Source organism: Ceratotherium simum, chromosome X, assembly GCF_057802395.1.
Source record: "Ceratotherium simum simum isolate JZ-2026a chromosome X, ASM5780239v1, whole genome shotgun sequence".
NCBI classification, from domain to species: Eukaryota; Metazoa; Chordata; class Mammalia; order Perissodactyla; family Rhinocerotidae; genus Ceratotherium; species Ceratotherium simum.
This window is the reverse complement of record NC_141940.1, coordinates 43589104-43733282: the sequence shown is the minus strand read 5'-3', so window position 1 is coordinate 43733282 and position 144179 is coordinate 43589104. Positions and strand designations below refer to the sequence as shown.

At 40.4% G+C, this 144179-nt stretch overlaps 2 protein-coding genes, 1 long non-coding RNA gene and 1 pseudogene across 9 annotated transcripts; 2 read left to right on the top strand and 2 right to left on the bottom strand.

Annotated features, from left to right (window-relative positions):
• Nucleotides 1–37683: 37683 nt before the first annotated feature.
• LOC147911849 (uncharacterized) lies at nt 37684–79636 on the bottom strand. 6 transcript variants are annotated; one of them, XR_015550486.1, is made up of 7 exons: nt 79319–79636; nt 78777–78940; nt 73639–73766; nt 68484–68631; nt 51818–51884; nt 50679–50807; nt 37684–37978 (listed from the first exon to the last, which is right to left on the bottom strand). It is a non-coding gene; the product is annotated as an uncharacterized LOC147911849 (long non-coding RNA). The 6 variants fall into 6 exon arrangements; XR_015550482.1 differs by having other exon boundaries at nt 79416–79636; XR_015550485.1 differs by having other exon boundaries at nt 51822–51884; nt 79416–79636.
• Nucleotides 79637–103771: 24135 nt separating this feature from the next.
• TCEAL4 (transcription elongation factor A like 4) lies at nt 103772–105788 on the top strand. Of its 2 annotated transcripts, none has more exons than XM_014779703.2 (3): nt 103772–103869; nt 104445–104517; nt 104865–105788. In XM_014779703.2, the coding sequence occupies exon 3, from the start codon at nt 104887–104889 to the stop codon at nt 105502–105504; it is 618 nt and encodes a 205-aa protein (XP_014635189.2). In that variant the 5' UTR covers nt 103772–103869; nt 104445–104517; nt 104865–104886; the 3' UTR covers nt 105505–105788. The 2 variants fall into 2 exon arrangements, with proteins under 2 accessions (XP_014635189.2, XP_014635188.2); XM_014779702.2 differs by having other exon boundaries at nt 104860–105788.
• Nucleotides 103871–104888, bottom strand: LOC147911848 (uncharacterized; annotated as a pseudogene).
• Nucleotides 105789–114387: 8599 nt separating the features above from the next.
• Nucleotides 114388–116312, top strand: TCEAL3 (transcription elongation factor A like 3). The gene is made up of 3 exons (XM_004443710.3): nt 114388–114451; nt 115007–115076; nt 115424–116312. The coding sequence occupies exon 3, from the start codon at nt 115451–115453 to the stop codon at nt 116054–116056; it is 606 nt and encodes a 201-aa protein (XP_004443767.2). The 5' UTR covers nt 114388–114451; nt 115007–115076; nt 115424–115450; the 3' UTR covers nt 116057–116312.
• Nucleotides 116313–144179: the final 27867 nt, after the last annotated feature.

Sequence of the window (144179 nt, the reverse complement as noted above, 5' to 3'; positions counted from 1 at the left end):
CTCCTCCCGGGAGGGCTGTGTACCTTTGGGATGCTCCTGGGCGGCCGTTAAGTTGGTGGCTTGTGAAGGTGGCGTTTTTCCTCTCCAGAAGGGAATTTCTGCCTCTTCCACCTCAATTAGGATTGTCGTTTGTTGTAGGAGTTCCTCTTATCCAGTTTTCAGTTCTCTCTCAGGGGTAATTTTTCCACGAGTAGTTGTAAATTGGCTGTATCTGTGGGAGGAGTTGAGTTCAGAGTCTGCTTATGCCGCCATTTTGACTTCTCTCTTCCTAATGAACTTTCATTTGCCATATTTAGTACTATAATATTTTCTTATCAGAAAAAGGATTATATTCTTCCTGTTTACAGGTCACAATGGGGTATTTGTAGATAATACGTATTAGATAAATTCAGTTCTGTGCCAAATTACCTCTGACCATGATATTTTTCTCTAACCCAATTAGTGAAATTTGGTGGGGATAGCATTTCAATGGTGCCAGCTCACTTTCAGAGGTAGACATTGGCCTGGATTAGGAAACTCCAAGACAGCCTTTGCCTGTTTTCAGAGTGGTTTGCTTTATGCCCTTACAAGAATTGCATCGCAAATATTCAAGATAACTCTGAGTGCCTAAAAGCTTAGGGAGTGAATTTAATGGATCTGGATTGTAGGTAACAGAAGCAACTCCTGCTGCTTTCTACATTTGTAACTTTTATTTGTGAATCATGGGAAAGCATTAACCTGACTGCTAAATGCCCTGTCTCAAAATTTCAGGTATTTTATTTGTCCATATTCCCTGCTGATTCTTGCTCATTTCCAGCTGTTTGGTAATACCATGAAAATAGGTTTGTTTATTTGTTTGTCCATTTGTTTTGATCAATTATGCACAGGTAATATCTGCTTTGGTTTAAAAATGAAGACCTGGCCTGCAATTCCACTCCTAGGTATATACACAAGAGAATTTAAGACAGGTGTTCAAACAAAAACTTTTTTTGTGTGTGTGTGAGGAAGACCAGCCCTGTGCTAACATCTGCCAATCCTCCTCTTTTTGCTGAGGAAGACTGGCCCAGGGCTAACATCCGTGCCCATCTTCCTCTACTTTATATGGGACGCCGCCACAACATGGCCCAACAAGCGGTGCATTGGTGCGCACCTGGGATCCGAACCGGCGAACCCTGGGCCGCTGCAGCAGAGAGTGCGCACCTAACCGCTTGTGCCACCGGGCCAGCCCCCAAACAAAAACTTTTACATAAATGTTTATAGTAACATTATTTATAATAGCCAAAAAGTGGAAATAACACAAATGTCCATCAATAGATGAATGGACCAATGAAATGTGGTATATCCATATAATGGAATATTATTCAGTCATACAAAATACTGACACATGCTACACCATGGATGAGCCTTGAAAACAGTATGCTAAGTGAAAGAAGCCAGATGCAAAAGGTTACATATCGTATGATTTCAATTATATGATTCATCCAGAATAAGCATAGCTATAGAGGTAGAAAGTAGATTAGTGGTTGCTTAGGGCTAGGGGGAGAATGAAGGGATAGGAGAGTGATAGCTAAATGGCACAGGGTTTCTCTTTATGGTGATGAAAACGTTCTAAAATTGACTGTGGTAATGGTTGCGTATATCTGTAAATATACTAAAAACCATTGAATTGTACACTTCAAATGGGTGAATTGTCATGTCTGTGAATGATATCTCAATAAACTGTTATAAAAATATAAATTTTAAAAAGGAGACCCCAGTGGTTTTGATCACTGAACTTTCAATTCAAGGAGTACTTGGGTCCATCATGTTGAAGTTTTCAGATTGACTCCCAGTGCAACTCCAGCAGGGCAGAGATTTTTGTTTTGTTTACCACTATATCTGCTGCGTCTAGAACAGTCCCAGTGAATTCCCTTTTGAACACCGTGGGTAATTCTCAAACATTTAAAATCATGATCTGGTAGAATATAAGCTTCAGGATGGCAAGGGTTTGTGTCTTTTTTCTTCACTGCCGATTCTCCTGAACTGGCACAAAGCGGGCAGTCAACAAATATTTGTAAAATGAATGCACTGCTTCTTCTACCCCCAGCTCATTGGAAAACTGTGTCTAACATCCAATCAGGCAGTAAACTGGTGGGAGAGGAAAGTAAATGAAAGAAAAGGAATTAGCAATGAATAAAAACAGATCATTCAAAGAAGAAATGGCAATCAAATGTGTGAAAAGTTTTTCAAACCTTTCAACGATTGAAAGACTTAAAGGAATGCAAAGTGCAGGCTAACTGCTCTGTGCACTTGCTGACACTGAAGCTCCTGTCACCACTGCACTAAGATATTCAGTTTGTGCCTCTCTTACAGACACACCAACAGCTGGAGAGACAGACAGGAGAGACAAGGGACTTCAGGCTTGGTGAAGGTGGAGGTGCACTAAGGGTGGTCCTGATAACGGACTCTCCCGATGGAGGGACTAGGTTGTCACACAGTTCACACATCCAGGTCCTCTCTTCTCCTCCTTACACTTGACGTCACCATTGGGATGTGTGCACGTGTGTGTTTGTATTTACACATCTGCTGTGGAGTGAATCAGATCCAGATCTTGGAAACCCACTTCAGGCAAAACCTCTCATCTCACATCTGTTCATCAGGTAAGATTAAGTTTAGACGAGGTCCGCACCTGATGTTCTCAAGTGAGTGTCTGCACATTGTTTCCTTCATTGTCCAAAGGAGGAGACCATGAAACATAAAGCTGATGTGAAAAACTCAAAGGGAACTTGAAGATCCACTCCAAACTCAGGGCTTTTACATGTAATTCAACTGGAGAATGAGAGGTTTAATGGATGTCCAAGATGATAGGGTTAATTAATCAGAGAGAAAAGTCTGGGACCTGATTATCAGAAATAAAGCGTACCCTTACCCTGCACAGTAAGTCAGCACGTTTATATCACCTAGTTTATAACCATGGGATTTACAGTGGAGGCTCCATGGTATTGTGAAAGGAACATAGGATTGGTAGTCAGAAGGACTTGGGTTCTCATCTCTGTTATCCACTTAGTGGCTATACGATTCCAGACAAGATAAATCACCAATTTGTGCCCCAGTCTCTTCACCTAGGAAATGGAGGTGATAATTCCTCACATCACAAGAATGTAGAGGATAAAACTGACAGCACAGAGAAGGCAGCAGCCACAGCGCCTGGCACACAATAGGCACTCAGAGTTCCCTCAGCTCCCAAGCAGGCAGAAGCCATGTGCTCTATTTCTTGACTCCTCTGCTTGCTGCTTACACCTCAGCCTCCTGAGGTCCTAACTGCCTTCCCCAGCACCATGACGAAACGCAGAAAAGAAAATGACGTTCCTCCAGGAGGGAGACTCCCAGGGAGAAACTAATGCCAGTATGAATCTGGCTCCTCCTTCTCTTGCCAATTCTCTTGCTGAATTCTCTTAACATTAACCTCCAGATTCGGCACCTCCCTTTGTTCAGCCCCCGTGACCTCACTGAATAGCAGCCCTCGCCCTCTGCTAGGCAGCCTCAATGCCACGACGGGCCATTGCTTCAACAACTCTCCTGCCAGTTTCCTCAGTTCTTTCACCCTATCCTCCTTCTATTCCAACCACCGTTCAAAAAACCACACATTGTGGGGTATACAGTGCCATTCTTTATCAAGCAAAAACCTGGAAAGAAGACAAGGATAAATTCCCAGAAATGTCATTATAGATTCAGAGAGTCTGCACATTTTAAGTTTTTAAATGATAGGACACTCTTCAAACATATTTACATTATGCTTGGGAAATGTACTCAAATTTTAAAATGTGTAAAATACAGACAATTATCCGAAAGAAGAAAAATCATGATCACTACCCCTACTCAGCAATAGCCACTCTTTTCTTGTTCTTCTTCTTGTGAGGATTTCTACATGTGTGTACATGTGTATGCATAAGCATCTGTATATGTATATATACATATGTCACCGGCATGCATTGGGTACCTTCTCTGACCCTGTGTCGAGAGGCTTGGCAGATGTAAGAGTTCTGGAGTCAGAATCAAGAGGCCAGAACAGTGTATGGAAACTCTGGGACCCCACACTAATGATCAGAGCCACCGATTCCTGTGTGGAGGATGACCGAGATGATTTCCTCTCCTTTTCCAACACCCTCAGAAGAGTCGCCCCCGGTCCTCATTCATAACATGATGGGTTCACATTCCTTCTTATGGTTAGACTTCCAGACACACTCCAGAAGAGTTATGGTGTCAGGCATCCCTTTTACGAGAGGATAGAGGGGGCAGGCTAACGCCTGGACCAACATTGATTGCAGGCCAGCTGCATGCCAGACGCTTTCTGTGAGTTTTCTCATTTTCCCTTCACCTCGACCCTGTGAGAAAGATGCTGTGAGTCTTATTTTATGTATAACCCCACCGAGGCACACAGGGTCCTCTCTCCTATAGGAGACAGAAGAGGGGCTCTGGATCTTGACCTACAACACTCAGAAGCCTCCCATCTGGAAGCCTTGTGGGCTTCCAGGCTCAAGGATTGGTAGTCTTAACTGGCTGGGTTGGCCCCATGGAAATATACATTATCTACAGAAAATGCAGTTTCAATATAAAGGTCAAACAGGCTGAAAGCAAAAGGAGAGAAAAAGACGTACCATGCAAACAGTAAGCATAAGAAACCTGGAGTGGCTCCATTAACACCAGATTTTTGACTTGGTGGCTACAGGACTCTCTGTGCCTCTGCCTCAGGATATAACCATGAACAAAATAAACAAAGTCCTTTCCTTCATGGAGCTCATGATATAGTGGAGTTGATAGTAGACAGTAAACAAGAAGTAAACTATAGAGTATGTGGGATGGAATAGGTGCTGTGGAGAGGAGCAACAGGGTCACAATTAAGAGCAGGGAGTTAGGAGCCAAGACGGCGAGTTTCAGTCACAGCTCTGCCCACGTAACAGCTTTGTAACCTTAGGGAACGTCCTTAAACCTCTCAGTGCCTACTTTTCCTCATCTCATAGATAAGGATAATAATAATAACAATCATAATCATGGTAATAATAACAGTACCTCCTTTTATGTGAGAAATAAATGTGTTAGTACATGTGAAGCACCTCATACATGGCTAAGAGCGAGCACTACCTAAGTTTTTGCTATCATTTTCATTTTGGAAAAACTAGTGCTGGGAAGGGGGAGAGGAGTGCCTGGGAGGGTGAATTTCTTAAGTAGTGTAGTCATAAAAGTTCTCACTGAAGAAGGCAACACTTGAGCAGATGTGTTTCTGTATAGAGGATTATTGTGTGTGAGAGCAGAGGCCAGAACAGGGCAAGTGACTCACGGAAAGTCTCACCATCAGTGATGGGTCTGGGATCTGGGGTCTAGGTATCTTGACTGGAGTCTTCTGTTCAGCGTGACTATCATTTCTTTCTCAGACTTAACGGGAAATTGTTTCTTTAAACGTTCAAACTAAAACATAGCAAAGACAGAAAAGCGCATAGACTCAAACGAATGTTTCAAGGGTGAATTCTGTTCCTCAGAGGTTTTTAACGTTTCATTCTTATTACTAACGATCTTCCTCACACTAACTTCTCCCTTTCTCCTACGTATCACTTTCATAAACATCTTCTTTACCTTCCAAACTTGATTCCAAAATCCACCATTTCACACATTCTCCTGACAAAATCCTCGACTCCCATATTATCAATAGAGTCACAACTTTTATTTTTAACAATCATCATTAAGCAGCAAATGGACATTAATTGGTTCCAATTTTTTTACAATGATCTACATTATGAATTTATTTAGAAAAATTAAAGGGAAGTTAAAAAAAGGCTTTGTCTATCCAAAAACAAAAAAAGGTAACTTTAAGGAAATGTGAATTATGGGAAAAGACTTCCAGCCTATTTTGCAGGCAGATATTTAATAGTCTTAATATGTAAACAAATCTGAATATCTGAAGGGATGCTATTCAAAGTCTACAGGGAAATAATTCAAAGAACTCTGCATCACAGTCAAACATATAATATTAAAGAAGAACAAAAATTATAATGTATATAAATAAAAAGTATACTAAAATAGAATATATACACACACTATATATCTATAGATAGTGATTAAAATTTAGAAGAACAATGTATATGTTCATGCGAACCTACCTATCTAGTACTATACACACAGACAAATATCTGGAGAATATAAACTAAATTACCAAGGATGGGCATCTTGCTATGCAACAGGCTGAAAGAAATATAACAAAAACTTTTTCATCAATAAATCCATGGCATTTATTTTTGAAACAAATACATTAATTTTAAAATCAGAAAAAACACTGAGATAAAATTTTATAACAGTGTACTATATTCCCGATTGGGAATTTGATCATAAAAATAATACTGTCAAAATGTATCTGGATATGAAAATATGTATATATTTAATATACACACATACACACACATACATATATATAATTTAAAAAGAGAGCTTACAGAAAGTTTTACAAAATATGTATCTGTATACAGGCATTTAAGTATGTGTATCACTATATATATACATATATATATATATTTTTTTTAACATTGCATCTCTCTCTCTCACACACACACCCACACCCACATACACATAAAGCTTTTTATATCCTGGAAGAAGATGAAGAAAACTTCCCGTCACATGATTTAATGTGATTTAATGTCCATGGGCTCTATCTGATTCACTTTATTTGCCAAGTAAACTTCCAGAAAGTTCCTTCTGATGGGGCCCTCCTTCCCTGCTCAATGACGTCCAAGCCACCATTCTGGATCTTATCACTAGACGATACTAATCTTCAATTTCTGATTTTCTCCGAAGAAAACTGTTATTTGGAAAAATAAACACCTATTAAAAGTTATTTTGCATTTCAAGTGGTGACAGAGCATGTGAAACAAAATAATGATCAAATCCCTTTACTCAGCAGTTTTCTTCTTTCCCATGGTTCCAAGGATGTAAATCATACTACAGGCCTGGGGTCAGAGCAGAGGGCAGAAAGAGTTCAGACACTTTCTACAACTGATGTTAAGTTTCACACAGTTTTCTGGACATGCCCAACTGCCGGGTAGTGGATTTCCACACAGGATTTCTGCAGGGATGAACCAGGTCATAGAGTTTCCTGACTGTTATATCTGGTTAGGGTCTCAGATTAGCGCTGCGCTCCCCTCTTCCCCTGGGTAGCGCCTCCTTACCCCTCAGGTCTCAGTTTAAACATCACTTCCGGTGGGAAGTCTCCTCAGATACACCCCAATGGTCTGATTAACCTTAACCACCTAGTAACTCTATCAGCTTCCCCATATCCAGATACACTTTTTCATTTGCCAGGGGTCCATTCAGAGTGAGTTCAAAATTTCTCATGGGCTATGGATCCACACAATGGAATGAGGACTCTAGAGCTTTCGAATGTCTTATCTGAAGCTTTGCCCCAGGATTTCCCTCTTCCACTTTCGAGGGGGGTGCCCGGGACACAGGTCTGTTCAGCAGTGGAACCCCAGAGTTGTTCTATGGAGAACAACTGGGGCGTGTACTTCAGAGAAGCTGTGGATTGATGCTTCCTCCTCTAAAAGATCCCATGAGAGTACTGAAATGACAATCTCTTCATTTTAGCAGAAATAGTTTTGCAGGGCAAAGTCCATATGAATCCTCTAGAGGTAGAATTACAGGTTTGAAAGCTTTTAAACTATTTACTTTGTAGAATATTCTTTTAAATATAATAATTCCAAAGTATTTAAATGAATTTGGAAAAGAGGAAAAAATTAAAGTAAGCAAAAACCTCCGTTAACTCCTAGTTAGATATCATCATTCTTTACATTCTCACTAACTGTGTGCATAATATGACACTGACTTATCTTTTAATCTACATGATAACACTTAATCCCTTGACATAACTGCAAGATCCACACTGTGTTTCCCTCTATACAGATGAGGAAACCAAGCCTCACATCCCAGGCATGGCAGAGGCCAAAGCACCTGTGTGACCTCTGCCGCCTTTGTGATTCCATCACATGCCAACAGCACCCTATGAGGAAGGGTCCTCTCCTCAACCCCTGCATGGGAGCCTGAGGCTCGGGGAGCTTAGCGCCCTGTCCTGCCATTTGGCATCAGACTGCAACCCACGTCCTTCTGACCCCAAAGCCCTAACTCTCCCCACTGAGGATACTGTTATGGGCTTGTTTCTGACCATAACAGGAATTCCACTCAGTTTAGACAGTGTGGAAAATACACTCAAGGATAGAGGGGAAAATACAGATAACTGGCAACCCCACAACTCACTGACAAACAGTTAACTTTTGGGGTTCCCTTACTGACACTTGAACACTATTTAAAACCTGATTTCATGAAAGAGCTGTACACCGAAAACTATAAAACATTTCTGAAAGAAATTGAAGAAGAGACAAAGAAATGGAAAGATATTCCGTGCTCTTGGATTGGAAGAATTAACATAGTTAAGATGTCCATACTTCCTAAAGCCATCTATAGATTCAATGCAATCCCTATCAAAGTTCCAACAACATTTTTCACAGAAATAGAACAAAGAATCCTAAAATTTATATGGAACAGCAGAAGACCCCGAATAGCTAAAGGAATCCTGAGAAAAAAGAACAAAGCTGGAGGTATCACACTCCCTGATTTCAAAATATACTACAAAGCTATAGTAACCAAAACAGCATGGTACTGGCACAAAAACAGACACAGATCAATGGAATAGAATTGAAAGCCCTGAAATAAACCCACACATCTATGGACAGCTAATCTTTGACAAAGGAGCCAAGAACATAGATTGGGGAAAAGAAAGTCTCTTCAACAAATGGTGTTGGGAAAACTGGATAGCCATATGCAAAAAAATGAAAGTAGACCCTTACCTTACACCATACACAAAAATTAACTCCAAATGGATTAAAGACTTGAATGTAAGACCTGAAACTATGAAACTTCTAGAAGAAAACATAGGCAGTACGCTCTTCGACATCCGTCTTAGCAACATATTTTCAAACACCACATCTGACCGGGGAAGAGAAACAATAGAAAAAATAAACAAATGGGACTACATCAAACTAAAAAGCTTCTGCACAGCAAAGGAAACCATCAACAAAACGAAAAGACAACCTAACAATTGGGAGAAGATATTTGCAAACCATACATCTGATAAGGGGTTAATCTCCAAAATATATAAAGAACTCATGCATCTTAACAACAAAAAAACTAACAACCCAATTAAAAAATGGGCAAAAGACCTGAACAGACATTTCTCCAAAGAAGATATACAGATGGCCAACAGACACATGAAAAGATGTTCAAAATCACTAACTATCAGGGAAATGCAAATCAAAACTACAATGAGATATCACCTCACGCCCGTCAGAATGGCTATAATTAACAAGACAGGAAACAACATGTGTTGGAGAGGATGTGGAGAGAAGGGAACTCTCATACACTGCTGGTGGGAGTGCAAACTGGTGCGGCCACTATGGAAAACAGTATGGAGATTCCTCAAAAAATCAAGGATAGAACTACCATATGATCCAGCTATTCCACTGTTGGGTATTTATCCAAAGAACTTGAAAACACCAATTTGTAAAGGTACATGCACCCCTGTGTTCATTGCAGCCTTATTCACGATAGCCAAGACTTGGAAGCAACCTAAGTGCCCATCAAGGGACGAATGGATAAAGAAGCTGTGGTATATATACACAATGGAATACTACTCAGCCATAAGAAACGATGAAATCCAGCCATTTGTGACAACATGGATGGACATTGAGGGTATAATGCAAAGTGAAATAAGTCAGAGGGAGAAGGTCAAATACCGTATGATTTCCTTCATTAAGTAGTAGATAATAACAACAATAAACAAACACATAGGGACAGAGATTGGATTGGTGGTTACCAGAGGGGACGGGGGGAGGGAGGAAGGTGAAAGGGATAATTCGGTACATCTGTGTGGTGATGGGTTGTAATTAGTATTTTGGTGGTGAACATGATGTAGTCCATACAGAAATAGAAGTACAATGATGTACACCTGAAATTTTTACAATGTTATAAACCAACGTTACCGCAATAAACAAAAAATTAAAAAAAAACAAAAAACAAAAAACCTGATTTCAATTTACTGTGATGATTTTGGGCAACTCCTTTGTCTTCATTTCTACTGTTTTAAACTGTATCACACAGATATTGCTTGCAACGGAGAAGGAAAACTATGTATTATTCATCTTTGAAAATGAACTAACTATTGCAATAACATAAAAGGCAAAATCTGACAGAAACATTCAAGGACCATAATTCCTTTTTTCTCAAAGTAAAGAGCTTCATTTTAAACCAAATTACAATTAAAGTCTGTATATCAACATATTTGGTTATAGGTAATGCAAATTCCAGACTGCGGGAATTGAGGTCAAAATTAAGTGGCCTTTACACATACTCATGATCAACTTGAGTTGAATCAGTTGAATCGATCAAACTCTTGAATCTGATTAATTCGGTGATGCACCAAGACACAGTTTAAATACTACCCATCACATTCTCAAAACATATGGCTGGATACAAAGCAAGCTTTTGATGAGTACAGGGTGTTAAAGTGCAGAGGTGAATGTCCACAATGGAAGGGAAATTGACTTTCCACTGGCAAAAGTGTGATGTACTCATACTTTAGTATACTGAGTACTATACTGCACATGAGAAAAAAAAGGCTGGAAATTTGATTCATGACAAGCTTTCCCTTGTAGAAAGCCCAGGTGTGTACGATAGTGCACTGTATGAGCACAAACAGCCACACCTCACTGACACCAACCAGGTCCTCAGCCTTAACTGGCCGCCACAGTCTGGGATCCGCCTCTTGTTTCACTTCCTTACACACAAAAAAACACCCCTCCCCAAATAAACTGAATCCCTTCCCCCGTGCTGGTCTCATCTGTAAAAGAGGATGGCACCAAATCTCAGTGGTTAGGAGCGCGTGCTTGGGAGTGCGGCAGATCTGGGTTTGAGTCCTGGTTCCATTTCCTTCCAGCATAGCGGTGCCCAAGTTTGCTCACTATGTACTCAACTCAGATGAGCAAAACCGTATATGGTCTTTATAACTGGTCTGGTCGTCCTCATTGGTTCCATCTACACCTGGCTTCATCTAGTCCAGCACTCTCTGTCTGTTGCCTTGAGAATACAGTCTCACAAAATTACCTTGTCCTCCCTGCAACCATCCTCCACCATGAAGTGGCCTGCCCTTCACAGCTGGTTTGTGGTGCTCTCCTGTTGAACATAAACTATCTCACAGAATACCAACATCAGACAAAGTCACTCACGACCATGATGAAGTGAGACAAAGAACAAGACCACTATACAAACCACAAAAATGACCAAACACCCCCTTCTCCTGGATGATGAGTGACTGCTGCTTCTTTACCAATTACACCTTTAGACTTGCTCTATTCTCTCCTTCTAGAAAAACTTATTAAGATACCTAATCACAGAGTTACTCCCATTTCCTGACAGCATTCAATATAGAGCAATCTCCCACTTCATTGAACCCTCTTCAAAATCACCTCACACAAGCCCAAATTCTATAATACTACATTTCTAATGCTCACTTATTGAGACACTCCATGGGTCTCCATGGTGTGCATTCACTGTAACAAGGAAAAAGCCCACCTTTGTTTGGCTAAAGGCATGTTCCTGGTGTTTTTTGGCTAGAGGACACTGACAGCAAGGAGGTCCTGAATTGGTTGGTCACCCCAGGGTGGCAATGCAGATTTTCTTAAGTTCTATCACTCATTGTCTCCACAATATTGGGTCTTCATATGATCAAAGCTCTACGAGGGACAGAGTCCACAGAAGATGCCTTGCCAAGGAGCAGGTAGATTGTCTGTGATATGGTATAAAGTGTGACATGGGAAGACTGATTAGGATAGAGAGTAGCAAATGAGAGTCCCGGCCAGGAAGGTCCAGCAGCGGCGGCTCTGTTCATTTCCCTGGGCCCTGGCACACTCTGCTGGCACACAGATAGGGTGGCAGGGAGGCTGGGGCTGTGGAATTCATGTGGGATTAGCCTTGCAAAGAGGCATTGTTTCCTGTATGTCACTTCTCTTCCTGCCCATCAAGTACAAAGGCATCAAGTTTACAGACACCTCCAATGAGGTGCACTTCTTACAAAAGTTGCTGGTGGGGGTGGGTGGTGGACTCCTCCCTGTCCCCCATCAGGGCACAGGAGTTTCTGTGGGGAAGGTGCTCCAGGAACAGCTGTGGAACTCCAGAGGGAGGGGCCTGATGATGCCCTTTTCCATCCCTCATCTCCAAATGACTTGTGTGCCTTCCCTCAGAATACCTCTGGCTCCTGTGTATCACTCTCTGCTCCAATACTTTGTCCCAGGACTTGTCTCTGACCAGATGCCCTTACCCCTGGGATCCCTGCCTGGAATCCCCACCTCCCACACTAGTACATAACTGCTGCTTCTCTTCCTATATACAGATTCCATTGATCCTATGTGACTGTTCATAAAGCTTTAATGGCATCACGCCCTTAATGATCACAGAATTCTCCTCCAGGCACTGCCCCTTGTGATCACACCATCCTGTAATGCTTGTGCTGGAGAAAGCCAGTGGTTGAATGTGAACACTTCACTCTTTCAGTGGCCATATCGTAGGGAAGAAACCTCAGACCTAGAGCAGACAAGGTGAGACATTGTCCTTCATCCCTCCAAAATAAAATAAAGTGGGAAGAAGTAGTTTCTGTCTGTTCGTAGTCCCCTAACCCACATCGGAAAAGGTGGTGAAGTAATGGTAGGAGGGCATATTTCTAGCCAAGGGTCTCCTAGGCCAGGCAAGGCTTTGAACTCATCCAGACATCCTGGAAGATCACATAGGATCATGAAGAAGGACATAAATAATAATTCTACAATTGCCCCTAAACCTGGATGACCTGAGACCCCTGGAGTGTCCAATCAGTTACCTCTGAGCCCTGTCTGCTCACCTGGGAGCCCCTACTCCTCACTCCAGTCAGGCTGGACTCCCCGTCCCCTCCCTACCATCCAGCCCCCATTAGTCCTGCCCACTGTACCAGCCCAGCTCCTCTTTGAGGAGACTCTGATGACTCCAGTGAGCCCTTCCTCTTTTTTATAAATTAAAGTTCTACAGAGGTTGCCATAACTTCCACAAGGACCTGGACCATGTGAAACCATTATTGTGACCTCTGCAGCCCCTGGGTCACTGGAGGTATGAAGAGTGACAGATGCTCAGTGAACACCTGTGTGATGGTGCAGGTCATGGCAGGAGAAGGAACTCACTCTGAGATGGCTGAGGCACTGGGACCCAGAGAGAGCTCCTGACTCTTGTTCCAGTGTCCCTCCCTGCAGACCCCCAGTCACCTCTTCCTGGAGCCTCAAGTAGGTCCCAGACTCCAGGTCATGTGCACACCTGATGTGAACACAGAGGGCACCAACAGAGGACAGGCAAAGCACAATTATTCCATGGAAAAGATGAAGACTTTTCCCCAGCCCAGCTTCATTACGCTGCATATCACAGAGATGGCACCAAATTTCCTACTCAGCATAGACGAGTGTGTGTGGTTCCCTTCTTACATCCCCAAATACTTACTAAAAAAAGTAATGACGGCCGGCCCGGTGGTTTAGCAGTTAAGTGCGTGCGCTCCGCTGCTGGTGGCCCGGGTTCGGATCCCGGGCGCGCACCGACGCACCGCTTCTCCAGCCATGCTGAGGCCGCGTCCCACGTACAGCAACTAGAAGGATGTGCAGCTATGACATCTACTGGGGCTTTGGGGGAAAAAATAAATAAATAAAATTATAAAAAGAAAAAAAAGTAACGCTATTGAGGGAAGAAACCTCATCCCTGTCAGAGACGGAAGCATTTGGGATGGGAAGGCAGCAAACATTGGCCTTGTGGATGACGGGCCAAATACCATGCTGGGACCTTGAAGGTGGTTTCCCCTTGAACTCCTCACAATGCTCCCATGAGGTAGGAGGCAGGATTTCCTTTCACACATCAGGAAGGTGATGCTCAAGGAGGTTGAGTATGTTTCCAGGTTCACACAGCTACTAAGAGACAGAGCAAGTATCATCTGGCCTGGTTGCCTGAGTCCAGGCCCTATCTTTGGGATCAGAAACACAACCTACCCTTTTTTTTTAATTAATTAATTTATTTAGAGGAACATTAGCCCTGAGGTAACATCTGTTGCCAAACCTCCTCTTTTTTGCTGAGGAAGATTGGCCATGGGCTAAAATCTGTGCCCATCTTCCCCCTTTATATGGGACACTGCAGGAGCATGGCTCGATAAGTGGTGTGTAGGTCCACACCCAGGATCCGAAGCCACGAACCCCAGGCCGCCGAAGCGGAGTGCGTGAACCCAACCGCTACGCCACCAGGCCAGCGCCAAACAACCTACCCTTTAGATGCATGAATTGGGAAAGGGGAAGTGACAGGTGCCTCTGGTGAGCGTACAGCCACTCTGGAGAGCAATGAGGCAACACCTAGTAAGTATCTAGTAAAGCTGAAAGAGACTGGCTTGAAATATGAGGCACATGTATTAACCAACAGAGACATGGACATTGGACAGCAACAAAGAATTCATTTAAAGATGTACATGCAAAAAACATTTTTAAATGCCAAAATCACAATAAACCATGAAATGCATATAATAATCAAGATGAGTAACATTAAAAGGGAAAGGAAGCTAAAGTCAAGTATGTATAATGTGATTATAATTTTGAAGACTATGTGAATGTGACTATACATGTGTTTATCTGTAAGTACTAGTTAATACTCCACTACAGATAACCACACCTGGAGAATAGGCACCAATCTATTGACAGAGGCCCCTTTCACTCAGAGAATGAGGATCAGAAGGTGGGAGATACAAGATAACTTTATTTTATAAATATACATTCACTGACTGTTTGAAACGTTCTATCAGGAAAATCATCAAGGTAAGAATTTGGAGAGATAAATTTGTAAACAGATGGACAAAGAAAAACGTATACATACACTTACTATTTTTGAAATATGTACAAAGTAAAGTGCCCCTGAGGGACAAAGCGGGTTAAAATACTTGCTTAGACATAGCGGATGTGTGCGTGCACTTACGTGTATGTGTGTGTGCATATTTCTACGGCTGAATCACAACAACATTGTGTGTGTCTGTGTGTTTATGTCTCAAACTCTATCACCAGCACACACACTCAAAGGTGCCGCTTTCTCTCCATTTCAGACAGGGGTGGGCTTCCTCTCTTGGGGCTTAGAGACGCCAAAAATGGTGGATACAGAGGGACTTCTGCCAGTGGGTGGAAACTTCCAGAAGGCTCTGTCTGGTACCATCAAGCCCACGTCCCTTCCTCCCTCTCACCACTCTGGCTAAGTCCCCAACTGAGATTTTAAGAGCTGCAATTCTCCATGTGATCAGCAAAGGGGCACCTGCCGCCATTTTGCTATTTGTTTTCCTTTCTTAAACGTTAACACCCCTAATTGTTGAAAGGAGAAAACACATGTTATTCTTTAGAATAATTTATGGAACAGTATGGAGAGTATGATGTCAATTCTGCTTGGGAACGCGCTACATATATTAGAAGACGAAACATAAGCTTCATTTGGAGATGACCCTATGTCTGTATTTTGCTCATTGACCCACCTCATTTACCTACTGTCTTCCCTCATCAGTGTCGGCTGACATGTCCGCACTGCAGAGAGGGCCCCTCCGAGAAAGCAGGCTGTCGCCAGTACCCCACCCCTGTAAAGGCTTCCCGGACCTTCTCTCACCACCTCTCCATCATCCTCTTTCCAGGGTGCTATGGACACAGCTGCCCAGAGCAGTTTCTCCGAGTCCTGCTCTGATCTCAGAGGCAGATTGTTGCACAGCAGCTGAGGCTCAGAGCCCAATACCGCTCATGTAAGGAACAGCATCCCAAATAATGCCTGAGCCATTAGGAAAGTGGATAAAGATCATCATACCTCCAAACCACCCTCCAAGGTAGCCCATCTTCTCTTCCTGCCAAGCCCCCCACCTCGCAGACCCAGCCTGTACTTCTAGCCCTGTTTGCCAAGCACTCTGTGCTCTGGGAAACTGCACCATTGGCTGATCCCTCTAGTTTCCAATCACCCCAGTCTCTCATTAACAGGAAGGGGTTATATTTTCACGGGGCTTGTTTCATGCACACAGGATGGCATTACATCATCAGGACTATGCAGTAAGGGAGTGGTGTCAATCTCTCTTTTTTTGAGATGAGGAAACTGTGTGTCAAAAATGGTGAGAACCAGGACCACCTTTATTTTGGTGGGGAGGAGGGCTTTATATCTTTTTTTTGACAAAAATCATGACAGAGAACTGAATAAAGAAAATGTGGTGTGCATACACACACACACACACACACACACACAGACAATGGAATATTAGTCAGCCTTACAAAAGAAGGAAATTCTCCCTGCCCTTTGAAAGGCAGCTTTGCAGTAACTCATGAGGAGAACAGAGAGCTGTGATTCAGCAGACCTGAGTTCTAGTTCAAGTTTATGAAAGATGTAAACGTGCTTGACAGTCCCCAGGCCAGCATCTCACTCAGCCAGAGTTGAATGTTCAGGTCCTCATTTTACCAGGGTCTGCTTCTTGCTGTAGGAGACACATACTAAACAATGCAAATATTCCTATAGTCATAGTCAAGCAGTATTTTATTAAGCTATGTTTTTTGTTTTGTAAACTAGGAATGGGAGTTGGATTTTATCTCATGTCATTTTCGTATCTCTGGAATTAACTGTGAGACGTTGGCCTCTTCTTAGAGTGACATATTAGATTTTCTTTCATTTATACTATTATTTAGAAGATGCCCAGTATATTTTGTCACACGAAATGCAAGCAGGCTACTTCTCTAGCTGTTCTCAGATTAATGTGTTGAGGGGTATTACTACACAAACATGCAAGTCTAATGGAAAGAGATGGACAAGAAACTTTAGATGTGCTTAAGAAAAATAAAGGACACCTACACCTACCTAGGTTTCTCTGTGCTCCTCCTCTCACCTGGAGGAGGCTGTGTGCCCACAGGCAGTGGGGTCTAGAAAGTATCTCTGACCACCTGTGTCCTTCCAAGGAGTCGACCCTCTCCCACAACCACCCCCTGCCAGGTGAGGACAGATACTAATGCTCCCTTTGCTCACACTGTCAGGAACTACCTTCAGAACCAGGTTCCAAGGCACACAAACACGGCAGTGTCACCCTCTCTGACAGGGATTTCAGGTGCCTCTGAGGAGGTGAAGTGTGCCACCCTCATCATTAGACATCGCATTCATGACTGACCGACCTGATTTAGGGCCCTGGTTTTCACTCATTTCTCACATCAGCCTCCCTGAAGCTCAGGGCTTCCCTAGCAGCTGACACCCCCCTGTATTCCTCCCTCTCCCTGCTGCCCAGAAAGCGCACGTCCTTGGTGCCACACACAGAGCACATCTTAGTCCACACAAAATAACTCAGGAGGTGAGAGAAGTAGAGGCAGCCTCTGGAGCCCATGCTGGGCCACCATTCCCAGTCGGTGGGGTCTTGTTAGAAAGAACAGGGCATCATTAGTCATCTGCCGTCTCATCTCCTCACTCATGAAGTTTGGGGTCAGGGATTCTAATCAACACCCCGTTTCCCCTTAAGTAAGGAATGTTGTGTCCTCCCACCTTACCTGCAGGTTAACACCAAAGAAGTATGCTTTCCCTTTGGGCTCTTGGAGATATCGCAGAGGAACAAGAGCTGTGAATCTGTAAGTTTAACGACCATATGAGAGGACTCTCCCACAGGACACGTCTGGGAATATGAGCAGATCAGATGGGTGAGAAAGACAAGAGCTGGTCATACCTGGTGTTGCTGGAACGAAGGGGAAAGGGCACTCCCATACGCTGTTGGTGCCACGTGTGCTGATTCATGTTCTGAGGCCCATAGTGCTATGGCTTAATAACCTAAATTGTATTATTAACCTTTGATACAAAAGTCCTATTTCCACCAATTAGGGAGTTTCAGATGAGGGTTAAGAAAAGAATCAGCAAGGTGACTCTGATGCTTCCAGGTCAGGGGACCTGGCTGGGGGGCAGGTAAAGTTGCCATAGGAGTTCCTGCCTCTGGGGAAGAAAGACAGCTACTCTTTATGAAGGAGAATGGTTAGAGGGCCCAGCTCCATGTTTTTACTTAGTGGCAAGATTCAGTCTTGGGACAACTGTGGTGACGAGGAATCACTACCCTCTCTTCATGGATGTGTGTGACTATAAAGCACGTGCTCCTGAGCACAGAGACGGATGACAAACAGGTTACTCCCCACACCCACTGCCAGAGCCAGGGATGGGACCTGGCAGCCTGGGCACCTTCAGTTGCAGGTAGCAGAGCCTTAGCAAAGGTATGAAGATACACACTGCTGAGGTGCTTAATGTCTGTTCTCCCTGTGTTTACCTCCCTGCACCAGGGAGCCGGGCTTGGTGCCCCTTCCTCTTGCCTCCAGGGGAGGTTGGTGGCAGGGCTGGAAGCAGAAGCTGTCTGAAGCCAGTAGTTCTTCCACGCTTTGTGAAAACTTAAGCTTATGGAAAGAGTTGTGCTGTTTGAACCCTGTAGGGAGGGGAGGGCCTCTGAGGACACAGAATGCAGAGAGGAAGGGAGATTTCTCCCAGACAGGAGTGAGGTTGGAGGTCTACAGGTCCCTCTAGAAGTAGTCACCTTAGCACTGCTCCATCTCCACACTTGCAGTGGCTCCTTGGATGGTCCATCTAGTCTGGGCATTAGCCATGAGATAACTTGTCCTGTTTGGAACAAGGAATGAATGATGCAGGGTCAGGGGGCCTGAAGGCACAGAGCCAGCTAGGGCAATGGTCAGCTCAGCCCTGAGCAGTGTGGAATGCTTCACCCACAGTGGACAAATTCCCACAGGTGGGACTCCTATGTCAAAGAGCATAAACATTTAATATTTTTGCATTTACTGTTGAGTTGAACTTTAAAATGTTTTCAATAACGTGTATCACAACCCACTGCAAGACAAGGGTAACTTTTCCTCCAGACCTGTGCAAATCATGGGTTTTACAACATTATTAATATTTGCTAATGTGATATCATCTTGTTAGGATGTTAGAATAATTCCATTTTTCCCTATGAATGACATATTTCACATGAGCATTTCTAAATGCTTAGCCAATGGTCCCATTTTATGCCACAGAATATGTCCTGGAATAATTCTTGAGTCTAAGGAGAAAATCTGATCAGTGAGTTTGTGTTTATGCTGCATACCATTGAATGGAAATTGGAGGTCATGAGAACTGCATACACTGATGAGGGAGGAAAAATTGAAACAACCTCTTTGATGAGACATTTGCAAACATCTGCGAGAGAAGAGAGTGAGGCCCCTGTCAGCTGCTGCACTGTTTGATCTGTCCTCAAGGAACTCTCCAGCACATGTGCCCCATGAAGCAAGTATTCCAGACGTGATCACACATCAAGTAAGGGTTGGGATGGCTTTTGTCCTCATCACAATATTCCACGCATTCTCAGCAGGGGCAATATCGCCACCCACCCTCCCAAGAGGCTAAATGCAGTTTGTGAGGGTAAAGGAGTGGTAGACATTAGAATAATTTGTGGCGCTCAAAGGACCACAGCACAGAAACAGTTAACACGTCACGTGTGGTATTAAAATTTCATGTTCTGGGCAGAAAGGGTAAGATGAGGGGAAAAAAGTCTAAAGGACCTGCGTAAAGGGGATGATAATGGCAGAAGGTTGAGTAACGCTGCATGTACCCAGCGCCCTGTTATATAGATGATGGGCCACCAAGGCTTGAAGACTGGTCATTTTACACTCCCCCATGGTGCTCACTCAACAACCCCTCTTGGTGATGAGGACGATGATGATGATGATGGTGGTTGAAGTGAAATCCTCCACCTAGGACCAAGACACCTGGGTAAGAGGACTACATGAACTGACTGTTTTTTTGAAAATGGCAGACAGACAGGGGCCGAGTCAGAAGAACAGGTGTTCCCTCTGGTCAGATGACCTGAAGGGTAGAATATCAATGCTGACAAAACTCATGTAAGCATGTGGTACTCTAAATTGTATATCCTTTATCTTAACACGTATTTGAGTAACCTATTATTACATCCATAGTTTACATCAGGGTATAAGCCGTTAGGGGAGGTTAGGCATATCGGGGAAGCCGCTCTGTTAATGCTGCTCAGTAATCTGCATTTCACTAAGGCTTTTCCCATTGCGTCTTGAAGCCACCAGGGCTCTGAATGACCTAATCTCTTTCAGTGCTCATATTTCATGCTTCCAGGGTAATACTTATTTTTTAATATAATAAGCTGTATTACTCTTAAATTATAAAATTGAAAAATTTTAAACACTGTATGGCAAAATAAATCATTAAAGCTTGTCTGATGAGGCTAGAGTAATATTTGCAAATTATATGGGGCTAATTCTCATAATATATGAAGCATTCCCAGCAATCAATATGGAGAGATGGTCTAGTAATGATGTGGCCTCCCAATGTTCACTTCCTTGTGCAATCTGTCCCACTGCATGTGGGCTGGAGTTAGTGACTTGCTTCTAATACCTAGAATATGTGAGAAGAGATGGGATGTCACTTCTGAGATGAAGTGACAAAGATGCTGTATCTTCCTTGTTGGGCACCTTCTCACGCTCACTCTGAGTGAAGCCAGCTGCCATGCTGTGAGTTCCTCATGTACACAGTACCCATGTCTCTGGCCAGACCCAATGAGGCCCTGAGGCCGGCCAACAGCCATGTGAATGAGCTTGGAAGAGGAGCCTTCCCCTGTTGAGCCTTGAGATAACTGTAGCCCCAACCTCTGCCTTGATTGCAGTCTTGTGAAAGACCCTGAGTCAGCGAGGCGCTTATAAGCCACTTCCCAATTCCTGACCCCAAGAAACAGTGTTGAAATACATGTTTGTTGATTTAAGCAGTGAAACTTTTTGGTATTTGTTATTCAGCAATAGATAATACAATATACACACAGAGAATTCATGTAAAGTGCAGTATACATGCCCAAGAAACATTTGAAAACACATTAATTCACGAAATGCAAATGAAAACCTGGAGAAATGCTATTTTTGATGAAGGAAGGCAAGTTGCAGAACAATGTAGGTGGTTGATATATAAAATCCCGTAGAAAGGCAGGACCCCTGACCTCAGGGAGCCATGGAGACTCATCTTTCCAGAGTGCTAGCACTTTTTCAATCTCACATATTTCCCACAACATTCCTGGGAGGTAGATGACATGATTTCTACTTCATTTTGTAGCTAGAAAAAAGACAATGTACAGAGGTTAGGTAACCTGGCTGGGGGTCATCCTGCTACTACGAGGAAAAGCAGAGAATGCCGCCTCGAATGTCCAAACTCAGATTGTGTGACGCTCAGCCACATCACACCAAAAGCAAGAAAATCTTGCTTCCCGCTAACCTGTTTCACTTCTGAAATCTGTATCTTTACCTCTCAAGCCAGGCTACTAGTTCTGCCTATACTTCTGCACATCAGTGAAACTCGTTGGACCTCAATTTCCTATTCTGTAAAAACTAGGGAGTGTGTTTAAGTCAGTTCTTTTGAAAGCGGCATCCCCACACAACCTATATCATAAGGAATATGCACTCTCTAACAGAGGCACAGAGGTCATGCTGAGGATCTAGACTTGAAGGAGAAAGCCCCAAATACATACAGAATGGGAATGCACAGACATTTTTATGGACATTGACAAATCAAATTGGAAAGATGCTGGAAAGAGATTGATATTCCCACCTGCAATATCACAGAGTGTAGGCTTCCCCACAAGCTCACAAACACTGGGTTACTATTGTGTAACTAAATTCTCTTACCATCATCAGATTTAACTGGACATTAAGGAAATTTTTAGACTTTCCCTAGTATACAAAATACTGTGTTAATCATCAACTGTCATTTTTTATTACTTCAATAAGGTCTGGTTATATAAGCAGACGAACAAACGAGCAACGGGCACATGAGCCTGCTGGTTCTCCTAGTGCTACTGCATGCGTGTAGGCTCCAGGTTGTGTGTGTGTGTATTTGTGTGGCCTCTGGGAGTTCCTAATGACAATGCATATGCCTGGAAGATTATGAATATCTCTCAGTGAAAATATGTTGAATTCAAGTTTAGAGAGGAGCCAGATATAGACTTTGTTAAGTCTTTCTGCATGGCACAAGAGCTGGACCACAACATGCTTCTGAGCATACCGTAATCCTGTTCCCAGAATGAAAAGCAAGTACGTCTGTGAACTCACCTGCTTCGGTCAGGGTCGGATCCCTCTAGGACTTAAGGTGTGTCAGTCTGCCTAAATCTGCTTCTTTTTTTTTTTAATTTTTGTTTATTGCAGTAACATTGGTTTATAACATTGTAAAAATTTCAGGTGTACATCATTGTACTTCTATTTCTGCATAGATTACATCATGTTCACCACCAAAATACTAATTACAACCCATCACCACACACATGTACCGAATTATCCCTTTCACCCTCCTCCCTCCCCCCTTCCCCTCTAGTAACCACCAATACAATCTCTGTCCCTATGTGTTTGTTTATTGTTGTTATTATCTATTACTTAATGAACGAAATCATACGGTATTTGACTTTCTCCCTCTGACTTATTTCACTATGCATTATACCCTCAATGTCCATCCATGTTGTCACAAATGCCTGGATTTCATTGTTTCTTATGGCTGAGTAGTATTCCATTGTGTATATATACCACATCTTCTTTATCCATTCGTCCCTTGATGGGCACTTAGGTTGCTTCCAAGTCTTGGCTATTGTGAATAAGGCTGCAATGAACACACGGGTGCATGTACCTTTACAAATTGGTGTTTTCAAGTTCTTTGGATAAATACCCAACAGTGGAATAGCTGGATCATATGGTAGTTCTATCCTTGATTTTTTGAGGAATCTCCATACTGTTTTCCATAGTGGCCACACCAGTTTGCACTCCCACCAGCAGTGTATGAGAGTTCCCTTCTCTCCACATCCTCTCCAACACATATTGTTTCCTGTCCTATTAATAATAGCCATTCTGACGGGCGTGAGGTGATATCTCATTGTAGTTTTGATTTGCATTTCCCTGATAGTTAGTGATTTTGAACATCTTTTCACGTGCCTGTTGGCCATCTGTATATCTTCTTTGGAGAAATGTCTGTTCAGGTCTTTTGCCCATTTTTTGATTGGGTTGTTAGTTTTTTTGTTGTTGAGATGCATGAGTTCTTTATATATTTTGGAGATTAAGCCCTTATCAGACGTATGGTTTGCAAATATCTTCTCCCAATTGTTAGGTTGTCTTTTCGTTTTGTTGATGGTTTCCTTTGCTGTACAGAAGCTTTTTAGTTTGATGTAGTCCCATTTGTTTATTTCTCCTATTGTTTCTCTTGCCCGGTCAGACATGATACTTGAAAATATGTTGCTAAGACGGATGTCGAAGAGCGTACTGCCTATGTTTTCTTCTAGAAGTTTCATAGTTTCAGGTCTTACATTCAAGTCTTTAATCCATTTGGAGTTAATTTTTGTGTATGGTGTAAGGTAAGGGTCTACTTTCATTTTTCTGCATATGGCTATCCAGTTTTCCCAACACCATTTGTTGAAGAGACTTTCTTTTCCCCATTGTATGTTCTTGGCTCCTTTGTCAAAGATTAGCTGTCCATAGATGTGTGGGTTTATTTCCGGGGTTTCGATTCTATTCCATTGATCTGTGTGTCTGTTTTTGTGCCAGTACCATGTTGTTGTGGTTACTATAGCTTTGTAGTATATTTTGAAATCAGGGAGTGTGATACCTCCAGCTTTGTTCTTTTTTCTCAGGATTCCTTTAGCTATTCGGGGTCTTTTGTTTCTCCGTATAAATTTTAGGATTCTTTGTTCTATTTCTGTGAAAAATGTTGTTGGAACTTTGATAGGGATTGCATTGAATCTATAGATTGCTTTAGGAAGTATGGACATCTTAACTATGCTAATTCTTCCAATCCAAGAGCAAGGAATATCTTTCCATTTATTTGTGTCTTCTTCAATTTCTTTCAGAAATGTCTTATAGTTTTCGGTGTACAGATCTTTCACCTCTTTGGTTAAGTTTATTCCTAGGTATTTTATTCTTTTTGTTGCAATTGTAAATGGGATTGTATTCTTAATTTCTCTTTCTGCTACTTCGTTGTTAGTGTACAGAAATGCAACTGATTTTTGTATGTTGATTTTGTATCCTGCAACTTTACCATATTCATTTATTACTTCTAAAAGTTTTCTGGTGGATTCTTTAGGGTTTTGTATATATAAAATCATGTCATCTGCAAATAGTGACAGTTTCACTTCTTCCATTCCAATTTGGATCCCTTTTATTTCTTTCTCTTGCCTGATTGCTCTGGCTAGGGCTTCCAGTACTAAGTTAAATAGGAGTGGTGACAGTGGGCATCCTTGTCTGGTTCCTGTTATTAGAGGGATAGCTTTCAGTTTTTCACCATTGAGGAGGATATTAGCTGTGGGTTTGTCATATATGGTCTTTATTATGTTGAGGTACTTTCCTTCTATCCCCATTTTATTCAGAGTTTTTAGCATAAATGGATGCTGTATCTTGTCAAATGCTTTCTCTGCATCTATTGAGATGATCATGTGATTTTTATTCTTCATTTTATTAATGTGCTGTATTACGTTGATTGATTTGCGAATGTTAAACCATCCCTGCATACCTGGAATACATCCCACTTGATCATGGTATATAATCTTTTTAACGTATTGTTGTATGCGATTTGCTAGTATTTTGTTGAGGATTTTTGCATCGGTGTTCATCAGTGATATTGGCCTGTAATTTTCTTTTTCTGTGTTGTCCTTGTCTGGTTTTGGTATCAGGGTAATGTCAGCTTCATAGAATGAGTTAGGGAGCTTCCCCCCCTACTCAATTTTTGGAAGAGTTTGAGAAGGATAGGTATTAAGTCTTCTTTGAATGTTTGGTAGAATTCACCAGGGAAGCCGTCTGGTCCTGGACTTTTATTTTTGGGGAGGTTTGTGATTACTGTTTCGATCTCCTTACTGGTGATTGGTCTATTCAAATTCTCTACTTCTTCTTGATCCAGTTTTGGAAGGTTGTATGATTCTAAGAATTTATGCATTTCTTGCAGATTGTCGAATTGGTTGGCATATAGCTTTTCATGGTATTCTCTTATAATCTTTCGTATTTTTGAGGTGTCTGTTGTAACCTCTCCGCTTTCATTTCTGATTTTACTTATTTGTGCCTTCTCTCTTTTTTTCTTGGTGAGTCTAGCTAAAGGTTTGTCAATTTTGTTGATCTTTTCAAAGAACCAGCTCTTGGTTTTATTAATTTTTTCTATTGTTTTTTTGGTCTCTATTTCATTTATTTCTGCTTTGATTTTTATGATTTCCCTTCTTCTACTGATTTTGGGCTTTGTTTGTTCTTCTTTTTCCAGTTCCTTTAGGTGCATTGTTAGATTGTTTATTTGAGATTTTTCTTGTTTGTTGAGATAGGCTTGTATTGCTATAAACTTCCCTCTTAGAACTGCTTTTTCTGTATCCCATAAGTTCTGGCATGTTGTATTTTCATTTGCATTTTTCTCCAGGTATTTTTAGATTTCTTCTTTGATTTCTTCGTTAACCCAGTCGTTGTTCAATAGCATTTTGTTTAATCTCCACGTATTTGTGGCTTTTCTGATTTTCTTCCTATAGTTGATTTCTTTTTTCATACCATTGTGGTCAGAAAAGAGGCTTGGTATTATTTCAATCTTCTTAAATTTATGGAGACTTATTTTGTGGCCTAATATGTGATCAATCCTGGAGAATGTTCCACGTGCATTTGAAAAGAACGCGTATTCTTCGGTTTTTGGATGGAATGCTCTGTATATCTACTAGGTCCATCTGTTCTAGTGTGTTGTTTAAGGCCAATGTTTCCTTATTGATCTTCTGTTTGGATGATCTATCCGTTGGTGTAAGTGGAGTGTTCAAGTCTCCTACTATTATTGTGTTACTGTATATTTCTGTTTTTATGTCTGTTAATAATTGCTTTACATATTTAGGTGCACCTACATTGGGTGCATAGATATTTACAAGTGTTATATCCTCTTGTTGGATTGTTCCCTTGATCATTATGTAATGCCCTTCTTTTTCTCTTTTTACAGTTTTTCTTTTAAAATCTCTTTTGTCTGATATGAGTACTGCTACCCCAGCTTTCTTTTCATTGCCATTTGCATGGAGTATCATTTTCCATCCATTCACTTTCAGTTTGTGAGTGTCTTTAGGTCTGAAGTGTGTCTCTTGTATGCAGCATATATATGGGTCTTGTTTTTTTATCCAATCAGCCACCCTATGCCTTTTAATTGGAGCATTTGGTCCATTGACGTTTAAAGTAGCTATTGATAAGTATGTACTTACTGACATTTTTTAACTTTTTTTTTCTCAGTGTTTTAGTAGTCCTTCTCTGTTCCTTTCCTCTTCTATGCAGAATTGATGGTCACTTTAGTTTGACCTCTGTCTGAAAGCTGTACTCTTTAACTCCCCTCCTCCCTCATGTTTTTAATAGCATATCTAACCTCTTTTTTGTGCATTTGTATCCATTACGTTCTTATCATGGAAATAGATAACTTTTCCTATTTGTGGTCTTCTCTTTTCCCCTTAAATCAGTCCCTTGAACATTTCTTGTAGCACTGGTTTCTTGGTGACAAACTCCTTTAATTTTTGCTTGTCTGGGAAATTTTTGATCTCTCCTTCCATTTTGAATGATAACCTTGCTGGGTAGAGTATTCTTGGCTGTAAGTTTTTTCCTCTTAGCACTTTAAATATATCGTGCCATTCTCTTCTAGCCTGTATGGTTTCTGCTGAGAAGTCAGCTGATAGCCTTATGGGCTTTCCTTTGTATGTAACTTGACATTCTCTTGTGGCTTTTAGGATTCTCTCTTTATCTTTAATTCTGGACATTTTGATTATGATGTGTCTTGGTGTGGGCCTCTTTGGGTTTATATTGTTTGGGGCTCTCTGTGCTTCCTGTACCTGGAGGTCTGCTTCCTTCCTTAGGTTAGGGAAGTTTTCATCTATTATTTCTTGAAATAGATTCTCTGCCCCCTTGTCTCGCTCTACTCCTTCCGGGACACCTATAACACGGATGTTAGTGCACTTGATGTTGTCCCAGAGGTCCCTTAGACTGTCCTCACTCTTTTTAATTCTTTTCTCTTTTACCTGTTCACCTTGGGTAATTTCTTCTAGTCTTTTGTCCAGCTCACAGATCCATTCTTCTGTATCCTCTACTCTGCTTTTGAGTCCCTCTAATGAATTTTTCATTTCCAGTATTGTATTCTTCATTTCTGATTGGTTCTTTTTTATATCTTCCATTTCTTTGTTGACATTCTCACTGAGTTCATCTATTCTTATCCCCAGATCAGTGAGCATCCTTAACACTCTTAGTTTGAACTCTCTGTCAGGTAGGTTGCTCATTTCTGTTTCACTTAGTTCCTTTTCTGGTGTTTTGTCCTGTTCCCTTACTTGGAATGTATTCCTTTGCCTTCTCACTTTGCCTCTTTCCCTGTGCTTGTGTCTATGTATTAGGTAGGTCAGCTACGTCTCCTGCTCTTGGATAGGTGACCTTATGTAAGTGATGGCTTAGGAGGCTTCCAGTGTGCCTCCATCAGTTCTCAATGTTCCAGGGGTGACCCCATGTGGGCTACGTGTGTCCTTCTATTGTGGCCTGTTAGCTCTCCCTATAGGCGCCCAGGGAGGCTGAGTTATGCTCCTGGCCAGCTGTTGTAATGCTCAGCTGCTTGTAGTTGTTGTGGGCCCTTCAGTCCCTTTATCAGCTGTGGGGAGCCCCAGCACAGTTGGCTGCAAGTTCTAATACCACATTTGTGTTGCAGTATTTCTTTTAAGTGAGTAGGCCCCCAGCATGGCAGGTTGTTAGGCTCAGGGCCTTACAATTGCTGTAAGCCTCTAGCCTATTAGGTCTCTTGTCAGCTCTCTGAGGATTGCAGCTGGGTGGGGCTGGCCTCAGGCACAGTAGCACCCAATTGTTTCAGGCTTTGTAAGGTGGGGCAAACCCCCTATGTGGGTCTTTGAGAAACACAAGTCTTCTGCAGCTGACAAGCCCTGCCACCCACAGGTCCACACACATAGTCAACACAGTCCTGCCCTGTGTGCGTGCCCCGACCTCCTGAAGCGGACCCAGTCTCTCCACGGTGGGAGCCCCACACACTCCACCACTTCCCCAACCTCTCCACCTGCTCCTTGTGCACGCCCTGCCCCACTGAAGTCGGCTCAGTTGCCAGGCTGCAGGGAATCCAGTCACCAATCTATGCAGGCCCACAAGTTGCCTGAGGGCTTGTTGTTGGGTGGGGCCAGTCTCTAGGGTGGGCTGCCTGCCCTGGCTGAGCTGGATTAAATCGGTGCTCTAGCGGGTGGGGCAGACCCTGGGCTAGCAGGCCTCAGGGAGAACTCCAATGGCATCTGTGTCAGCACGCCCACACCAGGCCACAACAATGGCCACCACCAATGTCCCAGTCCCTGGAGAGGTCTCACCTCTCAGCGAGATGCACTCAGGGCCTATTAGGTGAGTCTCTTTTCACCACAGCACTGTGCACCTTTCTTTCTGGTAATTTTAGGATGCTTTCTGTAATGGGTGAGTTTGCGCGCGGGCCCTTTAAGAGCCGGTTTTAGTTTCTTTGTGAACCAGCTTTTCTTGGGGTACTCCCCAAAGTTTTAGTAGCAGGCAAAGTCAGATATTATGCTGCTGGTCTTGACTGTGCTGGGTCCACAAAATTCCCACAACGGGGGTGCTCCCGGCTCGGCCCCGCTCCTCCAGGGAGGGCTGCGTACCTGTGCGCTGCTCCCGGCGTCTGTGAAGCTGGCGGCTTGTGAAGGCGGTGTTTTTCCTCTCCGGAAGGAAGTCTCTGCCTCTTCCACCTCAATTAGGATTGTCCGTTGTTGCAGGAGTTCCTCTTATCCAGTTTTCAGTTCTGTCTCAGAGGTAATTTTTCCACAAGTAGTTGTAAATTGGCTGTGTCCACGGGAGGAGGTGAGTTCCGAGTCTGCTTATGCTGCCATCTTGAGTTCGCCCCCTAAATCTGCTTCTGATCACTCTAGTTGAAGGCTCCCATCTTGTAGTCATCAGTTGCAGAGTCCTGAGAAGCTGCATCTTCTCAGCCACCCAACACCACGGGTTCAGTCACCTGCATGAAGAGCTCTGCCCTGGGAGATAAAATCCATGAATTCCCAGCACATGTCTGACACATTTTGCATCCATCCATCCCTCCATATAGTTAACAGGCATTAAGACCTAACTCTACACCATCCCCTTGGTTAAGTTTTAGGCTTCTCCAGAATGGAAACAAGGAAGTAAAGTGTGGAAAGGGTGGTGTGGTAAATTCAGATGTTAAATCTAAGAAGAGATGGCTCCATCCCATTAAGATTTCACCCTGCTTAAGTCTCTTATAATTGATGATTTTAGAACATAATTTAATACCCTGGATCCCTCTCCACACCTCTAGTTACTGTCCTCTTTACACATATTCTCCCCTTTGCACCAAAGTTCTACTAGGAATTCTCGATACTCAACTTTCATCCTCCTGCACCTCCCCTCCAACTCAGTCTTCATCCCTCATCTAATGGGGCTTTGTTCCCCAACACTGCCACTGAAATTAACCTTGACAAGGTCAACAACCACCTCTTTGTCACATTTATAGATCAAGAATGTTGATGGAGCTGGCCTTGTGGTGTAGTGGTTAACTTCTGTGCTCTCCACTTCAGTGGCCCACCTTCGTGGGTTCGGATCCAGGGTGCAGACCTACACCACTCGTCAGCCACGCTGTGGCAGCGACCCACATATAAAGTAGAGGAAGACTGGCACAGATGTTGCTCAGGCCTAATCTTCCTCAAGCGAAAAACGAGGAGGATTGGCAACAGGTGTTAGCTCAGGGCTACTCTTCCTCAGCAAAAAGAAATAAGTATTCAAATGGACACAAACAGACATTTCCCCAAAAGGAAAGGATTTCCTTCCCCAAGGACAGAATTCATTTACTTGTGTATAGACAAGGATTATATTGCAGTGTGATCAGTTATGTAAAAGCCCAAGTTGTAAATACCTTCCATAGACTCAGAGTCTGATAACATGAAGGCTGTGCTTTAGGCAGTGAGCTTTCAAATGAAGCATACATTTTCTCTGACATATCTCATACTGTTGCTTCATTGAAAAGGATTTTGCAAATAAGTTTGATGCATGTTAGCAATAATTTTTTATAGTCTCTTCAATAAACTCTGTCTTATTTGTTTTTCTTTCTTTCTCAGGGGATTTCCAAGTGCCAAATAAAATAATCTGAAATTATAATATTGTCTCAAACTCTGCCATGGTTAAATATATTGTCTAATATGCCATATTTAGACAATATAATAGTGGTGATAGGAAACTCTTATGCAGTTTCCTGTTAAGTCAAAATTCTTTTACTGCACTGTAGAAATCGTGATACTGGACTTTCCTTTGTGATGTATTCATTAAGCAAGAAAAACCAACCTACAAAATAAGTATACCTGAATCCATACTGATATAAATAAATGTTTGAACTAATAAAGAAATGGGTGACAAGAGACAAACTGTCTTTATCAAATATTTCCAAATAATATATGCAGATACCCTGCCCCTATGAGGTGAACCTTAATTCTACCTCCCACCCCTGAGGACAGGGAAGACTTAGTGACTCCCTTCTAAAGAATAGAGTCTGGGAATGGAAAATAGTTACCATACACTAGAGAACCTCGACAAACCACACCTTAACTCAGTGATGAAGGTCAACATCTCCATCGACCCGATGATGTCACGTGGGTACCATGTCCTCCCAGATATGATGTGATGAGAAAGGCACTTCAACTCTGCGGTATTCTTTCTCAAAACCCACAAGCACAGTCTAATCACGAGAAAAATAACAGACTATGACTGCACTCCTCAAGGCCGTCAGGGTCATGAAAACGGTCTGGCAGTTCCTCAAACAGTTAAACAGAGAGCTACCATACCCAGCGATGCCACTCCCAGGTACACAGCCAGGAGAAATGACAACATATGTCTACATAAACACTTGTTCACAAATGTATGTGGCATCATTATTCAAAATAGCCAAAAATGGAAACAATCCAAATGTTCACCAATTAAGGAATGGACAAATAAAATGTGTTATTTGGCAATAAAAAGGAATGAAGTACTGCTACATGCTATGACATGGATGAACATTCAAAACATCATGCCAACCGAAAAGGCCAATATGCAAAAGAGCACACATTGTATGATTCTGTTTATATGAAATGTTCAGAAAGAGGCCGTCGGTATAGCTGTACCCAAGGAATTCACCCCTTTCTACCCAGACTTCCAGAAAGCTTTGTCTGGTGAATTTGGGCCAGAGCCCCTCCCTCCCTCCCACTTTCCTGCTCTGCTATGTTCAAGCTGCAATTCAGGCTTCTGTCACGAGGTGGCGCTAACGCGCCACCATTTTCAAATTTCTCTACAAAGAAATTTATTCAAAGAGCAAAAAAATACACTACCCTCCCTTACAATCCAGCCTGCGAACCTAGGTACAGAATGGTCTAATTCTGTCTGAAAAGCTGATAGGTGTAAAAGAAGACTCTAAACTCCAGGGCCTGCATAGGATGAAACACCAGGTGGCAGTAGTGCGCCTTAGCAGTGGGCAGCGGGCAGGCGAAGGGCAGAGCACGGCAGGCGGGAGGTGACAGAGAGAGGATGGGGCTTCGGAGGGGGGTCTGGGCAGCTGTATCCGCTGTCCTAGACAGGGGATGACACACACAGGGGTGGGAGAAGGACTGGGCAGCCTGTACTGAAGAAGAACGAAGCGTGACCCTCTGTCAGTCCACCCTGTACATCAGCCGACAGTGATGAGGGAAGAGATAAATCGATGAACGTGATGTAGATTTGGGGTCAACAGTAAATGGAACTGCTTTAACATACATGTGAATTTCCCAAACAGAATTGGTATCATAGTAAACAAACCGTTTCATGATATTTTTTACTCTTTGCAAAACGTACTCCTTTTCAATACAAAATAACAAAAAAGGAGATGGATGTGTTGCCACCATGTGGCCAGACCCAGGATTGCAGCTCTGAGTGTCAAAGCAGGGGGCTCAGCAACGCGGAGTGAGGGTTGGGGGTTGGGAGCTTGACCTAACAGGGTCAGCCAGCGTTTTCTAGATTTTCACTCAACTGGAGCAATCCCTCTGTATCCATCAGTTTCCTAGGATATAAAAAGCACATTTTCTGGGATATCTAAACCTGAGATTGGAAGTCCAGCTCCGGTCTTGAATGAGGGTAAAGCTGCCACTGTGAGTGTGTACTTGAGGTGGTGGAGCCAGAGGGGACACAGACACACACACACACAGTCAATTCGATTTTTGTACCTACTTCGTTTCCCCATGAAACTGAATACAACGAATACTTTTACAAAGTAATGAATATATGTGCATTTTTGTCAATCTGTTCACAAGTATTTTTTGTTTTCAGTTTTACCAAAGTACCATTTTTCCTGAGTATAATTTCAAACAATAGGTGCAACTGTATTCACAAATTGAAGTTGTCCTGCATCTCTCACTAGCCCTATTCCTGTTGTCATAGAATGGTGCCTCCTAACCCAGTATCTGAGGTGTTAGTTTGCAAATATTTTCCCCAAAGTGTTCACAAAATTGTTTTTTAACTTAGAATTTGCTTTTCAAGCCCAATAATATTGTTACTTAAAAACTTTATGCATCATAATTTTAAAAATATTGAACACCACCCAGGGGCATGTAATGGCATCCTATAGGGAGATGAGAGCATTCAGAGCCCTGGAGGCATAAAGACGATAAGGAAAAACTTCAGTAATTCCAGAGTGAGCTGCTGACGGGAGACTACAAACAGTCTTTTTCGATTTACATAAACTCATCTAAAGTCAGTATCTTGGTACGAATACTGGTCATAATGAAGGGTAACTTGAATAGCTTCTAGGATTAAAGGAGATGGAATATGAAGTACAATTTCTTAAAGCAGTTTCGTACATATTACTTTCCATCCCTCTAGGTCACATGTCCCAAGGGCAACACCTGAGCTTCTGCCCCAAGCCCCACTCCTCCCTTCAGGGATCAGCCAGTGGATGTGGCCCGACACCCGGTCACTTGGCACAAAGGGCGGATTTCATCTCCTCTGTCATCTTCATCACCCAGACTGGTTGCTGGGTGAGTAGTGGCCACATTAGCAGGGGAGTGTGATCCACCATTTCTCCAGCCCTGAAAGCCCATCTTCTGAAAGGGAGGCTGCTCTGTGTCCTCTAGGGAGGGCGAGGGATGGCACCTCATTCCCATCCTGACACTTATCTGGTGAGGGGACTTCAGCTCTGTCAGCCTGAGCTTGGTCATCTGTGAAGTGGGATCATGTTACCTTTGTCACAGAGCTGTCCTGAGGAATAAATGAGAAAACATGCCCATAATACGTGGCATGTAGTGGGACTTCAATGACCCCTTTAATGTTGAGACGGAGCAGTAGGGGCTGGCTGAGCTTCGGGGATGAGGCAGGCATTGTGAAAAGTCATTTCTCATTGTTTCTCCTCATGACCTTACAGACACATAGAAGGGGGGAGCAAATATCTCTCTGATATGCCCATGAGTTCAAAGTTTTGGAGACAGAAGCTTCTCTACTTACTTGAGTAGTTCAGAAACTCATAAGAGATGCTCCATATCATGCCTCTGAGCAGACCTTAATCCAGTTCCCCACCTGGTGAGCTCAGTGAGGGATGGCACCAGGGAAGCAAGGTGTGGTGTTTGCCTAACTGCTGCTCCAATTAGAGGAAATATATGAACCCATCCCACAGTCACCAGTGCAAGGGTCCTCAGATCATGCATGATCCAGCCACGTCACACCAGAATTTCAGTCATCTGCTGCCTTCCTGAGACACAAAAATTCACAAATTACTAGCATTTCTTTGAAACACAATTATCCATTCTTCCATTCACTGATAGCTAAATATATAGCGAGCTCAAAACCCATATTGTTCCATTGGAGGTATCTCATTAACTCTAAAGTGGAAATAAGAGGGAAATATGGGAAAGTTCAAGGGATAAATCTGAGATGTGATGGCTTCTGCACATTAACTTCTATACTTTCAAGAAACTGAAGATTTTTAAAAATCCATCTTTAGACCCCTCACCCCATTCAGTCACAGGCCTTCTTTCTCTCTCTCCCCTCACCCTTTCAAGATCAAAGTTCCAGAAAGCATTTTCTGCATCCCCTGCTAACATTCTTCACTTCCCACTGACTCCTTATCTCACTGCAGTATTGATTCTGTCCCCGTGATTCAATGAACACGCTCTCACCAAGGTCACAAGCCACCTTTTTGTCACTAGGTCCAGATATTTATATAAATATATTAGTATATGCATATTGCTTTTAGTGCCCACCTAAAATACACATGCTTGTGCCAACTGCTTCTGTCACTTAACAAATCTTTCAGTTACCCAGACTCTGGAGCATGAGGTGCTGGGTACAAACCCCGGTTGTGCTGCTCTTTAACTGTGCAGTCCTGGGCCAAGTCCTTATGTTTCTGTCCCTCAGCTTTTTTCTATAAAATGGGGATTAGCAACAGTGTCTACCTCATAGGGGTGCTGTGAGCATTAAATGAATCAATACAAAAAAAATCATTAGCACATAAGAAAATTTAGCCATATTTGTTTTTCTTATATATCTTTATTGGCATTTCTATTCCCTTAGGCATGGAGAAATAGGATACAGACTGATGCTTATTCACAATCAACGATATTTCGGGTATGTCATTAGTGAGTATGAAACCGCGGGCCAACTTGCTTTAACTAGACTCAGTTTCTGTTTGCAACATTAGTTATATAATGCATTACTAAAATCCACCCTATAGATAACATCTCCCCAGCGGTGCCTGGGTCACCATGGTAGTAGACACTTAAGTTGTTTTTCAGGAAATAAGGGTTGACCCCTGTCCGGTTCAGGCTGGTCGAGACCACCAATTCACCAACTAGATCTGCCCAGGTGTCCAACAGGCGACCTCCTGATGTCCGGGAGCTAAAAACTCCACCCTCAGATCACGCTAACACCTCCATTTCGTGAACATGCATCCTATGAAGAGTCATGAAGCCTGACTACACTTACACAGATCATCAAATACGTCACTCCTCCTTACCTCCAATCATCTATTTCCACACTTCAGACCACCCTGCCCCTTTATCCCATAAATATCCCTAATCCCCATTCTTCAAGGAGATGGATTTGAGATTTGTTCTCCCATCTCCTCGCTTGGCTGCCTTGTGAATAAAGCCTTTCTCTGCTGCAAACTCATCATCTTGGTGATTGGCATATATTGTGTGGTGAACAAAACGAACTCAGTTCAGTAACAAGTGTAGTTCCTAGGGCTGCTGTAACTAATTACCAGAAAATTCATGGCTTAGAACAACAGAAATTTATTATCTCACAGTTCTTGAGACCAGAAACCTGAAATCAAGGTGTCAGCAGGACCATGTTCCCTCCAAAGCTTTGAGAGGAGAATCTGTCCTTACCTCTTCCAGTCTGGTAGCTACTGGCTTTCCTTGCTTTGTGGCAGCATAACTCCATACTCTGTCTCTGTCTTCACATGATCTTCTTCCCTGTGTGTGTGAAATCTCCCTCTCCATTCTCTTATAAGGACACCAGTCATCGGATTTAGGTACCATCCTAAATTCCAAGATGATCTCTTCTTGAGATCTTTAACTTGATTATCTCTGTAAAGATCCTATTTCCAAAGAAAGTATGGGGGGGTAGGATTTGGGAATATTTTGGGGAGTACATTCAATCCACTACAGTGAAACAAGTGAGTTACAATTAAACGTATGATAAGATCTAATGTTTTGTATGTAAATATATAAATGTATGCATACATGCATAAATATATAGATGCCTGTATAAGAATACTTCTGGAAGAATATAATGTAGATGAAAACATTAGAAGGGCTTTGCTTTGGGTGGGGGGCTTTGAGGTATTATTATTTTATTTCCCTTTCCATGTCATTTATTTTTAGCTATAATAAACACCTATTGCTCTTGCAATTACACAAAATATTAAAAAGGCTGGGAAACATAAGTATTTTCTGTCCCAAGCACAGGAAAGCCATTCACTTTAGAACGGGAACATCCCTGAGACAGAGGGAGGGAGACAGGATGTTGGAGGAGCCTCTTCCACAGTAAAACAGGACACGATTCCCCAAATTCCAAACTACACTGATTAAAATCAATATTTAAAAATTTTGCCTAGTTAACTGAGAGAAAAACATGGGACCCTAATTAGTTGTATTTTGCTGTGCTCTGATGATCAGTGAGGTTGAGGGTCTTATCAGATGAGAAGCAGTGGTGTGCAGTGGTTAGATGTGAGGCTCAGCAGCCACACAGAATCTGTTCAAATCTTAGTCTGTGACTTGCTAGCCCTGCCCTTGCTGTGCCTCAGCTCCCTGATGTTTAAAGTTGGGCAACAACAGCTCCTCCTCATGGGTTGTGGTGAAGACAAAGTGAGTAAGTATAGGGTTAGCACGTACAACAGTGTGGGGTACAGAGGGAGTCAGCAATAATAGTAACCATTCTGATCATTATTATCATACCAGAATGGACCATCAGTGTTTCTACTGCCATTTTTATTATTGTGTGGGCTTATATTGATTGGCATGGATTGACCTTCATAATGTGATGTTTGTGACAGAAGAGCTGTTTACAAACCTACATGGTTATATTTGCATAGTAAAATTTCTAAAACTTATATACACATTCAACTGTTAACAGTGCTTATCCATGAGTAGTCGACTTTTAAATGTTTCTAATGATTTTTTTTTGCATTCCATGCATTTTCCATTTTTATCTGCAATGAAAGTGCCTTGGTTTTAAAAGTAAAAAAAAGTAATCAGAAAACAATAAAGATTCCCAGCCCTTCCCACAGGAAAGTGGTTCAATGTCAGAATGGGGAACATCCCTAAACCAAGGGACTTAGGTAATAGGGTGGTCCCAGAACTAATTTATGAATCTACCACACGACCATCCCAGTTGGGAAGCTTCAGGGAAATTACAGAAGCCTAGGAGAGGGCAAGCACGTCTCTAAAATAAACCTCAAATTCAGCAGTCAGAAAGTGTCTCAATCTCCCTGGATTTTAGTGAAGGTCATGAGATGAAAGTAGTTTCACAACATGCTTCTTTCTGAGGTCTCCCAAATATAGTCCCTTGATCTGAAAGCAGGCTTCTGGGTTTAACCACCCAGGTAGCCAAGCAGTGACCGCCACAGGGGAGGGGAGGAGGGACTGCATGAGATCGCCCAGTGTTCAGCCCCACAGGTTCCAGAGGGGAGAATGCTTCAACAGCGGGGTTCAGGGGAAATATGTAGTCACAGGCTCATGCAGCCCAGGGCCCCAGGGCAATCAACACACGTGGATTAAAACACCTTTGAAGTACCTTCCTTGTGCAATTAAAAATAACAAAAGGAAAGGAAAACATACACATGCCCAGCACTTGTAATACAAATCAGCTCAAGTTCAAAATGTGATGCACTCCCAAACCGACTGAGGGATATGAGTGTTAGTCTGGACACAGGAAAACTAACTCCCTGCAATCACTGTCTTCTCTCACCAGGACGGCCCAGATCAGGTTCTGAACGTACAGCCCTAGATGATTAACAGTGTACTTGAAAGACAGAAAATAAGGCCTGGACAAAGGGGAAGAAGTTTCACATTCAGGATATATTTAGGCATTGTTGTGCTCTAGCTGGCACTTAAGAAACTCTAAGACTTTAAACACATGACACAAAAAAAGTGACTGAAAATATTATGTCCAGATTCTGTTCATGCTGCTTACAGCATGTAAACCGAGAAAATGGGTGTGTCCATTTTGGAAGCTCTGCAAGAGAATACACATGGGAAGGAGGCATAAATGGCAGGTCACGCTGCTGAGATGTGAATGTGCATTTGTTCTCTTCACGTTTCTTCTTTCCTCCTTTCCATGAGATACCTAGGCATCTATAGATAAACACATGCAACAAAATGATACCATATTTCTTGTAGGGAATATATACCTGTGTAATAAAACTATAAAGAAATGTATTAAGAATGAAAAGCCCAAGTTCTTGTTAGTGATTAACCCTGGGTAAGAATGAGGTTAATGCAATCAGAAAAGACTTCAAATGAAATTCAGCTACATAAGTAATGTTTTATTTCTTAATATGAGTATCTTGAAATCTGTTTTATAATTTTCTATAACTTTTTGTATGTCTGAAATATATCAAGCACTGTTTGGTGAGTTTATATGTTTTAAGCAATGATCCATACTATTTTGAAAATTTTGGAAAACACAGTGAAGTCCAGTGATAAATAAATAATTAATCAGCAAACCTCCCACCCATTAACATAAAACAATTATCACATTTGTTCATTTCCTCCCATTATCTTCTCTATGCATGCATAGATAATGTATATACATCACATGTGTATTTCATATATCTGAAGACTCATAGTTGCTAAAGATCATGAAACCAGCAATTAAATGTGCCCAAGCTTACATCACACTCGAACTACAAAACCCATGTCCCTACCTATTGGGATATATAATCTTTTTCTGTGTTAGGGCTGAGGCCAGCACAGGGGAGGTGACGACCCACGGTCCTGTAGGCAAGGATTGATCTGATATTTGGGACCCAGGTCTCCTGATTTTAGTTTGTTGCACAGCAGACCCATCTTGATACTCTGTTATTCTGTACTATCTCCTTTCTAGGGATCTCTGGGAGGCTGCTATTCCAGTGTCAAAACAGAAGGTAAAAACGAGGATCAGAAAGCAAATCAAATAAAAATAAAGAGAAGATGATTTGCTTCCTCTTTCCTACGATCCCCTGGTAACTCATCCTAAAAGAAATGGCACCAAATCCTAAACATCATATAAAGAAAACTAAAAACTTCTCATCATTTCAAAAACCATGAAAATCTCAACTTGAATGAGAAATGACAATCAACATACACCAACACCAACATGCCACAGATGTTAGAATGACCTGACAAGGATTTTAAAGTAGTCATCATAAAAATGCTTCAATGAGTAATTACAATTATGCTTGAAATAAATTAAAGAATAGAAATTCTCAGGAAAGAAACAGAAGATATACAGAAGAACAGTATGGATATTTTAGACCTAAAATATACAATAACTGAAATTTTAAAAATTCAATGTATAGACTCAACAACTGAATGGAGAGGAAAGAGAAAAGAATCAATGAACTTGAAGATAGAACAATAGGAATTACCCAATTTGAACAACGGAGAGAAAATAGACTTAAAAAAAAGAACAAAGACTCAGGGACCTCTGGGATTATAACAAAAATCTGATATTACTGTCATGGTTGTCTTGGAAAGAGAGGAGAAAAAGTGCATGGATGAAAAAGTATTTGAAGAAGTAAAGGCTGACAACCATGTAAAACAGTACAACTCCTGTTGAGGAGATTTGATAGTATCTAGTAAATTACACAGGAATTTACTCTTGGAACCAGCAATTTCTCCTCTAAGAATCTATCCCAAAGATACAATGCAAAAAGACAACAAGGCATAAGCACAAGGCTATTGTTAGCAGAAAAATTCATAACATCAGAAGATAAGAAACAAGACAGACATTCACCAATAGGAGGCTGGCTGAATAACCTATAGTACATCTACATCCTAGAGTGCTATGCAAGTATAAAAAGCATGAGGGATTCCTCCTGGAGAAAGATGGCAGAGTAGGAAGCTCCAGACCTCGTTCCCCCACAGGAACACTAACATAACAATATACAGTCCAAAAAGCCTTTATGAGAACTCCAGAAACAAGTTTAAAAGTTGCTGTACCCTAGGCAAGCACAAAGCCAAGAAGAGCTGCATTGATACAGGTAAGAAAATCTTTTGCATTTCACCCGCATTAGCCCCTCACCCAAGCCAGCCAAGCTCAGCACAATTGGGAGAAAATACCCAACTTGCAGCTTCTCTCTCAGAAGAGAAAGACAAGAGTGATTTGTAGTCCAATGCTCTGGCTCTTCAGGGACTTCCCAAGGGTCTGGTTTCTGTCTCACCTGACCGGAAGGGCTGACAGGGAACCGGTATTCTTTGGATGCCTGGGGGCCACTGAGAACAAATGAGAGCTCTGCAGCCTATTGCAGAACCAGAAAACTTGCAGTACCATAGACAGACACCAGAGGGAGCAAGAGATTATGAGGTCAGAAAGAAAAAAAAATAGCAAACCTCTAACTGGGAAATCACACCAACAAGACCAGAGAAGAGGCATCCCCAAAGAAGCTTTGAGATGCCCCAGAATTTCTAGGTAGGCTGACTGGTGAAGATCTTCCCCTGTACAAAACCAGTCCATAAAGACTGGGAGAGGAGGATGCTTTTTCAAACGCATAAACCTCAGCAAAAAGTAGTAAGACATACAGAGAAACAGGGAAACATGGCCCAATCAAAGGAACAAAATAAATTTCAAGAAACCAGTCATAAAGAAATAAGGATCTGGGCCGGCCCAGTGGCATAAAAGTTAACTGCGCACGCTCAGCTGTGGCGGCCTGGGGTTCGGATCCCGGGCGTGCACCGATGCACCGCTTGTTAAGCCATGCTGTGGCAGCGTCCCATATAAAGTGGAGGAAGATGGGCACAGATGTTAGCCCAGGGCCAGTCTTCCTCAGCAAAAAGAGGAGGATTGGCATGGATGTTAGCTCAAGCCTCATCTTCCTCACAAAAAAAAAAAAAAGAAATAAGGATCTATGAATTATCTGACAAAGAATTCAAAATAATTGTCTTAAAGAAGTTCAATGAGTTACAAGAGAATACAGATAGACAACTAAATAAAATCAGGAAATAATGCATGAACAAAATGAGAATATCAACAAAGAGATAGAAACTATAGAAAAGAACCAAACAAATTGTGCAGCTGAAGAATACAATAATTGAATTGAAAAATTCATTAGAGGGGTTCAAAAGAAGACAATCAAGCAGAATAAAGAATCAGTGAACTCAAAGATAGGTTATTTGAAATTATTGAGTCAGAAGAACAAAAAGAAAAAAGAATGAAGAAAAGTGAAGAAAGTTTAAGGCACTTAGGGGGATACCAACAAAAAGACCAATATGGGTCTACATTATGGGATTCCAAGAAGGAGAAGAGAGAGAAAGGGGCAGAGAGTTTATTTGCAGAAATAATGGCCAAAAATTTCTCAAATCTGAGGAATAAATGGAACATCCAAATTCAAGAAGCTCAAATGACTCTAACTAGGAGGAACCCAAAGAGGCATTATAATAAAACTGTCAAAAGTCAAGACAAAGAGAGAATCTTGAAAGCAGCAACAGAAAGTGAACCATCATGTTCAAGGGAGTTCTCATTAGACTATCAGTGGATTCCTCAGAAGAAACATTACAGGCCAGAATGGAGCGGGATGATATATTCAAAGTGCTGAAAGAAAAAAAAGTGCCAACCAAGAATACTACACCTGGCAAAACTTTCCTTCAAAAATGAAGGAGAGGGGCCGGCCCAGTGGCTTAGTGGTTAAGTTCACGCACTCCACTTTGGCAGCCTGGGGTTCACCAGTTTGGATCCTGGGTATGGACCTACACACCACTCATCAAGCCATGCTGAGGCAGCGTCCCACATAGAGCGACTAGAAGGATGTACAACTATGACATAAAACTATCTGCTGGGGCCTTGGGGAGAAAAAAGGGTAAAAAGGAGGAAGATTGGCAACAGATTAGCTCAGGGCCAATCTTCCTCAAAAAAACAAAGAAAAACAAAACAAAAAAAATGAAGGAGAAATAAAGACCTTCCCAGATAAACAAAAGCTGAGGGAGTTCAACCCAACTAGACCTACCTTACAAGCAATGCTAAAGGGAGTCCTTCAAGTTCAAACAAAAGGATGTGAGACAGCAATACAAAAGCATATAAAAATATAAAGCTCTCTGTTAAATGTATACATACAGACAAATAAAGAATCCTGTAATACTGTTATGGTGGTGCATAAGTCACTTTTAATTCTGGTATAGAATTTAAAAAGATAAAAGCATAAAAAATAACTGTAACTATAAAACTATATTAATGGATACAAAATATAAAAAGATGCATTTTGTGACATAAATAACATAAAGTGGGGCAAAGATGTAAAGAAGCAGGGCGATTACATGAGATTGAAGTTAAGTTTTTATCAGTTTAAAATAGACTGCTACAACTATAAGATGTTTTATATAATCCCCACAGTAAACACAAAGAAAATACCTATAGAACATACACAAAAGAAAATGAGAACAGAATCAAAGCATATCACTATAAAAAAATCAATGAAACACAAAGGAAGGCAACAAAGAGGAAAAGATGGACAAAATAAATGCAAGACACACGGAAAACAATTAACAAAACGGCAAGAGTAAGTCCTTCCCTATCCCATTACTTTACATATAAATGGACTAAACTCCCCAAAATACATAGGGTAGCTAAAAGGATAAAAAAAATGAGATTCAACTATATGCTATGTACAAAAGACTCACTTTAGATAATAAAGATACACATAAGCAAAAAGTAAAAGGATGGAAAAAGATGTTCCATGCAAATGGTTACCAAAAGACAACAAGGGTGACCATACTTATATGAGAAAAAAATAGACTTTAGATCAAAATTGTCACAGGAGACAAAGAAGGATATTATATAATGATAAAATGGTCAATTCACCATGAAGTTTTAATAATTATAAATATATATGTACCTAACATTACAGCACGCAAATATATGAAGCAAACAGTGACAAAGTTAGAGGGAGAAATAAACAGTAATACAATAATAATAAGAGATTTCAATACCCCAATTTCAATAATGAATAGGACAACCAGACAGAAGATCAATAAGGAAACCGAAGATTTGAACAACACTATAGATCAATTGCACTTAACGACATATAAAGAACGCTCGACCCAACAACAACAGAATGCATATTCTCAAGCACACATGGAACATTCTCCAAGATAGATCACATGCTAGGCCACAAAACAAGTCTTAAATTTAAGAAGGTTGAAATCTATTTTGACCACAATGGAATGAAACTAGAAATCAATAGCAAAAGGAAAACTGGAAAATTCACAAATATATGGAAATTAAACAATATAGTCCTGAACAACAAATAGGTCAAAGAAGAAATCACAAAGGAAATTAGAAGATATCTTAAGACAAATGAAATGAAAACAAAATACACCAAAATTTATGGTATGCAGCAAAAGCAGTACTAAGGGGGAAGTTTACAGGAGTAAAGGTCTACATCAAAAAAGAAGAAAAATCTCTCATCAACAACCTAACTTTACACCTCAAGGAACTAGAAAAAGAGGCACAAACTAAACCCAAAGTTAGCAGAAGGAAAGAAATATAGAGCAGAGATCAAAACACAGAGACTAGAAAAACAGCATAAAAAATCAACGAAACTAAGAGTTGGTGCTTTGAGAAGATCAACAAAGTTGACAAATCCTTAGCTAAATTAACTTAGAAAAAATAGAGAAGACTCAAACAAAAACCAGAAATGAAAGAGGAGATATTACAACTGATGCCACAGAAATAAAAAGGATCATAACAGATTTCTATGAACAATTATACACCAAAAAATTGGATAACCTAGAAGAAATGGATAAATTCCTAGAATCATACAAACTACTAAGACTGAATAATGAATAAATAAAAAATCTAAACAGACCTATTACTAGTAAAGAGATTGAATAAGTAATCAAAAAACTCCCAACAAAGAAAAGCCCAGGACCAGATGGCTTCGCTGGATAATTCTACCAAACACTCAAAGAAAAATTAACACCATTCCCCCTCAAACTCTTCCAAAAAATTGACGAGGAGGGAACACTTCCAAACTAATTTTATGAGGCCAGCATAACCCTGATACCAAAACAAGACAAAGACGCAAGAAAAGAAAACTACAGAACAATATCCATGATTAATATTGATGCAAAAATCAAAATACTAACAAACCAAATTCAACAGCATTTTGAAAAGAATATATACCATGACCAACTGGGATTTATTCCCAGGATGCAAAGATGTTTCAACACATGATAATCAATCAATGTAACACACCACAATGACAGAATGAAGAAAAAACTCAGGTGATATTCTCAATTGATGCACACAAAACATCTGAGAAAATCCAAACACTTTCATGATAAAAACTCTCAACAAACTAGGAATAGAAGGATATTACCTCAACACAATAAAGGCCATATATGAAAAGCCCACAGCTAACATCATACTCAATACTCAATGGTGAAAAATTGGAAGCTTTTCAGGAACAAGGTAAGGATGCCCACTGTTGCCACTTCTATTCAACACTTGAAGTCCTAGCCAGAGTAATTAGGCAAGAAAAGGAAATAAAAGTCATCCAAATTGGAAAGAAAAAATAAAATTATCTCTGCTCACAGATGACAAGACCTTACATGTAGAAAACCCTAATGATTCCACCAAAAAAACTGTTAGAACAAATAAACAAATTCAGCAAAGTTGCAGGATACAAAATCAACCCACAAAAATGAGTTGCATTTTTATACAGTAGCAATAAACAATCTGAAAAGTTAATTAAGAAAACAATTTCATTTAAAATAGCATCAAAAAAGAATAAAATACTTAGGAATAAACTTAACCAAGGAAGTGCAAGACTTACATACTAAAAATTACAAAACTTTGCTGAAAGAAAGTAAAGAAGACACGAATAAATGGAAAGACATCTCATGTTCATGTAGTGGATGACTCAATATTGTTAAAATGTCCATACTTCCCAAAGCTATCTACAGAATCAATGCATTTGATCTCTATCAAAATCCCAATGCTATTTTTTGCAGAAAGAGAAAAACACATCCTAAAATTCATATGGAATTTCAAAGGACTCCCAGAACTTGAAAAAGTCAATCTTGAGAAAGAAAGACAAAACTGAAGGCCTCACACTTCCTGATTTGAGAACATATTACAAAGTTACAGTACTCAAAACAGTATGGCATTGGCATAAATACAAACAGATAGACAAATGGAACAGAATAGAGAGCCTAGACATAAACCCTTGCATATACGGTCAAATGATCTTTGACAAGGGTGCCAAGGCTACACAATGGGAAAAGGATAGTCAATTCAACAAGTGGTGTTAGGAAAACTGGATATATACATGCAAAAAAAATTAAGCTGGACCCCCTACCTTACGCCATATACAAAAATGAACTCAAAATGGATTAAAGACCTAAACATAAGAGCTGAAACTATAAAACTCCTAAAAGAAAACATAGAGAAAAATCTTCATGACATTGGATTTGATGATGATTTCTTGGATATGACATCAAAAGCACAGGCAACAAAAGCAAAAATAGACAAATGAGACTACATCAAACTTAAAAACTTCTGTGTAGCAAAGTGAAAAGGCAACCTACGGAATGGAGAAAATATTTGCAAATCACATATCTGATAAGGGTTTAATATCCAAAATATATAAAGAACTCCACAACCCAACAACAACAAAAAAACAAATAACCAGATTAAAAATTGGGCAAAGGACTTGAATAGACATTTCTTCAAAGAAGATACACAAATGTCCAATAAACATGAAAAGATGTTCAACATCACTAATCATCAGGGAAATGCAAATCAAAACCACAATAAGATATCAATCACTTCATGCTTGTTAGGATGACCACCATCAACAAACAGCAAATACTAAAATAGCCAAGATATGGAAACAACCTAAATGTCCATTGGCATATGAATGGATAAAGAAGATGTAGTATATACATATACAATGGAATATTATTCAGCCATGAAAGAAGTGAAATCTTGCCATTTGCCACGACCTGAGGGACCTTGAGGGTATTGTGCTAAGTGAAATAAGTCAGAGAAAAATAAATACCATATGATCTCACTTATATGTGGAATCTAATTTAAAAAAAACACAAGTTCATAGATAGAGAGAACAGATTGGTGGTTGCCAAAGGCTGGTGGTGGGGGGTGGGCAAAATGAGTGAAGGGATTCAAAATGTACAAACCTACAGTTATAAAATAAATAAGTCATGTATGTAACATACACCATGGTGACTACAGTTAATAATACTGTATTATGTATTTATAGTTACTAACAGAGTAAATCTTAAAAGTTCTCATCACAAGAAAAAAAATTCTATAACTATATATGGTGATGGATGTTAACTAGACTTATTGTAGTGATCGTTTCACAATGTATACAAATATTGAATCATTATGGTGTATACTCGAAACTAATATAATGTTGTATGTCAATTACACCTTTATTATAAAAAACTTAATAAATAACAAGTGTTGGTGAGACTGTGGAGAAATTAGAACCCTAGTGCACTGTTGATGGGAAGGTAAAACAGCACAGCCACTATGGAAAATAGTATGGAGGTTACTGAAAAATTAAAACATATGATCCAGCAATCTCACTTCTGGGTATATACAAAATGGAAAACAGGATCTTGAAGAGGTATTTACACACCCATGTTTAGTGAAACTATTCACAATAGCCAAGAGGTAGAAGAAACCTATCTGTCCACCTACATATAAATGGATAAACAAAATGTGTTATATACATACAACAGAATATTATTTAGCCTTATAAAAGAAGGATATCCTGTCATATTGTTGTAACATGGATGAACCTTGAAGACATTATGCTAAGTGAAATAAGCCAGTCACAAAAGCATAAATACTGTATGATTCTGCATCATACTACTGATATGAGGTGTCTAAAGTAGTAAAATTCACAGAAACAGAAAGTAGAATGGTGGTTGCTAGGGGCTGCTGTGGGGGAAAAAGGGAAGTTGTTGTTCAATGAGTACAGAGTTTCAGTTTTGCAAGATGAGGAAGTTCTAGAGATCTGTTGCACAACAACGTGCATATAGTTAACACTATTCTACCATACACTTAAAAATGGTTCAGGTGGTAAATTTTATGTTATCTGTGTTTTACCTCAACACACAAAAAAATTTTTAAATAAAGCAATGAGGACTTCCTCTCCATACTGGTATGGAATATCGCCAAGATATATTGCTAAGTGAAAAAAGCAAGGTGCAGAAAAATGTGTAGAGCTGCTGCTGTCCAATACAGTAGGCACCAGCCACACATGGCTATTTAAATTTAATTTAAATGAAATTAAAAATTCAGTTCCTCATTTGCACTCACCAGGTTTCAGATATTTAACAGGTAGCTAATGGCTCTTTGTGTTGGAAAATAGACACAGAATATTTTCATCTCCACAAAAATTTCTATTGGACTTTACTTGTGTCAGATATGCCACCTTTTACCTACGAGGTAGGGAGAAAACTCATATATATGTTATATTTGCTCATATTTTAAAAACTGATAAAAACCTATACAGAGATGGAGGAGCAGCCCAGGATGGAAGCTAATGATGTATATTCTCTTGAAAATATCATACAAATTTACTGACTTTGTGCACTAAAAAGGGCAAGAAACAATGGCCAATCAAGTAGCAATAAGTGACTCTAGTCCCCAGATTAAATCCTCTGAACATATATCTCACTAAAAGAGATCCGGCTCCTTTGGAGAAATGGTTGATTCAAGCTCCCCAGAAGAAATTATACCAGATTGTCTGTACCAAACTCTCATACCAGAAAGCATGTCAAAAAGACTCAGAAGCCACCTTGAAGGGTTTCCCAATGGCCAAAGACAGAACAATTTGACATCAAGTAAAATAACGACTACAACGGACTAAAGCATGTCAAATATACAAACATCTATGAGTCATGATGACATTCTAAAAGAAAAGCAAAACAAACAAAACCAACTCACTGCTCACGTTTAGAGGATCCTAGGGAAACAACTCGTTATTTTGAAAGGTAGAAATACTGCAAAAAATTAAACATCCATCCTTCCCTTCCTGTGCAAACCATACCTCAGGAAAACCTAACAGTTTATGAGGGGAAGTTCCTTTTACAGAAGAATTCCAGCTAATGAATGCAGAAGAAATTATAGAATTAGAACATCACCCTTCTACAACCTTTAATGAAATGCAGATCTAGGCAACTATCTTCAGAGGCTGCAAAAAACATGAGGTAAAAAGCAGACAGGAAATTTTATGACAGATGGGTCAGGCTGACAACACCTGAACCCAGTGATCAATCTTTGCATCACAAGAGGAGAGACAACCAGACACAATGAGCCTCCTGGTGTAATGCTATAAAAAGTACACCACCACATCTGAAGTACTCTTGCCAAGGAATCTGAATTGGGTCAAGCTTCTAAATCTAATCACCAATTTAAGGAAATGGTGGAGGGCAGAAGAACACAAACAACACAAGAAGGATATGATCTGCATAATCCAGAATGCACATTCCACAGGACAAAAGATGCAGTTTCTTAAGCAAACAACTGGAAGGTTAAAAAAACCAAGGGGAACTTTTTTACATTAAAAGACACTTAAGACTTCAGATAAATTAAAATTAAACCACGTTGAGATACTACAACATGCTCACATAAACAATAAAAATGAAAAAGATGGAAAACACCAAGTGTTGGCGAGGATTGGGACTGTAGCCTGGAACAAACTTTGAAAAACTGCTTGGCAGTATCTACTGAGCGCCTCATACACATACCCTATGACTCGGAAATGCCTCTCTTAGGTACATGCCAAAAAGCAAGGAAAATAAATGTCCATTCAAAAGGTATGTACAAGATCATTCAGAGTAACATTATTTATATAATACGTCAAAAACCGGAAAATATCCAAATCCCCATAACAGATACATATATAGTGAAATATCCACACAATGTAATATCATACACCAATGATAATGAATAATCCACAACTATAGACATCAATAATGTAAATCACACACATATTATGTTCATTGAAAGGAGCCAGACATAAAAGAGAACATGCTATATAATTTCAGGAATTTTTCTTTTAATCTCCCAATTGAGTTTGGGGAAAGAGAGGAAAAGCAATATCCCATATCCTTTTATTTGAAGGTACTTAGTGTCCTCTTCTATTACCTGCAGAGTAACCTCAGAGAAGCACAAATCCTCAGAGTCCTTGAAAAGTGACTTACTACACATAGGAACAAGGCTAGTGCTACGTCTGATGGACAGGCAACTGGGTGTGAGACAGAAGACACTCCTGGCCCCAGTGCCAGACCTGACCCACTAACTCTAGGTGACCTTGGGTAAGTCATCACACTTCCTCTGGCCTCACCTATCCAAGAGGGTCAGATCAGCCCTGCCTCCCAACCAACAAAAACTGGAGCACAGAGCAAAGTGATTCCCATCTGAAAAGCACTGAGTTCATAAAAGGGAAAAGAACTCACCACAGAAGTCCAAGGAATTATTTTAACAGCCAAGTTGTCTAATGCATAGTAACTGTGATAATTATTACTTTTTTGTTTGTTTACAATTATTACCATTTCTTTTTTCTTAATACCCTCTGTATACGGAAAAATGCCTACTGAAGCACAGTTTTCACCCAAAGAGATATATGGCCCCAGCATAATATCAACCACCATGGGTTGACATAGTTTAATACATGTCTTTTTCTTCTTGCTAAGTGTACTGGTTAGGAGGGCTCTGGAGAAAGACTAGATCTAAACCCTAATTCTGCCACTTACAAACTGTGTGAGTGTGAATACTTTTACTTCACCTTACAGACACCGTATTGGCTCTTGTCTTCCCTTGGACCTCGTCTCCTACCATTTGCACTATGCCTGCCAGGCTCCAGCCACTTGAGCTCGTCATCTGCTCCTGGAACAACTGGTGCTCACACACCCCTTGAAGGGCCGCTGACCAAAAGGCCTGTCCAGGCTTGGCATCTTCTTGTATGTAGTTCAGGACTCGGCTCAAATGTCAATTCCTGAGAAAGAGCTTCACTGACAACCCCACCTATAATCATTCTTGACCCGTCATTTTCTAGTCTATTTATGTGTTTATTTTCTTCAAAGCACTCATTCCCATACGATATTGCCCCACTTATTGACTTACCTGATTATTGCCAGTTTTCCCAAACTAGAATGAAATTCCAGGGACCCTGCCTGTCTTGTTCTCTGTGCTGTGTCCCCAGTGCCTAGTTCAGTGCCTCGCATATAAATCACTGATAAAGTTTTACTTACATGAAGGAATTGCTACCTATTTCATACACAAGAGTAGACATAGATATTTAAAGCTGAGTGACAAGAAAAATTGACAAAGAAATTAGACATCAAAGGATCCAAAATTTTAAGAACACCTCGTTGCAAATCCACAGAGGTGCTTTTTAACCTGGGATGAGCCAGAACCAACTATTTGAACCAAATTATTCAAAATGCAGACATCTCCCACCCACCTCCCTGTTTTGGATACAGCAGACCTAGGGTAGGCCCAGGAATCTGAATTTCAACAAGCACCCCCTGAGGAGTTTTGAGAAAGTGGTCCATGGACCACACTTGGAAATATCCTGACCTAAACACGTGACATTTGTACACCATTAATTTAATGCTTACCATGAAGAGTTCTACGATATCTGCGGTGTCTGTGTTAATGCAATTACTGGAAAATGCACTGATCCTTTCCTCTCACCTACGACCACAGATTGCTTTCCCACATGGATCACACTTAAACTCCAGAGTATTCCTGGGTGGTCGGCAGCAGTGGGTATTGTTATTCTGTTGTATAGACGAGGCTGGTGGAAGGGTAGCGACTTACCTAAAGTGTCCCAATGATAGGACCCTGATCTCTTCATTCTTGCTCCAGGAACCTGTCTGCACACTCGACATCACACTTGGTTCTTCTCTGTCAGCTCCTGTTTCTGGGGCTCAGAGGCCACACCCTCCTCTGATGTTCCAGTAGAAGGAGAGTCAGGGGATAAGACAGCACATGGAATAGAGAGGAAAGTGAGAGGATGGGACAGCACCTAAAATGTAGGGGAAAGGAGTGAGGGTGTCCTTGCCTGTCCCTGGTCAGTCCACTGGAAGCTGTGCAATGACAGTTTGCCTCTTTCCCAGCTCCATCACACAGCCCCCTCTCACACATCCAGTGACACTGAAGCTCACACATCATGGAAATGGGGGCTTATCCCTGCTGGCTGTTACATTTCCAAGTATTCTCTCTGGTAGTCATGCTACTAGGTTAATGTCAGAGGCATCACACTGACAGAATGAAGGAGACAAAGTTGGAATGCGAAACTAACACTTTGAGAGCCTACCAGTTCCTACACAGTGTAGGTTGTTATTTTCAGACATTTTCTTTTTATATCCTCAAAGCAATGCTCTGAGGTCGGCATCATTACTTTCTTCCTACAGATGGGGAGATACTCAGGGTCAGGGAGCAAGTATATGCTCAAAGGATTCTAGAGAGGTGTCAAATGGACACAGAAGCCAACTTGAAGGGCCTAAAACATTGGCCAACTCTGGAACAATCTGAGCATCAAAATACAAAATAATAAACTTTCAGTAAAATAGGAAAAGTCAGTCATATAAATACTTAAATAAATAAACCACAGAAGAGAAAGGAAAAGTCTACCATACAGTCAAATGCCAACTAATAAATCTATAAGGAATGACAGAATTAGAAAAGCAACACTTGACCACTATCATAGTAACAAGTAATTCAGCCAAGGGTCCTGAATGGATGCTCAGTCTGTACCAAATCCCACAGCAGTCACTGAGACACCATGGTAACCATGCACGCCAAGGAAAGCTGGAAAAAACAAACAACCACCACCCTGATTTGGCTCAGCTAGAAACTGAGCAGAACTGACATAACACACAGTAATTAACCTCAAGTATTCTTGACAATAAATATTCCTGGCAGCTTTAGCAATATATACATACGTGCATACATACATACACACATGCTCTCTTCCTCTCCTCTCATCACTCAAGATCCCAGGAATTCATTGTGGTGGAATAGCTGGAGGGTAAAAAAGAAAAACACTACAATTCAACAGATTCAATTCTAAATACACATGTAAAGCTGAAAGCTACTAAACTACTTTAGTGATTGATTTATCTGGAGATGAACTGTAGAACTGTGTCTGGGACATTTTTCTCCCTAGTTTCAGCATACTGCCAATAACCTCCAAAAGCTGATATGGAAATACAAGCAAATGCATGTTATACATCAAGTACCTTTCTCATCCTAAAGTAGCCCAAGCTTTCAACCAAAAAGATTCCTCAACGGCTATTTTTTGACATTTGGCTGCTCACAGTTTAGTTAAAATATAACACTGTCGGCCCTCTGTACCCACAGGTTCCCGCATCCACGGATTGAGGCAACCCAACCAAGGATCCAAAGGCCTACGATGGTTGCATCTGTACTGAACATATACAGACTTCTTTTTCTTGTCATTATTCCCTAAACAATACAGCATAACGACTATTTACATAGCATTTACGTTGTATTAGGTAATATAAGTAATCTAAAGATGACGTAAAGTGTACATGAGGATGTGTGTAGGCTATATGCAAATACTATGCCATTTTATATAAGGGACTTGAGCATGTGCCGATTTTGGTATCCACGAGGGTCCTGGAACCGATCCCCTGTGGATACCAAGGAACCACTGTATGTGTAAATTGCAATTAAAAAATACTGTCATTCATGGTAGCACCAAAAAGTATGAAATAGTTAGGAAAAATTTCTCTACATATGTGTAAGGTCTATACATTGAACACTACGAAATATTGCTGACAGAAATTTAAAAAGATCTAAATAAATGGAGAAACATACCATTTTCATGCATCAGAAGATTCTGTATTGTAGAGATGTCTATTCTCCTCAAATTGATCTATAGATTCAGTATAATCCTAATAAAAATCCTAGCAGACATTTGTTGTTAAAGAAATTGACAGGCTTATTCTAAAATTCATGTTGAAATGCAAAGGACCTAAACTATGAAAAATAACTTTGAAAAAGAAGAACAAAGCTGGAGGATCAAAACTATCTGATTTCAAGAGTCATTATAAACCTTGAGTAATCAGGACAGTGTGGTATTGGCATCATGGTAGACAAATAAATCAATGGAACAGAATAAAGAGTACAGAAATAGACTCACACCTATATGGTTAACTGATTTTTGTCAAAGTTGTAATGGCAATTCAGTGGAGAAAGGATAGATAGTCTTTTTAACAAATGGGGCTGGGACAAATGGATATCCATAAGCACAAACATAAACTTTGATCCATGTATCACACTATATACAAGTCAACTCAAATGGGTCATACGCCTAAATATAAAACCTAAAATTTCTCGAAGAAAACACAAGTAAAAAATCCTTGTGACCAGGGTTGATCTTCATAATATATAAAGAACTCACACAACTGAACAACAAAAAAACAAACAACCCGATGAAAAAATGGGCAGAGGAAATGAAAAGACACTTCTCCAAAGAAGATATACAGATGGCCAATAGGCACATGAAAAGATGTTCAACATCACTAATCATCGGGGAAATGCAAATCAAAACAACACTAAGATATCACCTCACACCCATTAGAATGGCTATAATCACCAAGACAAAAAACAACAAATGTTGGAGAGGATGTGGAGAAACAGGAACCCTCATACACAGCTGGTGGGAATGCAAACTGGTGCAGCCTCTATGGAAAACGGTATGGAGATTCCTCAAAAAATTAAAAATAAAGATGCCCTATGATCCAGCTATCCCACTACTGGGAATCTATCCAACGAATCTGAAATCAACAATCCAAAGAGGCTTATGCACCCCTATGTTCATTGCAGCATTATTCACCATAGCCAAGAAGTGGAAGCAACCTAAGTGTCCCTCGACTGACGACTGGATCAAGAAACTGTGGTATATATATACAATGGACTACTACTCAGCCATAAAAAAAAAGACAAAATCGTCCCATTTGCAACAACATGGATGGGCCTGGAGGGTAATATGTTAAGTAAAGTAAGCCAGAAAAAGAAAGACAAGCACTGTATGATCTCACTCATATGTGGAATATAAACCAACACATGGACAGATAAATCTGTATTGTGGTTACAAGGGGCAGTGGGGGTGGGGGGTGGGCACAAGGGGTGAAGGGAGACATATATATGGTGATAGACAAACAAAAATGTACAACCCAAAATTTCACAATGTTAAAAACTATTAAAACATCAATAAAAACAAAACAAAACAAAAATCCTCATGACCTTGGGTTAGATGAAGATTTCATAGATGCAACCCCAAAACCACAATCCATAAGTGAACAAATCAATACATTGGACTTCATCAAAGTTAGAAATTTCTGCTCTTCCAAAGATACTGTGGAGAGAATTAAAAAACAAGCCATGGACTGGGAGAAAATATTTGCAAATCATATCTCTGATAAAGGACTTGTATCCAGAATATGGAAAATATCACAAAGGTCAATAAAAAGAAAACAGACACTCTAATTAATAAATGGGCAAAATATTTGAATAGACATTCCTGCAAAGAAGATATACAAATGTCAAATAGGCATATGAAAAGACGCTAAACATCTTTTCTCAAATATTCAAAGTCATTAGGGAAAACAGTTTAGCAGTTTCTTTTTTTGTGTGTGTGAGGAGGACCAGCCCTGAGCTAACATCAATGCCAATCCTCCTCCCTTTTGCTGAGGAAGACTGGTCTTGGGCTAAAATCCATGCCCATCTTCCTTCCCTATATTGGATGCCGCCACAGCATGGCCTAACAAGCGGTGCGTCGGTGCGCACCCGGGATCCGAACTGGCGAACCCCGGGCCGCGGCAGCGGAGCGCGCGCACTTAACTGCTTGCACCACTGGGCCGGCCCCAGTTTAGCAGTTTCTTATAATGTTAATCTTACAACTATCATATGACCTAGTCATTGCATCCCTAAGTATTTACCCAAGAGAAAGAAAGCATATCAAATTGAAGACTTATACCCAAATGTTCACAGCAGTTTTATTTACAAGAGCCTCAAACTGGAAACAACACAAATATCCATTACCAGGTGAATGGGGAGAACAAATTGTAGTATATCCATTTACAGTCATGCACCACATAATGACGTTTCAGTCAACGACGGACCACATATACGACAGTGGTCCCATAAGATTAATACCATGTAGCCTAGGTGTGTAGTAGGCTATACCATCTAGGTTTGTGTAAGTATACTCTATGATGTTCGCACAACAACAAAATCACCTAACGACACATTTCTCAGAATGTATCCCTGTCGTTAAGTGATGCATGATTGTAATGGAATATCAGGTCAACGGTAGAAAAGAAGGGACTATTTGTACATGCAACAAATGGGTAAATCTAGAAATAATTAGATTGAAGGAAAGGAGACAGACAAAAAAGACACATTGTATGATTCCATTCACATAAAATTATACAAAAAGAAAACTAATCTATAGTGACAGAAGATCAGCAGTTGCCTGGGAATGGGGTAGGGTGACATGGAAAGAGAGGCAAGAGAGAGGTCAGTGGGGAGATTACAAAGGGCCATGAGGAAGCTTTCTGAGGTGATGGATATGTTCATTATCTTGACTGTAGTGTTGGATTCACAGGTGCATACATATAGCAAAGCTTATTAGAGCATATACTTTATGCACAGGGTATTGTATGTCATCCAAACCTCAATAAGGTATTTTAGATATATTTATATATTCATAATTTTCTGATGCAATTAATCAAGTGAAAGAGTCCCAAGATTATGCTCTTGTAGCATTTTTGTGTGTGTGTGTGAGGAGATCAGCCCCGTGCTAACATCTGCCAATCCTCCTTTTTTTGCTGAGGAAGACTGGCCCTGGGCTAACATCTGTGCCCATCTTCCTCCATTTTATATGGGATGCCGCCACAGCATGGCTTGCCAAGCAGTGCGTCGGTGCGCGCCCGGGATCTGAACCGGCGAACCCCGGGCCGCCGCAGTGGAGCACGCGCACTTAACCGCTTGTGCCACCGGGCCGGCCCCTATGCTTTTGTAGTATTAACAGGTCCACACTATGTCCTATCAAATTGGGCCATACTACATATAAGCTAAATAGAAACAATCATTTGCAATGACACATATCCAAATATATAGGAAAAGTTGATGTCCATTTCCTTCTGAAGTACAGAAATAATAATACTATATCTTAAGAAAATAATCATAACGATATTTAAGAGGAACTGGTTACTTTAGGGAATGAGGTTGAGTATCACTATATAGAGCAAAGTCTAGGGTAACAAATATTTTTTAAAATATTAAGTTCTAGTCACTGACATTCTAAAGTAACACTTGAAAAATTCTGCCTTTTAAAAAAATGTCATTATAAAAGGAAAAAAAACCCTAGTCAGCAGGGAAGAATCTACATTACAATGTCAAATTGCTGGGAAGATCTAATAACTGCGTATTTCCTCACTCATCTGAGAGACACCCGGGAATCATTATCATTTATATAGTTGAGAACAATTTAGGTATATGTCCTGCAAATGCATGTTAAAGATCAAGTTTCTTCCTCAAGCTGGACAATTCATTGCTTTCAGACAAAAGAGGGCATCTCTAAGATGTGTCTCAGGGCTACTACAAAGCATATAGCTGCTGAAGGAATGAAATTCCACCTGCTAAACCTCTTCTCCCATGATGGGATCAAAGTAGTTTCTCTCCCTTGAGGCTCGTTTGTGAACCTCACAACATGCTTTTATCAGACCTATGAACTCACTTGAGCCAGGCGTCAGATCCTACTAGGGATATGAAGTGTTGGGGTCTCCTGAGGACTGCTGCCTTTGAATCTGGAGCAGATGGTTCAGCAGCCATCAGGACACAGATCCTCAGAACCTGCCTCCTTCAGACACCTGATAGGAGCTCAGCCACAGGCATGAGGAGCTGCACAGGGAGAGACAGATCCAGCAATCACTATGCTTTACTGGGATAACTATGCCCCGTACATACTATGTCCCCTTTCGCCAAAAACAAAACACCTTCACTCTTCATACCACCACCCCTCCAGCTGTCTGAGATGACCCTAAGCAGATTAGCAATGAAGACATAAGATGGTAATACCTGGTATTGAAGGAATGGAGGGGCAATGGACACTCATATACACTGTTGGTGCCAAATGGGGGTATCCATTTTCTGAGGCCCATATTACTACAGCTGAATAACTCGAATGGCCTTTGATACAGACATCCTATTTCCACCAACAAGAGAGTTTCAGGTGAGGGTTTAGAAAAGGATCTCCAAGTGATGCTGACCTGCAACCAGGTTAAGGGGCCCTAGCTGAGGGGGCAGGTAAAGGAGTCATGTGAGTTCCCTGATCTGCGAGGGAGAGACAGCTAATATTTATGAAGATTTTATTTAAGCAGGGCCTATGGATAGGTTCTTCACGTTGTTGCCTGGGTTTAGTCGTCAGCACAAATGCTAGTGACGTATCACTAGCCTCTCTTCACGGATGTTGGTGACTCCAAGCATGTGTTCTTGAACACAGAGACAGATGGCAAATAAGATAAAAGTCCAGGTTCTCCATTCAGCCTCTACAAAAATGGGGGGCAGGGTGTGGGAGTGGAAGGGAAGGGGTACCTTGTTACTGCTTGGTAGAGGTGGGATTTCACTCTCTACCAGGCCTCCACCTGGCAGGTGGGGGAAGACACTTCCTTACCGCCCTCTATGTGGCCTTCCCTGACACTGTGGTGGGGAGGAGGCCTCCTCATTACTAGATGGTCATGAAAGTTGCACCGTCCCACTCAGCTTCCTGTGACATCAGCCCAGAGAAGAGGAGAAGGCGCCTCATTCTCACTGGGTGTGGGTGGAAGTCAGGCTCCCTGCATGGTCCCCACTGACACCATGGCGAGAGGTACTCATTTCCACGAGCAGGGATGCAAGTCCCTGTTCCACATGTAGTCTTCTCTGACACCACCCCAGCGGGTGGGGAGGGGCACATGGTTACAATCAACTGAACGTGGAACCCACATTCCCCACTCAGCCATTGCTGGCATAGTGGGGGTGGAGCTGTGTTTCATTCTGTGGTGTCGGTCTCAGATACGGTAGTTGTTGTCTAAAAGCTTGTTTCCCCTTGCTAGGTTTCCCCTTTTCTGCTTCTCTGTCTAGACACAGCAGGCTTTTCTTGGAGCTCTTTTTGTTTTTTCTTGTTGGCATTTTTGGGTCTCCTGCTTCTCCTGCACCCAGACTGGGATATATGAAGTGAAAATACAACCAAGGGAATTTACTGCCTTGTCATTACTTGGAACCCGAAGTCCCAAGCCAGTCTGCCTTTTTTCTCTCCACTTTTCAGTCTTATATTTGTTTTACGTATTATATCCAGAGATTTTAGCTGCACCTAGCAGGAGTAACAGGGAGAAATGTATCTACTCCTTCTGGTCCCCAAAACACAGGTCCTTTGCTTCTATTTTTAATATAAGTAAAAATTTTTACATTTGCATTTTCCCGTTTCTTAGATAAAAAGTACCACGCTATTTACACCTTAATGTATGTTGACGTTTTCACTTAACACTATATTCTGGAGATCCCTCCATAGCCCATGTGGAGATTTTCATCATTCTTCTTTACATCTTACTTAGTGTACACCTTTGTGTGGTTGTATAATACTTTACTCATCCATCACACAATTGACGAACATTTAGGTTGTTCCCATTCTTTTGCTATTCAAATAGTATCAGAGTGAATATCTTTATCTATATTTATTATTATATTTATATCTAAAATCTTTTTGTGACATTGTCAGTATATCCTTAGGCTATTTCTGGAAATATGATTTCTGAGTCACAGTAAGGGCATATATAAAATTGCTAGTATTATCAAATTCCCCACCATAATGATTTGTATTAATTTCCTATGGCTACTGCAATAAATTACCACAAACTTGGTGTCATTAAACAACAGAAATATTCCCTCATAGTTCTGGAGGCTAGAAGTCCAAAATTAATTTCACTGGGCCAAAGTCAAGGTATTGGTGGGGCTGCACTCCTTCCAGAGACTCTAGGGGAGCTCCTCGCCTCTTCCAGCTTTTGGTAGCTGCTGGCATTCCTTGGCTTGTGGCTCCATCACCCCAGCCTCTGCATCCTTGGTCACATAGCCTTCTCCTGTCTGTGTCAACTCTCCCCCTGCTCCTCTTATAAGGACACTTGGGTGTGCATTTATGGACCATTTGGATAATCCAGGATAATCTTCCCATTATAAGACTCTTAATTTAATCACATCTGCAAAGATCCTTTTCCATATAAGATAAGATTTACAGGTTCCAGGGATTAGGACCTGATATTTTTGGGGACCACTATTAAGCCTACTACAGTGATCACACCATTTTACACCCCTGTGAGCAGAGTGTGAAAGGAAATGTTTTTCCACATCCTCACCAACTGAGTGTGCTGACAAACATTTGGATCTTTGCCAATCTAATAGTCAAGAAATGGTATCTTAGTGTAGTTTTAACTGCATCTCTCTTAATTAAAACAAGCTTGAGACTCTTTTCATATGTTTAAGGATAACTTATATTTTTTCCTTAACTGGTTGTATATCTTACATGTCTTTGATAGGGCTGTTTCTTTTTCACGCCTCTATATTGGTAAGTATTTATATAGGAGGGATATCAATGCTTTGTTAAGGATGTTAGCAGCAAATGTTTTTCCCAGTGTCTTTAATTGGCTAGCATGTATTTGCCATGCATAGTTGTCATTGTTATTTTTATATTGTCAAATATATCAGTCTTTTTCCTTAATGCTCCTGGATATTGATTTATACTTGGGAAAGTTTCCTCCACTTTGAGATTATAGAAGAATTCACCTATATTTTCTTCTAATATTTGTATGGATTTTTTTTTTTTACATTTCCTTCAGAACCATTTGGAATTTACGCTGCTGTAAGATATAGAAATTGATCCCTTTTTACCTTTTTAACCTTATAATTATCCAGCTATCTCAATACCACTTCTAAATCATCCATCATATCTCCACTGCTTTGAAATATTGCTTTAGTCATATTCTAAATTCTAAATATAAGTGGGCCTATACCACTATTTTCTATTGTTTCACGAATCTTTCTGTCAATTAATGGGCCGATAAAATTAAAATTAAAATAATCTTTTACCTCCACTCACATAGAGCTTTCTCTTCAACAAAGAAGGAAGCTCCACTTTCTGTGTGGAGGTCGTCAGTATCGCTGTACACTGGGAATGCCCCCCTCCCTTCCATCCAGACTTCTAGAAAGCTCTGACTGGTGAGTGTGGATCACAGTCCTCCCCTCCCACCTCCCTGCTCCGCAACATTCAAGCTGCAGTTCAGGCTTCTGTCATGAGGTGGCACCAAGGTACCACCATCATCAAACTTTCCTACAAAAGAGTCAGCTAGGAGTCAAATACCACAATACCCTCCCTTAAAACACAGCCTATAAACTTATGTATAGAATGACTCTAATTCTGTCTGAAAAAACTGACAGATGTAAAAGAAGACTATAAAAACATATACTCTGGAGCCTGCATACAATGAAACACCAGGTGGCAGTAGTGCGCCTTGGCAGTGGGCAGGAGTGGGCGGGAGACTGGCCGAGCAGGGCAGGTGGGAGGTGACGGGAGAGGATGGAGCCTCACAGCGGGGTCTGGGCAGCTGTGTCCAGTGTCCTGGACAAGGGATGACAAACGGGGTGGCAGAAGGTGTGGGCAGCCTGTATAGGGGTAGGGTAATTGAGGGTGAACACCCTGCTCTCTGGGACGGACCCGTCTACAGTGTGGACATGTCGACCTATGCTGATGAGGGAAGACTAACTCAATGAACGCAATGTTGATTTTGGGTCAACAGATGGCACTGTTTTGAATACAAATGAAGTTTTCCAAACAGAATTGGTATCATAGTAAACAAACCATTCCAAGACATTTGTTACTCTCTCAAAATGCCATCTCACTGTTGTGTGTGGGAGGGGGCTGTGTGATGGAGCTAGGGAGAGGCAAAGCATCATTGCACAGCTTCCAGTGGACGGAGTGGGGACAGGCAAGGACACTCTCACCCCTTTCCCCTGTGTTCATGTGCTTTCCCATCCTCTCACTTTCCTCTCTATTCCATGTGCTGTCTTATCCCAACTCTCCTTCTACTGGAACATCAGAGAAGGGTGTGGCCTCTGAGCCCCAGAAACAGGGGCTGACAGAGAATAACCAAGTGAGATGTTGAGTGTGCAGACAGGTTCCTGGAGCAAGACTGAGGAGATCAAGGTCCCGTCATTGGGACACTTTAGGTAAGTCGCTACCCTTCCACCAGCCTCATCTGCACAATTGTCTATATAACAATACCCAATGCTTCCGACAACCCAGGAATATTGTGGAGTTTAAGTGTAACCCATGCGGGAAAGCAATCTGTCGTAGGTGAGAGGGAAGGACCAGTGCATTTTCGAGTAAGTGCATTAACAGAGACATCCCAGGAATTATAGAACTCTGCATGCTAGGCATTAAATTAATGCTACACAAATGTCAGATATTTAGGTCAGGATTTTTCCCAGTGTAGTCCATGGACCACCACATCAAAATCATCCAGAGATGCTTGTTAAAACTGCAGATTTAGGTCCACCCTAGGTCTGCTGTATCCAAAACAAGGAGGTGGGCTGGGAGACGTCTGCCTTTTGAACAATTTCTCCTGTTGGTTGAGGTATTCATCCAAGTTTGACAAGCACTGCTGTGGATTTACTCCAAAGTGTTCTTAAAATTTTGAATCCTTTGATGTCTTATTTCCTTGTCAACATCTCCTGTCACTTAGCTTTAAATATCTGTCTGCTCCTGCGTGTCAAACAGGAAACAATTCCTTCACATAAGTAATATTTATTCAGTGATTTATATGTAAGACACTGAACTAGGCACTGGGGACACAGCACAGAGAACAAGACAGGCAGGGTCCCTGGAGTTTCATTCTAGTTTGGGAAAACTGGCAATAAGCAGGTAAATAAACCAATAGCAGGGCAATTCCATATGGGGATGAGTGCTTTGAAGAAAGTAAACATAAATAGAGTAGAAATGAGGAGGACAGGGATTATTATGGATGGGTTGTCAGTGAAGCTCCTTCTTTGCGTACCATTACTTTGATGCCTACCATGCAGTGAAATTCCAATACTAGGTTGAGTAGAAGTGGCGAAAACAAGCATCCTTGTCTTGCTCCTGATGGGCTGTTGCTTTGAGATTTAATTGAGTTAATACATGAAAGCCCTTAGAACAGTGCTAGGTACACAGTAACAGCTCAATAAATGCTAGATGTTTTTATAAATACGTGCAACTTGACATTTTTGTAGTTTTGATAGTTTTACAGTTTTCACGTGTCTTTAATAAAGCTTAATAACTTTACAACTGAATTGTATTTGTCAACTGATGCATATTTTTTGTTTTTGGGGTTTTTTATTGAGATAAAAAATTGACATATAACATTATAATAGTTTCAGGTGTACAACATAATTATTTGATATATTAACTCAATTAAAGAGCTTCACTGACAACCTCATTCAATGGGGAAAGAACAGCCTTTTCAACAAATGGTGCTGAGAAAACTGGACAGCCACATGCCTAAGAATGAAGGTGCATTCTTACTTTACACCATATGTAAAAATTAACTCAAAATGGATCCAAGACTTAAACATAAGAGCTAAAACTATAAAACTCTTAGAAGAAAACATAGAAGAAAAGCTTGACGACATTGGATTTGGCAATGATTTCTTGGATATGACACCAAAAGTACAGGCAACAAAAGAAAAAATAGATAAATTGGACTTCATGAAAATTAAAAACTTTTGTGAATCAAAGCAAACTATCAGGAGAGTGAAAAGACAACCCACAGAATGGGAGAAAATGTTTGCAAATCATATATTGATGAGGGATTAATATCGAGGATATATAAAGAACTCCCACAACTCAAGAACAAAAAAACAAACAACACAAGTCAAAAATGGCAAAGGACTTGAATATACATTTCCCCAAAGATATACAAACATCACTAGTCAGTAGGGAAATGCAAATCAAAACCACAATGAGAAACCACTTCACACCCATTGGTATGGCTATTATCAAAAAAATAGAAAATAACAAGTGTTGGCAAGGTTATGCAGAAACTGAAATCCTTGTGCACTGTTGGTAGGAATGTAAAATGGTGCAGCCTCTGTGGAAAACAGTATGTCTGTTCCTCAAAAAATTAAACATAGAAATTACCATATAATCTAGCAATTCCACTTCTAGGTATATACACAAAAGAATTGCAAGCAGGGACTCAAACAGATACTTGCACACCAATGTTCACAGCAGCATTATTCACAATAGCCAAAAGGTGGAAGCAATCCAGGTGTCCAACAACAAGATGAATGGATTTTTAAAAACGTGATACACATACAATGGAATATTATTCAGCCTTAAATAGGAATGAAATTCTGATACATGCTACAACACGTATAAACCTTGAAAACATTATGCTATGTGAAATAAGCCAGACACAAAAGGACAAATATGGTATGATTCCACTTATATGAGGTATCTAGAATAGGCGAATTCATAGAAACATGAAGTATAATAGAGGTTACCAAGGGCTGGAGAGAGCAGGGAATGGGGAGCTAGTGTTTAATCAGTATAGAGTTTCTGTTTACGATGATGAAAACATCCTGGAAATAGATAGTGGTGATGGCTGCACAACATTGTGAATGTACCAAGTGCTACTGAATTGTACACTTAAAATTGGTTAAAATGTTAAATTTTATGTTATGTACATTTTACCACAATTTTTTAAAAAGTCCTTTCAAGGGAAACAGGGAGGCAGGAGAGTCAGAGAAAGAGATGTGATGGCAGGTGCAGGGGTAGCAGTCAGAAAAAGATTGGAAGATGCTACTGTACCAGCTTTGAAGATGGAGGCCACAAGTCTCAAGCCATGAGCCAGTAGGAGCCACAAGCCAAGGAATGCAGGCGGCCTCTAAAACCCGGAATAGGCAAAGAAACTGATTCTCCCCTACACCCTCCAGAAGTGATGCAGCCCAGGTGACACCTTGATTTTGGCCCAGTAATACTCATCTTGGACTTCAGACCTCCAAAACTGTAAGAAGGTAAATTTTTGTTGTTTTAAGCCACCAAAAAAAAAGTGAGTTGTGGCCAATTAATGCATTTTTGTTCATTTTGAAATTCCCTTGCTTGTTCTTTTTTGGGATTTCCTTGATTTTAAATAACCAACTATCTCTGGCTTGTCGTTTTTAACAGAAACCATTTTATTTCTTGTAGAAGGCATAACTTCTTGTCTTAGTCCATTTGGACTGCTATAACAAAAATATCATAAACTGCGTGGCTTATAAACAACAGAAATGTATTTCCCACAGTTCTGGAAGCTAGAAGTCCAAGATCAGAGTGGAGGCATGGTCAGGTGAGGACCCTCTTCCAGGTCACAGACTTCTTGTCGTATCTTCACATGGTGGAAAGGGGCAAGGGATCTCTCTGGGGTCTCTTAAAAAAAAGAACATGAATCCCATTCATGAGGGCTCTGATCTCATGACCTAATCACCTCCCAAAAGCCCCATCTCCTAATATCATCACCTTAGGGGTTAGGATTTCAACATATGAATTTTGGGGGACACAAACATTCAGACCATAGCACTTCCCATATCAACAAGTTTTAACTCTGTCTAGAGATTTTTTTTTTTTTGGTGAGGAAGATTCGCCCTGAGCTAACATCCACTGCCAATCTTCCTCTTTTTGAATGTGAGCTGCCACCACAGCATGGCCATGGACAGACGAGTGGTGTAGGTCTGGGCCCGGGAATCGAACCCAGGCTGCCAAAGTGAAACGCGCCAAACTTAACCACTAGGCCACCAGGGCTGGCCCTAGAGATATTTTTATATCATTGAAATCTACATAGGTTTTTGTTATATATATGTTTTACCACACAGACTTTCTAAAATATGAACTGACGAGGATTAACCTCATTAGTAGAACTGAGCATAATTTTGTATGTCTGCTGGCCATTTTATGTTTTTGTGGTTATAAATACCATTTTCATTAAGTTCTAAAACACATTTAGCTTTGTTCTGATGGACTAATGTGATTTCCTCTCCATGTATCTAGAATTTTCTTTACTCTTGCTTTTCCCTAGATTACACAAACACACATACACACATGTGCACACACATACACATATACCTATGCTTAATGCTCCTTAGATTATGGATAATTAGTGTCCATGATTAAAGAGAAAGAGTTTGATGATGTGTCAGAAATGGAATCAGGACCAATTCATTTTATTGGGCTTTGAACTGGGGTATAATTTTCATTGTGCCACATTAATGTGGTGAGTTTTATTTGTAAAATATGTGCTCGAAAGTGAAAAAATAACTCAATATTCTAATTGTTTGAGGAAAAAGAAAGAGTGCCACCTGCTATCTTAATTGGTCACCATCATTCTAGTAATTTGCTCAAAGAGAGAGAGGTATGCCCACTGGCAGCTCTAGATTCACGTCCTTATATCTCCATGATTAAAAGCAGGCAGACAAACAAACAATAGGTAAGTACCACACAGATTCTGAACATCCCAGAAAGTCTCTTATTGACTCAGTCCAGGTCACCTTCCCACACTTGGAGGCAATGGCTGGAGCTGAGGGGCTCCAAGTCCTGATTGTCTGGGCCAGTGGACAGTGGGGTGGGGAGGGGGCTTCTCTCACTGGAGGTTGCTGTTAATCAAGTGATGCAAAAATGCAGGTCATGAAGGTTTCTGGTTTGAAAAATGAAAGATTCTAGAATGGAAAACAAAAAGAATAGAATGATTCTAAAAGAAATAAAATAGGAATTAAAAAGAAACAGGAAGCCCTGATATAAATATTTTAATTAATAGTGAAGTGAATGAGAGGAGACAACTTGTCTTTATCAAATAATTCCAAATAATATATGTAGATACCCTGCCTCCATGAAGAGAACCTTAATTCAGCCTCCCATCCCTGAGGGCAGGACAGACTTAGTGACTCACTTCTAAAGAACGGAGTCTGGGAATGGCAGTTACTGTACACTGGAGAAATTCGACAAAGACCACCTTAACCCAGTGATGTGGGTCAGGATGTCCAGTGAGCCCCGTGACATCACATGGGTATCATGTCCTCCCAGACATGATGTGACCAGAAGGGCACTTCAACTCCATGGTATTCTTTCTCAAAACCCATAACCACAGTCTAATCACGAGAAAAATAACAAACTGCCTGCAATCTTCAAGACTGTCTGCATCATAAAAACAGTGTGGCAGTTCCTCAGATAGAGAGTTACCACATAACCCAGCAATTCCACCCCTAGGTAGACAGCTAGGAGAAATGACAACATATGTCTACATAAAAACTAGTTTATACAAATGTACATGGCATCATTATTCATAATAGCCAAAAGTAGAAATAATCCAAACATCCACCAATTAATGAATGGATAAATAAAATGTGGTATGTTATTTGGCAATAAAAATAAATGAACCTTGAAAAGGGTATGCCAAGTGAAAGAATCCAAATATGCAAAAGACCACATAATGTATGATTCCACTTATGTGAAATGTCCAGAATAGGCAAATCCATGGAGAAAAAGCTTATCTGTGGTTCCTGGGGCTGGAGGTAGGTGCAGGCTTTAACTGCATTCAAGCACAATGGGACTTTTTAGGGTGATGGAATCACCTAAAACTCAATTATAGTAATGGTTATACAACTCTAAACAGTTACTAAAAGTCATCAAACTGTACCCGTAAGATGTGTGGATTTTGTTCTCTGTAAATTATATTGCAAGTAAGCTGTTAAAAATATGACGTTGGCCTGGTCTTCTGTTGTACCACAGTAACGATCAAACTTTTTCATACAAAGATGCATGTGTATCATATAAATATTAATTTATATAAAACTATGGTTGTGTCCCAGGCTTGCTGACTCTATGTCCTGTGTTCCTTTAAGCAATGACCTTCCCCCCACACATGCAACCTCAGGTTGGGCTTGTGTGTAAAGTTTGATTTACTTCTGATCACTTCCACATCTTCTGACTATGGTGGTGGCTTGAGAATGGGTCAATGACAGAGTCCAGGGCCTGTTCTGTGTGACATCATATTAGCATTATTACTTTCTTCACTCTTCTGTGGGCTTTCTCACATGACTCCACTTTGGGCAGACTACACTGGAACTACCTTTCCAGGGTCAGTATGGCAGGACTTCTCAAAGGGCCAAATAGGCGCACACCCTTTGCACCAACAAATTCCCTGTTAGAAGTTTATCTTCAGGATGTAGTTAAAGATGGTGACAAGGATTTGGTTATAAGGATTGCTGTCCTGGTAACTCCCTAGTTTCTCTTCTGGGTCTGAATTTAAGAAAGGAGACCAAATGAGAAGCCACGCCATGAAAGGGTAGAAGGAAGCAGAGGGAAATGTTGTGACTGTCAGCACACACACAGTGACACACACACACACAAACACACTCATACACTGTTATCACAATACGAAAATTCTCTCAAGATAGTTTTCTGGACTCAAAGAGAACACATTCAGCTCATCGATGCAAATAGCCACGGGAAATGTGCCTTGAACAGTGACCTTTACCAGTGTACAGACACTGAAAAGATGCCATCCAGAGAGCTGATAATAGGAACTATCAGAAACACTCTATATAACACAGGCTTGTGAGGACTGAATATGTCACATCCATAGGATGGCATTCTAGACAGGCAGCAAAAACAAGTTATAATCAAAACAATGACGAGAGATGGTTTCTTGCGTATCAGATAAGCAATGACTCACATTATTTCTACTGTGTGGAGAAACAGGTACTTTCTTACAACGATGTTAGGAATATAAATTAGCAATAGTATTTCCAATATTGTGTTAATAGAAAATATTACATTTTTCCTGGTTTATAAAGAACATTTTCAAGAACTTACAAAAAATTCTTACAAAGATATTTGTGTATATATGAGCAAGGATGTTAAGTATACTATTGTTTGTTACAGGAAATATGGTGAGGGAACTAAATTTTCACCACCTGAGTACTGAAATATCTAATCCATATAAAAAAACTAAAATTTTACAGGAATATTTAAAATATTATCATAGAAATCTATTTACATGGAAAGATGTTCATAAGTGCAAAAGCAGGTTACAAAGATCATAAGTGGCCTTGATCCATTTTTTGCTGATATAGATCTCTACTTATCCAGAGGTCTCAAAGAGTAAAAATAAAAAATGATCTTTTACTTCCATTCACATAGAGCCTTCTCTTCAACACAGAAGTAGGCTGCGCTTTCTGTCTGGATATCTCAGTATCCCTGTACCCTGAGAATGCCCCATTCCACCCAGACTTCCAAAAAACTCTGCCTGGTGGGAGTCGGGCAGAGCCCCTCCCTCCCACCGTCCTGCTCCTCTATGTTCAAGATGCAGTTCAGATTTCTGTCACGAGGTAGCACCAACGTACCGTTATCATCAAACTACAAAAAACGGTCAGCTTGGAGCAAAAAAACACAATACCATCCCTCAAAAACCAGCTTTTGAACCTTTGTACAGAATGATTCTAATTCTGTCTGAAAAAACTGACAGGTGTAAAAAAAAGACTGAAAACATATACCTTGGAGCCCGCATACGATGAAACACCAGGTGGCAGTAGTGCACCTTGGCAGTGGGTGGCGGACAGAAGACTGGCACAGCAGGGCAGGTGGGAGGTGATTGAGAGGATGAGGCGTCAGAGCGGGGTCTAGGCAGCTGTGTCCAGTGTCCTGGACAGGGGATGACAGACAAGGGGTGGGAGAAGGTCTTGGCAGCCTGTACAGGGGTAAGGTAATGGAATGTGAACACCCTGCTCTCTGGGAGGGACGCCCTCTGCAGTGTGGACATGTCGCCCTCCACTGATGACGGAAGAGAGAACTCAATGAATGCGATGTAGATTTGGGGTCAACAGCAGATGGAACTGCTTTAATATACATGTGAATTTTCCTAACAGAATTGGTATCTTGGTAAACAAACTGATGACATTCATTCCCCTTTGCTAAATGAACTCCTTTTCCTTAAAAAAGAAAAATGGAGATGGATGTCATCAGGTGGCCAGATCCAGGATGTCAGCTGATTGTCTCAGACCAGGGGGCTCAGCAAGAGGGAGGGAGGGATGGAGGTTCAGATATTGGTCTAATGGTTTCAGCCAGAGTTTTATGGAACTTTTTACCTACTAGCAGCCATCCAGCTGTATCCTTCATTTTCTGGGATATTTAAACCTGAGATTGGAAGTCCAGCCTTAGCTTGAACTAAAGATAAAGCTGCACCTGTAAGTGTCAGTATTTAGGGTGATAGAGCTAGAGGAGACATAGAAACACAAACAGGTACGGGCAGAAACACTTTCAATTCTTTTTTTTTCCTACTTTGTTTTTCCATGTAATTGAATAAAATGAATGCTTTTCCATAGTAATGAATACATGTGTATATTACTTTTCCGAATCTGTGTACAAGTACATTTTGCTTTCAAATTTTCATCAAAATACTTTTTTCCTGAATACAGTATTTCAAAAAATATATGAGAGTACATTTATAAAATGAAATTATCCTGCATCTCTCACCGGCCTGACTCCCACCTCCTGACCCTAAGGGGTCTGTTGTGATAGAATGGTGACTCCTCTCCAGATGTGTCCCTGTAGGTGACAGATACATGAACACAGACACCTGCACACGCACAGGGTCTCTTCCAAAAGAGGCATCACAGTACTCATTTTTTACATATTGTCTTTTCCACTCAATATGAATTCTCAGAATTTATATTTGCATCTTACTAACACTTGTGGTTTTGGCATATTTTGACATGCTTATTGTTCATGTATAATTTTACATGAATTTGCTGTTTAAATTATGAGCCAATCTCTTTGTTTGTTACTAAGTGTGTATCACAAACCATGGATTCTAACCCAGTGGCTGAGTTGTAGTTGGCAAATGATTTCTCCTTTGTTTTTACACAATTCTTAGTATATTCTCCATTTAGAATGTATTTTAAATTTAAGTAATACTGTGACTTAAAAACTATACAGTTCTCAATTCTAAAACAAAGTGAAAAACATTCTGAGAGCACGTAAGACAGCCCAGGAGGATTCAAGACAAAAGATGAAAAACTTTAGAATAATTTTGCAGTTAGCTGTTGATCCTGTGAAAATAAAGTTTCCCTGACTTATTTAAACTCTCTTAAAGTCGGTATCCTAATATGAATGATGTATATCATGAATAGCTGTTAGGATTAAAGGAGATGAAACATAAAATGCATTTGCTTAAAGCAGCTCTGTTCATATCACTTTCCTTCCCTCTAGATCACTCGTCCCATATGTGCTTCTGCCCGAGCCCCACTCCTCCCTTCAGGGATCAGCCAACAGATGTGGCCCGACACCCAGGTCTTTTGGCACAAAGGGTGGGATTTCATCTCTCCTGTCATCTTCATCACCCAGACGGGTTGCTGGGTGAGTATTGGCCACATTAGCAGGGAGTGTGATCCACCATTTCTCCAGCCCTGGAAGCCCATCTTCTGAAAGGGAGGCTGCTCTGTGTCCTATAGGGAGGGCGAGGGATGGAACCTCATTCCCACCCTGACACTTATCTGGAGAGGAGACTTAGGCTCTATGAGCCAGAGCTTGGTCATCTGTGAAATGGGACTGAGACTACCTCATACCTCAGTCATAGAGCTGTCCTGAGGGGTAAATGAGAAAACCTGCCCAGAGTATATGGCGTGTGGTGGGACTTCAATGGCCCTTTAAATGTTGAGACAGAGCAGTAGGGACAGGCTGAGCCTCGGGGATGAGGTAGGCATTGTGAGGAGTCATTTCTCATTGTGTCTCCTAATGAGAAGATAGATATCTTTATGAATAAAGCAAATATCTCTATGATATGCCATGACCTCAAATTTTGGAGACAGAAGGTTCTTTACATTCTTTGGTGTTTCAGAATCTCCTAAGAGCTGCTCCACATCATGCCTCTGAGCAGACCCTAATGCAGGTCCCCACGCTAGGAAGACAGGCTTGTCTGACTCACCTGCTGAGCTGGGTGAGAGATGGCACCAGGGCAGCAAGGTGTGGTGTTTGTCTAACTGCTGCTCCTGGACTGCTCTGTATCTTAATACATTTATAGGAAAATTCTGGACCTGTGTCCCAGTCACCAGTGCAGGGGTCCTCAGATCATGCATGATCCAGCCATGTCACACCAGGATTTCAGCCATCTGCTGATCCCTGAGAGGCAAAATTCCTAAAATTACTAGCATTTCTTTGATACACAATTATCCATTCTTCCATTCACTAATAACTAAATATATATTGAGCTTAAAGCCCATACCGTTCCATTGGAACGTCTCATTAACTCTATAGTGCAAATAAGAGGAAAATATGGGTAAATTCAAGAGTTAAATCTGAGATGAGATGGCTCCTGTATATTTACTTTTAAATTCGCTCAAGTTTCAAGGAATTGAATATTAAAAAAACAAAAAAAAACCCTCCTTGGTCCTGTCATCTCCATTCAGCCACAGAATCAATATCTATCTCTATCTCTCTCCCTCTCTCCCTTACCCTTTAAATGAAAGTTCCAGAAAGAGTATTCTACATTCTCTGATAATGTTCTTCACTTCCCACTGACTCCTTATCTCACTGCACTGTGGCTTCCATCTCCATGACGGCAATGAACGTGCTCTTACCACGGTCACAAGCCACCTTTTTGTCACTAGGTCCAGATATTTTGTTTAAATATATTAACATACTGAGTGTTACTTTTAGTGACCACCTAAAATACTCACGCTTGTGCAGAGTGCTTCTCTCACTTAACAACAAATCTTTGACAGTTTCCCAGGCTCTGGAGCACAAGATGCTGGGTATAAACCCAAGCTGTCCTGTTCCCTAAGTGGGCAGTCCTGGGCCAAACCCTTATGTCTCTGTCCCTCAGTTCATCCTCTATAATATGGGGATGAGCAACAGTATCTACCTCATAGGGGTGCTCTAGGCACTGAATGACTCATACATAAAAAGCACTTGAGGGGGCCAGCCCCGTGGCGTAGTGGTTAAGTGCACGTGCTCCGCTGCTGCAGGCCGGGGTCCGGATCCTGGGCATGCACCGATGCACTGTTTGTCAAGCCATGCTGTGGCGGCGTCCCATATAAAGTAGAGGAAGATGGGCACGGATGTTAGCCCAGGGCCAGTCTTCCTCAGCAAAAAGAGGAGGATTGGCATGTGACGTTAGCTCAGGGCTGATCTTCCTCACAAAAAAATAAATAAATAAATAATAAAAAAATTTTAAAAAAAGCACTTGGCACATAATACATTTTAGCCAATTTTTTATTTCTTTTTCTCTATCTTTACTGATATTACTATTCCTGCAGCCACTAAAAAACAGGATACAGACTGATATTTATTCACAATCAGTGACATTTGGGATATGTTGTTACTGAGTGTATTAGTCGTACTGAACTCAGCTCAAGCGTCACTTCCTGAGAAAGAGCTTCACTGACACCCATCTATAATAACCTGTCCCATCATTTTCTACTCAATGGATTTGATTATTTTCTTTAAGGGACTTAGCCCCATATGGAACTGACTCACTATATTGATTTGTTTCTCTGCTTATGGACAGTTTTCCCAAGCTAGAATAAAAGCTCCGGGAACACTGCCCTGTCTTGTTCACTGTGTTGTGTACCTAGTGACTAGTTCAGTGCCTGTTATGGGTTGAATTCTGTCACCCAAAAAAAAGATAAATTGAAGTCTTAACCCAGAGTACCTCAGAACGTAACCTTATTTGGAACTATGGTTGTTGCAGATAGAATCAGTTAAGATGAGGTCATACTGGAGTAGGGTGGGCCCCTCAACCAATCTGACTGGTGTCCTTATAAGAAGACAGCCATGTGAAGACAGAACAGGGATAACACCATGCGACCATGAAAGCAGAGATTGGAGTCACACAGCTGCAAGCCAAGAAATGTGAAGATTGTCAGCACCCACCAGAAGGAAGGAAGAAGCACAAGATAGATTCTCTGACATGTTTCAGAGGGAGCATAGCCCTGGCAACACCTTGATTATAGACTTCTAGGCCCCAGAACTGAGAAAATAAACTTCTATTATTTAAGCCACTCAGCTTGTGGTACTTTGTTATGGCAGCCTTAGACGACGAATGCAGTCCCTCACATAGAAAACACTGAATAAGTATTACTGAAAATAAAGAATTGCTCCCTTATTGACCCACTGTAAGTAGGCACAGATATTTAAATCTGAGTTGCAGGAGAAACTGACGCCAAAATTACACATTAAAGGATTCAAAATTTTAAAAACCCCCTGTTGCAAATCCACAGCAGTGCTTTTCAAACTTGGACAAATACCACAACCAACAGGAGAAATTATTCAACATGTAGACACCTCCCACCCCACCTCCCTGTTCTGGATACAGCAGACCTAGGATGGGCTCATGTATACGCTATTTTAACAAGCACCCGCTGACGATTCTGTGAACTAGTCCATGGTCCACACTGGGAGAAATCCTGACCTAAATATCTGACATTTTGTGCCAACAATTTAACGTCTACCACGCAGAATTCTGTGATATCTGGGGTGTCTCTATTAATGTAATTACTCGAAAGTGCACTGGTCCTTCCCTCCCACCTATGACTGCAGATTGCTTTCCCACATGGATCACACTTAAACTCCAGAGTATTCCTGGGGGGTTGGGAGCACTGGGTACTGTTATCCTGTTGTATAGACGGGGCTGGTGGAAGGGTAGTGACTTACCTAAGTGTCCCAATGGTGGGACCCTGATCTCTTCACTCTTGCTCCAGGAACCTGTCTGCACACTTGACATCACACTTGGTTCTTCTCTGTCAGCTCCTGTTTCTGGGGCTCAGAGGCCACACCCTTCTCTGATGTTCCAGGAGGAGAGTCAGTGGATAAGACAGCACATGGAATAGAGAGGAAAGTGAGAGGATGGGACAGCACTTGAACACAGGGGAAAGGGGTGAGAGTGTCCTTGTCTGTCCCGACTCAGTCCACTGGAAGCTGTGCAATGATACTTTGCCTCTCCCTAGCTCCATCACACAGCCTCCTCCCGCACACGCAATGACACTGAAGCTCACACATCATGGACATAGGGGCTGATCCCTGCTGGCTGTTACATTTCCAAGTAGTCTAACTGGTAGTCATGCTATTATGTTAATGCCACAGGCATCACACTGACAGAATGAAGGGGACAAAGTTGGAATGGGGAACTAACATTTTGAGGGCCTACTAGATGCTACACAGTGTAGGCTGTTATTTTCAGGCTTTTTCTCTTTATATCCTCAAAGCAATGCTCTGAGGTGGGCATCATTATTTCCTTTCTACAGATGGGAAGACATTCAGGGTCAGGGAGCAAGTACATGCTCAAAGGATTCTAGGGAGGCATCAAATGGACACAGAGGCCAATTTGAAGGGGCTAACACTGGCCAACTAAGGGACAATGTGAGCATCAAAATAAATAATTATAATGTCAGATGGTAACCCTTTGAGCAAAACAGGAATCTATGAGTCATACTAATATAAACACATGAAAAAACAAATAAATGATGGGGAGAAGGGAAAGCTCTACTGAACATCTGAAAGTCAATTTAGAAATCTAGAAGGAAGACAGAAATATAAAAGCAACATTTAACAACTATCATAGCAATGCATGGTTCAGGCAAGAATCATGAATAGATTTTCAGTCTGTACCAAATCCCACAGCAGTTACTGAGTCACCGTGGTAACCATGCTGGCCAAGGAAAGCTGGGAAAAACAAACAGCAACCACCCTGATTTGTTTCCTAACATGTGCTAGGAACTGAGCAGGACTGACAAAACACACAGTAATTAACCTCAAATATTCCTCACAACAAATATTCCTCAGAGCCTCACCAATAAACACACACACAGACACATGCCTACCCACATTCACACACGCTCTCTCCCTCTTTCTCATAACACCCAAGAACCCAGGAATTCATCAAGGTGGATGTGTTTGGGATAAAGAAGAAATCTCCTCAATTCAATTCTAACTACACAAATAAACTTGAAAGCTATTAAACTATTTCATTTTAGTGATTAATTTTTCTGGAGATGACCTGTAGAATTTTCTCTGGTACATTTTTTCCCCTAGTTTCAGTACACTGTGAAACACATCTAAAAGGTAATATGGACATCTACACAAATGAATCTAGTGATGGTAAATTTTATGCATCGACTTGGCAGGGCCACAGCGCCCAGATATTTGATCAAACATTATGCTGGGGGATGGCCCGGTGGCATAGTGGTTAAGTTCACATGCTCCACTTCGGTGGCCTGGGATTCGCAGGTTTGGATTCTACGCACCGCTCATCAAGCCAAGCTGTGACGGCATCCCACATACAAAACAGAGGAAGGTTGGCACAGATGTTAGCTAAGGGACAACCTTCCTCAAGCAAAAAGAGAAAGATTGGCAACAGATGTTAGCTCAGGGACAATCTTCCTCACCAAAAAAAACAAAAAAAAAACCCAAAAAACAAAAAAGCATCATTCTGGACGCTTCTGTGAGAGTGTTTTTGAATGAGATATACATTAAAATGGATAGAATTTGAATAAAGCAGTCAGCTTTCTGTAATATGGGTGGGCCTCATCCAATCAGGTGAAGGCCTGACTAGAACAAAGGGCTGATCTCCCCTGAGCCAGAGGGAATTCTGCAAGAAGACTGCCCTTGGACTTCATCTACAACATCAGCTCCTCGTGGCTCACCAGCAGACTGCCTGCAGACTCCAACTGTAACTCTTTCCTGAGTCTCCAGCCTATGGGCCTCCCACATCAGATTCTGCCAAGCATCTACAATCTCATGAGTCACTTCCTTAAAATAAATCTCTATCTATATATAAACATCCTAGTAGTTCTATTTCTCTGGAGATCCCTGACTAATACAGGTGTTAAGCATCAAGAATCTTTTCCATCCTAGAGTAACCTGTGCTTTCAACCAAAAAGATTCCCTGGCAACATTTGACTACTGACAATGCAGTGAAAATATAATATCTGGAAATTATAATAAAAAATACTGCCACTGACAATAGCATCAAAAAGCATGAAACACAGAGGTAATCTATGTAGCACATCTATGTCCACAGATGTGCAAGGCCTGTACTCTGAACACTGCAAAATATTGCTGAGAGAAACTAGAGGAGGCTTAAATAAATGGAGGGACATATCATCTTCATGTGTCGGAAGACTCAGTATTGTTAAGATGTCTGTTCTCCCCAAACTGATCCACAGGTTCAATGCAATCCCAAGAAAAATCTTAGCATATATATTTTTTAAAAGAAATTCACAGGCTTATTCTAAGAGTCATGTGGAAATGCAAAGGGCCTAGACTATGAAAACAACTTTGACAAAGAACAAAGTTGGGGGATAAGCACAACCTTATTTCAAGACTCATTATAAATGTATAGTAATCAAGACAGTGTGGTATTGGGATGAAGGTAAAAATGTACATCAAAGGAACAAATAAAGAGTCCATAAACAGACCCACACATATATGGACAACTGATTTGGACAAAGCTACAAAGGCAATTCAGTGGAGAAAGGTAGTCTTTTCAACAAATGGTGATGGGACAAGTGGATATCCATACACACAACCATAAACTGGGATCCATATATCACACCACATACAAGAGTGATCTCAAAATGATCACTGACCTAAATATAAAAGCTAAAACTGTAAAACGTCTAAAAAAACAAAAAACAGGAGAAAACTCTTGTGACCCTAGGTTAGGTAAAGATTTCTTAGATACAACATCAAAAGCAAAATCAAAATAATACATGAACAAATTGATATACTAGACTTCCTCAAAATTAAAAACTTCTGTTCTTCCAAAGAGACCATTGAGAAAATTAAAAGATAAGCCACTGACTGGGAAAAAAATATTTGCAAGTCATATATCTGATAAAGGATTTGTATCTAGAATAAATAAATCTCACAAAGGTCAATAAGAAAAAAAAGACACTCCAGTAAATAAGTGGGCAAAAGATTTGAACAGATACTTCATCAAAGAAGATATACAAATGTCAAATAAGCACATGAAAAGATGCTCAACATCACTAGTCATTAGAGAAATGTAAGTGAAAATCTCAATGGGATACCACAACACCCCTCAGAAAAAGGCCAAAACTAAAAAGACTGACCATATCAAGTCCTGGCAAGGGTGTGGAGGATGGAACTCTGACACACGGCTGGCAGTCATGAAAGACGGTGCAACCACTTTGGAAAACAGTTTAGCAGTTTCTTACAAAGTTAATTTTACCATTACCATATGACCCAGCCATTGTACTCCTAAGCATTGACTTAGGGAAAAAAAGCATTATGTTCAAGCAAAGACTTATACCCAAATGTACAAAGCAGCTTTATTTACAACAGCCCTAAATTGGAAGCAAAACAAATATCCATTACCGGGTGAATGGATAGAACAAATTGTGGAATATCCATTTAAAGTCATGCGCCATATAACAATGTTTCGGTAAACAATGGACCGCATATACAACAGTACTGTCATAAGATTAACACCATATAGCCTAGGTGTGTAGTAGGCTATACCATCTAGGTTTGTGTAAGTGCACTCTCTGATGTTCACACAACAACGAAATCCCCCCAACAACGCATTTGTCAAAACGTATCCCTGTCATTAAGTGACCCGTGACTGTAATGGAATATTAGTCAAGAATAGAAAAGAAGGAACTATTTGTACATGTAACAAATGGATAAATCCAGAAATATTTAGGTTGAAGGAAAGCAGACAAAAAAGAATACACATTGTATGATTCCATTCACATAAAATTATATGAAAAGAAAACTAATCTATAGTGAGAGGAGATCAATGTTTGCCTGGGAATGGGGTAGGGTGATGTGAAGAGGGAAGCAGGAGAGAGGTAGGTGAGGGGATTACAAAGGGGCACAAGGAAGCTTTTTGTGGTGATGGATATGTTTGTTATCTTGACTGTAGTACTGGACTCACAGGTGCATACATATAGCAAAGCTTATTAGAGCATATACTTTCTAAGGTATTGTATGTCACCCATACCTCAATAAAGTATTTGAGATATATTTATATATTCATGATTCTCTGATGCAATTAATCAGGTGAAAGATTCCCACGATTATGCTCTTGTGGCATTAACAGGTCCACACTATGTCCTATCAAATTAGCCCACACTACATATAACCAAAATAGAACAATCATTTGCAATGAAATATATCCAAATATTTAGGGAAAGCTGATGTCCATTTCCTTCTGAAATACATAATAATATTATATCCAAGGAAAATAATCATAATGATATTTGAGAGGAACTGGTTATTTTAGGGACTGTGCCTGAGTATCATTACAATAGGGCAAACTCAAGAGTAATAAATATTTTTAAAAAATATTAAGTTCTTTTAACTGACTTTAAACTAATAACTGAAAATTTCCGCCTCTTTAAAAAATTTGATCATATAATGGAAAAAAAAAAAACCACCTGGTCACCAGGGAAGAATCTACGTTACAACATCAAATTGCTAGGAAGATCTAACAACTGCATATTTCTACATCCATCTGAGAGATACACGGGAATTGCAGATTAGTATTTATATGGTGAGAACAATTTAGGTATATTTATTGCAAATGCATGTTAAAGACCAAATTCCTTCCCAAGTGGACAATTCACTGCTTTTTGGCAAAAAAAAAGACTTCTCTAAGATGGGCTTCAGGGCTACTACAAAGCATGTAGCTGCTGATGGAATGAATTCCACCTGCTAAACCTCTTCTCCCATGATGGGATCAAAGTAGCTTCTCTCCTTTGAGGCCTGCTTGTGACCCTCACAGGAGCTATTCCACAACATGCTTTTGTTCAGGTCTATGAACCCACTTGAGCCAGGCATCAGATCCCACCAGGGATGTGAAGTGTTGGGGTCTCCTGAGGACTGCTGCCCTTGAATCTGGAGCAGATGGTTCAGCAGCCATCAGGACACAGATCCTCAGAACCTGCCGCCTTCGGACACCTGACAGGAGCTCGGCCACTGGCATGAGGAGCTGCACAGGGAGAGACAGATCCAGCAATCACTATGCTTTACTGGAGTAACTATGTGCCCTGCACGACGCTAGGAACTGGGTTAGTGACAATGACACTGATACAAATGGATAGTGATCATAACAACCAGAATATACAATGGGCTTCTCACCAGGGCCTTTTTCTTCTCTTTTCCTCCTCTATCCCCTAACAACAAAGTTGAAAAGAAATAACAAGTGGCCTGAATTCATGCAGACATTCATGGTCCCACAGTAACCACAGGGCCATGGGCTTACTCGTGTGTTATCACTGAAGCTCACAGCGATCCTGTGGGTTAAGCATTCTTATCCCCGTTTGACAGGGGGGAGCTGGGGCTCAGAGAGAGCGGCTACCTGTCTTACCTCCCGCGCCCCTGCCTTTAGAAGGAGAGTATCTCCAGGACACCCCTGGAACCGGACGCCACACTCACTGGGTCCGGCGGGTCCCCAGCGCCTTTACCTACGAGACGAGTCCCAGAGCGGGAAAGAGGCGACTTGGATCTGGGTCGCTGTGTCTCCCCCACATCCCAGGGCGGCTCAGCCCCCACTGCGGGGACCCACACCCTCAAATGAACCCGAAACACATGAGGGCTAAAAGGCTCTTCTCGCCAGGCCACGTCTGTCTCTATTAAAAAGTCGTCAAGGTCGCCATATTGACGTCAGGTTTCTATGGCAACCGCGAAGCGCCAGCAGAGCCTCCCCACCGGAAACGTCTCCGCACACTCCACCCCCACGCCCTTAGCTGAAAGCAAAACACCTTCGCTCTGCAGGCTGCCACATGAGAAAGCATAGTAATTACAGGCACTAGATTAGGACCCGGGCAATTGGCGGAACTCCGCCCATGTTGTTGGAACAAAGCACGTCCCTGTCGTCAGGAATTTTGTTTGCTTTAAAGAGACAGTAGGTGACTGTTATCAGTACAAGAGACCCAAGGGAAGTTTCCTGGGGTTCTTAGAGATGAGCTATCCTAGGAGGTTCACGTGAACGTGTAAAATCACGCCCATGTTAAATAGTTTGCCATCTGTGGGAGAGAACTAAGTCCATAGTCTATAGTCACATGTCTATAATCATGTGACTGAATGATCTAGGAACACACACAAAAAATGTCGTTTAAGAAATCTGTTATTTCAGGGAGGCAGGCCTAAAATATTCCAGTCATTTAGTAGGCAGAAACCTAGTCAATTGAATCATACATACATTGGTATTTCCTGGAGAATTCTTATCCTCCATTCCCGATATTTTCTTCCATGTGGAGGGACATCCACGACCAAACACATCTAACCTCTCTATACACTTCATTTCTCTACCTAGAGAATCACTTACCTGATTAGTGAGGTTGGAAGGACAAACGGGTTGCATGGCCCAGGCCCTCTCTCTTCAAAGCTCTTGTATCAAGCTGCCCTTCTGCAGCACATGTTTTACTCTGCCCTCAGGGGTGGGTGTAAAAATAGATCCACAGTTCTTCTCCTCTTTCTGTGACTTCTTGCTGGCTCCCAATATACTCCTATCATCTTGCTCCAAAAATGCCTGAGTCTTTACAAGGCCCCAAATACATCCCTTCTGCACATCTGGTCTCTAAACCAACTAAGAAATATGACAAAAGAATAGAAGAAAAATACATTGACTTTATTCCTTATAAAGATGATATCGGAGAATGTGGCTTAGACTTGCCACAAGGCAAGTAGGCTTCCTATTAATGAACCCCAGAACTGGACAGACTTATCCACCCAGCACTGCTGCGCTGGGACAGTCAGAAAGGTCAAAGACTGCAATGCACATCTCTCTGCTGTCTGATGAAGGAGTCCTGTCCATATGTACTCAAGAAAAATGGCTTCCTTGCGAGACTATCCCTGTAGCAGGAGAAAGTGTTTCAGAACCCCTTCTTTGAGAAACACTTCTCAAAATGAATAATTACCCCTTGTTCTAATTGCATACTCACCAAGCCACTTTCTGAGGATATGGCTCTCCATGTGTCTCAGGGAGCAGTTCATAGCAATACCCTCTCATTCCCTTCACAAGCGTGATTGCAGTGGAGGCTCATCTTGTGGAAGGGATTGGAATAAATTTCTAAATTCCAAGAGTAGGAATCATATGAAAATCATACATCATGAAAATTTCTTTTGGAAATCGCTTCAAGAAGGAACTGAGGAAATGTTCAAAATCTATACCCACACATAAACCCACACACAGACTATAGCCAAAATCATAAGGAAGTCCTACCAAACCTTCAAGGATCAGCAAATCCATATCTCATCCAATGATTACAGACCACAGAAAAATAGGAAGCGTTAACCAAAACCTCATGTCAGATAGCCATTTCTATTTAACAAAGACCACCAAAACAACAGCCATTTTTTATCTGTCAGGATTCTGTGGGTTGACTAGGCTCAGCTGGGTGTTTTTCTGCTCCATGTGGAGTCTGTCACCATGGGCTGCAGTCATCTGGAGGCTCTGCTTGGCTCTACATCCAAGAGAGCTCACTCACATGGATGAGGATTGGTGTTGGCGTCTGCTGGGGGCTCAGCTGGGGCTGTTGACTGGAACACCCTGATTCTCCTCCAGATCACTCCATGTGTAGGGTTGCCAGATTAAATTTAACTCATTTAAATTTGAATTTCAGGTAGACCACAAATAATTTTTAGTGTAAGCATGTCGCATGCATTATTACTTTATTCATCTGAAATTCAAATTCAACTGTATTTTTTACTTGCTAAATCTGGAAACCCTAGGCGAGGAGCCTGTGAATCTATATAAGTTTAATGACAGACCTGAGATGACTCTTCCAATGGGGCTGGTCCGGGAAAAACAAGGAGATCAGATTTGGCAATAAAAAGTTGTTTAATACCTAATGCTGGTGGAATGAAGGGGAAATGGACACTAGCATACACTGTCGGTGCCAGATGGGCGTATCATTTTCTGAGGCCCATATTATTATGGCTCAATAACATGAATGGCCTTTGATACAGACATCCTATTTCCACCAACAAGGGAAATTCATAGGAGGGTTTAGAAAAGGATCACCAAGGTGATTCTGTCCCCTGGCTGAGGGGGCAGGTCAGGAGCACATGAGTTCCCTGATCCAGGGAAGAAAGACAGCTACTATTTATGGAACAGATTGTTTAGAGGGGCCCAGCTCCAAGCTCTTCATGTTAGTGACTGGGTTTAATCCTCAAGACAACCCTGGTGATGAGGAATCACTATCCTTTCTTCATGGATGTGTGTGACTATAAAGCACGTACTCTGGAGCACAGAGACGGATAGCAAAGAGATTGCTCCCCACGCCCACTGCCAGAGCCAGGGATGGGACCTGGCAGCTGGGGCACCTTCAGTTGCGAGTGGCAGAACTTGAGTAAAGGTATCAGGACACAGTCTGCTGAGGTGCTTAATCTCTGCTCTCCCTGTGTTTGCCTTCCCTGCGCCAGGGAGCCAAGCTTGGTGCCCCTTCCGCCTGCTGCAGGGGAGGTTTGTGAGGGGGCTGGAAGCAGAAGCTGTCTGAAGCCTGTGTTTCTTCCATCCTTTGTAAAAACTTTGAGGCTGTTTGTACCTGGTAGGGAGGAAAAGGCCTCTGAAGATACAGAGAAGGAAGGGAGATTTCTCTCAGAGAGGGATGAGGTTGGAGGCCTACAGGTCCCTCCAGGAGTAATCACCTGAGCACTGCTCCATATCAACGCTTGGAGTGGCTCCATGGATGGGGAGGCTGGGCATGTAGTCGTGACAGATTTTCTAGTGTGGATCGAGGGATGGATGGAGCAGGAATGGGATTCCAGCTTTTGCCCTGATCGCAATATACCATGCATTCTCAACAGAGATGACATCACCCCCGAGGGGCCAAAGATTGGCTCTGGGGGGTAGGGTTTTCATATGTATTGCAATGGCCTGTGAACCTCCCAAGGACCACAGTATATAAACAGATAAACTACATCTGTAGTATTAAAAATTTCACATTCCTCTGGGAAATGGGGTTGCGGGTGATGAGGCAAAAAATGTCTGAAAAGGCTCCTGGGGGGAGGGTGATAATGAAAGAAGGTTGACAAATACTCCATATACACAGTGACCTCTTATCTAGATGATGGGCCACCAGGAGTTAGGGACAAGTCGTTTAAACTTCCCCATGGGTACTCACTCAACAACCCCTCTTGGTGTTGGTGATAGTGGTGATGATGATAAAAATGAAATCCTGTCCCTGAGGTCAAGAGAACTGGGTGTAGGGGTTATGTGAATTGACTGGTTTTTAAGATGGTAGATAGAAAAGGATCAGTCAGAACAGTCGTGTCCTCTGAGAAAGATGATATGGAGGGTAGGAAATTAATGCTTACAAAATTAATGTATACAAGTGGTACTCTAAATGGTATCTCCTTTAATCTTAACACTTAAATTATCTTCAATTCAAGTTATCTATTTAATCCTATAATTCAGATCAGGGTAGGAAGTTAGGAGAGGTTAAGTAAATCAGGGAAACTGCTTTGAATGCCTGCTCAGTAGCGGAACCTGGAATTACTCTAAAGCTTTGCCCGTTGTGTCCTGAAGCCACCAGGGCTCTGAATGCTCTAATCTCTCTGGGCACTGGCATTTGACGCTGCCCAGCATATTGCTTAATTTATTAATAATGACCTAATTACTTTTAAATTAGAATATTACTGTGAATTTTAAAACACTATGAATGGCAAAATTTTCATTCTCACTGCCTCCTACCCCAATTTGGGAGTCCTGGAGATTTAGGGAAGAAGTGAATATGAAGATACAGTAGAATGGGTTTCCAAAAGCATGGTACGTATCAGAAAACCACAGAAAAATATAACATTGACTGATGGAGTTTTCAATAATGTAGCTATAGTAGATAGCTATGTAGATATACTACATAAGGAAAATATAGCATAAGGCGGGGGCGGTAAGGGGACCTATTAAGGTGAGGTTTCTACATATCCATTGAAGTGGTAAAGTACTTATTCTAAATAGACTGTGGAAAGTTAAGAAGATAGTTTGTAATCCATAGAGCAAGCACAAAAATGTTGCACAAAGAAATATATTCAAAAATCACAAAAGAAAAATTAAAATGGAGTACTAAAAAGCATTCAAATAAGCCAAAGGAAGGCAAGAAAGGGGAAACGGTAATGAAAAACAGAGAAGACAGAAAAAAAACAAATAATAAAGTGGTAGATCTTTTTTTTATTTATTTATTTATTTTTTCCCCCAAAGCCCCAGTAGATAGTTGTATGTCATAGTTGCACATCCTTCTAGTTTCTGTATGTGGGATGCGGCCTCAGCATGGCCGGAGAAGCGGTGCGTCGGTGCGAGCCCGGGATCCGAACCCGGGCCGCCAGCATCGGAGCACATGCACTTAACCACTAAGCCACGGGGCCGGCCCAAAAGTGGTAGATCTTAATTGAAGCATATCAATAATTACATTATTTATCAATGGTCTAAATACATAACTAAATGACTGAGATTGTCAGAATGGATTTTTTTTTTTTTTTTAGGAAGATCAGCCCTGAGCTAACATCCGTGCTAATCCTCCTCTTTTTCTGAGGAAGACCATCTCTGAGCTAACATCTATTGCCAATCCTCCAACTTTTTTTTCCCCAAAGCCCCAGTAGATAGTTGTATGTCATAGTTGCACATCCTTCTAGTTGCTGTATGTGGGAGATGGCCTCAGCATGGCCGGAGAAGCGGTGCGTGGGTGCCCACCCAGGATCCAAACCTGGGCCGCCAGCAGCAGAGCGCGAGCACTTAACTGCTAAGCCATGGGGCCGGCCCTGTCAGAATGGATTTAAAAAATAACAACAAAAAACAAAAAACAAATGGCCCAACTATATGTTGTCTACAAGAAACTCACTTCAAATATAACGATATAGGTAGCTTAAAGGTAAAAGAACGGATGAAGATATACCATGCAAACACTGATTAAAAGAAAGCAAGAGGGTCTATATTATCAGACAGTGTAGACTTGAAAGCAAACACAATTACCCAGGGATAAAGAGGGTCAGTCAATTCACCAAGAAGATATAACTATTTTAAATGTGTATTATATGTAACAACAGAGTCTCAAAATACATGAAGCAAAACTGACAGAACTGAAAGGGGAATAGACAAATTCACAATTATAATTGGGGTCGTCAACACTTCTCTCTCAGTAATAGAATTAGTAGAGAAAAAATCAGCAAGGTTATGGATGATATGAACACCACCATCAACCAACTGGATCTAATTAACATTTATAGAACACTCCACCCAAAACCAGCAGAATACACACTCTTTTCAAATGCACATGAAACATTCAGCAAGATAAAATTATATCCTGGGTCATAAAACAAACCCTAACAAATTTAAAGAATTGAAATCAAACAGAATGTGTTATCTGAAAATAATGGAATAAAACTAGAAATCAATAATAGAAAGATAACAGGAAAATCTCCAAGAACTTGGAAACTAAACAACACATATCTAATTAATTTATGGGTCAAAAGAGGAAGTCTCAAGGGAAATCAAAAATACATAGGACAGGGGCCGTCCCCGTGGCTTATAGGTTAAGTGCGCGCGCTCCGATACTGGTGGCCCTTGTCGGATCCCGGCGCACACCAACGGACGCACCGCTTCTCCGTCCGTGCTGAGGCCACGTTCCACATACAGCAACTAGACGGATGTGCAACTGTGACATACAACTATCTACTGGGGCTTTGGGGGGAAAAAAAAGGAGGAGGATTGGCAATAGGTGTTAGCTTTAGAGCCGCTCTTCCTCAGCAAAAAGAGGAGGATTGGCACTGATGTTAGCTCAGGGCTGATCTTCTTCACATAAATAAATAAATAAATAAATAAATAAATAAATAAATAAACAAACAAACAAAAACATAGAACAGTATTAAAATGAAAATACAAAATGAAAACCTACAGCCATCAAAATTTGGGGGTCAGAAAACAAATAGGTCATTGTAATGTCAGGGTGGGGAGAATGGGTTGACTACAAAGGAGTACGGCAGAATTTTTTGGCATGATATCTTGATTGTTGTGGTGGTTACACAACTGTATGCGTTTTTAAAGACTCACAGAACTGTACATTAAAGGAACTGAATTTTTTTTTTGCTCATTTTTTTTTAATTTTTTGTTTATTGCAGTAACATTGGTTTATAACATTGTAAAAATTTCAGGTGTACATCATTGTACTTCTATTTCTGCATAGATTACATCATGTTCACCACCAAAATACTAATTACAACCCATCACCACACACATGTACCGAATTATCACTTTAACCCTCTTCCCCCCTCTTCCCCTCTGGTAACCACCAATCCAATCTCTGTTTCTATGTGTTTGTTTATTGTTGTTATTATCTACTACTTAATGAAGGAAATCATATGGTATTTGACCGTCTCCCTCTGACTTATTTCACTTTGCATTATACCCTCAATGTCCATCCATGTTGTCACAAATGGCTGGATTTCATCGTTTCTTATGGCTGAGTAGTATTCCATTGTGTATATATACCACATCTTCTTTATCCATTCGTCCCTTGATGGGCACTTAGGTTGCTTCCAAGTCTTGGCTATTGTGAATAACGCTGCAACGAACACAGGGGTGCATGTACCTTTACAAATTGGTGTTTTCAAGTTCTTTGGATAAATACCCAACGGTGGAATAGCTGGATCATATGGTAGTTCTAACTTTCAGGGAAATGCAAATCAAAACTACAATGAGATATCACCTCATGACCGTCAGAATGGCTATAATTAACAAGACAGGAAACAACATGTGTTGGAGAGGATGTGGAGAGAAGGGAACTCTCATACACTGCTGGTGGGAGTGCAAACTGGTGCAGCCACTATGGAAAACAGTATGGAGATTCCTCAAAAAATCAAGGAACTGAATTTTATTTCCTCTAAATCTTACCTTAATGAAAATACTTTAAAAAACATGCATCTTGTTAAGTGAAGAACATAAGTAGCAGATCATTATTATCCTGTGATTCCAATTTTATATCTAAAAAACAAATAAATCAGTTGAATAGACCAATGTATCTATTCAAGTACGTGTATTTCAATATGCATAGAAAAATGTATGCCAAGTACAGATCAAATGATAGCAGTGGTTCCCTTTGGAGAGTGGGCTGAGGCAATATTGGTCAAGAAAGAGACTTTCACTATGTCTGGCTGTGAGGCATTTTAAACCACACATACATTATTTATGTTTATAATCCATTATGAAACAGCATATGTGGAAAATGTCTGATAAGTAGTAAAGGTACTGAGGAGAATAAAAATGATATGCAATATACACTTAAAACACATTTGTCTGTCTTTGTTCCACTAAAATTAATATAGGAATGATAGCTAGCTCCATATAGTTTATGATCTAAAAATGCGAAAAATAAAATCATGTTCAGTGGATAAAGCTAAAAATGTAAATAAATGTGATCTACGTTCCTTCTGAATTATAGTTCATTAAGGGAACATGTTATGCCCTGAGTGAATAATAACAGTATCTTTTAAAGAACATCAAATGATCAGGAACTGTGGCTGGGTATAATTATAATTGGGAAAATGTCATGGGGAAATATGGGCCTCTTGTCATGAGCAGAAGAAGAATTTCTAGGTGTTTCAGACACAGACAAGGGAAGTGGGGCTGTGTGTCTCAGTGACCTCAGTCCTCCCTTAGCAGGGCGGACAGACTGGCCTGCACCCCGTGAGGGATCAGCTGCCCCCCAAACCTCTTTACCTCATGCAATACGTTCACTGGGGTTGGGGAATCAGGAGAGTCTCACCAGCCAGCCCAAGTCCTGTCATGTGTCCTCATCACCACTGCCACCAGCCCAACGTCAGGTTTCCATAGTAACAAGGACACAGTCCTGTCACCTCAGCAACAGAGGCATCACAAGACTGTTCTTCATGGCTACTCTGCTCTGTTCACAAGAAAGGGAGGCTTTTGTTTGTTTGTTTGTTTTTTAGTTTTCTGCATTACTTTTCTTTTATTTTCATCTAGTTTTCCTGATAATTGCTGTGCTATTTTTTTTCCTTTTTTTTTTTTTTTTGGTGATGAAGACTGGCCCTGGGCTAACATCTGTTGCCGATCCTCCTCTTCTTGCCAAGGAAGATTAGCCCTGAACTAACATCTGTGCCCATCTTCCTCCATTCTGTATGTGGGACGCTGGCACAGCATGGCTTGATGAGCGGTGCATTGGGCTGCGCTCGGAATTCGAGCCCTAGAACCCCAGGCTGCCAAAGCACAATGCGCAAACTTAACCACTATGCCACTGGGCCTGCCTCGAAAGGGAGGCATTTTAACCCTCAGAGTCCAACACCTTCCTGACTACCAAAAGCAAGTGGGCTCAGCCTGTTTACAAACTCTCCAGCGTGGCCAGAGCTCAGCAGGTAAAATGCAAACTCCTGACCATGGCCTAGAGGGCCTGTGTGCTCTTGCCCCTGCCTTCCTCACTACCCCTATCTGGGGCCACTCCCCCTCTCTCACTCACTCTGCTACACTGGCCTCACTCCATTCCAAAAGGGCCAAGCTACTTCCCACCCCAGGGCCTCTGCACATGCTGCTCCCCCTGCTTGGGAGTCTCTCCCACCCTCGCTCTCTCTTTTTCACACTTCAGGTTACATTTTAAATGTAATTTCTCAGAGAAGATTTCTGTGTCCCTTTACCATCTAAATTAGATCCCCAATATTGTTCTTTTTCATAGGATGTTGGACTTTGCCCCATGAAGGCCACTTGAACAAAAATGCTTGACAAAAAGGGAGAAATGCAAGTAAAGCAGATGGCACAGTGCCTGGATCATAGTATATATTCAATCCAGGTACCATACCCTCATTGACCTGGCTCTCTGGTACACTTCTATTTGGTAGCTGAGGAGAGGGGAGAGGAAATGACTCACCCAAGGTCCTGTCAACAGTGAAGGCTCACTCACTGAGTCAGGCAGTGCTTCTGAATCTTGCTCCAGTGTCCCTCCTTGCAGAGTCTCAGTCAGCAAATGCCTCATCTCTCCAGATGTCCCAGACTCCCAGCTCATGTACATGCCTGAATTGAACCTACTGACCCCAAAAGGCCACAGCAAAGGCATAATCATTCAATAGGAACACTAAGTATTTCCCCCTCGCACACTCCATCACACAACTCATTTATAGCATTCTTTATCACAGATATGGCCCTGAATCTGTTACATAATGTACATGAGTGTATTTGTTTTCCTTCTTCTTTTAACATCCCCAAAATGCTCTCTAAGACATAGTGATGATCTTGAGGTTAAAATAAAATCTCTGTTAAAGAGGGGAAAAGATGGAATGGAAAGGAAACAAAGATTTACTGCCAGTCTATATGTTCTAGATATTCTGTTTGGTATCAAGATATCCTTTTACAGATTATAAGAGTGAGGCTCAGAGAGGTTAAGTACATATTCCAGGGTCACACAGCTACTAAGAGAAAGAGCTGCTATCATAATCCCCATGTGCTTGACTGAAAGGTTTGTGTTTGGAACCAGACATTTAGCCTCCTCTTTTATTTATTTATTTATTTATTTATTTATTTATTTATTTATTTATTTATTTATTTATTTATTTATTTGATTTAGCTCAGGAAGATCAGCCCTGAGCTAACATCCAATGCCAATCCTCCTCTTTCTGCTGAGGAAGATCGGCCCTGGGCTAACATCCATGCCCATCTTCCTCTACTTTATATGGGACGCCACCACAGCATGGCTTGACAAACGGTGCGTGGGTGTGCACCCAGGATCCGAACCTGTGAACCCCAAGCCACCGAAGCTGAGTGCGTGCACTTAACCACTGCGCCACCAGGCCGACCCCTAGCCTCCTCTTTAGATGGACACTGTATGGCAATGGGAACTCCCATACACAACTGGTTGGATTACTTTGCAAGTAATTTGGTCACGTCTACCAGATTGTACCTATCTGATGACACCTCAAATGGACCCACAAGTACAATCTGCTAGAACTCATAATAAACTCACCTCAATTTTGATTTATAGATTGACAATGGATTATTTTCGTTGACATCATCAATGAAATAACCACAGCCATTTTAAGCCTCAGTCATCTACTCCAGTTCTGACATCAATCCCGAAATATTTTTTTCTGCACCACCAGCAATTCTCTGACACCAGCTGGGTGTCCTACAATTCAACTCAATTCTGACACTAAATGGAGATAGCGTCAGATCCCACAAATTAAGGGCTCAGTCCTACAAGTCAGCCCCACAACACATACACTTCAGATGCCAATCACAAGTCCCGGTTGTCATCTGTGCTTCTGACCAACTAGCTATAGATTGCAGGTTCCAACGACTCTCTCCTTGGGTTCGATTAATTTGCTAGAGCGGCTCACAGAACTCAGAGAAACACCTTACTTACTAGATTACCAGTTTATTATAAAAGGATATAACTCAGGAACAGCAAGATGGAAGAGATGCACAGGGCAAGGTATGGGGACAGGGTGCAGAACTTCTATGCTCTTTCCCAGCCTGCCACTCTCCCAGCACCTCCACATGTTCACCAACCCGGAAGCTCTCTGAACACAGTCCTTTTGGGTTTTTATGGAGGCTTCATTACGGCAGGCATGATTGATTAAATCATTGGCCATTGATGATTGAACTCAATTTCTAGCCCCTCTCCCCAGAGGTGGGGAGAGGGGGTGGAACTGAAAGTTCCAATCCTCTAATCACAGGATTGGTTCCCCTGGCAACCAGCCCATCCTTTGGTTACCTAGGGGCTTCCCAAATCACCATTAATATAACAGACACCTTTATCGCTCTCATCACTTAGGAAATTCCAAAGGTCTTAGGAGCTCTGTGCCAGGAACAGGGACAAAAACCAAACATATATTTCTTATTATAAATCACAATTTCACATCTAAAAATAGTTTTTGTTTTATTCTCATGCTTGCTTGAAGACTCAGAAATCAGCTACAGGCCAGAGTTAGTGTTTTCAAGAAAGAAGGACCGTCTCTGAGCCCTGTGGAAATGGACGTCAACACAAAGACAGGATAAGCAATTTGGCTAGTAAAGAAAACAGAGAGCCCTTTTTAGATTCAGACGGTGCATTACTTGCATAGACATTAAAAGGATGAGCAGGGCCGGCCCCGTGGCTTAGTGAAGTGCGTGCGCTCCGCTACCGGCGGCCCGGGTTCGGATCCTGGGCGCGCACTGACGCACCGCTTCTCCGGCCATGCTGAGGCCGTGTCCCACATACAGCAACTAGAAGGATGTGCAACTATGACATACAACTATCTACTGGGGCATTGGGGAAAAAAAAGGAGGAGGATTGGCAATAGATGTTAGCTCAGAGCCGGTCTTCCTCAGCAAAAAAAGAAGAGGATTAGCATAGATGTTAGCTCAGGGCTGATCTTTCTCACAAAAAAAAAAAAAAAAAGGATGAGCAGCCAAAGGTAATATATGATTTCCCTGTCCCTTGCATTGGGAAAAACAAAAGGGGCCAGATGACTGCAACATGGATGACAGGACACTGTTTCTGAGGAGTGAATGCTGTCCTGCAGCTAAAGTTTTATAGCCTACAGCTGTGCTCAGGAGAGAGGTAGACATACCTCATCAGGATCCAGCAGGCAACAAGAAAATTTCATGATAACCTCCTGCTAGATAGGAGGGGTGAGTGGGAAATGGTGTGGTGGTAACAGCTGCTCAGAAGCCTTCCATGTTCTCACACTCTGAGAAGACAAAAAGACATTCTTCCAAGACTTAGATGAGCAGTGGTTCAAGTCGTGCCTACATGGCCAATGTGGATACATGCAAAGTTGTTAGGGTGCTAGAAAGGAGTTGTTTCCTCAAAAAGAACTATGCTAGGTATTTTAGCATATTGACACTTGAAAGAATACATTTGTGGCTACTGGCTTTTGAAGTCATTGCTTCAACAACTTTAAAAACCATACCAATGGACTGAGTCATTATTTCCAGAATGCTTTTTAGTTGAGAAGCAGATGGGTTCATGAGACTGCTAACCTAAGAACCAGCAGAACAGGAGTTAATTATGTAGGACTGAATGACCTGGTGTGGGATGATTGTAGTTTTTGTTTGGAATAGTGTTGATATGTTTTAATCTTCTAAGTTCTGGATATATAATGTGGCCTATGTCTTTCTTACACTATCTATAACCCATAACAATTTAGTAGACGCTGCATTTGTTAACTGGAATGAAACATTTGTAAATGACTTTGTTTTCTCATTGATTCTCAACCCTCTTTAGAATTTACAAACACTAATTGGATCTTCTTACTTTTCATGGCACTGTTATGATTTGTACAGGTTCAATAAGAATCTGTCCTCCTCTTTACCAGGATATAATTGGAAACTTTGGTTATGCAACTAAGGCTTTGCCTGAAATGTCATATTTGAGAATGATGTTCATTTAATCAAGTATGACTAGCTACAGTTAGAGAATTAGGGTTGACTGTAGGGAGCCCACTGAGGAAAATTGGCTTGACACTTGCCTCACCGGGTCTCCAGCCTTATAAGTGAGAAAGGAAGGTCACTTACTGGCAGGGCAGTAACTCTGAGATAGTTTGGTAACCTTGAAAAAAAAATTCACCCAATTTATACATACTACATGTGGAATCTGGTGGAGAGAGTTTCTTGGCTTTCATTCCTAGCCTCAGGATAAGCAAATAATAAGAGATTTTAAAAAGTCCAATGTGAAAAACCCACAGCTAACATCATATTCAGTGGTGAAAGACTAAAAGTTTTTTCTCTAAGATCAGGAACAAGACAAGGATGCCCTCTTTGGCCACTTCTATTCAAGACAGTACTAGAAGTTCTATTTAGAGCAATTGCATGAGAAAAATAAATTAAAAGCATCCAAATTGGAAAGGAAGAAGTAGAATTATCTCTGTTCACAGATGACATGATCTAATATGTAGAAAAATCTAAAGAGTCCACAAAAGAATTGTTAGAACTAATAAACCAATTCAGCAAAGTTGTAGAATAAAAAATCAACACGCAAAAATCAGTTGCATTTTTATACACTAATAATGAAAAATTCAAAAGGAAATTAAGAAAACAATTTCATTTACAATAGCATCAAAAAGAATAATATACTTGGGAATAAACTTAACCAAAGAGGCAAAAGACTTGCACACTAAACTACAAGATGTTTCTGAAAGAAATTAAAGAAGATAGAAATAAATGGAAAGACATCCTATGTTCACATATTAGAAGACCTAATATTGTCAAGATGGCAATACTATCTGAAGTGATCTATAGATTCAATGCAATCCCTATCAAAATCCCAGTGACATTTTTTGCAGAAATAGAAAAATCCATCCTAAAATTCATATGGAATTTCAAGGGACCCTGAAGAACCAAAACAATCTTGGAAAAGAAGAACAAAGTTGGAGGTCTCATACTTCCTGATTTCAAAACTTACTACAAAATCACAGTAATCAAAACAGTGTGGTGCTGACATAAAGACAGACATGTAGATCAATGGAATAGAATAGAGAACCAAGAAATAAATCCTCACACATATGATCAATTGACTTTTGACAAGGGTGCCAAGACCATTCAAGGGGAAAAGAATAGTCTTTTCTACAAATGGTGATGGGGAAGTTGGACCCCTACTTATACCATATATAAAAATTAACTCAAAATGGATTTAAGACCCAAATGTAAGACCTGAAATTATAAAATTCTAGAGAAAACATAGGAGAATATCTTCATGACATTGGATTTGACAATAATTTATTGGATATGACACTAAAAGCATAGGCCAAAAAAAGCAAAAATAGACAAATAGGACTACATCTAGCTTAAAAACTTCTGTGCAGCAAAGAAAATCAACAGAGTGAAAAGGCAACCTACTGAATGGGAGAAAATATTTGTAAACCATATATTTAATAAGGGTTAATATCCAGTATATATTACAAAAACTCCTACAACTCAACAACAACAAAAAACAAATAATGAGATTGAAAAATGGGCAAAAGATTTAAATGTTCATCGACAGATGAATGGATAAAGAAAATGTGGTGTATATAGACAATGGAATATTATTCAGCCATAAAAAGAATGGAATTTTGCTATTCTTGGCAAGAACATAGATGGATCTTGAGGGAATTATGCTAAATGAAATAAGTCAGACAGAGAAAGACAAATACCCTATGATCTCATTTACATGTGGAATCTAAAAAAAATAACAACAACAACAACAACAACAATAAAACCAAGCTTATAGATACAGAGAACAGATTGGTGGTTGCCAGAGGCAGGGGATGGGGATGGGCAAAATGGGTGAAGGTGGTCAAAAAGCACAAACTTCCAGTTATAAAATAAATAAATAAATCATGGGGATGTAATGTACAGCATGGCGATAATAGTTAATAATACTGTATTGCACATTTGAAAGTTGCTAAGAAAGTAAATCTTAAAAGGCCTCATCACAAGAAAAAAATTCTGTAACTGTGTATGGTGATGGATGTTAACTAGACTTATTGTGGGGGTCATTTTACAATACATACAAACATCGAATCATTATGTTGCATGCCTGAAATTACCATAATATTGTATACCTCAATTAAAAAATGAATAATCTTTCTTTGAGATTATTGTTTATCAAAAATGGGAAACTATAGGGAAAAACTTGTTCTTCAAAGGAAAATTATGTGTACAACCTTCTGGGTTATTTGATTCTGATTCTATGGGAGCTATTTATAACTGCAAGCTTTAGGCAACTTAGAGCAATGGAAATAATTCCTGTCTAGGAATATGCAAATAAACTTTGGAGGGTGGGGAAAGGATGGCCATTCCCTCCTGCAAAAAAACCACTGAAAAAAAGGCTATTTTCAGTTGATGTGATTACACTGAAAACAATACCTGGAGCAGTTTTGTTCTCAGAGCACTTCACAGATTTAAAAATTATGGAGTTTTAAATTTTTTATGTCGGCTATATCTGTCAATATTTACTATACTAAATTGAAAATTTTAATATTTATTTTTAATTCATTAAAAACTTAAAATATACATTGCACCATGTAACATAAATTGTAAATTCATATGAAAAATATATTTCCTAAAAAAAAGTCATGAGGAGATGGATATTTAAAAAAATATTTGAAAATCTCTTTAATATCTGTCCTAATAGAGGTCTGTTGGATTCTTATATCTGTTTCTGCACTTAATCTGTTGTCATAATGTCATATGGTACATAATGTATCTCTGGAAAATTTTGCCTTACATTCATGAGAGAATGAGAGTGAAAAAGGTAAATAACATTATCTTACTGACCCTGTGAAAGGTTGACCTAGAAAAATAACTAAAAGAACTGACTCTTTAGTAAAGTGATATAATGAAAAACTATTAAACAAAACTCACTATTTTATTTTGAACAAATTAGACCATAGACATATTAAAATAGAATCGATAATATTTAGTTCATTGTAAAAAATCTGTTTTAAAATTAGCAGGACACCACACTTCAAAAAATAAAGCAGGTTAAACTTTACGGGAATACAGTTCTTATTATGAAAACAAAGGTGGCTCTGACAAGAGCCTTTGGGCTAGGATGCTCAGGTGGTCCTGAGGCAGCTCATGGGCGGCTGGTGTACCTAATGACGGCCTTGGTGCCCTCGGACACAGCGTGCTTGCCAATCTCCCCTGGCAGCAGCAGGCGATGAGACGGTGGAGCGCTTGGTGGAATGGGCCAGGAGGGGGGCATAGTCTGAAACGCATTCAAAGATATCGTTAAGAAACCAATTCACGATGCACATGACATTAAATGAAATACCAATTTTAAGTTGGACCTGCTTCAGAACCTTGTAGACATGGGTGGAGTAACTTGTCTCCGGGCATCTCTTTCACATCTTCCCCTTTTTTTGACACCCTTCCCTGCAAAGACACATTTAGGGGAATGCTCAGCTGCAATGGACATATTTTTCCAGTCTGCTGGCATGAAAGAGAAAGGTGATTGGTAACAGCGGGATTTCCATTTATATTCCCTGTATTCAAATGAGGTGTTGGTATATGCAACATCTGATTGGATGAAATGTAATGCAGGAAACCCTGTCAATAAGCACTGCATTGTTAAATTTGATTGGATAGTTCTAACTGGAAAGAGCCAATTAGAAGGCATGGGATAATCAGAGTGTCTAAAAGCTTCCTATAGCCTCTAGGGTGAGCACTTTGAAGACGCTATCTAGGGCACTTAAATTGTAGAAATTTCAGCTTCAGGTTCTCGAGAGAGTTTGACCTCTGTAACCGAAGTCCATGATGTCAAAGGAATGACGCTAGCCACATTTGGGCCATTTGTCCACCAACTCAAGAATCTAATTTCTTTAAGCAATAAACGAGGAGGTTTGGCAACAAATGTTAGCTCTAGACTAGTTTTCCTCAGCAAAAAAAGAAAGTTCAGGGGTTAGGGGAAGAGCTCCTGGCTGACAAGCCGTTGCTTCCAATTCTGATCAAAAACCTCAGTGAATTGGAAAAAAGTAAAAATGGCAAAACAAGTCTCCAAATACAGAACACAAACAGAAATAGGTATATTTGTAAAAATGTAAAATATCCTTAAACATTAACCAAGATTAAAATTTTGTCTCTTGGGCCAGCCCCGGTGGCCTAGTGGTTAAGTTCATTGCACTCTGCTTCCTGGATGCAGATCTACACCACCCGACAGTGGCCATGCTGTGCTGGGGGCGGGGGGCAGTGCTCACATACAAAAAGAAGGATTGGCAACATATGTTAGCTCAGGGTGACTCTTCCTCAGCGAAAAAAAAAATTGTTTCTCTTGGCGATACTTAAGTCCAGAAAATTAACCCAAATTGTATAATTGGTGAATCAATATGAGAGCTGTTGACTGGAAAAAAATTACACATCTAAGTAACCTCCTTAGAGAGAAAAAGGGAATAATTTGGAAAATACTATTTAAAGGATATCTCTTTCAAATATCTATGATAATACAATTGAAAATATTGACAAAATGTGTGGATTGTGGAAATTATAAATTACAGAAATTTTTTTTGAAAGATTCTCCCTAAGCTAACATCTGTTGCCAATCTTCCTCTCTCTCTCTCTTTTTTTTTCCTCCTCAAACTCCCGTATATAATTGTGTATTCTAGGTGCAAGTCGTTCTAGTTCTATGTGAGCCGAGGCCACAGTGTGGCTACTGACTGACAGACGAGTGGTGTGGTTCCCCCACTGAAACCAAACCTGGGCCGCCAAAGTGGAGCAGGCTGAACTTTCACCACTCGGCCATCAGGGCTCTAAATTATAGAAATTAAACCCACTCTCCACCCCAAAAAAAGACTTAAGGACTAAGAAAATGGAAGAAATTGAGGTCATCAATGAGCTACCATACCAAATGGTCAGGCTTCCAAAAATATTTAATGTTAGACCATTAAAGAACAGGCATTTTTTTCTGTTAATGTAATGGTGTCAGGCTATGAAAAAAAAATACATTTTTATTTGAAGAAAATACAATGTGAAAAAAGCACACGAAAAAGAGTTCTGAGCGGTCACATTTATAAATGAGGATATAAAAATTGTACACAGATTATTAGCAATTATATCCGATATCATGGTAAAAGAACAAAAAAAGACAAATCAAGATTCATTCAAGAATACAAAAATATTTCAGATTGAGTAAAATACAAATATGATTCACTTTATGATATTAAGGAAAAACATCTCAATTAATCTCAGTACGTGCTTTAAAGCCCTTTGCTAATATAATGCTTGTTTCATGGTGAAATACTAGTATTACCATCATTAGAGACAGGATTCACAAAAATTGAGTCCCCTCATCAGGACTTTTATTTATCATTATCTGGTATATCAGAAAAACCTTATAAAAGGACTTGAAAAAGGATTTTACTGCAAAGACTTAGAAAAACTATCACAAAATCATATGCAGGTAAATCCCCTGGCAGGGGGTTGGGGGGGGGTGCCACATGATTGACTTACACATCCGAAATACAATTTTAAGAAAGCAAAGAGTTGTGTGTTCAGAGAAAGAGTTGTGGACATGTTCAGGAAAAAAAAGCATTTCACTAAGTCACTTAATTTATATCGTGTTAACTGTTGCTGCTTCGAAATGCCAGCGTTTGTCATGCTGTACAAATGTTTTACCAAAGTTATTCTAGCACACTGGTCTCATGCATAATGTATTAGAAGATATTTTAATATATTGAATCCATTAGGGAAGTTGTGTGTTTTCCTGTTTTGCACTAATACATTCAGAAAGTAAACAGAAGCATTAATAAAAAGCATTCAAAATGCACTATAATTCAGTTGAGAGTGCAGGGTGATTGAGACAGATGATTCTAGTAAGTAGAGAGAAAATCCTGGTTTGATGTTGAAGACTGGAAGGGACAATGGTTACATCTGATTTTTAACCTGATGGATGAGTGAGGAACAAAGGGACTAAGTGAGCAATCGTGTTCTAATGGTGTTTTCTGACCAAGCCTCAGAAGTCACAATGTGATTTCCACTGTACTCTCTTGACCAAAACAGTCACAAGTCCTCTCAAATTCAAAGGGGAGAGACATAGTCCACATTTCTCAATGAAAACAGTGGCAAGGTCATATGTGGAATGGGATATATCATCTTTCAAAATTAAATCTGTCCCCCAGGTGAATAAATGGATGCAATCTGCATATAGATATTCACTGAAGCAATGTAACATTTCTGGGGGCTGGCCCCGCAGCATAGTGGCTGAGTTTGCGCACACTGCTTTGGCGGCCCGGGGTTCGCAGGTTCAGATCCCAGGCATGGACGTACACATGGCTCATCAAGCCATGCTGTGTCAGCATCCCACGTATAAAGTAGAGGAAGACTGGCACAGATATTAGCTCAGGAACAATCTTCCTCGAGCAAATAAGAGGAGGATTGGCAATGGATGTTGGCTCAGTGCCAACCTACCTCACCCCAAAAAAACAAGTATGGAACATTTCTAATGTTGGTCAATGGTGGTTTGATTAAATAAATTGTAAATCTAAAGAGTAAAATAATATGCAACCATTAAAATGTATAAGGTAGTTCTGTCTATACTGACATTGGAATGTGCTGAAGATTTACTTTTAAGTGGAATCAAGTAGCAGAATAGTATATATTGTATAATTTCTTTAAATATGTAAATTGTGTATATGACATAAACAGAAAAAATGTAATAATATACAGCATACAGATCTGCTTTCTACATTATACATGTTTGTGTTTTTCTGAAATTCTTATAATTAACAACATAGTTAGCTACGTGTATGAAGAAACCTTAAAATTTTCATAACTTTTGGCCTGTCAATTCAATTTCTTAGAATAAATCCAGAGAAAATGACCAGACAAGTACACCAAGATATAAATACAAAAGTATCCTTAATAGAGAAAAAATTATATGATCTTAATTTAACCTGTTGTATAGAAAATCTATATAATAAAATAATTTGAAATATTAAAATTATGAGATTTTCTAAATAACAGCTTTACATAATTCCTATACCATAAAATTCATACATTTAGAGTGCATATTTCAATGGTTTTTAGTTATTCACAGAGTTGTGCCACCATCACCACAATCAATCTTAGAACATTTTTACCACCCTGAAAAGAAGCTTGTACCCATTAGCAGTCACTCTCCATTTCACCCCATCTTCCCCTCAAGTTCTAGGTCGCTTCTAATCTACTTCCTGTCTCTATGGATGTGCCTACTTTAGACATTTCATATTAACGGAATCATACCATATGTGGTCTTTTATGAATGACTTTTTTCACTGAGCACAATGTTTTCAAGGTTCATCCATGTTTTAGCATGTATCAGCACTTCGTTCCATTTTTATTGCCAAATAATATTCTATTATATGGATACACCACATTTTATTTATCCATTCATCAGGTGATGGGCATTTGGGATAGTTCCACTTTTTAATTATTATGAATAATGCTTCCAAGAACATTTGCATAAAAGTCTTGTGTGGACATAGTTTTTTATTTCTCTTAGGCATTTACCTAGAAGTGGAATTGTCAAGTCATATGGTAACTCAATGTTTAACATTTTGAGAAACTGACAGACAGGCTGTTTTCCACAGTAGCTGCACCATTTGACATTCCCATCACCAATTTCTCTACATATTTGCCAATACCTGTTATTATCTGTCTGTTTGATTATATCCATTCTAGTGGGTATGAAGTGGTATCTCATTGCAGTTTTTTTTTTAATTTTACTGAGGTCATAATAGTTTATAACATTGTGAAATTTCAGTTGTACATTGTTATTTGTCAGTCACCATATATGTGTGCCCCTTTACCCCTTATGTCAACCCTCCCGGCCCCCTTCCCCTCTGGTAACCACTAATCTGTTCTCTTTGTCCATGTATTTGTTTATCTTCCACATATGAGTGAAATCATACGGTGTTTGTCTTGCTCTCTCTGGCTTATCTTCCTTAACATAATACCCTCAAGTTCCATCCGTGTTGTGGCAAATGGGACGATTCTGTCTTTTTTTTATCTCATTGCAGTTTTGATTTGCATTTCCCTGATGGCTAATGATGTTGACCATCATGCTTATTGGCTATTTGTATATTTTCTTTGCAGAAATATCTATTCAGCTCCTTTTCCCATTTTTAAATTGGGTTCTTTGCCTTTTTATTGAGTTGTAAGCATTCTTGATATATTCTAGATATGTCCCTTATCGGATATATTGCTTTCAAAAATTTTCTCCTATTCTGTGGATTGTCTTTTTACTTTCTTAATGGTGTTCTTTAAATCACAAAAGTTTTATATTTTGATAAAGTCCCATTTTTCTATATTTCTTTTGCTGCTTGAGCTTTTGGTGTCATATCTAAGAAACCATTGCCTAATCCAAGGTCATGAAGAATTACACCTATATTTTCTTCTAAGAGTTTAATAGTTTTAGCTCTTACATTTAGGACTTTGATTGATTTCGAGTTAAGTTTTGTATATGGTGTGATGTGACGGCCCAAATTCATAATTTGCGTGTGGATATTTAGTTGTCTCAGCATCATTTGATGAAAAGATTGTTCTTTCACCATTGAATTTTCTTGGCACTCTGGCTGAAAATCAATTGACTGTAAATATGAGGGTTTATGTCTGGACTCTCAATTCTATTCCATTGGTCTGTATGTCCTTAAGCTAGTACCACACTGTCTTGATTCTTGTACCTTTAGAGTAACTTTTGAAATCTGGAAGTGTGAGACTTCCAACTTTGTCCTTCTTTTTCATGATTGTTTTGTCTACTCTGAGTTCCTTGCATTTCCATATGAATTTTGGGATCAGCTTGTCAATTTCTGCAAAGAAGCCAGCTGAAATTTTGATAGAGTTTGTGTTGAGTATGTAGATCAATTTGGGAAATATTGCCCATCTTAACAATAGTAAGTCTTCCAATGTATGAGTATAAGGTGTCTTTCAATTTATTTAGGTATTCTTTAATTTCTTTGAACATTATTTTTTAGCTTTCAGTGTACAAGTCTTGGACTTTTTAATAAATTTATTTATGTGTTTTATTCTTTTTGATGCTATTTTTAATAGAAATGTTTTCTTACTTTTCAATTTGTTCATTGCTAGCATATAGAAATACAATTGATTTTTGTATATTGATCTTATATTCTTTCACCTTGCTGAACTCGTTAGTTCTCATACTTCTTTAGTGGATTCCATGGGATTTTCTATATACAATATTATGTCATCTGCAAATAGAGATAGTTTTACTTCTTTCCTTCCAATCTGGATGCCTTTTATTTCATTTTTCTTGCCTACCTTGAAAAGAATTTGAGAATATGTCATAAAATAATGCTCGTCATTTTCCTTTAACTATTTAACTAATTATACAAATATAATTTCCATAATAACCTATTTTTTTGGGGGGTGAGGAAGATTGGTCCTGAGCCAAGGTCTGTTGCCAACCTTCCTCTTTTTGCTTGAGGAAGATTGTCCCTGAGCTAACCTCTGTGCCAATCTTCCTCTATTTTGTATATGGGATGCCACCACAGCATGGCTTGATGAGCGGTGTGTATGTCCGCACTCGGGTTCCAAACCCTCGAACCCCCGGCCACCAAAGTGAAGTGTGCAAACCTAATCACTATGCCACCGGGCCAGCCCCCATAATAATCCATTTTTTACTACTCATTCAGAAGTGCTTCCTTATCACGTACTAAAAACTTTTATACTTGAGGATGTTAGTGGGCTCTCTCTGTTTCATTCCTCTTACTATGCTTATTCCAGTATTACACTTAGTTAAGATTGTAGGTTTATCAATCATTCTGCTTCCTTGAAGTATGGGTTCCTCCACCAGGTATAAATGAAATCCACACCAGATAAGATAAGGTAACTAGCATAGTGCCTGGTACATAGGTAGCATTCTCTAGAGGGCAAAACTACATCCTGTGGTTATCCTTTGTGTCCCACCACCCATAGCAATTTGGGATTATTAATAGTTAGTAATTATTTTTGCTGAGTATTGAGCACCCAACATAAAAGGATTAATTACTTTTCTAAACCAAACATCCAAAGATAACCAAGGTAAACAAATGTACTAAGAAGATTATGTAACTAAATCTGTACTGATGGACACAGATGGACAACTGTGATGTTCCATTTTTTCCCATTATAATCAAAGCCTATAGAATCACTACTGTAGCCCCAGTTCCAGCAAAGAATAAATGCATAATAAACAATTGTTATGGGAATTTTTAAAACATAAAACATTTTAAAACATAAGATTATATTTTAGCACTTTATTTTCTCCGTAGGTAAATATTAGAAGTGGAACTGCCAAGCCAAAATATCAAATATTTTTGTTTTTAAACAATTTACAAAGTTGCCCTTCAGAAAATTTTTACCAATACACTCAACAAGAGCAGGGATGAGTGCCACGTGTCCTCAATCTCTCAACAAATCTGGTACACATTTTTATGTAATTGAATCTATCCACATTTTCCTTAATTTTTCATCTCTTTATTATTATATTTTTAAAGGCCTTCCATACAAAAACCTTATGTGGAAACGGAGGCTACTTATTCAGAGCTTGTTATAACAAGGGAGTCAGCCAACATCACTTCTGTTTGGCGAAGACGTAAAGGCAGGCAGGGGAACCAGAAAGCTTTAGAGTGAAAGAGGGAAGACTTCAGGTATTCTCTGATTGCAGGTTTTTGGCATGGGGAAGCTGGAGGCAGGCTAAATAGAAGCAGGGCATTTTATGTGATTGGTTTGGGGAGCTTGCTCTAGTTGGTGGTGGGGCAAACATAGGGACGCTGGCAGTCACTGATGGAGTCCTGAAGATTGCTGCAGAGGCTGTGGTTTGGCTTCCTGAACTACTCGCTGCAGAGGTTGTGGGTCACAGCTCTATTGTCATATATGGTCTGGTCATTGTCCGTTGTATATTCAGTCTCTCACTTAAAAAAAATTGTTCTTTTATTCTGCTTCAATCATAATTTCATTTTTGGATATAAATATTTAATTCATTAGAAAATGTATGTTTGTGCATTCTGGAAAAAGGGACAATTTCATTTTGAGGGGAATAGTTTTCCTAATTTTTTCTAAAGTACAACATTGTACTCTTTGTACAGTATTAAAGTTCACATTCATACGATTTCATTGGGTGGGTCTACATTTTGTCAATGGCATTTAAGATCAATATTGTCAAGACTCCTCCCCCGGATCGCCCAACCCATTAAAAAAAAAAAGCTTTTATGGTTTTTATTAAAATTCTTTCTTTGACTAGCTTCTCAAGAAGAGGAAAAGGACAAAAGGGCCCTGACAGGTTAGGGGGAACCTGCCCTAGAGAAGTAATGGGTGGCAGGCCGACGCGGACTAATGGGCGGGGCGTGGGGGATGAGCTCGGGTGACGCGAAGCTCACGTGATCGCCTGGGCGCAGATGTGGGCACCAGTCCGGGTGCCCGCCCTGCCTCCCCGCCGTCCGACCCGGAGCTGTCTGCGAGCTCCTAATTGTTGCTCCAGGTTCTTTCAGGTTAGTGTAAGGGCCTTCGTCGCTGCCTGCGGAACACTGGAATGGGGGTGGAGGACCGAGCACAGGAAGAAAAAATGTTGAGGATGGGGTCGGGGTCGAGGGGAGCTGGCCCGAATGCAGATAGAGATGGCGGTGGGAAAATGGCTAAGGGGGAGCAAGCGGCCAATGGGCGGAGGTGGGGAAGGCGGACGCCCCAAGTTCCCATGCCCCTTTTCTCCGCACCTCCGCTCTGCCTTCCGTCCATTTTGGAGCCGGAGATGGTGAGCTGGGGGGCGCCCCAGCAGTGAGACAGTGGAAATAAACCCCCTCACCACAACGTACGTAGAGAAAAAAGTTGACCTCGAGGGTGGGAAGGCGAGTTGCCTCCGGGAGAGAAGGACGCAGAGATCCAAAATTAGTTTGGAAAACATCCTGGTCTGGCGCTCGAGGCGTGAAAATAAATGGCGACTGGGGTGCGAGGGCCGGAGGAGGTGGGGGAGGGAAATCTTGGGTGTGGAGGGCCGAGATTCAGGAAAGGGACCCGAGTCCCTGCGCATCCACCGAACGCCCAGCCCCTGTCTGCTGTCTGTTTGCAGGTCTGCGCGTCTGCTGTTCTCAGCACTCTGCTAGGCTAGAAAAGGAGGAGGAACCTGTCCAGAATTCCCGCAGGTCAGTGAAGGAGGGCGGTTGCTGGACAGGGACCCAGAGGGGTGGGGAGTGTGGGGGCATGGGCTGGGCAGAATTTGGGGCCCCACTGCCCACCTCCCAACACATTTATACACACACTATGCCACGCTGAGCAAACATAGAGAAAATGGCAAGGCCTGCCAGAAAAACGGTTGGGAGGAGTGATGGGGTAAAAAGGTGGGCAGAAGGCACACTTGGGGGCCAGGCCAGGTCAGGGGAACCCTGACAAGGGGCGATATGCAAGCACTATCAGGACCTGCATTCCACCCCCAAACCCTCAGTCTCCCTTGTCTCCTCTTGGTCTCCTCTTTCCCCCACCCCCAGGACAGGAAAAGGAGGGGAAATCTCAACATGGAGAAACTCTGCAATGAAAATGAAGAAATGCCTGAGTACCAAGGAAAGATGAAAAACAAAGAACAGCCACTGGATACGGGAAAGCCGGAAGTAGCTTGCATTCTGGAAGACAAGGAAAAGTTAGAAAAGGAGAGAAAGACAGATCACAAGGGAAAGACAGAAGATGAGGAAATACTAAAAGATAAGGAAAAGCAAGAGAGTGAGGCAAAGCCAAAAGAAGAAGGAAAAGCAGAGAGCCAGGGAAAGGCAGAGAGCCAGGGAAAGCCAAAAGAAGAAGGACAGCCAGTCAGCGAACCAAGGGCTGCAGGAAAGCGCCCAGCTGGGGATGATGTACCCAGGAAAGCCAAAAGAAAAACCAACAAGGGGCTGGCTCAGTGCCTCAAGGAATATAAGGAGGCCATACACGATATGCATTTGAGCAATGAGGAGATGATAAGAGAATTTGACGAGATGGCTAGGGTGGAGGATGAGGTGAAGAAAACCAGACAGAAATTGGGGGGGTTTATGTGGATGCAAAAAAGCTTACAGGACCCCTTCCACCCAAGGGGTCCAAGGGAACTCAGGGGTGGCTGCAGGGCCCCACAAAGGGGCTTTGAAGACATTCCTTTTGTGTAGTGCCCTGGCCAGTAGGTGCCAGGCCCTGTGCTTTAACCTTAGGCTGATGCTTTACTTTAGGTGTCACTCTTGTTACCCAACTGCAGCCCTCTATGTTTCAGTAGCAGATTTTCATCCATTGCATGGCAAAATGTTTATGGTGCATTGTAAAATTAAAAAGAAAACAGTTTGCAGAACCATATATACGGCATCAGTCCGTTTTTGTAAAACTACCAAGATATTTAGCTAGTGATCTATGTACAGAAAAAATTCTAAAAGCCGTGTCCACTAAAAGATGAACAGTGGTTATCTGTGGGTGATTTTTTTTTCCTGTTCTTTTTTTGTTCAACATATTTCTCCTAAAAAACACAGATCACTTTTGTCATAACAACAATGAAAGATAAAAAATAGAAAAACAATATATACCAAGCAATCAAAATAACTGTTAAGTGAGCTTATGAAGGCAGTGGAGGGACTTAAAATTCTTGGTGTCAGGATGTAAAATGATCCATAAAACTCCGATTACCTCTGAGACTCAAAGCTGGAGGAATCAACCTGGCGGTGATTACAGACCCATTGCTGTAAGGACAGTCTTGTCATCTGTGAAATGGGGATCAAACTTGCCTTCCAGGGCTGTGGAGAAGATCAGATGAGGTATCGAGTGTGTGAACTGCATTGGGCCGGCTCCTGCCCTGTCCCCTGCACTTGCAGGACCAGAACCCCGTCAGACGTTTGGGGGAGGGCTGAGGGGGCTCTCACCTGTGCCCAGGAATAAGTCCAGACAGCTGAAAGGTGGGTGCCACTCTCCCCTGGGTAATACCATGACTGAGGACACTGTGCCTCTTCTCATGGGTCCTGCACCCTCTTAAGGCCCCCATTGCTACTGGTGGGCTGGAGACCATGATGGACTAAAGCAATACAGTGTCTCAACAGAGGGGTGGAGAATTCTTCTCTACCCACATCAGAGCTACCCTAACTCAGGTGGGTAGTACAGAGTTGTCACTTGGGCCTTGATATTTTATAAAGTTCTTATAAAACACCCCTTTCCAAGTTTTTTGTTGGTTTGTGTGTGTGTTTGCATATAGCCATCTCCACTGGATTTAGATACTAGAGATTGAGCCAAGAGAAAAATCTGAGTGACCAGGTGCTATGCTGTTCTCACCTGTTAATCCCCTGTCTGCTGAGACTTTTTTCTTAGAAGGAGTTGTCTCCCAGGAAATTCCTGTTAAGCCCTGCCTTACCATTTCAACAGACCCATCTACCTATGTGCTTTTTTTTTTCCTGGCTCTTCATTAGCCTTTTATTTGCTTATAGAGTTTTTTTAAATAAACCTTTGTTTTAGGACAGTTGTAGATTTGCAGAATTATTGCAAAAGTAGTACAGATTTTCTATATACCCCAAACCTAGTATCCCCTATTATTAACATCTTACATTAGTGTGGTGCATTTGTCACAGTGAACCATACATTATTATTTACCAAAGTACACACTTTATTCAGATTTTCTCAGTTTTTCCCTAATGTCCTTTTTCTGTTCCAGGATCTCATCCAGGTTACCATCTTACATTTAGTCGTCATTTCTCCTTAGGCTCGTCTTGGCTGTGACAGTTTCTGACTTTCCCTGTTTTTGACGCCCTTGACACTTTTGAGAAGTACTGGTCAGATATTTTGTATAATGTCTCACAGTTTCGATTTGCTTGACTTTTTTCTTGTGGTTACACAGGCGTTGAGTGTTTTTGGAAAGAAGACCATAGAGGCAAAGTGCCATTCTCATCACATCATATAAAGAGTACATACTATCAGTAATACTTATCACTGTTGATGTTAACTTTGGTCACCTGGATGAGGTAGTGTTTGTCAGGTTTCTCCATGGTAATGTTACTTTTTTATTTCTCCCTTTCCATACTGTACACTTTGGAAGAAAGTCACTATTTGCAATCCACACTTAAGGAGTGAGGTGTTATGTTTCATCTTCTTGAGGGCGAAGTATCTACAAAATTTATTTGGAATTCTGTACCAGATATTTGACTCTTCTTCATTTATTTGTATTTATTTATATCATTATTGACTCGTTAATATTTATTTTATACTTTGGATTATAATCTAATAATACTTTATATTTATTCATTGCTTAAATTTTCCAACTTTGGCCATTGGGACTCTTTCAGTTGGCTCTTATATCAATTTGACATACTCCCATCATTGTGTGTGTGTGTGTGTGTGTGTGTGTGTTAACACTCTCTTTCAGGCGCTACTCTAGTCTTATCTTGCATATTTCCTGCCCAAGTCCTAGAATCAGCCATTTCTCCAAGGATCCCTAGTACCTTAGGTTGGAGAATAGTATTGAAAACCAAGACGTGGGCACTAGGTGTACTTGTACTATTGAGATATCATTGCTTTGAGGCCCTCTCAGTTGACAAAGCCAGGACATATATGGGTGTAAAATAACCCATTTATATATGCATCTTTATATATATATTTACACCTTTATATTTTTTAAATATTTATTTATTTACATATAGAGAAAATTTTGTCTTTAGTCTTACAGACTCCACTCATTTCCAAAGTTACCTATGTCAGCACCTTATTTTCATGTCTTTTTCAGTGAGTTTGTTTCATACATTTGTAATGCACTTAGATTCTCTAGTCACATTCTGCATTTTGGGAGTGCTGTTATAAATGGTATTTTTAAATTTCAAATTCTAGTTGTTCATTGCTGATATATAGGAAAGCAATTGACTTTTGTGTATTAACCTTACATCCTATGACCTTGTAGCCAAGAGTTTGTCAATGCTTTGGCATTTTCTACCTAGACAATCATGTCATCTGCAAATAGAGACAGTTTTATTTCCTCCGTTCCAATCTGTATCCATTTTATTTCCTTTTTTGTCTTAATTGCACTCACTAGGACTTCCAGTATGATGTTCAATAGGAGCAATGAGAAAGGACATCCTTGTTCCGGATATTAAGGTGAAGTGTCCACTTTGTCTCACCATTAAGTATGATGTTAGTTGTAGGTTTCTTGTACATATTCTGTATCGAATTGAGGAAGTTCCCCTCTAATCTTAGTTTGAGAACTTTTATCATGAATGGGTGTTGGATTCTGTTAGATGCTTTGTCTACATCAAGAGATAAGATTATATGATTTTTTTTCTTTAGTCTGTTAATGTGGTGGGTTATATTAATTGATTTTCAAATGTTGAATCAGCCTCACACACCTAGAATAAATTCCACTTGCTAGGTGCATAATTTTTTACACTGGATTCAATTTTCTAATATTTTGTTGAGGATGTTGTGTCTGTGTTCATGAGAGATACTGGTCTGTAGTTTTCTTTTCTTGTAATGTCTTTTATCTGGTTTTTGCATTAGGGTAATACTGGCTTCACAGAATGAGTCAAGTGTTCTCTCTACTTCTATTTTATGGAAGAGATTATGAAGAATTGGACTTATTATTTCCTTAAATGTTTGGTATAATTCACTGATGATTCCTAATGCTCACTGGTTATCCTTAAATGTTTGATAGAATTTGGTCCTGGTGATTTTTATCTTTGGAAGGTTATTGATTATTAATTCAATGTCTTTAATAGATACAGGGCTGTTCAGATTATCTTTTTCTCCTTGTGTGAGTTTTTGTAGTTTGTATCTTTCAAGGAATCAGTTCATTTCATCTAAGTTATCAAATTTGTAGGAATAAGTTATTTATGTCCATGGGATCAGTAGCGATAACTGGACTTTCATGTCCAATATTGTTGATTTGAGTCTTCTTTCTTTTTTCTTGGTTACCCTGGCAAGAGATCTATAAATTTTATTTATCTTTTCAAAGAACCAGCTTTTGGTTTCATTGATTTTCTCTATTGTTTTCCTGTTTTCACTTTCATTGATTTATTATCTAATTATTTCCTTCCTTCTGCTTGTTCTAGGCTTAAATTACTCTTTTTTCTTTAGTTTCCTAAGGAGAAAGCTTAGGTTATTGATGTCACATCTTTCTTCTTTTCTTTTACATGCATTCAAGCTAGAAATTTCCTTCTAAGCACTGCTTTTCCTACATCTCAAAAGTTTTAGTATATTTTCATTTAGTTCAAAATATTTTTGCATTTCTTTTGAAAATTCTTCTTTGACTCATGTTATTTAGAAGTGTGTTAATTTCCAAATATTTTGGTTTTCCATCTATCTTTCTGTTATTGATTTGTAGTTTAATTCCATTGAGAGCATACTTTTATGATTTCTATTCCCTTAAATTTGTTAAGATGTATATTATGGCCCAGAATAAGGACTCTCTTGGTGAATGTTCTATGTGAGCTTGAAAAAAATGTGTTCTGATGTTAGATGGAATGTTCTACAATGCCAGTTGGATCAAGTTTATTGATAGTGCTGTTCAGGTTGACTGAATCCTTATTGATATCCTGCCTGCTTAATCTATCAATTACTGACTGGGAGATGTTGAAGTCTGCAGCCCTAATCATGGATTTGTCTGTTTCTCCTTTCAGTTCTGTTTTTGCCTCATATATTTTGACACTTTTGTTAGGTGCATGCATGTTTAGGATAATTATATATTTTTTTCAGAATTGATCCCTTTATCATTATGTAGTGCTCCTTTTTATCTCTGATAATTTTCCTTGTTCTGAAGTCTGCTTTGTCTGAAATTATATAGCTACCGCAGCTTTCGTTTTTTGTCCAGCTTTCATTTGACTTGTGTAGTATGGTATATCTTTCTCCATTGCTTTACTGTTAACCTCTCAGTCTTTAGTGGGCATCTTATACGCAACATATAGCTGGGTTTTTTTTAATCCACTCTGGAAATTTCAATCTTTAACTTAAATCATTCACATTTAAAATGATTCTTGGTATATTTGGATTAATATCAACCATGTTTATAAATTTTTCTATTTGTTGCCAGAAACTTCTTTTTTGACTTCTCAATTTTTAATTGAGTATTTTGCATGATTCCACTTGTCTTCTCTCTTAATGTATCAATTATATTTCTTTTTAAAAATGTTTAGTGATTTCTCTTAAGTTTACAATGTGCATTTTTAACTAGGATCACTTTCAAATAACACTCTTCTGCTTCACTTATGTGTAGTGCAGGTACCGTATTAGAGTATTCGTTATTCATTTCACTTATCAATAAGCTGTAATCACTCAATACATTGTTACTATTATTACTTTAGACAAACTGTTATCTTTTACATCAATTAAGAAAAAGAAAAGATTTCATTTTACTTTCACTTATTCCATTTTTAATGGTCTTTATGTAGATATGAGTTGCTGACCTATATCATTTTTGTTCTGCTTGGAGAAAATCTTTTAACATTTCTTGAAGGGAAGGTTTGCTGGAGCTGAATTCCATCAGTTTTTGTTTGTCTGAGAATATCTTTATTTCACTTCTCCTTCACTTTTGACAGATAATTTCTCTGGATGTAGAATTTTAGGTTGGTGGGTTTTTTTCTTTCAACACTTTGTTTCCACAGTTACAGAGATAGGAATGTTAATACTGAAATGTTTATTCATCAACACTTATTTGTTTATTTCTCCTTGTAGTTCTGTCAAATTTTTTTATTTATTTTGAGGTCAAGATAGTAAGTGCACACAAATTTTAAAATATCATGAAGTGACACTCTTTTTTTTTGGTGAGGAAGATTGGCTCTGAGCTAACATCTGTTGCCAATCCTCCTCTTTTTGCTGAGGAAGATTAGCCATGAGTTAACATTCGTGCCCATCTTCCTCTATTTTGTATGTGTCACGCTGCCACACGTGGTTTGATGAGCTGTGTGTAGGTCCATGCCCAGGATCCAAACCTGCGAACCTCGAGCCACTGGAGTGGAGCATGAGAACTTAACCACTATGCCACTGGGCTGGCCCTGAAGTGACTCTCTTATGTGTTGTAATGCTTTTTGCTTTAAAGTCTATTTTGTTATTAATTTAACTATAATGGCCTTCTTTTGATTAGTGTTTTTATGTTATACTTTTCTCTATACTTTTACTTTCAGTCTTTATGTATCTTTATATTTCAGATGTCTTTTGTAAACATCATATGGTTGGGTTTTGTTCCAGTCTGAAAATCTTTGTCTTTTAATTGATTCATGTAAACCATTTAATGTACTTACTGATATTAATAGATATAACTATTGTACCAAGTTCCTTCTCCATGTCCTATCTGATCTATGTTAGTTTTCTCTTCTTTAAGATTATTTTCTTATTTTTGCCCTTCTATTAGCTTAGAAGTTTTCACTCTTTTACTTTTCCTTAATGGTTATCTGGCAATTATAGCACACAGTCTTGACTTGACTTATCAAAGGCTGATATAAATTTATACTTTTACACACTCCCCAGATAATGCCAGCACTTTAAATACTTTTACTCCCGCTCTCTTGACTCATGTTATTTGTCAATATGAATTAACAAAATAATATTATTGTTTTATATAGCATTGATTTAAATTTAAGTAGATATTTATCCTTTTAATTGCCATTTATTCCTTCCTTCATCCCCAGTCTTTCATCTGGAATCATTTTCCTGTTATCTGGAAAATGCCCTGTAGAATTTAGTATTTCCTTTGATTCATGCCTGCTGCTGGCAAACTTTCTTTCTTCTTGTTTATTTGTAAAGGTCTTAATTTCACCTTCATTTTTGAAGGGTATTGTTGCTGTTTATCAATTTCTTGGTTGGCGTTTATTTTCTTTCAAGACACTAAAGATAGCACCCCACAATCTTCATGCTTCCATTGTTGCCATTTAGAATCCAGCAATCAACCTAACTTTTCTTCCTTTCAAGGCATACTCTATTTTTTCTGGCTACTTTTATGATTTTCTCTTTGTCTTTAATTCTCTGCAAGTTGACTATTATGCATCTACATGTGAGTTTTTATTTGTCCTGTTTGGGATTTGTTGGACTTCTTGGCTCTATGGATCAATGCCTTTCATCACTTCTTAAAAATTCTCAGCCACTATATCTTCAAAGATTGCCTCTAAATAATTCTAGCTCTCTTTTACTTCTGGAACTCTGAGTAAACATATATGAGACCTTATCATACCCTCCCTTCTATAGTTTCCATGTTTGTGATTACCTGTGCAGCCTTATGGATAGTTTCTTCTGAAGATAATTTCTAATTCTTTAATTCTCTCTTGAGCTGCATCTAATCTGTTAAAGCCATACATTGAGTTTCTAATTTCAGCTAAGTTAATTTTTAGTTTTAGAATTTCCATTTTTTTTTTTTTTACTTTTTCTGGTTTTTAGTTCCCTGTGAAATTTTCAAGATTGAATTCTATTTATCTGAATACACTAATCATTGTGGTTTAATAGCCTGTATCTGATAATTCAAATAATTCAAGGCTAATGGATCTGTTTGTGTTGCCTGTTGTCTCTACTGCTTGTTACTTATGATGTCTTTTTTATTGTGTTTCTGGTTACCTATGTGTGTGGGCATTGTACTTGAACAATTGTTTGCTGAAATAATTTGAGGCCTAGGATGATGGAATCTTACTGCCGAGAAGATTTGTTTGCATTGGTCAGGCCCATAAGAGTTCTTCCTGTCTGGAACCACCATAATCTATGTCCAAAGCTTAAAGTTTACTAGTCCACCTAGATATTGCAAAGCCAAGCTAAAAGACTTTGTGAGGGCTAGTTTATTTCCAGTTTACAGTTACCCTTAAAGTGAAACATTTGAGGTTCCCAGCCTCATATGGGTGATGGTTTGTTAGGAATCCCTTCCCCTTTTAATGAGTCTTGGGCTTTCATTTTTGTTACTCTAGTGCCTTGAATCTGCCATAGTTTCAACTCAGTTTGGCACTGGTTTATTCCTTAACCACAGATGCCCTCAAGACAAATATAATTAACCATATAAGTATGAAAATAAAACGTGGATTGAATTCTCGTTGATCTCATGTAGGAAAAGAGTTCTTAACCATGAACCAAAATCTATATGCAATAAAAGAAAAGTGTGATAAATTTTACTACTTTTTTGTAATGCATGGCAGAAACACCATGAAGTCAAAAAACAACTAACAAACTGGATGGAAATATTTACAGCATATGTAACAGATAAAGGCCTAATATAATGTATAAGCAACACTTGAAAAATGAGGGGAGAAGGATAGACAATCCAACAGAAAAATATGGACAAGACATGAGCAGACAATTCACAATGATAATGTCATTAAACACAGAGAAATGCAAAATAAAATGCCATTGAGATACTACTTCTCACCTATCATGTTAGTGAAAATTGAAAGTATGTCACACATTATGTTGGAAAGAGTGTGGGGAAACAAGCACTCCCCTATATTGCTGGTAGGAAAGCAAAAACGAGTCTGAGGCTCCAGGGAGGGAAAAGCCTGGAGAAGAAATTTGGGAATGATCTGTGCTTGGAAGGAAATGAACAGAGATCACCCAGGAGAGAGAACATGTGGACTGAGGAGAGGAGGCCCAGGAGCACCGTTACTCAAGGTGGCAGTGCAGCTTCCTGGCGGGCCCCACCACCCGGGCCCGGAGTCAGGCAGAGGCAGTCTTGAAAGCCGGCTGTGGGGCTCAGTTGCTGAGCGCTCTTGGCGAAGCCTGGTACCCTTCGTGTGATCAGCTGTCACACGCGGCGATAAGGGGCATCTCAGAGGGATGCTGTGCAAGGACCTGAGATGCGCCAGGCAAAGCACCTGCGGGTCAGGGAGCCTGCTCCCTCCTGCTCTCTCCGCCACTCCCTTTTGCCACCCACCCCCTGCTACCCTCCCCCCATTGTCCGCAACTGGCCGGTCCCTCGGGGACCGACCGGAGTGAGGGGGGCGGGCCGGGGGCCGAGCCCGGGTGACGCGGCGCTCACGTGACCGGCCGGGCGCCGACGTGGGCAGCAGCCCGCGCACCCGCCCCCCCTGCGGTCCCGTCGCCCGCGCGGAACCAGCTCCCTGAGCTGCCCGGGCGGCGGGCGAGGGGCGAGCGGGCTTCTGCGAGCCCGAGGAGGCACAGGCCGTCCCGGGCCCGCAGGTCAGTGTGGAGGTGGGCGCTGCCGGCGGCCCCGGGCAGGGGTGGAGGTGGGTGGGAGTAGGATCCGGGAGCAGCGGGGAGGGGGCAGGGAAGGGGTCCGGGAGGTGGGTGAGGAGGGGGACGGGGCGCGGGCGTGGGCAGGTGGGAGGGAGGACCCCGCAACAGGCCCCGCCGCCTCCTCCTCGACGCCCCTCCTCTGCGCCCTCCATCCATTTTCGAGCCTGAAATGGGGAGGGGGCGCCCCCGCAGTGCGACAGTGAAACGTAGACATATTCTGCAACTAACCGCTCCTCACACTCTGCGCCTATGAGGAAATAGCGACCTCCGCGAAAAGGGGGTGGGGGTGGGGGCGGGTTGCCTGCAGGAGAGGGGGACACAGAGACCCAACCAGTTTGGAAAGCATCCTGGTCTGGCGCCCGAGGCCTGAAAGGTAATGGCGGCTGGGATGCGGGGGAGGTAGGAGGGAAACGTTGGATGAGGAGCGCCCGGAGTCAGAAAAGAACCCTCAGTCCGCTGAGCGTGCAGCCCCTGCCCCTGTCTGCTGTCTGTCTGCAGGTCTTCGTGTCTGTTCCCAGCACTCTGCTAGGCTAGAAAAGGAGGAGGAACCTGTCCAGAAGCCCTGCAGGTCAGTGAAAGGGGGAGGGGCACTGGACAGGGACACGAGGGGAGTGGTGTGGAGGGCATGGCCTGGGCAGAATTTGAGGGCCCCACTGCGCATCCCACCATCACATATAATATACACACACCTCGCCACGCTGATAGGTGGTACAGAAGGTGGTAGGGCCTGCCAGGGAAATGGTTGGCTCTCGTGTGTGGGAGGAGTGGTGGGGTAAAGGGTGGGCAGAAGGCACACTTGGAGGCCGAGCCTGGTCAGGGGAACCCTGAGAAGGGACGAGATGCAAGTACGATCCGGACCTGCATTCCACCCCCAAACCATCAGTCTCCCTTGTCTCCTCTTCCCCTTACCCCCAGGACAGGAAAAGGAGAGGAAATTTCAACATGGAAAAAGTCTGCAATGAAAATGAAGGAAAGCTGGAAAGCGAGGGAAAGCCAGAAGATGAAGTAGAGCCTGAAGATGAAGGAAAGTCGGATGAGGCAGAAAAGCTGGAAGTGGAGGGGAAGCCAGGGCACAAGGGAAAGCTCCAGAATGAGGGACAGCCAGATGATGAGGCACAACCGGAAGATGAGGGAAAGCAGGACACACAGGGCAAGTCTGAAGATGAGGGAGAACCACACGGCGGCGAGGGCAAGCCAGAATCCCAGGCAAAGCCAGCGAGTGAGCCGCAGGCTGCCGAAAAGCGCCCGGCTGAAGATTATGTGCCCCGGAAAGCAAAAAGAAAAACCGACAGGGGGACGGACGACTCCCCCAAGGACTATCAGGAGGACCTACAGGAAAGGCATTTGGGCGGTGAGGAGATGATGAGAGAATGTGGAGATATGTCAAGGGCTCAGGAAGAGCTAAGGAAAAAACAGAAAATGGGTGGTTTTCATTGGATGCAAAGAGATGTACAGGATCCATTCGCCCCAAGGGGCCAACGAGGTGTCAGGGGGGTGAGGGGCGGAGGTAGGGGCCAAAGGGGTTTACATGATATCCCCTATCTTTAATGCCTTTGGCCTCTAATTCTGATTTCTCTGATGAGAATGTTGCCAACCCTGCTTTCCCTGGCAGGCATTTGCCAGGCTATGTGCTTTAACCTTAAGCTGATACTTTGCTTTAGGTGTCACTCTTGTTACCAGCAGCCTTTTGATCCAACTACAGTGCTCTGTCTGTGAGTAGGGGATTTTCACCCATGTGCATGGAAGAGATGTTCATGGTACATTGTAAAATAACAATAAAGAGAAAACAGTTTTCAGAACCGCATATACAGCATCAGCCCATTTTTGAAAAAATAGAAATATGTTTGTATAATGCATTTGTGCACAGAGAAAACTCTGAGAGTGTGTACACTAAAAAGTAGGTGATGGTTTTCCTGCATGGTAGCCAAAAATAGGTCGCCTGTTCTCAAAAATGAGTCCAATCTCCTGATCGTTAGGTAGCTCCATGTCCTTCCTCTGAGACTGCGCATCCCCATGTCTTCCCCTCGTTGTAACCGTGTCCGTGGGCACTGCTGTGCTTTCTCCTGGGTCCTCTACCGTCCTAGGGCTCCCACCATGTGTGATTCCTTTTCTTTGCTCACTCATCTCCACTTTTCCCTAAAAGATATATGGACTATGTTTGTCATAATAAAAAATAACTAAAACCAGAAAACAATACGTGATAAGAGATTAAACTGTTCAGTGAGCTTATGAGGGCAATGAAGACACTTAAAATTCCTGTTGTCAAAATGTAAAATGATAAGTAAAACTCACATTACCTCTCGGACTCGTCGCTAGAGGAGTCAATCTGGCTGTTATAATAACAGATCCAGTGCTGTAAGGGTCAGTCTTGTCATCTGTGAAATGGAAATAAAACTTAGCTCACAGACTGCTACGTAGATGGGATGAGGTACTGAGTATGCGGACTGTGTTGGGCTGGCTCCTTTGCAGTAGTAGGTCCTTGGACCCTGTCAGACACTCAGGGGAGGGCTGAAGGTAGGTCTTACCTGTGCCCAGGAACAAGTCTAAGCAGCTGAGAAGAGGGTTCCACCCTTCTCTGGTTACTACCATATCTGCTGGGTACTCCTGTGCCCTGTACCCTCTGCTGACAGTTATTGATATGTTGGGTCCTCATGGTGACAAAGCCCCTCTGATTCTTTATAGTACCTAAAGGGCCAAAGCCTCTATGTGATGCCTATACGAGTGTAAATAAAGCCCTTCTCCCAACTACAGAGTTGTACCTACCCAAGTGGTACTGCCCCAGGGCTGCTTAGGCCTCACTGTATTACACAGTTCTTTTTTTTTTTTTTTTTTTTTAAAGATTTTATTTATTTTATTTTTTCCCCCCAAAGCCCCAGTAGATAGTTGTATGTCATAGCTGAACATCCTTCTAGTTGCTGTATGTGGGACTCGGCCTCAGGATGGACGGAGAAGTGGTGCCTCGATGCGCACCCGGGATCCGAACCCGGGCCACCAGCATTGCAGCGCGCGCACTTAACCACCAAGCCACAGGGCCGGCCCATATTACACAGTTCTTAGCAAAGTAGTCATTAACAATTTTAGTTTATTTTATATTTGCTTGGAGGTTCTTTTCTCTTCATAGGACTCCGATATTTCCAGTCCACTGGGAGCTGTGTCCCGAGACTAATCTATGGACCAGACAATAGATGGTGATTTGAACTGAATACCACATCACAATACTCCAGGGAAACCATATCTAAACTAACATACCTTTCTTAGTGTGAGTTTTCTCTCTAAAAAGTCTCCTGGCTGGCTTGCTATTCAAAATCAAGGGACTTGTCCACAGGTAATCCCAGAGGGTTCCACAACTAAGTTTCAAGCTAAAAATATCCCTTCCCATTCCAAATCAATTCCAACTGAAAAGGGTAATAATGCTCTTAAAAATATTAAAAACTATGTTAGGCATTTTTATTTAACCTACCAGTATGTTCCTTTCTCAAAACAAAAAGTTTGTTATTCATCCTGATATCCCTTACACTGTACTTGACACGTATACTTAAATTATGATTGAATCAGGAGGCTTGAGTTTGGAGAGAGACACTGTACATGGATTAGAAGACTCAATAGTGTTAATATGGTAAATGTCTCCAAAATTGATCTATAAATTCAATGCTGTCCTGGTAGAAATTCCAGCAATCTGGGATTCTAAAAGTTATATGGAAAAGCAAAGGATAGGGCATAGCCAAAATATTTTGAAAATGAAGAACAAAGTTGGAGGACTCACTGCCTGATTTTAAGATTAACTTTAAAGGTACAGTAATCAAGATTGTGTAGTATTGGCGTAAGGATAGATGTAGAGATCAATGGAATAAAACAGGCAGTCCAGAAATAAGCCCACATGTGTATGGTCAATTCATTTTTTAAAAAGGTCCCAAAGTAATTCAGCGGAGAAAGATAGACTTTGACAAATGATATTGGAACAATTGGATGTTGTCTTAGTCAGTTCAGGCTGCTGTAACAAAAAAACCACAGACCGGGTGGCTTAAACAATATTTATTTCTCACAGTTCTGGAGGCTGGGAAGTCCAAGATTAAGGCGCTGGCAGATTTGGTGTCTGGTGAGGGCTTGATTCCTGGTTCATGAACAGATGTTTTCATATGGCAGAAGGGGCAAGGGAGCTCTCTAGGTCTCTTTTATAAGGGAACTAATCCTATTCATGAGTGCTCCACCCACATGGCCTAATCACCTCCCAAAGACCCCACCTCCAAATACCATCACATTGGACTTTAGGATTTAACATGTGAATTTTGGGGTTACACAAACTTTCATTCTATAACAGACATCCATATACAAAAAAAGGACTTTTACCTCACACCATATACAAAACATAAATTCAAAATGATTCATAGATCCAAATGTAAAATCTAAAATTATAAAAACTTCTTTTAAAAATAGAAAAAAATGTGGAACAGTTTGTAGTTGCAGAGTAAAATATTATTGCTTATTAATTTTGTAGTGATCTAAAGACATTTGAAATTCTTTTTTTGCTGCTGTCTACTTAATAAGTTCCAGAGGTTTCTCCTACTAAAGTAATGGAAAAAGGCAAATGCTAATGATAAAGCATTTAAATGCAGATAATAAAATTTAAGATATTGTTAGAAAAATAGGAAAAAAGGGGTAATCTTGGGTTAGGCAAACATTTCATAAAGGGACATAAGCACTAATGATAAAAAACTGATACAGTGGACCACATATATATTAAAATATTTTTAAATTTCTCTTCAAAGCCACTGTTAAGAAAATGAAAAGACAAGCTTCCACTTGGAAGAAGGTATTTGATAAAGTACTTGTCTCCAGAATATACAAAGAACTCTTACAAGTCAGTAATAATAAGGCAAATAACATAATTTAAAAATAGGCAAAAGATTTGAACAGACACTTCACCAAAGAAGAGATGAAGATGGCAAATGATCACATGAAAAGATGTTCAACATCATTAATCATCAGGGAAATGAAAATTAATAGCATAATGAGATACCACTACACAACTATTGTAGTGGCTAAACTAAAAAAACAAAAACAGAAAACTGTTATTATAAAGTCCCGGCAAGGATATGGAACAACTGAAACCCTCATTGTTGGTGGGAATACAAAATGGCATGGCCACTTTGGAAAAGTTTGGCAGCGTACACTTACCATATGACCCAGCAATCCCACTCATAGGTATTTACCCAAGAGAAATGAAAATTTTGGTAGCTTTATTCATAACAGCTCCAAACTGGTAACAACCCAAACGTTCCCCAAATGGTGAATGGAAAAAACTACTAGTACATGCAAAAATATGAATCACTCAAATCCATTAGGCTAAGTGAAATATGCCAGACAAAAAAAGCTACCCTCTAGTATGCTTCCATTTATAAGACATTCTGGAAAAAGCAAAACTATAGGGACAGAAATCAGATTGATTCTCAAGTGTAATTTTGGATGTTGTTCCTAACTGTAGAAAATTTAAGCCTTTCTCTGCCTCTCCTAGCCCCATCCTCATCCTAAGGCTACCCAATACCCTTTAATACATTCCCTTTCTGCTTAAATTGGCCACAGTTGGTTTCTGTGGCATGTAACTATGTACCTTAATACGTATAGTAACGTGTGTTTTCCTTGACTGAACACCTAATGCCTTGCATTCCCTCTGTCCAATTTTACTAAAATTTATCATAAATAAATTCAAAGCTCTTTTTCTGTTATCAGCTCAAAAAATGGTTGAGCCAGCCCGTGCCCTGAATAAAAGTTATTTTTTGCTCTGTGATTTTATTTTCTGGACTGTTTATGTCTACTGACTGTTCTTTAAGGTTATAGCATGCTGATTGTTACTCATTGGTAGAGGGTCAGAATTGTTCAGAGCTTGGATCTCTGAGCCCCTCCCTGTCTGTTTTGAAGTCCAGTTATCTCAATTACCTTTTCAAGGAGGGATTTGTTCATCCAATCCAGAGAAGTTTAGGGTTCAGGACACAGGAGAGCAAGCCCTCTGCTAACCGGTTTTCCCAGGGTCTTGGGAAAATATTATTTGTCAGAGGTGGCTACTCTGAAGAGGCAGCATAAGAGAGATCAGGCTCATCCTCTGCAGTGTTCAAGCACCAGCTCACAGAAGGTATCTGGATGGTCACAAAGAAACAGGGGCACAGAGTTCCCTCATGATGGATGCCCTGACCAAGCTTCTGCCTGTTTCTAACGACTGGGAGGATCTCCAGATCTAAAGGCTACCAGGCCACATTCCCTTCTAAATAGCCCGTATCTATCTATTCAGACAGTGAGTGTACCCATTGGGGTCATCCACTACAGAGGAAACTCTCAATAATTGAGAGAAAAAAATGACCATCTCTGTAGGTATCATTCAACCTTTCCTCCCAGCAATCCCAGTGTTTGCTCGATGAGCCCATGTACAAAGTGGCCATGGAAGCAGGAATAGAGCTATGCGAGAGCTCAACAGTATTATCTCCCATTACCAGCAGCTGAGTAACAGAGCCTGCCAACACCAGAGGCCAATGTTGAACTCCTCATATGGTGCCATTTCCAGGGAGTACCAGCCCTCTACTTGGGGAAGGTTGATTACAGGCAACCTCTTCCACCAAAGAGAGACAGTGCTTTGTCTTTGCTTTTTGTGTGTGTGTGTGTGTGAGAGGAACATCAGCCCTGAGCTAACATCCATGCCAATCCTCCTCTTTTTGTTTGCTGAGGAAGACTGGCCCTGGGCTAACATCTGTGCCCATCTTCCTCCACTTTTATATGGGATACCGGCACAGCATGGCTTGACAAGCGGTGTGTCAGTGTGCACCCAGGATGCAAACCCTGGGCAGCCACAGCGGAGCGTGCACACTTAACCGCTATGCCACCTAGCCAGCCCCGCTTTGTCTTTAAATGGAAACAATTACACTTTTTTAGATACCAGTTTTATTGAGATATAATTCACATGCCACAAAATTCAACCCTTTAAAGTATACGAGTCAGTTGTATTTAGTATATTCACAGAGTTGTGCAACCATCATCGCTATCTACTTTTAGAATATCCTTACCATCCCCCAGAGAAATCCTGTACATTAGCAAACACTACATATTCCCCTCCACCACCATCATCTCCCTACCCAGTTACTGACAACCACTAATCTGCATTCTGTATCTATGAATTGGCTATTGTGGACATTTGATACAAAAGTAATCATACTATATGTGGTCTTTCATGACTAGCTTTTTTCGCTTAACGTAATATTTTGAAGACTCATCCATGTTACAGCATGTATCAGTGCTCCATTCCTTTTTACTGCCTAATAATGTTCCATTATATGTTATACCACATTTATTTATCCATTCATCAGTTGATGAACATTTGGGTTGTTTTTATTTTTGGCTGTTATGAATAATGCTGCTATGAACATTTGTGTAAATGTTATTGTTTGAACACATGTTTTAATTCTTTGGAGTATATACCTAGGAGTAGAATTGCTGGGTCATATGGTAACTATGTTTAGCATTTGGAGGAACTGCCAAATCTTTTTCAAAGTGGCTGCACTATTTTACATTCTCACCAACAATATATAAGGTTCCAATTTCTTCACATTCACACCAGGACTTGTTATTTGTTTTTTAAATCTTATCTATCCTGGTGAATGTGAAGTAGTATCCCACTGTAATGTAATTTGCATTTCCATAATAGGTAATGACATTGAACATCTTTTCATGGGCATAGTGACCATTTGTATATCTTCTTTAGAGAAATATCTATTCAAACCATTTTCCCATTTTAAAATTAGGTTGTCTTTTTAGTGTTGACTTGTAAGAGGCATTTATATATTCTGGATACAAGTCCCTTATCAGATATATGATTTGCAAGTGTTTTCTCCCATTCTGTGTTCTGTCTTTTAACTTCCTGGATGGTGTCTTTTGAAGCACAAAAGTTTTTCATTTTGACTAAGTTCAATTCATCTATTTTATCTTTCATTGCCTATGCTTTTAGTGTCACGTCTAAGAAAACATTGCCTAACCTATAGTCATAAATATTTACTCTCATGTTTTCTTCCAAGAGTTTTATAGGCTTAGCTCTTACACTTAGAACTATAATCCAGTTTGAGTTTTTATATGATGTGAGGTAGGGGTCCAAATTAATTATTTTGCACGTAAATATCCAGTTGTCCTAGCACCATTTCTTGAAAAAACTATTCTTTCCCTATTGAATTATCTTGGCACATTTGTCGAAAATCTATTGACCATAAATGTGAGGGTTTAGTTCTAGGCTTTCAGTTATATTTTATTGATCTATATGCCTAGCCTTATGAGGTACCACACTGTCTTGATTACTGTAGTTTTGTAATAAGTTTGGAAATAGACAACTGTGAGGCCTCCAACTTTCTCCTTTTTCAAGATTGTTTTGGCTATTCTGGGTACTTTGGATGTCCATAAGAATTTTGGGATCACCTTGCCAAGTTCTGAAAAGATGTCAGCCAAAATTTTGATAAGGATTGCTGTGAATCTGCAGGTCAATTAGGAAAGTATTGCCAAGTTAACAATATTAAGTCTTCCAATCCATGAACATAGGATATCTTTACATTTATTTAGGTCATCTTTAATTTCTTTAAATAATGTTTTTTAGTTTTCAGTGTACAATTCTTGCACTTCTTTGGTTAAATTTATTCTTAAGTATTTTATTCTTTTTGATGCTGTTGTGAATGGAATCATTTTCTTAATTTTCATTTTCAGATAGTTCACTGCCAGTGTATAGAAATACAACTCATTTTGCATATTGATATTATATTCTGCAACCTTTCTGAATATTGATTAGCTCTAAAAGCTTTTTTGGGGGCCCGTCCCATGGTGTAGTGTTTAAGTTTGGTGAGCTTCTCTTTAGCAGCCTGGGTTTGCGGGTTCAGATCCCGGGCATGGACCTACACCACTTGTCAGCCATGCTGTGGTGGCGACCCACATACAAAATAGAGGAAGATTGGCACAGATGTTAGCTCAGGGCAAATCTTCCTCAGGAAAAAAAAGCTTTTTGTGTGTGGATACCTTAGGAATATTATATACAAGATGATGTCATCTATGAATAGAGATAGATTTACTTCTTCCTTCCAGTCTGGATGCCCGTTATTCTTTTTCTTTCCTAATGCCCTGGCTAGAACCTCCAGGACAATATTGAATAAAATTATGGGGAACAAACATTCTTGTCTTGTTCCTTAAGAAAAAAGCATCAAATCTTTCACCATGAAGTATAATGTAAGTTATAGTTACATTTGGGTATATCTTTATCAGGTTGAGGAAGTTCCCATTTTCTCAAATACTTTTTCTGTGTCTAGTGAGATAATCATGTGTTTTTTTCCTTTACTGTATTAATATGGCATTTTATATTTATTGATTTTCAGATATCAAACCAGCCTTGCATTCCTGAGGTGAATTGTACTTGGTCATTGCATCCTTTATATATGATGCTGGATTATTTTGCTAGTATTTTGAAGAGGAGTTTTGTGTCTATATCCATAAGGGATTTAGTTCTGTAGTTTTCTTTTTTTGTGATTTTTTATCTGATTTGGTATCACGGTAATGCTTACATCATAGAATGTGTTGAGAAGTGTTTTCTCTTCTATTTTTGGAAGAAATAAAGATTTTTTATTAATTTTTCTTTAAAAGTTTAGTAGAATAAACCAGTGAAACTGCCTGAGCCTGGGCTTTTCTTTGTGAGATTTTTTGATTGCTAATTCAATCCCTTTATTTGAAATAGGTCTTTTCAGATTTTCTAATTCTTCTTGAATCAGTTTCAATACAGTATATCTTTTTAGAAAATGTCCATTTCTTCTAGTTTATCTAATTTGTTGACATGCAGTTGTTCATAGTATTCCCTTATAATCCTCTTCATAGTTCTGTAAGGTCAGTAGTGATGTCCCCACTTTTGTTCCTGATTTTAGCAGTGAGAGTCTTCTTCCTTTTTCTTAGTCAGTGTAGCTAACAGTTTGTCAATTTTGTTTTCATTGATTGTCTCTATTGTTTTCCTGCACTCTATTACATTTATTCCACTGTAATCTTTATTATTTCCTTCCTTCTCTATGCTTTGGTATAGTTTGTTCTACTTTTCCCAGTAATTATGTTGTCATAATAAGTCTCAAAATATTTAAAAGAATTGAAGTACAAAATATGTTCTACAATCAAAATGACATGAAATTAGAAACCAATAACAAGAGGATATTTGGTGAATTCCCACAAATATGTGGGAAATAAAAAACATACTCTTAAATAACCAATGGGTCAAAAAAGAAAACAAAAGGGAAATTACACAATAATTTGACATGAAAGAAAATGAAAACACTACATACCAAATCTTATGGGATGCAGCTAAAGCAGAGCTTAGAGAAAAAATTGTAGCTGTAAACATCCGTATTTTAAAAAGAAGAAAGATATCAATAATCTAATCTTCCACCACAAGAAACTGTGAAGAGAATACAAAACTAAACACAAAGAAAGTAGAAGGAAGGAAATAATAAAGATTAGAGCAGGAATTAATGAGATAGAGAACACAAAAACAATAGAAAAAATCAATGAAACCAAAATTTGGTTCTTTGAAAAGAACAACGAAAGCAACAAATTATTAACTATACAGACCAAGAAAAAGAGGGAAAAATGTGAGAAGATTCACATTACCAAAATCCATAATGAAAGAGGGGACATCACTACCAACCTTACACAAATAAAAAGGATTGTAAGACAATACTATAAACAATTGTATGACAATGAGTTAGATAACTGATGAAATGGACATTCCTAGAAAGACTCAAACTACCAAAGTGAGACAAGAAGAAATAAAAAGTCAAAATAAACCCATAACAAGTAAAGAGATGGTATTAGTTATTAAAAAAAAAAAAAAACTTCCTTCAAAGAAAAGCCCAGAACCAGATGGCTGCACTGGTGAATTCTGTGACACTGTGATTTATAACAAGAAATACATATTTTGTCTTTGTCCTGTTCCTGGCACAAAGCTCCTAAAACCCTTGGAATTTCCTAAGTGATGAGAGTGATAAAGGTATCTTGTTATTCGTAACAAGTCCCTTTCAACCACACCAGAGTTTATATTAATGAAGTGACCTTTGGAAAGCCCCTATTTAACCTAAGGATGGGGGCTGGTTGCCAGGAGAACCAACCATAATTATAGGGATGGGACTTTCAGTCCCTCCCTCCTTCCCCCCACCCCATCTCAGGGGAGGGGAGAGGGGCTGGAGGTTGAGTTAATCACCAACGGCCAATGTTTTAATCAATCATGCCTATGTAATGAAGCCTCCATTAAAATCCCTGAACCCTAGTTCAGGGTTTCTGATTGGTAAACACGTGGAGGTGCTGGGAGAATGGCTCTTTCAGAGAAGGTATGGAAGCTCCATGCCCCTTCTCACATACTTTGCCCTATGCATCTCTTCCATTAGGCTGTTCCTGAGTTATATCCTTTTATAATAAATTGATAACCCAATAAGTAAAATGTTTCCTTGAGTTCTGTGAGCCACTCTAGCAAATTAATCAAACTCGAGGAGGGGGTCATGGGAACCTCCAATCTATAGCCAGTCAATCAGAAGCACAGGTAACCTGGACTTGAGATGGGCATCTGAATTGGGGGTAGGGACAGTGTTGTAGGGCTGAACATTCTACCTGTGGGATCTGATGCTATCTCCTGGTAGGTAGTGTCAGAATTGAGTCAAAATGTAGGACACCCCGCTTGTGTTGCAGAATTGCTTGATGTGTGGAAAACCCACACATCTGGTGTCAGAAGTGACGTAGTAGTGTTTTAGTAGAGTATTGAGAGTAGAGAAGAAACACAGGAGTGTGTTTTTAATTTACATCTACCAATGGTTAAAGAAAAATAAATGCCAACGCTTTACAAATCTTGCAAAGTATTGTTAAAAGATAAACTGAGGCATATTAAAATTTTTAACAGTTTATTTGAGCAAACATCAATTCAAATCAGAAAGTCTCAAATGGGAAGAGGTTAGGAGTGCTACATAGACAAGAGCTAGGGGCAAGGTTTTTATAGAGAAGATGCAGAAGCAAAGCAAGGAAATTATTTAATTGGATATATCTTAAGTGGTTGCGTTATTTGGGAAGCATAATTGGCTGTTTGTGATTGGTTGTTCTTCTTAACCTTGAGGCATTTACAGGAATTGACTCTGATTTAGGTTTTGGTTTGCTTACTTAGGCTAAAGTCATTAGAGCCACTTCGGTCTAATGGTGTCCTTGTTTGATTACTTTAATAATTCCTCCATTTTGGTCATCTTCTCATACTTGAGAGATTGACCAAAATTTTTGTATTAGCACCACTCTCAGTCACCATCAGGTTTCAACTGTTCTTATCTTATTGTGAAACTCATAGGTTATGATGTCAGGTTTGTGGAAGAATTGTTTTTGCTGTTCCTTTTGTTGTTCATCTTGTTTGTTTCTCCAAGCAAAGTGACACCATCTGATGTACTGCTGATGGCTGTGAACATATATTTAAGACTCCCAGAGCACACCAGGGAGACAACAATGATGACATTAGGAAGATAATACCAAGAGACTGAAGTATGGTCCTTAGCCAGGGCCCCCATGAACCAAACCAGTTGACAGCAAATAAAGAATGTACTTGAAAAGGCATATACCTTTTTTAGCCAAGTGGTTTGTTAATTCCTTGTATTTACTACAATACAAGAGGTATTGATCCAGGTACAGTAGGAGGTATTTGCTATGGCACAAACTCCTCCTTGTTCGACCAACAAGTGATCTAAAGCAATTCAATTATCTAAAACCACCATAACAAAAAACCCTAGGGACTTTTGTTGTGCAGCTGTGGCCTTAATATTAGATTCAGTGATAATTGCCAGAGCTAAGGAGCATCATCTTCCCGTGCAATAACAGAGAGAACAAGGAAGTAGCAAGAAGGCAAAAGGAATAAAGTTTTTATATTGGAGATGAAGATCTTGATCCATGATCTTGGGATAGCTGTCTACCTGAAGATGCTGTCTAATTCTAGGGAGGAACCTTCCTAGTTAATTTTAATTTTAGATCTCCAGCTGGTGTGCAGTTCCAAGAGTCTGGAGGAGACCTTTTTAATTGGGAGATGTGGACTCAAGGTTCAAGGCCCTGAAGTTTGGTGCCATCTGTGTAGTGAGGAGGACCTCATATGGTCCCTCAACAAGGATCAGGGAACTCTGTTCTCAGTTATTCCAAGTCAGAAAGGTGAGAGAAAGGTGGAAACATTAGTTTGGAGAATCGTAGCCAGATGTTTATAAAAACTGGAAAAATTCAGGATCCAGTCTAGTTATAGATAAATACCAAAACCTCAAAAAAAAAATGAACAGGACTAGAATCTAATATTCACAAGAGTGTGTTATGGTTTTCTACTGAAACATAATTTTTTTCTCTACATCACCCTTATTTCTAGCAAAGGTAATCACAGTAAGTCTAATTTGTTTACAAATAAGTCTAGTCTTACTAAACTTAGCCTGATTATTTACCTAAGTGCAGCAAGAATAGTGATTAGCCATATAGGCTATTTTTAAGTCTGTTTTGCTAGAACTTTTCATAAGGAACTTCAGATTGGACTTTTAAAAGCATCTTGAGGCTAGGAAGCCAAGCCAAGGACTTGGCAGACGTCTTCTGAAATACCTATAGATTTGGGTGAATTCGTCTCTTCCTGAGGTCCCTAAAATATCCTGGTGTTCCTGGGGCTTCCAGGAAGCGACCTTTCTTACTTACCTGGTATGGCTGGGAACCCTGTAAGCAAGATACCAGGCAGTTTTTCCAAGGGGCTTTATTGGCTCCATAAAGTCAACCTTAGTTCCTTAAAGCTTTCTGGTCATATATGATTTTATGCACACCATTCTCAAATATGACATTCCAGTCAAAGCCTACTTAATATAACCAATGATTTCAATTGTGTCTTGTTACAAGGAGAATATATTTTTATTGAATATTTGCAAATAACTTTATTGTCATGAAAATTAAAAAAAAAAACTCACTAAGAGTTTCCAAATTCTGGAGGGATCAGGTATGGAGAAAAAGATAAATATTTCAAGTCTGTTTACAAAGGTGTAATTTACCAAATTGCTATAAGTTATAGATAGCTTAACATAAAAGAGAAAAAGATTTCCTTAAATCTGGAAAACAACACATTGAAGATCCAGCATTATTTCAAACAAAAAGTCATAGAAATTATAATCATCCTTATCAGTTTGTTTAATCCCATGTTAATTCTTGTTTTGCTTGAATGCAATTTTTCCATTAGAGTTCTGGAAATTCTTACTCAGTTCAGTGGTATGATCATAATGTTATCAGAAAAATGTATTTCAGAGTACTTGACAAAATCCTTTCCTGACTCTCTCTGAAAACAAAGCACTTTTGCAAAAGCACCAGAGCAAAATAACTGTCTGTGAATGACAAAAATGACTTAAAAAATGGTCATGGCTCAAGAACTGATGAGAGTTCATTTGAAAAGGGAATTTAGTTATTTCTGTGGCATATAACAATTTAAGATAGTAAGTGGCAGTGAGGGTATTGACAAATTTCTGTGAACTTAAAACAATTCTGGAATACCTATATTAGTAACATATATCCATATACATATAACCTAAGAAGGCTTATCAACACTTCTTATTTGATAATGCTTTCCATATAATTTAACATACCAAATAAACCTAATTAGTTTAACATCTTTATTTTGCAAGGTGAGAAAGGAGCCCTCGGGGAAATGTCAAAGTTAGTTTGAGGTAAAAAAGACTCCAATTAGAATTTGCTTTTGGGAAGTTGTCAAAAATATCGAAAGGTTTGAACATTTGATTAAATAGGATCACAGATCATTATGAAACAATATTTAATTATCTATTTAACCAAAGTGACAATAAAAGATTTTAAAGGCAATTACAGAAGGTTACAAAGTTGTTAATAAAATGTAGCTCTTTTCATATTGAGAAGACTCAGTTCTTCCATGTAATCAAAGATCTGATAAAGACAACATGAATCACAAGAAATTATTTTTGCAAGACACAAAATCTTTGCTTTCCAGGCCGATTACCCAAAAGGTAAACAAAAACATTTCACAATCTCTTATCAAGAGCAGACCAATAGTCCAAGAAAACTTTGTCTTTTTAACAGAGAGAAAGCCAAATTCTAATTTTGCACCAGTGTAACTTGATATTAAGCCTCATTCTTTAAAGACATCAAAATAAATCCATTCTAATCTTAGCAAGCTTGACCACACATAAAATTCCTTTCCCAAGATTCCTTTTCCAGAAGCCTTCTATCCATTGAGGTTTGTCATGTATTTTCCTCTTTCTCATTCTGGAACAACCAGTCATTCTACTTTAGGACAAAATTACTCTCTTTTTCCCTTAACAAAACATGTCCTTCATACCTTTCCTTATCTAAAAAACACATTCTAGGGGCCTGCCCAGTGGCGCAAGTGGTTAAGTGCTTGCACTCCGCTTTGGTGGCCCAGGGTTCGCAGGTTCAGATCCTGGGCACACACTGATGCACCGCTTGTCAAGCCATGCTGTGGCAGTGTCCTATATAAAGTAGAGGAAGCTGGGCATGAATGTTAGCCCAGGGCCAATCTTCCTCAGCAAAAAAAAAAAAAAAAAAGAGGAGGATTGGCATTGGGTGTTAGCCCAGGGCTGATCTTCCTCACAAAATAAATAAATAAATAAATAAATAAATAAATAAATAAATAAATAAATAAACACACATTCTACTTTCCTTACCTACTTTTCATATACAGTTGTTTCCCTTCACCCTTATTATTTCTAGTAGTTTTAATTACATATATTGATTAGTATTCTCAACCCTTAGAAACTTTAATTTCTAGTGAAAAATAAGAAGTAGGCAACTGTGGACTGCCTTTTATACTAGCATTCTTTGGACTGGCAAATTTATAAATGTATTTCATAATTTCTAGAAGTGTATTCTTCCTCATAATAAATTTTTCAATATGGCACAAGACATGTTTACTAATAGACCCAAATATCTTCAGTTTCTGTATAATAAGAAGCCAAAAGTAGATAAACTTATACTCAGTAGTTAGTTTTTCAGTATTTTATCTTTTTGGAAATGATCTAGATATCCAATGAATATCCGTCATTTAACTTAACTTAGTATAAGGTTTCAAGTTACCAAAAAGATTTTTGAAACTATGTTTTATGTAGACATATCATAAAACATAATTACTGTTGAAGAATTCATATATAAACTTTTATCTTACATCTATATAATTCACTTGTTCTTAACAATTATGTTTAGATTACTCCAGAAAATTTCATGAGACATTAAACAGCCAACCATCATCTTAAGTTATTTGTCTTGCTAATGAATCCTGTAAAAGAGATAACATGACTTTTAGTGAACTCTGGTAGAATAAAAGTTGTATGTCTGCATTATATTTAATGTTGATAACTCTGAAGACATGCTTGTTTTAATTAAACCAACAAACTTACTCTAGCTCTTATTTACCAAAGATTATCCTAGATCACATGAACTTGAAAAACATTTGCAGTAGTTTCTAAATTTCTGAGAGAATGCTTAACTTATATAAAAGCTTATTTTTCTATAAGCCAATTAAATAGAACTCTTTACAAATTAATTTTGGCAATACCATCTAGAGGTTGAAAAACCACACATCTATAACATACATATACAGATATACATAAACATATAGGCAAATGGAAACAAAGATCTTATAGTTTTTATTTTTAAATTTTAGCCATAAGATGAGTATAACAATGCATAACTCACTGGTTTATAAAAGAACAGTTGGATCCAAATTGAGTTTCCGGCAGAGGGACTAAGTTAACCTTACCCACTCAGATGGCTTAAGTTTTTACTAATATTTGTGAAGACTTTTAATATTTTCATTCACCTAGTTTCCAAATGGCTTCTTTTTTATTCCTCCTGATAACAATTGTCTCCCTGATGTTTGCATTTCAAAGAGATATCTCAATTCCTAGAGAAGACCCTGGTAGAAAATTTACATCTCAAAGACACAGAAAAAGAATGTAAGTTTTCTTCAAGAAGTAGTTTTATTTTCATTGTCCTGATCTTTTATGATATCTGTAACTATTTTTGAGATAAAGAGGAGGTTTTGGGTTTGGTAAAAAGAATAGGTGAGCTTTGAATTGCTTCTTGAGCCACACTTCTGTTCTTTGACAGTCTCTATTTGTAAGATAAGAACCGTTTTTTTTATTGATGTCATAATAGTTTATAACATTGTGGAGTTTCAGTTGTACATTATTATTTTTCAGTCACCATATATATGTGCCCCTTGATCCCTTAAGCCAACCACCCAACCCCCTTCCCCTCTGGTAACCACTAATCTAGAAGAGTTGTTTTGAGTGTGTGTGCAAGGAAGATGAGCCCTGAGCTAACATCTGTTGCCAATCCTCCTTTTTTTACTGAGGAAGATTGGCCCTGGGCTAACATCCATGCCCATCTTCCTCTACTTTATATGTGGGACACCTGCCACAGCATGACTTGATAGGTGGTGCGTAGGTCCACACCTGGGATCCGAACCTGTGAACTCCAGGCCACTGAAGCAGAGCACGCAAACTTAACCATTACACCACTGGGCCGGCCCCAAGAACAGTTGTTTTTAATTCCTCAAAGAATTGAGTCAAAACCTGAGTGATATCAAGGTGCTGACCCACTCTTCCAACTACATTATCTTCAGTTTGCTTCTTTATATCAAGGAGAAGATCTAACTAAGATGGAAATCAAAAGATTCCTATGTTCTAGATTAAGAGCTGTGTCTCGGCCGCCGGGAGCAGCTCACAGGTACGCAACCCTCCCTGGAGATGCGGGGCCCTGAGCCGGGGAGCGCCCCCGCTGTGGGCATATTGTGGACCCAGCACAATCGACACCAGAGGCATAATATCTGACTGTGCCTGCTACTAAAACACTGGGGAGCACCCCCAGAAAATCCGGTTCACAAAGAAACTAAAACTGGCTCTTAAAGGGCCCGCACGCAAACTCACCCGTTTCAGGAAGCACCCTAAAATCACCAGAAAGAAAGGGGTACAGTGCTTTGGTGACCAGAGACCCACCTAATAGGCCCTGAGTGCATCTCGGTGAGGGGTGAGACCTCTCCAGGGACTGGGACATTGGCGACGGCCATTGTTGTGGCCTGGTGTGGGCGTGCTGACACAGACACAATTGGAGTTCTCCCTGCGGCCTGCTAGCCCAGAGTCTGCCCCACCCGCTAGAGCACCGATTTAATCCAGCTCAGCCAGGGCGGGCAGCCCACCCTAGAGACTGGCACCACCCAACGGCAAGCCTTCGGGCAACTTGTGGGCCTGAGTGGATTGGTGACTGGATTCTCTGCAGCCTGACAACTGAGCCGACTTGAGCAGGGCAGGGTGTGCACAAGGAGCAGGTGGAGAGTGTGGGGCAGTGGCAGAGTGTGTGGGGCTCCCACTGTGGAGAGACTGGGTCCGCTTAGGGAGGTCGGGGCGCTCACACGGGGCAGGACTGTGTTGACTGTGTGTGTGGACCTGGGGGCGGCAGGGCTTGTCAGCTGCAGAAGACTTGTGCTTCTCAAAGACCCACATAGGGGGTTTGCCCCACCTTCCAAGGCCTGAAACAATTGGGTGCTCCTGTGCCTGAGGCCAGCCCCACCCAGCTGCAATCCTCAGAGAGCTGACAAGAGACCTAATAGGCTAGAGGCTTACAGCAATTGTAAGGCCCTGAGCCTAACAACCTGCCACGGTGGGGGCCTACTCACTCAAAAGAAATACGGCGACACAAATGTGGTATTAGAACTTGCAGCCAACTGTGCTGGGGCTCCCCACACCTGATAAAGTGACTGAAGGGCCCACAACAACTACAAGCAGCTGAGCATTACAACAGCTGGCCAGGAGCATAACTCGGCCTCCCTGGGCGCCTACAGGGAGAGCAAACAGGCCACAACAGAAGGACACACGTAGCTCACATAGGGGTCACCCCTGGAACATTGAGAACTGAGGGAAGCACACTGGAAACCTCCTAAGGCATCACTTACATAAGGTCACCTATCCAAGAGCAGGAGACGTAGCTGACCTACCTAATATGTAGACACAAGCACAGGGAAAGAGGCAAAATGAGGAGGCAAAAGAATACATTCCAAGTAAGGGAACAGGACAAAACACCAGAAAAGGAACTAAGTGAAACAGAAATGAGCAACCTACCCAACAGAGAGTTCAAACTAAGAGTGTTAAGGATGCTCACTGATCTGGGGAGAAGAATAGATGAACTCAGTGAGAATGTCAACAAAGAAATGGAAGATATAAAAAAGAACCAATCAGAAATGAAGAATACAATACTGGAAATGAAAAATTCATTAGAGGGACTCAAAAGCAGAGTAGAGGATACAGAAGAACGGATCTGTGAGCTGGATGAAAGACTAGAAGAAATTACCCAAGGTGAACAGGTAAAAGAGAAAAGAATTAAAAAGAGTGAGGACAGTCTAAGGGACCTCTGGGACAACATCAAGTGCACTAACATCCGTGTTATAGGTGTCCCGGAAGGAGAAGAGCGAGATAAGGGGGCAGAGAATTTATTTCAAGAAATAATAGATGAAAACTTCCCTAACCTAAAGAAGGAAGCAGACCTCCAGGTACAGGAAGCACAGAGAGCCCCAAACAAGATAAACCCAAAGAGGCCCACACCAAGACACATCATAATCAAAATGTCCAGAATTAAAGATAAAGAGAGAATCCTAAAAGCCACAAGAGAATGTCAAGTTACATACAAAGGAAACCCCATAAGGCTATCAGCTGACTTCTCAGCAGAAACCTTACAGGCTAGAAGAGAATGGCATGATATATTTAAAGTGCTAAAAGGAAAAAACTTACAGCCAAGAATACTCTACCCAGCAAGGTTATCATTCAAAATGGAAGGAGAGATCAAAATTTTCCCAGATAAGCAAAAATTAAAGGAGTTTGTCACCAAGAAACCAGTGCTACAAGAAATGTTAAAGGGACTGATTTAAGGGGAAAAGAGAAGACCACAAATAGGACAAATTATCTATTTCCATGATAAGAATGTAATGGATACAAATGCACAAAAAAGAGGTTAGATGTGATATCAAAAACATAAAAGGAGGGAGGAGGGGAGTTAAACAGTAGAGCTTTCAGACAGAGGTCAAACTAAAGTGACCATCAATTCTGTATAGAAGAAGAAAGGAACAGAGAAGGACTACTAAAACACTGAGAAAAAAAAAAAGTTAAAAAATGGGAGTAAGTACATACTTATCAATAGCTACTTTAAAGGTCAATGGACCAAATGCTCCAATTAAAGGCATAGGGTGGCTGACTGGATAAAAAAACAAGACCCATATATATGCTGCATACAAGAGACACACTTCAGACCTAAAGACACTCACAAACTGAAAGTGAAGGGATGGGAAAAGATACTCCATGCAAATGGCAATGAAATGTAAGCTGGGGTAGCAGTACTCATATCAGACAAAATAGACTTTAAAACAAAAACTGTAAAAAGAGACAAAGAAGGGCATTACATAATGATCAAGGGAACAATCCAACAAGAGGATATAACACTTGTAAATATCTATGCACCCAATGTAGGTGCACCTAAATATATAAAGCAATTATTAACAGACATAAAAACAGAAATAGTAACACAATAATAGTAGGGGACTTGAACACTCCACTTACACCAACGGATAGATCATCCAAACAGAAGATCAATAAGGAAACATTGGCCTTAAACAGCACACTAGAACAGATGGACCTAGTAGATATATACAGAGCATTCCATCCAAAAACCGAAGAATACACGTTCTTTTCAAAGGCACATGGAACATTCTCCAGGATTGATCACATATTAGGCCACAAAACAAGTCTCCATAAATTTAAGAAGATTGAAATAATACCAAGCATCTTTTCTGACCACAACGGTATGAAACTAGAAATCAACTATAGGAAGAAAATCAGAAAAGCCACAAATACGTGCAGATTAAACAAAATGCTACTGAACAACGACTGGGTTAATGAAGAAGTCAAAGAAGAAATCAAAAAATACCTGGAGACAAATGAAAATGAAAATACGACATGCCAGAATTTATGGGATACAGCAAAAGCGGTTCTAAGAGGGAAGTTTATAGCGATACAGGCCTATCTCAATAAACAAGAAAAATCTCAAATAAACAATCTAACCATGCACCTAAAGGAACTGGACAAAGAAGAACAAACAAAGCCCCAAATCAGTAGAAGAAGGGAAATAATAAAAATCAGAGCAGAAATAAATGAAATAGAGACCAAAAAAACAATAGAAAAAATTAATAAAACCAAGAGCTGGTTCTTTGAAAAGATCAACAAAATTGACAAACCTTTAGCTAGACTCACCAAGAAAAAAAGAGAGAAGGCACAAATAAGTAAAATCAGAAATGAAAGAGGAGAGGTTACAACAGACACCTCAGAAATACAAAAGATTACAAGAGAATACCATGAAAAGCTATATGCCAACCAATTCGACAATCTGGAAGCAATGGATAAATTCTTAGAATCATACAACCTTCCAAAACTGGATCAAGAAGAAGTAGAGAATTTGAATAGACCAATCACCAGTAAGGAGATTGAAACAGTAATCACAAACCTCCCCAAAAATAAAAGTCCAGGACCAGACGGCTTCCCTGGTGAATTCTACCAAACATTCAAAGAAGACTTAATACCTATCCTTCTCAAACTCTTTCAAAAAATTGGGGGGGGGAAGCTCCCTAACTCATTCTACGAAGCCGACATTACCCTGACACCAAAACCAGACAAGGACAACACAAAAAAAGAAAATTACAGGCCAATATCACTGATGAACATCGATGCAAAAATCGTCAACAAAATACTAGCAAATCGCATACAACAATACGTTAAAAAGATTATACACCATGATCAAGTGGGATTTATTCCAGGGATGCAGGGATGGTTTAACATTCACAAATCAATCAACGTGATACACCACATTAATAAAATGAAGAATAAAAATCACATGATCATCTCAATAGATGCAGAGAAAGCATTTGACAAGATACAGCATCCATTTATGATAAAAACTCTGAATAAAATGGGTATAGAAGGAAAGTACCTCAACATAATAAAGACCATATATGAGAAACCCACAGCTAATATCCTCCTCAATGGTGAAAAACTGAAAGCTATCCCTCTAACAACAGGAACCAGACAAGGATGCCCACTCTCACCACTCCTACTTAACATAGTTCTGGAAGTCCTAGCCAGAGCAATCAGGCAAGAAAAAGAAATAAAAGGGATCCAAATTGGAAAGGAAGAATGGAAACTGTCACTATTTGCAGATGACATGATTTTATATATAGAAAACCCTAAAGAATCCACCAGAAAACTTTTAGAAGTAATAAACGAATACGGTAAAGTTGCAGGATACAAATTCAACATACAAAAATCAGTCGCATTTCTATACACTAACAACAAAGTAGCAGAAAGAGAAATTAAAATACCATCCCACTTACAACTGCAACAAAAAGAATAAAATACCTAGGAATAAACTTAACCAAAGAGGTGAAAGATCTGTACACCGAAAACTATAAAACATTTCTCAAAGAAATTGAAGAAGACACAAAGAAATGGAAAGATACTCCGTGCTCCTGGATTGGATGAATTAACATAGTTCAGATGTCCATACTTCCTAAAGCCATCTATAGATTCAATGCAATCCCTATCAAAGTTCCAACAACATTTTTCACAGAAATAGAACAAAGAATCCTAAAATTTATATGGAACAAAAAAAGACCCCGAATAGCTAAAGGAATCCTGAGAAAAAAGAACAAAGCTGGAGGTATCACACTCCCTGATTTCAAAATATACTACAGAGCTATAGTAACCAAAACAGCATGGTACTGGCACAAAAACAGACACACAGATCAATGGAATAGAATCAAAAGCCCAGAAATAAACCCACACATCTATGGACAGCTAATCTTTGACAAAGGAGCCAAGAACATACAATGGAGAAAAGAAAGTCTCTTCAACAAATGGTGTTGGGAAAACTGGATAGCCACGTGCAAAAAAATGAAAGTAGACCCTTACCTTACACCATACACAAAAATTAACTCCAAATGGATTAAAGACTTGAATGTAAGACCTGAAACTGTGAAACTTCTAGAAGAAAACATAGGCAGTATGCTTTTCAACATCGGTCTTAGCAACATCTTTTCAAACATCACGTCTGACCAGGCAAGAGAAACAATAGAAAAAATAAACAAATGGGACTACATCAAACTAAAAAGCTTCTGCACAGCAAAGGAAACCATCAACAAAACGAAAAGACAACCTAACAATTGGGAGAAGATATTTGCAAACCATACATCTGATAAGGGCTTAATCTCCAAAATATATAAAGAACTCATGCATCTCAACAACAAAAAAACGACCAACCCAATTAAAAAATGGGCAAAAGACCTGAACAGACATTTCTCCAAAGAAGATATACAGATGGCCAACAGACACATGAAAAGATGTTCAAAATCACTAACTATCAGGGAAATGCAAATCAAAACTACAATGAGATATCACCTCACGCCCGTCAGAATGGCTATAATTAACAAGACAGGAAACAACATGTGTTGGAGAGGATGTGGAGAGAAGGGAACTCTCATACACTGCTGGTGGGATTGCAAACTGGTGCAGCCACTATGGGAAACAGTATGGAGATTCCTCAAAAAATCAAGGATAGGGCCGGCCCCGTGGCTTAGCGGTTAGGTGCGCGCGCTCCGCTGCTGGCGGCCCAGGTTCGGAACCCAGGGCGCGCACCGACGCACCGCTTCTCTGGCCATGCTGAGGCCACGTCCCACATGCAGCAACTAGAAGGATGTGCAGCTATGACATACAACTATCTACTGGGGCTTTGGGGGAAAAAAAAAAGACGAGGATTGGCAATAGATGTTAGCTCAGAGCCAGTCTTCCTCAGCAAAAAGAGGAGGATTAGCACGGATGTTAGCTCAGGGCTGATCTTCCTCACAAAAAAAAAAAAAAAAATCAAGGATAGAACTACCATATGATCCAGCTGTTCCACTGTTGGGTATTTATCCAAAGAACTTGAAAACACCAATTTGTAAAGGTACATGCACCCCTGTGTTCATTGCAGCGTTATTCACAATAGCCAAGACTTGGAAGCAACCTAAGTGCCCATCAAGGGACGAATGGATAAAGAAGATGTGGTATATATACACAATGGAATACTACTCAGCCATAAGAAACGATGAAATCCAGCCATTTGTGACAACATGGATGGACATTGAGGGTATTATGCAAAGTGAAATAAGTCAGAGGGAGAAGGACAAATACCGTATGACTTCCTTCATTAAGTAGTAGATAATAACAACAATAAACAAGCACATAGGGACAGAGATTGGATTGGTGGTTACCAGAGGGGAAGGGGGAGGGATGAGGGTGAAAGGGATAATTCGGTACATGTGTGTGGTGATGGGTTGTAATTAGTATTTTGGTGGTGAACATGATGTAATCTATGCAGAAATAGAAGTATAATGATGTACACCTGAAATTTTTACAATGTTATAAACCAGTGTTACTGCAATAAACAAAAAATTAAAAAAAAAAATAAGCACCAAGTCTCTAGAAGAAAGTAAAGCCCCTGATTCATAAGCACATCTAACTTCCATGGTATAAACCATGGCCAATTTCAAGCTATCAATATGACATCACTGAACGAAGATTTGTTAAGAGATGATAACAACCAGTTCTCATTAGCTGATACAAGCCAGCTCCAGCATGCCACTGCTTATATCTATAACAGAAAATTAATTTGTTATTAAAAACCTTTTAGGAAAATTCCAGGCCCAGATGTCTTCACTAGCGAATACTATCAAACATTTAAGGATGAAATAATACCAATTTGTGTGTGTGTGTGAGGAAGATCCTGTTTTTGCTGAGGAAGACTGGCCCTGGGCCAACATCCATGCCCATCTTCCTCTACTTTATATGGGACGCCGCCACAGTATGGCTTGATAAGCGGTGTGTAGGTCCGAGCCCGGGATCTGAACCCGAGAACCCTCGGCCACTGAAGCAGAGCATGCAAACTTAATCACTACACCACAAGGCCAGCCCCAAAATAATACCAATTTTAAACAAACTCTTTGAGAAAGTAGAGGAAGAAGTCTCCTCTCTATATATTGAGGCCAGAATTACCTTGATACTAAAAGAAAGACATTACAAAAACAAAACTAAGACTAATATACCTCATGAACTTAAAAGCAAAAATTCTTTAAAATTTTTTGGGAAATTGAATCCTGCTATATATAAGAGTATAATGAATACATCATGACCAAGTGAGGTTTATCCCAGGAATGCAAAATTGGTTGAGCATTCAGAAGTCAATGTAATTCAACATGTTAACATAATAAAAGAGAAAAATTATGACCATCTCAATAGATACAAAAAGGCATTTGAGGGCCGGCCCGGTGGTGTAGTGGTTAAGTTCACGTGCTCCACTTCGGAGGCCCGGAGTTCACAGGTTCGGATCCCAGGAGCAGACATATGCAATGCTCATCAAGCCATGCTGTGGTGGCATCCCATATGCGAAGTGGAGGAAGACTGGTGCAGATGTTGGCTCAGGGCCAATCTTCCTCCCCCCTCCCCCACAAAAAGGGCATTTGATAAAAGACAATACTCATTTATGATAAAATCTCTCAGGAAACTATGAATAGAAAGGAAATTCCTCAGCTTGAAATAGGGCATCTGTGAAAAACTACAGTTGCCATCATACTTAGTATTGAAAGACTGAATATTTTCCTCCTACGATGGGGAACAATGCAAGGATGTCTGTTCTCACCACTGCTATTCAACAATGTACCGAGAATCCTAGTTCGTGCGATAACGCAAGGCAAAAAAGGCATGTAGATAGGAAAAGAAGTAAAATTGTCTGTATTTGCAGGAATATCACGTGCATGTACCTAGAATGCCCTAAGAATCTATAAAAAGTTATTAGAACTAATAAGTGAATTTAGCATGGTCTCAGGATAAAAGGTCAATATACAAAAATCAAGTATATATCTTATGTGCTAGAAATAATTAGAAAATTAAAAATTTTAAATACCATTTGCAATGGCATCAAAAAGCATGAAGTAATTAGGGATAAATTTTATGTAACACATAAAGACTCGTACAGTGAAAACTATAATATATTGCTGAGAGTAGTTATGGAAGATCTAAAAAAATTATGATGTATACATGTTCACATATCAGAAGACTCAAGATTATCAAAATGGCAATTCTCCCCAGTTTGATCTGTATATTCAGTATAATTTCAATTAAGATCCTACCTGGCTTTCTGTGTAAAAATCGACAAGCTGATTCTAAAATTTATAAGGAAATGCACAGGATCTGTAGCAGTCAAAACAATCCTGAAAAAGAGCAGTATTGGAGGACTGACAATACCTGACTTTGAGCCTTCCTGTAAAGCTGCAGTAATCAAGACAGCACGGTATTTGCAAAAGGACAGGAAAGGAGATACGCCACGTGTGTCTGCCATTCTTGCTGCTCCATTTGCATATTGCATTCCCCATGCCCCATGAGCACAAAATTCCAGTGGACCCTTGATGCATGGGAGTTCAGCAAGACTCAAAGCAAGTAAATGGTAAGCATGTTACTTCTGTGACTGAAGACAGCCAGGAGAGGCCACCCATTTGGTTCTATTCAGAACTTACTTCCAACACAGAATCACATTCTAAGAAACACAAGGGACAAAGAAACCCAATCATATCCTTTCTTACATGTGTTACTTCCTTGTGTTTGCCAACCACTTGTGTTGAAAATGATGACAAAGAAGGAAAGGGAAAGATAGAGCAACCCACAGTTCCCGTTCCTTTCAATCCCTCTGTAAAATGGGCACATTTGCAAGCATCAAGAAGTCAAATACAAACAGCTGAGTTGGTTTTGTGTAGCATTTCCACTGTTCTGGTAAGAAGTAAACACATATGCACGTATGAACTACAAAATATGAATTGTGCAATTTTGGTGATTCTGCATATGAGTCAAATGCTCTTGTATTTGCATTTAAAATGGCATTGTACAATATAAAGATGAACTATATAATTATGCTAATAATTTAAAATTTTAATTTTCCTCTACTTAGAACAAAATTAAATAACAAATAAAAAGCACCATGTCAAAGTCAACATCAATGGTCATAAATCATATTGATAACACGTAGCCTTGATATGATGTGTTGAAATGGCACTTTACCTCTGTGCTCTTCCTCCCAAAAACCCATAACCCCAGGCTAACCAAGAGAAAAATACCAAACAAATCCCAATAGAAGGGCATTCTACAAATACCTAACTAGTACTCAGAATTGTAAAGGTCATCAAAATCAGAGAAACTCTGAGAAACTGTCACAGCCAAGAGGACCCTAAGGAGACATGACAACTAAAAGTAATGTGGTATTCTAGATGGGATCCAGGAGTAGAAAAAGGGCATTAGGTAAAAACAAAAGAAATTTGAATAAAATATAGACTTTAGTTAATGACAATGTATCAATATTGGTTCACTAATTATAACAAATACACCATACTAATGTAAGATGCTACTAGGTATGGAGTACATGAGAATTCTCTATAGTATCTTCTCAATTTCTCTAAACTAAATCTAAAACTGTTCTAAAAAATAAAGTCTATTAAAAAAAATGAAAAGTTGAAAGACCACAGGAGAAAGAAAAGCTTTATATTTTAGTACTTTTAATGGCACTTTTTTTCTTGCTTTGTGAACAAGGGGCCTTGCATTGTCATTTTACACTGGGTCCTGCAAATTATGTAGCCTACCCTGCCTCTGTTCCAACCTCTGTCACCCAGACCTCAGACTGGGGTTGTTGTGGGCCCTTGTGAGACTCCCTGAGGCCAAGAGTAAGGCTGTGAGTGTTGCAGCCCAGCAGGGAAGACCAGCACAGGACGAGTTCTGTGCTCTGGGCTCCTCTGGATTCCGGAAAAAGCAGCAGCAGCCACTGTCTGGAGAGGTCCCCACTCAGGCCAAACAGTGTTCCTCAGAGAAGCCCCTGTGAGCTGGGCAGCGTGGAGTCATAGCACCCTAGAGTTGGAGGGGACCTCATTCATTGCTCTTCCACTGCCCCTCCCCCCACCTTTTAGGGAGAAGAAGAAGGACACAAACAGAGGCAAGGAGAGGGGTAGAAGGCTCCCAGGCCTCCAGAGCCCTCCAGCGAGTGAGTGACAGCCTGAGTCCTGCCTAGCCCAGAGCCTGGGACTCTCTCCCTCTGGGCCAATGTTGGACCTGCCTTTCCTGTCCCTGAGTGTTTCCTAGCAGCCTGAGTTTCTACTCTACCTTTCCTCAGAGCCCCTTCCTTGTTTCTCTGGGCATGTACAGGATGTGTGTGGATGTGTGTGTGTGTGTGTGTGTGTGTGTGTGTGTGTGTGTGTGTGTGTGTGTCTAGACCCAGTTAGTGTGAGGCCAGAAGCAGCAAAGAGAAGGCTCTTATCATTGCATTTCCCACTTGGCTATTTCCCCTGGGGTGGGGGCGGGGGAGCGGGAGAGGAGAGCCTGAGAGCCACAGGCTGGACAGGGCCTGCTGCAGCGCACAGCAGCAAGTCTTGAGACCAAAGTACTGCCATAGGTGTCATTAGGAAAGAATGCAGAGGCTGCAGCAGCAGCAGGGGAACCTCTGGGCTGGAGAGGGCAGACAGGCTCTGCAAAATGAAACCAGACCTCTATGGGGTCTGTGCTGTAGAGGGGCTCACAGGGAGGGGGCTCTGTTCTGCTACAGAAGTGCAGCCTCACGAGGGAACAGCAATCTCTGAACCAGAAACCCATCCTGGGCTTCCTCAGATCCCCCAGAGAAAGGCCTCGCCCCTGGAGACTGTTGTCATAGCAGCAGCTGCCAGGGGCTGACTGCCTTCCCCCTTGCCCGCCTGGCTGCCCTGCCTGCCTTCTGATACTTTCAGCTCCCGCTACCTGAAAAGGCCTGTGCCACACACCCCATCTGCGTGTAAAGGCGTCTGGAGCCCACTGCCCAGGAGCAGTTTAACAAAGTGGTTTAAGGTTCAATCATTCATGTCCTACTGCCAGGGTTTAAATCCCATCTGGGCTACTTACTATTATCTGTTTCCATGGCAATAATTTGTCACCTCTCAGAGCCTTAGTTATCACACCTTTAAAATGGAGTTCCTTAGGGCCGCCCCGTGGCTTAGCGGTTAAGTGCGCGCGCGCCGCTACTGGCGGCCCGGGTTCGGATCCCGGGCGCACACCTACGCACCGCTTCTCTGGCCATGCTGAGGCCGCGTCCCGCATACAGCAACTGGAAGGATGTACAACTATGACATACAACTGTCTACTGGGACTTTGGGGGAAAAAAAGGAGGAGGATTGGCAACAGATGTTAGCTCAGAGCCGGTCTTCCTCAGCAAAAAGAGGAGGATTAGCACAGATGTTAGCTCAGGGCTGATCTTCTTCTTCACACACACACAAAAAAAAATGGAGTTCCTTAGACTTAAACTCTCACTAGCACTAGTGAGCCAAGCACCATTTAGGTCTTAACAGGACCCTAAATCAGCAGTATCAAATCATATCTATCAGAATTATTTCACGGCCCCCACCCAGAGCACACAGAGACAAATAGCAGACCACATTCCTTTGTAACATGGTGGTCACCATGGCAGAACCACCTTCACC

What these genes read in the sequence shown, in the direction of transcription:
- TCEAL4 (XM_014779703.2), top strand. Translation starts at nt 104,887, where the DNA reads ATGGAGAAACTCTGCAATGAAAATGAAGAAATGCCTGAGTACCAAGGA.
- TCEAL3 (XM_004443710.3), top strand. Translation starts at nt 115,451, where the DNA reads ATGGAAAAAGTCTGCAATGAAAATGAAGGAAAGCTGGAAAGCGAGGGA.